The following is a 144,179-nucleotide window of genomic DNA, read 5'->3' on the forward strand; positions in this document are numbered from 1 at the left end:
CAGCTGAGCTATTACTCCGCTGTCCTGTACTGAAGTGTGGAGCAGTGCATCGGCTGGCAAGGCAGTGGGAAGTCGAGACTCAGAAGCGCAGGCAGCTCAGATCGGCGGTGGTGGGGTCTTTTAAAAAGAGGGGCCCGGGGTACGTACCCCCAGGGACCAGCCCCTTAATCCAGATTTGGTGGTCACTTGTAGCCCAGACTTTCAATAGTACTTTCATGAAAATTTTAAAATAAGTAAAAAAAATAGAATCGGATAAAAAAAATAATGATAATAAATATTGTATATTTCAATTTGGAAAAAAATTACTGATACTGCCGCTATACATGTTAAATAGGATTCCCAATAGCCACCGCCAGCCTGGGGCCTTGTTAAATAGGGAGACAACTTATCGCAAGTGACCTAACCATGACACTATAGAAGCGTGGAAATAATTGGGGTAAGATGTTCCAGTGACACTGTCTTCGAGTTCCACTCTTGCGCTGGCATTCCACACTATGGGGCTAATTCATAATTACATGCTAGTTCCTTTTGCAATGTTTAGTCTAATCTAATTTCAGCATCAAGGGCGATTCAGCTGCATCTCTAGTAGCATGGGTGCAAGTGGGAAGAAATTGGGTGCTCACACACAGGCTAAGCATTCTGATGGCATATCATGAGGATTCAGGTAAAGTTCAGAGGTGAGTGTATACAGAGATCCATCTCAGATTTCTTGCACCAAGGATAGGGCTCATACAAATGCACACTGTTAGTGATGGTGGCTATGTGACACCAAAGAGCTGAAAAGGCATTTATTCAATTAAATATATATATAGCTGATATACACTGTGGTAAGCTAGCAGCAGGTCACATGACTTAGAAGCTGCTGGAACCAGCTGCAGCCAGCTGAGGAAACCATTGGAGATGAGAGTTGACAGTTTGAGCAGCCATCATAGCGCAGTGATGGAGAAAGGTGGTGTGAACAGGCGCTGTGCATACCGACCAGACAGAGCTTCTGTTCCCAGTGACCGGAGTGGGTGAGCAGCAGCCGGAGCACAGTGTACATTCCCCTCCATGTATCCAGAGTTCCAGGTGATGTCGGCAGAGCCCTCCCCAGCAGGCAAGAGGGCAGACTCCCTGGTAAGAGTGAAGGTGGAGCAGAGGTAGGACCCTCACCCAGTGCAGCCCTGCATCATAGTGACACACTGCAGCCACAGGCCTAATTAACCCCTCACTGCTAGAGCTTAGTAGACACTGAAGCTAATATATACATTGATACATAGACACTGGCTGAGATTTGTACATATAAGGGTCTATTCAATGCCAGTCGGATCCTCTCTGACAGGTCAGTATTCAATTAGCAGGCATTTCCGGCAGGTTTTGCCCATTTTTGACAATGCTGATCTGACATTTTTTGAAGCCGGATCAGCATTGTCGAAAACGGGCCAAAAACCTGTCCGAATCATCCGCTAATTCGACAAAACACGTGGATCCGCGGCTAATCCGCTGATCCACGTGTTTTCCGACAAGTCGGAAAAACAGCAAACCACTTGAATAGGTCGAATCCTAATTCGACCTAAAAAAGTCGGAGACTGCCGTCTTTCCGACTTGACGCCAATTCCGACAGGCATTGAATAGACCTAATAGTAAGGGACTTTTGCATTGCTCTTAGACTGAATGTTGCAGGCAGGAGCATCTTAAACAAGTATTATATAATCACAGTTGGAATTAGCTGCCTGTTGCTTGACATTGACACGTCACCCAGGGATATGCAGCTTATTCCTATTAACTGACCGCTGCAGCTCATGAGCTAGCGATAAAGGTGTAGCCGGATGAAGTAGCCTAAGTGCAACGAGCTATTCATTAAGAAAGAGACTGGATGTTGTTAGACAGCTTTACCAAGAGCCCTAAATCCAATAGTGTAACCTGCAGCTGACAGCTATTAGCAGACACCCTAAATTCTGCAGTTTGACCGGGTTCTGCTGAAAGGATACAAAGACATCACAGTTACAGTATATAGTAGTTGTTACTTAGACAAGGAAAGACTGTAACCTGAAAGGTTATTGCCCACACAGAAGGAATATTGCAATAATCCAACCAGAATCGGCTGCCCGTCAAATAATAAACTTTATATTATTACATTTCTCCCAGGCTTTATAACCGTGCTCAAGAGACACCTGCAGGTACAGTGCACTCAAGACTTTTATATATAGCTAGCTATGGGGGTCATTCCGAGTTGTTCGCTCATTGACGATTTTCGCTATACTGCGATTAGTCTCTTACTGCGCATGCGCAAGGTTCGCAGAGCGCATGCTTTTAGTTATTTTACACAAAAGTTAGGTATTTTACTCACGGCATAACAAAGCTTTTTCATCGCTGTGCTGATCGTAGTGTGATTGACAGGAAGTGGGTGTTTCTGGGCGGAAACTGGCCGTTTTATGGGAGTGTGTGGAAAAACGCAGGCGTTCAAGTTGCAAAACGCAGGAGTGGCTGGAGAAACGGGGGAGTGGTTGGGCAAACACTGGGCGTGTGTTTGTGACGTCAAACCAGGAACGAAAAGGACTGAGCTGGTCGCAATGGCTGAGTAAGTCTGGAGCTACTCAGAAACTGCTAAGAAATTTCTATTCGCAATTCTGCTAATCTTTCGTTCGCAATTCTGCTAAGCTAAGATACACTCCCAGAGGGCGGCGGCTTAGCGTGTGCAATGCTGCTAAAAGCAGCTAGCGAGCGAACATCTCGGAATCACCAGGGCCGTCTTTTCGTATGGGCTCAATGGGCTCTTGCCCAAGGGCCCCAAGAGAATAAGGGCCCTAGGCTGATAGCTGAGGGTCCCCTCTTTCCAGGGGTACCAGATTTTTGAAGGGGAACCAGAGATATCTGACTTGAAAGCAGTGGTCCCCATCCAAGCCTGTTAATTGCTCTTCCCAGCCAGATATTTCGGGTTCTGTCTGACTTTGAGTATTTCTAAGGGTATAAGCCAAAAGCCGGGACTCTCCACTTTTAGTGGACACTGGCAGCTTGTTTCTACTATGCCCAGAACCAGAGATATCAGCCTTCAAGCAGCTGGTCCCTGCTCCAGTTCCACATGCCTAATATGCAGTTTTAGATATTTGTTGGTGAATTGCTCTGGCTCCTGAACTCTGATCCCCAAGTCCCCAGAACCTTCTGAAAGGTGGAACTCTCTAGTATTTTATTCCAAAGCTAAGAAATATATTTTCAGGAACTTGAGATATCTGCAGTCAAGCAAGCTGCCCTCCCACCGTAAAATGATATTAAGCCCACTCCACTAGCCACCCCTCCCCTACGTATTAAACACCCCCTACCACCCTAGAAGTCATGTACCAGGGCTTCTTCATTCAGCACAATGACCCCTTCTACAGTTTAGCCCATCTGTGCAGTAAAGGAGTAATTAGCAGAAATCACTGCTTCTGGTCCTACATGCTGAGCAGAAGATAGAACACCCCCTACTGCCCGCGGGACATCAAAGCTGCTGCTGATAGCTCCTCCCACCCCTACCGCTGGAGCATGGGTAGGGGGCCCAATGCATTGCTGTGCCCAGGGGCCCACACTGCTGTTAAGACGGCTCTGGGAATCACCCCCTATATACAGTAGTTTACAGAGGTGATACAGCATACCTCCCAACATGGCCCTCTCCAGGAGGGACAGAATGCTCTGCTCCTGGACTTCCCTCTTAATTTATGATTGCCATCACCAGTGCTGAAACACCTTTCTCATCCATTAACCTGTCCAAAACAGGTGCTGGCAATCAAAATTTGGAGAAAATTCCATAAGCAGAGCATTGTGTCCCTCCTGGAGAGGGTCGTGTTGGGAGGTATGGATACAGGGCCCCAATTGTATAAATATTTTAAATGTAGTTGTATACGTATTTTGAAGGTAATTGTTCCTGTAATGTAATTTAGTGTGATGACAGGTAAAAATGTTCTTTGCCGGTGAGGAAGCGTCACTGAAGTGTTTTAGTGAAATAAAACAAAACCTTTGGAACAATTGTATAATTAATGTCTGTGCCAGGGCCGGTGCAAGGTTTCTCGGCACCCTAGGCAAAACTTCTGTCTTCTGCCCCTTCCCCCGGGTGGTCTTCTGGTTGCCGAATGTCGGGATCCCGGCGCACAGTATACCGGCGCCGGAATCCCGACACCCGGCCTACCGACACATATTCTCTCTCGTGGGGGTCCACGACCCCCCTGGAGGGAGAATAAATAGCGTGGCGGCAAGCGCAGCGAGCCCGCAAGGGGCTCATTTGCGCTCGCCGTGCTGTTGGTATGCCAGCGGTCGGGCTCCCGGCGCCGGTATGCTGGGAGCCCGGTTGCCGGCATACCATACTACACCCCCTTCCCCCTACCCACCCTTCAGATGAAAGGCATGTTGCTCTCACCCCCTCCCCCCTACTCTGGTAAATATCTGCTGTTCTATCCCCCCAAAATCTGTGTGCATGCTGCTGCTCATCCCCCCAGACTGTGTGCATGCCTGCTCCCCCCACCCCCTCACCACACCGCTGCTCTCGCCCTCTTTCCTTATCAATGCAGAGAATGCACTGTGCAGCCACCTTACCTGCAGGCTGCAGTGCAGAGATGGAACTGAGTAGTCTGTGAAAGAGCCTGGAATGAAGAGCAGTGCCACATGTCACCCCCAGCCAGGACTCCAGGAGCTGTCAAAGTTACTGCCTGTGGCGGGTGGAGGTGGAGCTGGAGGCTGCAATACGGGAGCTTAGCAGTCACGGCTACTGTAAGATACGCATTCTGGGGGATTGCAGTGGCTGTAAAAGGTAGGGCAGCTGTAGCAGGCCGCCCCCTCAGGTCCCGGCGCCCCTAGGCAGCTGCCTAGTGGAAGCTCCGGCCCTGGTCTGTGCGTATTTTAACCTAATTTGCACTCTACAGTGGAAACTTAGGTGGTAATTTAGAGTTGATCGCAGCAGCAAATTTGTTAGCAGTTGGGCAAAACCATGGGCGTCATTCCGACTTGATCGCTAGCTGCCATTGTTCGCAGCGCAGCGATCAGGCAATAAATCGGTACTTCTGCGCATGCATATGGTGCGCACTGCGCACGCGCAACGTACTTTCACAAAAGTAGATGTAGTTTCACACAAGGTCTAGCGACGCTTTTCAGTCGCTCTGCTGATCGTTGAGTGATTGACAGGAAGTGGGTGTTTCTGGGTGGTAACTGACCGTTTTCGGGGAGTGTGTGAAAAAACGCAGGCGTGCCAGATAAAAACGCAGGAGTGGCTGGGGGAACGGGGGAGTGGCTGGCCGAACGCAGGGCGTGTTTGTGATGTCAAAACTGGAACTAAATAGTCTGAAGTGATCGCAAGGTAGGAGTAGGTCTGCAGCTACTCTGAAACTGCTTGAAAATATTTAGCCGCCGTTCTGCGATACTTTCATTCGCACTTCTGCTAAGCTAAGATACACTCCCAGAGGGCGGCGGCTTAGCGTTTGCCCTGCTGCTAAAAGCAGCTAGCGAACGATCAACTCGGAATGAGGGCCCATGTGCACTGCAGGTGTGGCAGATATAACATTTGCAGAAAGAGTTAAATGTGGTTGGGTTATTTTGTTTCTGTGCAGGGTAAATACTGGCTGCTTTATTTTTACACTGCAATTTAGATTTCAGTTTGAACAAACCCCACCCAAATATAACTCTCTCTGCACATGTTATATCTGGCCCCCCCTGCAGTGCACATGGTTTTGCCCAACTGCTAACAAATTTTCTGCTGCGATCAACTCTGAATTACCCCCATGGATTTTCCCAACTGCTAACAAATTTGCTGCTGCGATCAACTCTGAATTACCCCCTTAGTTTTATAAGATTTTGTGATACCTTCCCTGGAGGGTGTCACAGCTACTCTAGATCCGAGATTGTTTCCAACCGTCTGGCTGCATCTTCAACAAACTTGCATGCAACTCTGAGTTAGGATCTATATTTGTAAATACATATTTTGCTGAACTAGTCCATGAATAGAATTGGAACAATGCCAGTCATTTCAGTTGGCTGTGTAGTGTGGTTAAGGTACAGATGTGTGCTCATACATCTAGCCTCAAAATGCCATGCAGTGCAAGATGCATGGTGCATGGTGCATGTGAGCCTCCAGATACCATGCAATTTTGCTAGCATTGAGCATCTGTCCTATTTGTGCAGGGAATACATCTTAATCGAAATTGTGCCGATTAATTTGATACACGACACTTGTATATCAGTGTTTGACTGAGTCTGTATACAAAGCACAACAGAACATGGCATGGAAAAAAGCTGAGGCCACTCCATTGTAGCACTTTATGTAAAGATTCAGAGACTCAGTTAAACACAGATATAAAAGTGTTGCATATTAAATTAATCAGCACAGTCTTCTCATGCATCCTAGTTGCATGACATTGTGACTAAGATGCATTGTCGCAAAAAATGACCCACACAAGCAGAAACCCACAAGACCTTGTATGAGGACACATCTGTACTATAGATGTAGGAACAATTAATGGCAAAGTCTTTCATACCCAAATCCCTTATTCAGCATCTGGCTGTGCACAGTTTCACAGCCAGATGTACAATAATGGGGTTGAGGTTGACCATGTTGGCATTCATCATGTAGACCACAGGTTCCGAACTACTGTACAGTTCTCAAGGCACAATAAGAGTCCAGGTTTTAAGCATAGCCATACTTGAGCATGGGTAACTCAGTTGTTTTATTTTATTTTACCATCTGTGCTCAAGCATGGATATCAATAAAACCTGGACTGTTAGTGCACTTTGAAAACAGAGGTTGGGAAACACTGATGTACAGTAGACAGTGATACAATCTCAATATGTTAGAATATTGACCTATCACCCCTGGTGGCCCAGCTGTAACTTACCTGCTCCTGACAGCTACAGTGGCTTCAGCGATGTCTTCTGGGTAGCGGCAGTGACCATCACTTCCGGGTCAGGCCTCCGATCCTATGGCTTTCTGGAAAGTATTTCTCCCCTATCCCTAACACTAATGCATTACTTTAAGGACAAGATTGATGGGATCCGAAATGAAATAGTATGCTCTTCCTCAGCCAGTGACGCGCTCTATTCCCTACCAGAAACTCTGGCACCTTCTATTCCCTTGATAACACAAATGAAGATTAAGTATCAACACTCTTCTCATCCTCCTACTACACAAACTCTCATCTTGATCCTGTACCCTCTCAAATCAGTAGAGTTCTGTCTCCTGTGCTCATCCCAACCTTAACTAAAATCTGTACTCTCTCTATGTACTCGTATCTTTCCATCCCTGTTCAAGCACGCAGTGATTACTCCTATTCTGAAAAAAAACAACACAATTCTGGCCCCATCTCTACTGTCATATCTCTCAGCTCCCATGCCCCTCCAAACTACTTGTGAGAAATGCTTACACTCGCCTCACACACTTTCTTAACTTGCACAACTTATTGTACCCACTTCAGTCAGGCTTTCTTTCCCAACACTCCAGATAGACAGCACTGACTTAATAGTGAATGATCTTGTCACCGCTAAGTCTAAAGGTCATTACTCAATTCGTATTCTTTTAGCTCTCTCTGCTGCTTTTGACACTGTTGACCACTCTCTTCTCACACAAACACTACAATCCTTAGGACAGAGACCGTTCTTGGTTCTCATCCTACCAGTCTAATTGTTCTTTCAGTGTTCTGATTCCACAGCCTCTTCACTACCTCTATCAGTTGGAGTACTGAAGGGCTCAGTCTTAGGCCCTCTGCTTTTCTCAATCTATATCACATCTCTTGGCAAACTAATTAGCTCATTTGGTTTTCAGCATCATCTGTATGCAGATGATACTCAAACCTACCTATCCACCCCAGGTTTGTCACAATCGGTATTGGTCCGGGTCACTGAATGCCTTTCTGCCTGTTCATCTTGGACGTCTTCTATCCTTACTGCCTGCAGCCTAACCCTAATCTCCACCTGCAGCCTAACCCTATCCTTACTGCCCACAGCCTAACCCTAATGTCAGCATTCTGACAATGTTGACATTTCATCTGTTGACATGTCATAGCTTATGTGGTATCCACATAAATGTTGGAATTGTCATTGTTGACCTTTTGACTACATCCCGAATTTGATGTATTTTCCACTAAACAGTTTTTAAACTTTTGTTTATCTCTACTTGCACCACCTACTCACTACTATTACAAATAATCTATTCCTAGAGATGTGCACAAAACCTCAGTGTTTTATTTTTAATTTTTCCATTTTGGCAAGATCACCCTTTGAGTGTTTTGGTTCAGCTCTGGTGTTGGTTTGGGATTTCTTGAAAATTGATAAGAACTGCTAAACTCATGTAACTTCGATGTATTTTTTTCATATAGTATTATTAACATCAATAACATTTATTTCTAGTCATTCCCAGTAAAGTTTGACCACAGTCTCCTGCTTGAAATGGCACCTGAAATCACGAGGGAGGGAAGTACAAGCAATCTGAGTTCCAAACCCTGTAACACATGCAGGGGGGTTCTGAGTACCCAGAAACCTCCCCTGATTGACCATATTGTTTTCATTGGTGCCCGTGGTCCATGACCCTTTAAGGCATTTTGCTGCAATACGCGAGCCTGTGGGGAAAGGGTGGAACCAATTTCATGCAATTCCATGAGAATTGCATTACTTTGATTCCGCCCACTCCCTATAGATCCACAAATTGGGGTATTATCCCTCAGGACGGGGCCATGATGTAAGGTGTCTGCCATCTATGACGACATCTCAAGCTTTTTTTGTTAATTAAATGTTAATGCATAACATCCTTTACTCTTATGTCTACATGACAACCTCCCCTTACGAATCCCGCGTCTGCCATTGTTATAGAGAAAACCTCAGAATCAGGGCTCAGTTCAACACAGATCCCCTAATTTCGGTAAGATGGGGTTTCTAAAAAAAAATGCACATCTCTCTCTGTATTATAGATCTTTCTTTAATTTCCATAACTTTTGAAAGCCAGGGCAAGAGTGTTACCAAGAACGAGGCAAACGGAAGCAGCTCTCTCAGGCAAATTTTCTGGGGGCATCAGAATTTGGGGAATTAATTTCACAATGAAAAACAGTTGCTGAACCCATATTTTATATTTGTTCTACTTTACTGGTGCATGACATAATGTAGAAAATTTCACTTTCTGACATTAGCACACTTTCTAATACTGTTGTTTCCTTTTTATTCTTACAATACAATCATTTCTATGGGGATTGCAGATTATACTTTACATATCCGTGCACAAGCCTTAACTCTATAGCCACAAACATCGGGTAAATGTGGATTTAAAGGAGATCTCTCCCACCTGCCACCCCCAACTTGTAAAACCACAAAGATTCAATGTCCCAGTCCCTGCGGGATCGGTGTGAAATACCTCCAATCAAAATCCCGATGGTCGAAATCCCAACAGCAATTGACCGATGGTCAAAATCCCGACAAGGTCAAAATCCTGACATGGACAAAATACCGACATTGAAAATATCGACAAGGTCAAAATACGACATGCGTTTTTCATTGTTTTTTTTACATAGGTCGACATGGACAACATATAAGTGTACCGCGTGCCCTCGGCACACTATTATATTCCCCCTCTAGGTCCACTGGGATGGTAAAGTATGAACAAGTCAGTTTCAATGAAAAAAATCATGAAAACGCATGTCGGCATTTTGACCTATCGGCATTTTACATGTCGTTATTTTGACCTTGTCGGTATTTTGACTGTCAGTATTTTGTCCATGTCTGGATTTTGACCTTGTCGGGATTTTGACCTTAGTTCAATTGCTGTCGGGATTTCGACCGTCGGGATTTTGATTGAAGGTAAATTGGCTGCATCCCGTCCCTGCAGTCCAGGAATGAATCACCCTGCTGACATTGGTAAAACTTGCTTATGAAACTATCCATGCTGCATTGATCAAGGTTCCACACAATCCATAATTTACAACTAATTTCAGTTAGATGGACTTGGTCACAGTCGTTGCCTGATTTATCCAATTGGCGTTACATACTGTAGCTAAGATACTGTATGGTAATATTTTTTCCTCTAATGTTAACAGTTAATATTATTGAACATCATACAGCGATGACTATAATAAAGAACACATTTAAATATATATTATTTATCTTTCCCATTATTTGCAATGCTCATTAAAACAGCAACACATTTTGTCTGTAAGTAAATGCATCATCCTCAGATAAATCCTGGCAGTTTAATAAAGTTAATAATGAAGGTAATATTTTATGTTGCTCGTTGAATTATTAAAGTATTATCTTAGTTTATTTTGCCTTTTATGTGCACTGTGGAAAGGTGAATAATCTTCGGCTTAGTCCGAAGTGTGCTAATTATGAAGAATATAGTTTATCTGCAAAAAGTTCATAAAATAATGTACCACTGTGCGTAGTATAACTGTATGGAACATTACTGCAGACAGTCTCAGGGGCAGGGGCATTTTAAGAAAGAATGGGACCCGCGTGCAGCCTCCATTGCGGGCCCTCTCCTCTTCGGTAGCAGTAGACTCTGGCATAGGGGGTCATTCCGAGTTGATCGCTAGCTGCCGTTGTTCGCAGCAATGTTTGCAGCGCAGCAATCAGGCTAGAAATCGGCATTTCTGCTCATGCGTATGCACCGCAATGTGCAGGCGCGTCGTACGGGTACAATGAGCATCGTAAGATTGCACAGAGTCTAACGAACATTCCACTCGCACGGGCGAACGCAGGAAGAGTGACATGAAGTGGTCGTCTCTGAGTATCAACTGACCGTTTTCAGGGAGTGCTTAGAAAAATGCAGGTGTGGCAGAAAAACGCAGGTGTGGTTGGGCGTTCGCACACAAAGAGTAACTACAGGGCTGGTCTTGTTTTGCACAAAACGATTTTGCAGGCGCTCTGCTGCACAAGCGTTCGCACTTCTGCAAAGCGAAAAAACACTCCCCAGTGGGCGGCGACAATGCGTTTGCACGGCTGCTAAAAACTGCTAGCGAACGATCAACTCGGAATGACCCCCATAATGCCAGAGTCTACTGCGAATGCGCGGGTCTCCGGGAATATGGCACCCATGCCTTGTTCCCAGGGACATCTTCAGTATGCATGTGCAAATCACTCAGAAATGGCCACGGCGGCCATTCTATTTCTGTATGCAGTGCAGGGCCACTGTCGCGGGACTATGGAGGGGTAAGTATAATATATGGGTGCAGGGTATGTGCGGTGTGGGCTCCCCTGCACCCAGGGGCCCGTTTGCACCGCACACACTGCACCCATTATAGAAACGCCTATGCTCATGGCAGATTCAGGGGTCATAAATGGCCACTGCCTCCCCCCCAATCACATAACTACCCCCTTCATTTTGGGACCAGTCCAGATATCTCAAAGCCACCAAAGCAGCCCCAACCTCACCCCACTACCAGTTACTAGACCACAATTTGCTGCCCATTGTCTTACTCCCATCAGCTGCAAGATAAAATAGTAAAAGAAAAGTTGTAATGACAAAAAAATATTACTCAGCCTCATCAGCCTGTAATGCTGCCCCCCAGCAAGTGCCGCCCCTAGGTACGTGCCTCATGTGTCCAGTGGGAAATTCAGCCCTGGACAGTCTCACAGTAAAGAGGTGGACTACACTTTATTATGCGGAAGACCATATTTAGATCAAGTTGCTAGGAACAAAATGCTGATTTGTCTTTTTAATGTGTGCTCGGATCGGAATAGGGCACCGGTATGTCTCCAGTTAACCTGTAACCAACCAGATCATTTAAATGATCACAGCAGGAGAAAATATCTCAGGAGATTGGCATGTTGCTGTCGGGCCTCGGTCATAGTTGCCGACTTTCTGGCTAACCGCTCCGGGAGATGTGGGGTGTGTGGCTTGGCATAGTGGGCGGGGAGAGGCATGACGGGATGGAAGAGGTTCTGGGTACGGGCATGGCTTCACAAATGCATCATTTTAGCCACTCACCCCACTATGCAGTGCTGAGATTACCTGCATTGTCTAGTAGGGGCGTGGTTATGATGATGTGATTCAGCATGAATTGAGTCATCGGCCACCCAACCTTCCCACTTTACTGGGTACAGTAAGTGGGCGGCTGGGTGACAGGGGAATCCGGAAGATTTGTTCAGCTTCCTGAGGGCCAGGAGTGCCACCCGATTTTCAGGAGCCTCCCAGACGTTCCAGGAGAGTATGGCCTCAGTGATCTGCCCACTAGTGTCATTACAGTAGTGAGGACAGGATTGCATGTAACAAGGGAAATATCATGATGAGTGAAGAGGAATGCAGACAATTAGGAAGAAACAGTTTGTGATATAGGAGGAATTCAATTGCCAGTGAATCCCGCACCTTGCCGAATTTGCTCGGCAGCCACCGCACTTTATGGCAGAGGGAACTAGAGAGCATATTTGTTATGAACCAGGCATCAGGTAAAGGGTGCGAGACGGGAATGTGTTGCTGGCATTTAAACTAGAGATGTGCACCGGAAATTTTTCGGGTTTTGTGTTTTGGTTTTGGGTTCGGTTCCGTGGCCGTGTTTTGGGTTCGAACGCGTTTTGGCAAAACCTCACCGAATTTTTTTTGTCGGATTCGGGTGTGTTTTGGATTCGGGTGTTTTTTTTTTCAAAAAACCCTAAAAAACAGCTTAAATCATAGAATTTGGGGGTCATTTTGATCCCAAAGTATTATTAACCTCAATAACCATAATTTCCACTCATTTTCAGTCTATTCTGAACACCTCACACCTCACAATATTATTTTTAGTCCTAAAATTTGCACCGAGGTCGCTGGATGACTAAGCTCAGCGACCCAAGTGGCCGACACAAACACCTGGCCCATCTAGGAGTGGCACTGCAGTGTCACGCAGGATGGCCCTTCCAAAAAACACTCCCCAAACAGCACATGACACAAAGAAAAAAAGAGGCGCAATGAGGTAGCTGTGTGAGTAAGCTAAGCGACCCTAGTGGCCGACACAAACACCTGGCCCATCTAGGAGTGGCACTGCAGTGTCAGGCCGGATGGCCCTTCCAAAAAATACTCCCCAAACAGCACATGACGCAAAGAAGAAAAAAATGAGGTGCAATGAGGTAGCTGTGTGACTAAGATAAGTGACCCTAGTGGCCGACACAAACACCTGGCCCATCTAGGAGTGGCACTGCAGTGTCACGCAGGATGGCCCTTCCAAAAAACACTCCCCAAACAGCACATGACGCAAAGAAAAAAAGAGGCGCAATGAGGTAGCTGTGTGAGTAAGCTAAGCGACCCTAGTGGCCGACACAAACACCTGGCCCATCTAGGAGTGGCACTGCAGCGTCAGGCCGGATGGCCCTTCCAAAAAATACTCCCCAAACAGCACATGACGCAAAGAAGAAAAAAAAGAGGCGCAATGAGGTAGCTGTGTGACTAAGATAAGCGACCCTAGTGGCCGACACAAACACCTGGCGCATCTAGGAGTGGTCATAAAGAGTTTTTTGTCCCGAAAAAAGAGTAACGGGACAGAGAAGATAGCCTCTTTTTGGGGGCACTCCTTGCTTTAAGTTATTGCTTAAAATCAATTTTAATTTAATTCGTTAAAAGTAATAGTGGTAATATAACTTTATTCTAACCTTATCCTATACCCTTACTGGTTAGTAAACGTGTGATACAAATTGCTTACCCTTTTACATGTAGATCAACATGTCATCAATTTTTTCGCACATGGCTCAGGTATTCTTGTTAGAGAAAACAATGGTCTGGTATCCATAACCCGGCTTATTGCTGTTTTATTTGTACAATTTTTTTGTCTCTAGTAAATCATAAAGCCTGAACTCATCCAGTCAGATTGACATGAATAAACAAGCCAAAAGTTAACAAAGAAGGGGGAAGCAATGTATCACTGCCTGGTGAATAAATATAAGTGATCCATATTTGAGACATGTGGTTTTGGGAGCAGTATTGAAATTATTTCTCCCACCACATCGGGCATAAAAGATACATGTGGAGACACAGTAATTAATGAAAATCAACTTAATGCACCTGTGATGTTGTACTTAACTATGCAGAATTATTGTATTGAAGGTAGAACCAGCACCGGGTATCCGACCACTTCTGCTGCCTCCCTATGTGTGGCAAATTCCACAGTGAATAGGGGGTGAGAGAGTAGTACGGACGGCGCTGATAAGAAGAAAGGAGAACGGTGTCTACTACTGTTGAGGGCCGCGGGTACAGAAATCCCTGGTAGCCGCAGGGCTTTTGCAGGAAAATCGGACTCACCGCACCTCAATGAGTGGGGCACCTGAATACCTGTCAGTAGATGGGGAATCTGCGTTGAGATTACTGGTGCCGCTGGCGTGTGTAAGTGCTGCGCCTCTCTGATTCCCGTCTCCGGTGCCGTGTTCTCAGCATGGGGATTCCGGAGTGACGTCACAATGACGCCTCCTAACTGCTGAACGTACGTTTCACCCTACAGGCAGGGCTTGTTCACCAACAGTGGCACTGCAGTGTCACGCAGGATGGCCCTTCCAAAAAACACTCCCCAAACAGCACATGACGCAAAGAAAAAAAGAGGCGCAATGAGGTAGCTGTGTGAGTAAGCTAAGCGACCCTAGTGGCCGACACAAACACCTGGCCCATCTAGGAGTGGCACTGCAGTGTCAGGCCGGATGGCCCTTCCAAAAAATACTCCCCAAACAGCACATGACGCAAAGAAGAAAAAAATGAGGCGCAATGAGGTAGCTGTGTGACTAAGATAAGTGACCCTAGTGGCCGACACAAACACCTGGCCCATCTAGGAGTGGCACTGCAGTGTCACGCAGGATGGCCCTTCCAAAAAACACTCCCCAAACAGCACATGACGCAAAGAAAAATGAAAGAAAAAAGAGGTGCAAGATGGAATTGTCCTTGGGCCCTCCCACCCACCCTTATGTTGTATAAACAGGACATGCACACTTTAACCAACCCATCATTTCAGTGATAGGGTCTGCCACACGACTGTGACTGAAATGACGGGTTGGTTTGGACCCCCACCAAAAAAGAAGCAATTCATCTCTCCTTGCACAAACTGGCTCTACAGAGGCAAGATGTCCACCTCATCATCATCCTCCGATTCATCACCGTGTACATCCCCCTCCTCACAGATTATCAATTCGTCCCCACTGGAATCCACCATCACAGCTCCCTGTGTACTTTGTGGAGGCAATTGCTGCTGGTGAATGTCTCCATGGAGGAATAGATTATAATTCATTTTAATGAACATCATCTTCTCCACATTTTCTGGAAGTATCCTCGTACGCCGATTGCTGACAAGGTGAGCGGCGGCACTAAACACTCTTTCGGAGTACACACTTGTGGGAGGGCAACTTAGGTAGAATAAAGCCAGTTTGTGCAAGGGCCTCCAAATTGCCTCTTTTTCCTGCCAGTATACGTACGGACTGTCTGACGTGCCTACTTGGATGCGGTCACTCATATAATCCTCCACCATTCTTTCAATGGTGAGAGAATCATATGCAGTGACAGTAGACGACATGTCCGTAATCGTTGTCAGGTCCTTCAGTCCGGACCAGATGTCAGCATCAGCAGTCGCTCCAGACTGCCCTGCATCACCGCCAGCGGGTGGGCTCGGAATTCTGAGCCTTTTCCTCGCACCCCCAGTTGCGGGAGAATGTGAAGGAGGAGATGTTGACAGGTCGCGTTCCGCTTGACTTGACAATTTTCTCACCAGCAGTTCTTTGAACCCCTGCAGACTTGTGTCTGCCGGAAAGAGAGATACAACGTAGGTTTTAAATCTAGGAACGAGCACGGTGGCCAAAATGTAGTGCTCTGATTTCAACAGATTGACCACCCGTGAATCCTTGTTAAGCGAATTAAGGGCTCCATCCACAAGTCCCACATGCCTAGCGGAATCGCTCAGTGTTAGCTCCTCCTTCAATGTCTCCAGCTTCTTCTGCAAAAGCCTGATGAGGGGAATGACCTGACTCAGGCTGGCAGTGTCTGAACTGACTTCACGTGTGGCAAGTTCAAAAGGTTGCAGAACCTTGCACAACGTTGAAATCATTCTCCACTGCGCTTGAGACAGGTGCATTCCACCTCCTATATCGTGGTCAGTTGTATAGGCTTGAATGGCCTTTTGCTGCTCCTCCAACCTCTGAAGCATATAGAGGGTTGAATTCCACCTCGTTACCACTCCTTGCTTCAGATGATGGCAGGGCAGGTTCAGGCGTTTTTGGTGTTGCTCCAGTCTTCTGTACGTGGTGCCTGTACGCCGAAAGTGTCCCGCAATTCTTCTGGCCACCGACAGCATCTATTGCACGCCCATCTCGTTTTTTAAATAATTCTGCACCACCAAATTCAAGGTATGTGCAAAACATGGGACGTGCTGGAATTTGCCCATATTTAATGCACACACAATATTGCTGGCGTTGTCCGATGCCACAAATCCACAGGAGAGTCCAATTGGGGTAAGCCATTCTGCGATGATCTTCCTCAGTTGCCGTAAGAGGTTTTTAGCTGTGTGCGTATTCTGGAAAGCGGTGATACAAAGCGTAGCCTGCCTAGGAAAGAGTTGGCGTTTGCGAGATGCTGCTACTGGTGCCGCCGCTGCTGTTCTTGCGGCGGGAGTCAATACATCTACCCAGTGGGCTGTCACAGTCATATAGTCCTGAGTCTGCCCTGCTCCACTTGTCCACATGTTCGTGGTTAAGTGGACATTGGGTACAACTGCATTTTTAGGACACTGGTGAGTCTTTTTCTGAGGTCTGTGTACATTTTCGGTATCGCCTGCCTAGAGAAATGGAACCTAGATGGTATTTGGTACCGGGGACACAGTACCTCAAACAAGTCTATAGTTGGCTCTGCAGTAATGATGGATACCGGAACCACGTTTCTCACCGCCCAGGATGCCAAGGCCTCAGTTATCCGCTTTGCAGCAGGATGACTGCTGTGATATTTCATCTTCCTCGCAAAGGACTGTTGGACAGTCAATTGCTTGGTGGAAGTAGTAAAAGTGGTCTTACGGCTTCCCCTCTGGGATGACCATCGACTCCCAGCAGCAACAACAGCAGCGCCAGCAGCAGTAGGCGATACATGCAAGGATGCATCGGAGGAATCCCAGGCAGGAGAGGACTTGTCAGAATTGCCAGTGACATGGCCTGCAGGACTATTGGCATTCCTGGGGAAGGAGGAAATTGACACTGAGGGAGTTGGTGGGGTGGTTTGCGTGAGCTTGGTTACAAGAGGAAGGGATTTACTGGTCAGTGGACTGCTTCCGCTGTCGCCCAAAGTTTTTGAACTTGTCACTGACTTATGATGAATGCGCTGCAGGTGACGTATAAGGGAGGATGTTCCGAGGTGGTTAACGTCCTTACCCCTACTTATTACAGCTTGACAAAGGCAACACACGGCTTGACACCTGTTGTCCGCATTTCTGTTGAAATACTTCCACACCGAAGAGCTGATTTTTTTGGTATTTTCACCAGGCATGTCAATGGCCATATTCCTCCCACGGACAACAGGTGTCTCCCTGGGTGCCTGACTTAAACAAACCACCTCACCATCAGACTCCTCCTTATCAATTTCCTCCCCAGCGCCAGCAACACCCATATCCTCCTCATCCTGGTGTACTTCAACACTGACATCTTCAATCTGACTATCAGGAACTGGACTGCGGGTGCTCCCTCCAGCACTTGCAGGGGGCGTGCAAATGGTGGAAGGCGCATGCTCTTCACGTCCAGTGTTGGGAAGGTCAGGCATCGCAACCGACACAATTGGACTCTCCTTGTGGATTTGTGATTTCGAAGAACGCACAGTTCTTTGCTGTGCTTTTGCCAGCTTAAGTCTTTTCATTTTTCTAGCGAGAGGCTGAGTGCTTCCATCCTCATGTGAAGCTGAACCACTAGCCATGAACATAGGCCAGGGCCTCAGCCGTTCCTTGCCACTCCGTGTGGTAAATGGCATATTGGCAAGTTTACGCTTCTCCGACGACGATTTTATTTTAGATTTTTGAGTCCTTTTTTTACTGATATTTTGTGTTTTGGATTTTACATGCTCTGTACTATGACATTGGGCATCGGCCTTGGCAGACGACGTTGATGGAATTTCATCGTCTCGGCCATGACTAGTGGCAGCAGCTTCAGCACGAGGTGGAAGTGGATCTTGATCTTTCCCTATTTTTGGAACCTCAACATTTTTGTTCTCCATATTTTAATAGGCACAACTAAAAGGCACCTCAGGTAAACAATGGAGATGGATGGATACTAGTATACTTATGGATGACGAGTGACTGACGACACAGAGGTAGCTACAGCCGTGGACTACCGTACTGCGTCTGCTAGTATAGAGATGATAATGATATAAGAAATATATATATATATATCACTACTGCAGGTATATATAATATAATGACGGACCTGCTGGACACTGTCAGCAGACTCCTAAACTACTAGTATGAAGAAGATAGAAAAAAAAACCCCACCACAGGTAGGTATACAATTATGGACGAGCATTGACGACACAGAGGTAGCTACAGCCGTGGACTACCGTACTGCGTCTGCTAGTATAGAGATGATAATGATATAAAAAAAATATATATATATATCACTACTGCAGGTATATATAATATAATGACGGACCTGCTGGACACTGTCAGCAGACACCTAAACTACTAGTATGAAGAAGATAGAAAAAAAAAACCCACCACAGGTAGGTATACAATTATGGACGAGCACTGACGACACAGAGGTAGCTACAGCCGTGGACTACCGTACTGCGTCTGCTAGTATAGAGATGATAATGATATAAAAAATATATATATATCACTACTGCAGGTATATATAATATAATGACGGACCTGCTGGACACTGTCAGCAGACTCCTAAACTACTAGTATGAAGAAGATAGAAAAAAAAACCCCACCACAGGTAGGTATACAATTATGGACGAGCACTGACGACACAGAGGTAGCTACAGCCGTGGACTACCGTACTGCGTCTGCTAGTATAGAGATGATAATGATATAAAAAAATATATATATATCACTACTGCAGGTATATATAATATAATGACGGACCTGCTGGACACTGTCAGCAGACTCCTAAACTACTAGTATGAAGAAGATAGAAAAAAAACCACCACCACAGGTAGGTATACAATTATGGACGAGCACTGACGACACAGAGGTAGCCACAGCCGTGGACTACCGTACTGCGTCTGCTAGTATAGAGATGATGATATAAAAAATATATATATATATATCACTACTGCAGGTATATATAATATAATGACGGACCTGCTGGACACTGTCAGCAGACTCCTAAACTACTAGTATGAAGAAGATAGAAAAAAAAAACCCCACCACAGGTAGGTATACAATTATGAACGAGCACTGACGACACAGAGGTAGCCACAGCCGTGGACTACCGTACTGCGTCTGCTAATATAGAGATGATAAAGATGATAGAGATGAACAAAAAAAATATAACACTACTGCAGGTAAATATTTATATAATATAATGAATGACGGACCTGCTGGACACTGTCAGCAGAATGCGTTTATAGAATAATAAAAAAACACCACAGGAGTGTTTAACTTTTTCAGGCAGACAATATACTGGTGGTCACTGGTCAGTCACACTGGCAGCAAAAGTGTGCACTGTACTCCTGCTATAACTGCACCCCAGTCTCCCCCACAATTCAGCTGTGTGAGCAGTGAGCACTCAGCACAGTCAGATATACATAGATGATATTATCATGCAGCACACTGAGGCTGAGCACAGATATGGTATGTGACTGTGTATCGTTTTTTTTCAGGCAGAGAACGGATTATATTAAATAATAAATAAAACTGGTGGTGGTCAGTCACTAGTAACTAACTATCAGCAAAACTCTGCACTCTGAGTACTCCTAATGCTCCCCAAAATTACTAAGTAATCAACTCAAGTGTCTCTATCTATTCTAACGGAGAGGACGCCAGCCACGTCCTCTCCCTATCAATCTCAATGCACGTGTGAAAATGGCGGCGACGCGCGGCTCCTTATATAGAATCCGAGTCTCGCGATAGAATACGAGCCTCGCGAGAATCCGACAGCGGGATGATGACGTTCAGGCGCACTCGGGTTAGCCGAGCAAGGCGGGAAGATCCGAGTCTGCCTCGGACCCGTGTAAAAAGGCTGAAGTTCGGGGGGGTTCGGATTCCGAGGAATCGAACCCGCTCATCTCTAATTTAAACGCCGCTGCAACGGCAATTCACACCCTTTGCCCAGAATAGAATAGATTGTGGTAGTAGACAGAGACGGACTGGGGAGTCCATCCGGCCCTGGGATATGTGCGCGCACGCACGGGAAAGGTGGTGCGGCGCAGGGTTGTCACTGCAAATGGGGGCGTGTCGTGAGTCAGGGGGCATGGACTCGCGGCACGCCCCCATATTTCTTAGCCACGGGGGCAGCAGCGGGGGACAAACCAGAGAGCCGGGAGTTGCGCTGAGCGTTTGCCAGAAGTGCCTGATGGCCAGTCCGGCCCTTGAAGTAGAGCATAATCCTCCACAAAACAGAATAACATAGAAACATATAGGGGGGAAAGTAATAGGGTGTGAGAATCAGAAAGTGAGAGATTTTGGGAGAATTCTTCAGTTTTTTTAAAGTGGCCATCATTTACATGGCAAAATCAATCTGGTTTTGCCATGTAAATGATTGCCACTTTAAAAAAAACTGGAGAATTCTCCCAAAATCTCTCACTTTCTGATTCTCACACCCTATTACATTCCCCCCATATTCTACATGGATTTGACAACAGATAGGAACATATGGCACAGCTAGTTTGTTTTTCATCCCTGTTTAAAAAAGATCTTAGTTTAATGTTTGTTTTATTTATGTTAAAATTCCCTATCACAAGATAGGATTACACTGTTATTGTTAGACATTTACCATTAACCACCTCTAAGTCATGCCCTTTGTTGTTGTAGAGAAATATACTGTAAACTGCCAGGTAGCTATGTTGTGAATTAGAATTTCCAGATCACAACGAGATTCCGCCTGAACCTGGTAATGGACTTTTCTGAGTCTATAGCATTGGTATAGCTATAATGGGTGCAGGGCCCCTGGGTCCAGGGGGGCCCACACTGCACATCTGGCACTCATATAATATTACTTACTCCTCCAGAGTCCCGAGGCGGCTGGTGCTGCAGGCAGAATTCACAGGGAAAATGGCACAGTGGCCATTTTCCCGGTGGGTTACGCCTGCACAATAGAGATGTCCGTGGGAATGTTTCTGGAGACCTGCACATGTGCAGTAGACTCTGGAACAAAGCCAGAGTCTACAGCGATGTGGCCACTGACAGAAAGGAGAGGGCCTGCCGCCTGCATGAAGCTAGATACCTCTCAGTCACCGGCCTGGGGCGCCCAGAAATTTTCCAAGATATTTCCGAGACCATGCATCTTAAATGCGACTAAGCCTCTGCACATACACATCTGTAATGCATGCACCACAGGAGTTTTTAGGGATTTTTGCTCTTGCACAGTAATACAAAATCCCTCACTGTGCTTTCTGCATAAGACTCCGATGAATGGTGATTGAATAGTACATCCATGCAGGGCTTAAAGTGGTCTTGGACAGGTGGTGGAACTCATTTACCCCGCCACCTACCCCCCCCCCCCCCCCCCCATTCGGAACCCCCCTGCAAACTATAAATTAGTGCCCTACATTCCATACTTTATAATGGGACATTGATCTCACAAAGCAGCAGCATGGTCACATAACAGTACCCCCAGTTCAAATTACTTGTCTTCAAGATACACAGAGCATGCTCCTCTTCATGGCTCCTCTTCATTTCAGCAGTGGTGACAGCATGACCGCACATGCGCCATGATGGAAAAGGAAGCCACTAGGTCCTGAGGAGGGGATGAATTCTGTCCAACAGATACAGCATGTGTGAGTACCAGGAGAGGTGGGCTGTGTAAATGGAGGAGGACCATGGAGACACCAGGACCTGAGGAAGGGTGAGGTGGCTGCAGCTCATCAGTAACACTAGCGCTGCCTGCATCATCTACTGATATAGGAGATGGGGCAGATTTTTCTGTTGGAATTACTGTGCAAGTCAATGGAGGTGGTGGAACTAGTTCCCCCTACCATTACGGGTGGTGGTTCCACCTCGTCCCCCCACCCATCCACTTTAACACCTGCATCCCATGCACTCACATATAGAGAAATGTGTGAAAATAATATACATATTCAGCATATAGTGGGGCAGAGGGGAGAAAACAAAGTCACTAATATCAACATGAAACTGAGCAGGGTTAGCACCGGAATTCCCTCTCGCCCTTGACATCCTGTTGCAGAGATCTCCTATATAATAGCCCAGATATGTGACTCTGTGCCTGTGTGTATAACGCTGGGCGTGGCTAGGAGCTCTCATTGGGTTAGCAGCAGGTCTATCACACCCAGTCCACAGCTGATTGGGCCAGAAATGCCCTCCCACACAGGTTACATCTAATGGCAGGCTCTGCCCTTTGGCTGCTGTGTGTTCCCAGAGCAGGATTAATAATGGGGCTGATGGAGCTGCAGCTCCAGGTCCACACCCCAAAATAGGCCCACTGTGTCTGCAGCAACATACCCTCCAACAATTTACACATAAAAATTGCTTCAAATTAAAAAGGGGGGCATGGCCACGGGTACAGTGGCTTGGCCATGCCCCCTTTCCTATACTTTCAATGGAAGTTTGGAGAGCCAAAAATCAGTACAAACCATAAAAATAAGTCCTGTACCTGCCAAAAAGGTACAGCTGGAGGGTATGCCACTGCATCTGCAGCAAGTCTCTGCGCTGTATATAGGAAGCTGCAGTAAAAGGATTGTTTTTTTCCCTATGTCCTGCTGCCAGTCCACCTGCTCCCTCCGGCACCAACAATCCCCACTCCCTAGCTGCAGCGCAGGTGGAACAAAAGCTACTGTGGCCAACGGCATAGATGTGTATGAAGGCAACGCAGCGGAAGCATACATGCCTACATTGTGGCTGCTTCCTCTGGGAGGGAGCAGCCTCATCATATAGGAGGGGTCATGGAGCAGGCTGTATGGAGGTGTGGAGAAGGCGGTACAGGGCATGGTCACGCGATTGCGTCATTGTAGCCCCGCCCCCCAACTTCACAATGCCCTTATTACCGACATTGCAAATTGCTAGGCGGGGCTACAATGACGCGAGTTAACACAAATTGCATAATCGCCCCGCCCCCTTCCTTGTGATGGGATGCTGCTGTGACCGTGTCATGCGTCGAGCGGTGGAGTTTGGCTGGGGGTGAGTGCTATGCGGGAGACTTACGCACTTTCCCGGGGGCCGGGAGTGCCACCCGATTTTCGGAAGCCTCCCGGACTTTCCAGGAGAGTAGGCAAGTATGAGCGGAAGGCCCTCCCTGTGCCGCATACTCTCTGAGCCCCGGAGCCTCCTCTACGCGTGATGTCACAGAACTGCCTCCCCGCAACAGCCGCGCCCAGATCCCCAGAGGCCCTGACTCCGCAACACAGCACCTGGGCTGCCAGCCTGGAAGCCCCACGATGGCTAATGTAATGGATAGAATGGGTGATATCTGGATGCTGAATCAATGTAAAAGGTGACAGTGCTGTACAGCACTCTCACCTTTTACATTGATTCAGCATCCAGATATCACCCAATGTAAAAGGTGACAGTGCTGTACAGCACTCTCACCTTTTACATTGATTCAGCCAGTCACTCATTTCTGCCAGCCAGTCACTACTGTTAGCGCCGGTCTCCCAACGTGCCGCATTACAGGGAAGTAGACGCACTAAATAAACTACAGATCCCAGCAGCCATTAGCGCCAAAGCATTCCGGCACTAAGAGCTGCTGGGAGCTGTAGTTTATTGAGTGCAACTTCTTCTCTGTAATGTGGCGCATTGGAGCACCAACGCTAACAATAGTGACTGGCTGCTTGGCTGCTGTGCAAGTCTCCAGAGAGCCACTGCCAAAGGGAGGACAGAAGCTTACCTGCTTCCAGGAGAAGCATTACCCACCCCTCCCCCACTCACAGTATCTCCAGGCCCCATCCTTGACACCCACACACACTCCCTCCACCACCTGCAGTGGCTCCGGACCCCCTCCCCCACCCACAGCACCCCCACCCACAGCACCCATGCACCCGCCCCTCCCCCACCTGCAGCACCACTACACCAGCCACTCCTCCACCCGCAGCACCCCCGCAACCACCCCTCCCCCGCACGTGGCACCTCAAGACCCCCTCTACCATCCGCGTCTCCCTGCACCCACCACTCCCCCAACCACAGCAGCTACTAGGTGATTCATCAGGCTGTTCACAGCGGTGCAAGGGACTACGACCCCTTAACCATTGCACGCCCTTTGTTAGTGCAATATCTAACCACTCACACAATTATGATTGGAGGTAATACTCCATATAATAAAAATATTGCACACCACAAAGGCATTCAAGGGTTAAGGAGGCATACCAAATTAACATGCAATACTCTGTGTCACAGTATTACGCCAGCATGCTGTGGGTGTTCAGTCTCAGCAATGGCAATATCTTAATACACTTTCTGCATTAACAACATTATATAATACATGCCTCCAGCACTCCAGCAGGACAGTCCTGCTATTCGGACACTGTTCCGTTGTCCCACCCACAAGCTACAGTGTCCATCGGGCAGAGGGGAAGGTTGGTGGAGATTTTGATCATTCTGCTCTGCAGAGCAACAGGTAAACCCACCCGAGACCATGCTTCCATCCAGCCAAGGCCATGCCCCCTTTTCATCCCACATTGAAGTCAGCAAAAGTTGGGAGGTATGTGTAATATGTGCACAGTTTGTAACAAAGTTACTTCTTTATTGGTAGATCAAGACACATTTTTCTATTGCATTAGCCTGCATTAGTAGCCAACCTGCAATGGGTGTTCCAAAAATTCATAAATCTCCTTAGTGGTCATAATGTGGTAGTTGACCATGTCAACATTCATCATGTAGACAGTGATGGAATATCGACATATTAGAATGTCAGCATATCGTCCCTGGTAGCCCAGTCGTGACTTTCCTGCTCCCAGTGGCTGTAGCGGCTCCAGCTGCATTTTCCATATCCAGGCCGTCATGTATACTTCTGGTCATACCTAAAGTCCCCCCCAAATCCTCACAGAAAGTACCTGTATTTCTCCACTAACCCTCCCTCTAGTGCCTAACTCTACCCCTCCCCCTCCCCACAGCCTAACCCTAAATGCTGACATCGACATTTCACCTGTTGACATTCTAAGAATGCTGACATGTTTCCAACATAACTGGCAACATTGTGGTGTCAACATTATGAATGATGACATTGTCATTGTCGACCTTTTGACTACATCCCAAAATAATATGTTCTCATATTTTCCTAAACCTTCCCTAGTTTTAGCTCATGTCCTATTGTTCTGTTTCTCTACATCTGTAGAATAATTCCCTGTTGTACCACTTTAAAACAATTGATACATTTGAAAGCTTTTACTGTATTCTATCCCCAGTTTCCCTTCTTTGCTCCAAGCTATACATGTTTAGACTCTTTGATCAGACACATCCTGTAGACCTAACAATATAATTTCCCTAGGACAAACACAAGCACACTCTGCGGCCAATTTAGTCAGAAGCAAAATTAACCTATCAATATGTAATTGTTCACAAGGAGGAAGCCCACATTGGAATGTAACTCACATTGCATGTAGCAACTTTTTGCTGCTTGTCGATCAACTTGACGCCGCCTATGGGGGAGTGTATTTTAGCATAGCAGGGCTCGATCGCTTGAGCAGTCCTGCTATGCTAAAAAAGATTCCTGCAAAACAAGACCATGGTCAGACCTACTTAACCTGTGCGATGGATCCAGAGACAAAGGTCCCGGGATTGACGTCAGACATTTGCCCTCCAAACGCCTGTATCCGCCTGCGTTCACCTGCGTTCGCCTCACCACGCCTTGAAAACGATCAGTTGATGCCCCGAAACGCCTCCCGTTTCGTAAAATGCTCACCGTCACTGCCCTGCCCCCAAATGGCCTCATCATGTCAATTACGCTGTGGCTTAGGAGGCACTGCGGCAGTTGCAACCGCTGATGGGGCACATGCGCAGGTCAATAACCATCAGAGATGTATGCAATAATGCAAACCATTGGGTTTGGTTTGTGTACATCTCTGAATCAGGCCCACAATTCCATAACCTCTAATGTAGCAGTGTAAGCTATTTGGGTGTCTAGAAAGTCCAGCTTTGTCCCACGCAATTGGGAATACATTCCAACATACAAAAGTTCCCTTCCCTCATGATTAATTTTTGTTCAACCTGAAAAACAAAATCTTGAATTGTAAATCAGACAGCTGCGATTTAGTATACAGCGGCTGTGCGAAAATATGCAAAATCCGCAGCTTGTGAATGAAGACGCAGACATCAGACGCAAGCTGTGACATGCCCCCGAAACGTTCGTGACACGCCTGCGTTTCAGTTTCTACTTGCCCGATATCCCCAACAAACTCACCCTGCCTGTCGCTCACTTTGCGAACCCTCACAGTGACCGCCGACCCATTGTAAATCTCCTCTGAGGAGATATATATTATATCCCTTCCCCAATGCTACACATATTTGGGGTTATAGAGAAGCATTATCTACATAAGACAGCCTGCATGGTAAGCACATTTACGGAAATATCAGGGAAAATGTCATGCCAGTGGGACAGACCTATAGACATATTAGAAAAATCAATCTTCAACCTAAGTAAATTATAATGCATAGATATTGCACGATTAGCTGTCAGACGTTGAATCATGACCTTATCGAGATCACTGGACCAGTCATAGAAACATAGAATTTGACGGCAGATAAGAACCACTTGGCCCATCTAGTCTGCCCCTTTTATTTTATCCTTTAGGTAATCTCAACCCTTTTTGAGCCTTAAATCTTTGTAAGAATATTCATATGTCTATCCCATGCATGTTTAAATTGCTCTACAGTCTTAGCCTCTACCACCTCTGATGGGAGACTATTCCACTTATCCACTACCCTTTCTGTGAAGTAATTTTTCCTTAAATTTCCCCTGAACCTCTGTAGTTATCCTTTGAATAATGTCCTTTGAAGTTATGGCCCACAAGCCTACGGCCTAAGCCTTCCTCAACCTCTTTAAGTAATGGACCAAGCATGTGAATACACTGATTACACCCAAACTCCAATGAACCCTCCCCCAGCAATGACTAGTAATAAAAGTTTTAAGAAAACAAGCGAACAAACCAACCGAGATTTATCACAGTCATGCCCTCATGCCTATACTCAGGAGATAACATTCCAATTTATCAATAGCAACCCATCATGTGCATAAGCAATCTAATATAAAAGCAGATGCCTTATGCCTATAGCAATGCTATAATTCTTAACACCCAATTTGCTAATTACTATTTCAGTGCAATCAGTAGTGATAATCTGCAGCACTCATTTACAATAAACCTAGACAAGTATATATTCACCAGCAGTTATTTGAGTCCAATGTTCTGCAGGAGTGTAGAAGATGGAATTACCAGCAGTTATTTGAGTGCAATGTTCTGCAGGAGTGTAGAAGATGGAATTACCAGCAGTTATTTGAGTGCAATGTTCAGATAGTCAGATAGAGTTAAGTAAGTTGACACATGTTGAGCATTATGCAAAGCTTGATATAATGCAAAATGATGAGTGGACGGTAAATCAAATTTCATTAGAATATCAGTGACCGTCAAAGGGTTTATGAGTAGTCATATCTACCAGTTGCAGTACTGTAAATGGGTAAGACCGTGAGCAATCCGCTGTAAATGGGTAAGCAACATCTTCACACTCATACGCCGGATTATGAAGGAATGGAAGAAAGAAAGTATGTAGACTATTAAGACAATTTAATTTTCTAGTTTATTTCCATGCATCCCAGGAAGAAATTCTTCAGAAAGTCAGAATGCAAGAAGTGAAGAAAACCAACTAAAGACATAGGAAGGAGGAAAGACTGCACAAGTCTAACCAGTAACCAGTCCCTGTTCTATCTCATGATACTGACCAAACTTTGCAGCCAAAGGTTGGGAAGTTAATGGCACCTTGTGAAACCCGCTGTTGGAGTTCAAATAATGCTATATGAAGATGTTTATTCTGCCACATAGATTTCTTAAATTCCTTATCAAGCAGCTTCCCATCTCAAGCATGAGTTTAAATGGCAGCATCTAAAGTGGATATAACAATCTTGGAAAGAATATTGGGGGTCATTCTGAGTTGATCGCTCGCTGCTGATTTTCGCAGCGCAGAGATCAGGTGAAAAAACGGCATTTATGCGCATGCGTATGGGCCGCAATGCGCACGCGTGACGTACGGGTACAAAGCTCTTTGTTGTTGTGCTCAGGTTCTAGCAAAGTTTTCCTTCGCACTGACGGCTGCAAGAAGATTGACAGGAAGGGGGTGTTTCTAGGTGTCAACTGACCATTTTCAGGGAGTGTTTGCAAAAATGCAGGCGTGTCTGGAAAAAATGCAGGCATGGCTGGGCGTTCGCTGGGCGGGTGTATGACGTCAAATCCGGACACAAATAGGCTGAAGTGATCGCAAGCGCTGAGTATGTTCAGAGCTACTCTGAAACTGCACAAAATGTTTTTGCAGAGCTCGGCTACACAAGCGTTCGCACTTCTGCTAAGCTAAAATACACTCCCCAGTGGGTGGCGGCATTGCGTTTGCACGGCTGCTAAAACTAGCTAGCGAGCGATCAACTCGGAATGACCCCATTATCTTAATTAAGTTAGCCTTGCCCACATAAGTGGGATGAAGATTCTGCCACTTATGGAATTCCTCTCTGGCACATGTAAACACTGGCCAAATGTTAAGGGAACAGAGCCACTTTTGGGAATTTGGACGCCTACGTAAAGAGTTAGAGGCCCAGGTCAATGAAGAACAACCATACCAGCGGGACTTTGTATCTGCTTGAAGCTGTAGTGCAATCGACTTATCCTTGTTAACCTAAAACTGGAAACTAGGCTAATTTGAGTAATACATAAAAGAAAAATTAGTAATTGTGCTCCGCTAGTGAAAAAAACAATTGAATGATACAAATAGTGTTAAATACTGGTCAATATTATTTGAGCAAGCCAAATATACAGGGTATATAAGAAACATTTATCATTATTCACTTGTGTTGCATTAAATATTCACAGCACATCATTAAGACAGATACGAGTCCCAGGATATTAAAAACAGTCTGAAATAAATAAGTAGACACTCTAGAAATAACAGACCTTATATTACTTAAAATAAGAGAGGGCTCAATTAGAGAGATTTCTCCTCTAGATGTTATTTATAGATCCCAGATTGTCAAGCCTTTAAAAGAAGACTTACAGTATTTCTCAACCTTTAGAAATCCAGATAAAGTTGTTAGTTTTACACAGTTAATGAATCCAATTGGTGGTGTATGAGAACACAATTGCAAATAGTTATTCCATAGGCAAAGCAGTGGGTAATGCAGTTTTAAAGGTATTTGTATTCACCAATAGGTACAAGTGCTCCACCTGGTAAATTACCTTTCCCAATTAATTTCGCTCTTAAGCTCTGGTGCGGCGGCTGTAAATATCCAGTCACAAGCAGGGAGAGTAGTGTGCCATAAAATGACTGCTGCACAGGCTGTAGGCTGTGTGTTAAACTCTCAGTCAGCGCCGGCTCTGAATAGAAGATGAGTCCCGATAATAGTTTTCTGTCCAGATACCTACCGAAAGGATATTTGTGACTGGACATTTGCGGCCATAACACTGGAACATAAATGGAGAATAAATGAAGAAGTGGTAAAACCTCTTGCAAGTTTCATGTTTCTAGAATTACAGAAAAAAATACTTTGTAGGGCTTGCTGAAAACCTCTATGGTCTCAAATGCAGATCTCCCAACATTGAGACGACTCTCGCATTTTCAAATTACAGGTTTCCTTTGTCTAACTTCCTGATCAAAAACTAAAAATTTATGGTCAAATTCCCTATAAAGATACAAAGTCTAAATGCTATGAAATACATAATGTGTTTTTTTTTTTTAATTAACATGAAAGCTATTAAAAGAAATTCCCTACATCAGCGGTGGCCAACCTGCGGCTCTCGAGCCGCATGCAGCTCTTTCATCCGCCGCATGCGGCTCGGTCGGCTCCTGGCCACCGCTGCCCCCAGCCCCAGACACACGCATGCCTCTCCAGCAGCGGTGTTTCTCTTCAATTCGGCGCCAGCCTGTGAGCCAATCAGAGCCTGCGGACCGGCAGCTAAGGATCCTGATTGGCTGCCGGACCGCGAGCTTTGATTGGCTCACGGACTGGCACCTAATTGAAGAGAGACACCGCCGCCGGAGAGTGAGCAGCAGCACGGTGAGCGGGGCGCGGGGGCTGGTGAGTACTGTGGGGACATGTGTATCTGTCACTGGGGGCATAGCAGGCACTGGGGGCATATCTGGAACTGGGGGCATAGCAGGCACAGTGGGGACATGTGTATCTGGCACTGGGGCATAGCAGGCACTGTGGGGACATGTGTATCTGGCACTGGGGGCATAGCTGGCACTGTGGGGGCAGATGTATCTGGCACTGGGGGCATAGCTGGCACTGTGGGGACATGTGTATCTGGCACTGTGGGAACATGTGTATCTGGCACTGGGGGCATAGCAGGCACTGTGGGGACATGTGTATCTGGCACTGGGGGCACAGCAGGCACAGGGGGCATATCTGGATCTGGGGGCATAGTAGGCATTGTGGGGACATGTGTATCTGGCACTGGGGGGCATATCTGGCACTGGGGTAAATCAGGCACTGTGGGGACATGTGTATCTGGCACTGGGGGCATTTCAGGCACTGGGAGCATAGCAGGCACTGTGGGGACATGTGTATCTGGCACTGGGGGCATAGCTGGTACTGAAGGGACATGTGTATCTGGCACTGGGGGCATAGCTGGCACTATGGGGACATGTGTATCTGGCACTGTGGGGACATGTGTATCTGGCACTGGGGGCATAGCAGGCACTGTGGGGACATGTGTATCAGGCACTGGGGGCATAGCAGGCACTGTGGGGACATGTGTATCTGGCACTAGGGGCATAGCAGGCACTGCGGGGACATGTGTATCTGGCACTAGGGGCATAGCAGGCACTGCGGGGACATGTGTATCTGGCACTGGGGGCATACCTGGCACTGGGGGCATAGCAGGCACTGTGGGGACATGTGTATCTGGCACTGGGAGCATATCTGGCACTGGGGGAATACCTGGCACTGGGGGCATAGCAGGCACTGTGGGGACATGTGTATCTGCACTGGGGGCTTATCTGGCACTGGGGGCATACCTGGCACATGGAGAATAGCAGGCACTGTGGGGACATGTGTATCTGGCACTGGGGGCATAGCAGGCACTGTGGGGACATGTGTATCTGGCACTGGGGGCATAGCAGGCACTGTGGGGACATGTGTATCTGGCACTGGGGGCATAGCTGGCACTGTGGGGACATGTGTATCTGGCACTGGGGGCATAGCTGGCACTGTGGGGGCATATGTATCTGGCACTGGGGGCATAGCAGGCACTGAGGGAACATGTGTATCTGGCACTGGGGGCATAGCTGGCACTGTGTTGACATATGTGTATCTGGCACTGTGGGAACATATGTGTATCTGGCATTGTGGGGGCATATATGTATCTGGCACTGTGGAGGCACCCATTTTCTGGCGTTTTTATATGTATGTGGCACTGTACTGGGGCATTATATGTAAGTGGCACTGTACAACATGACTAAAAACGGGGTTAGGATATGAGGTCATACTTCTACAAACGTCATACCGAAAGGTGTGCACACAAAAATGGGGTGTGGCTTTGTGACAACTTTGCCATGCCCCCATATTTGCGTGCACGCCTTAGGCGCGCGCATGATAGTGTCGCTTTCTCTTGACTATAGATTTTTTCTGGCTCTTTGCCTCTGACTGGTTGGCCACCACTGCCCTACATACTTAATGACTCTTCCTGAATGTCAAGGAGACACTCTGAAATAGTGGTGATCTCCGTTCCCCGTCGCTCTGCTCAGTGGACGTTATAAGCCATGACAGTCAGGCACCACCCACACACAGGACAGTCAGCTGTGTAGCAGCCATAGGCTGTGAATCGTAGCTTAGGCCCTGCAGGTCCATCCCCGGCGTTCTGCTTGGCGGGAAGTATGAGCTGCAACGTGTGTGTGTGCAGGGCCGGACTGGGACCAAAAATAGGCCCTGGCATTTTTGAAGCACACAGGCCCACCTCGGTGTCAGCATCTGACTCCTCCCCTTACTATTCCCGACTCCTCCTACTTCTTAGTCTATGCTCTTACAAATATAATTAATATTATAACAACATACAAGTGTACATCATTCTGTATTAAAATACACACAACCATTGGTTGAAGTGAAAATGTTGAAACGGGGGTATGGAAAAATAAAAGTTGTAACTAAGCGCGCGCGCTCCAGAAAAGGAGCGTGGACACGCACGCGCCCCATTCACTAGAATGAGAGGGTCTGTGTGCACTCCCGGCAGGGCTAAGCGGCGACCAATCAGACAGAGAGTGTCCCATAGAGGTACTGTGTGTGCGTGCCTAAGGCGCGCGTGCCAAAAATATGGGTGTGGACAATTAAAATGGGACGTGATACACAGACATATGCCCCCAATAGTGCAGTGCCAGATCCACAATTGCACCCACAGTGCTAGGTATACAAATGCCCCCACAGTGCCAGGTATACAAATGCCCCCACAGTGCCAGATCCACAAATGCCCCACAGTGCCAGATCCACAAAAGCCCCACAGTGCCAGGTATACAAATGCCCCCACAGTGCCAGATCCACAAATGCCCCCACAGTGCCAGATCCACAAATGCCCCACAGTGCCAGGTATACAAATGCCCCCACAGTGCCAGATCCACAAATGCCCCCACAGTGCCAGGTATACAAATGCCCCCACAGTGCCAGATCCACAAATGCCCCCACAGAGCCAGATCCACAAATGCCCCACAGTGCCAGGTATACAAATGCCCCCACAGTGCCAGGTAAACAATTGCCCCCACAGTGCCAGCCAATTACCCCCACAGTGCCAGGTATACAAATGCCCCCACAGTGCCAGGTAAACAATTGCCCCCACAGTGCCAGCCAATTGCCCCCACAGCAGTGATGCAGCTGCTTACCGCTGCTGCTGCTGCTGCTCCTCTGGCTGTGATGTGACTGAGGCTGTCAGGAGCTCAGAGCGCACCATCGCGGCTATGTCTGGCAGCGTTTAGCAGACTTCAAACCAGCCGCCCGTTCGTGAGCCAATCAGAGCTCGCAGACCGGCAGCGGCGGCTCCTGATTGGATGCCGGTCCACGAGCTCTGATTGGCTCACGAACCGGCGGCTGGTTTGAAGTCAACTATACGCCGCCAGACATAGCCGCGATTGCGCGCTCTCCTCTCCTGACAGCTGAGACACGCTGCCGCCGGACTGAGCGGCAGCGTGTCTCAGTGAGCGCTGGACCGGCCCATGTGGCCATCGGCCCTTCTGGCATTTGCCAGAAGTGCCAGATGGCCAGTCCGGGGGGGGGGTGGACACTTTTGGTCTAATTATAACTATTAACATGCTACTAATATAATTGAGAATATTAAAGTGCTTATTTTATTTTATAGACCCTTTTAGTTCTGTGAAAAATATTGTTTTGTAGCCTTGCATTATGCATTAGTCAAGTTATCACAGGATAGCTGGATTAGTTAATTATATGTTCTTATGAAAGTGTCATAAGGGTATAAAAAGAAATGGCTATCCTGTGCTAATGTGACTAATTAGAAAAAAAACATTTAGCTTTCAAAAAAAATATTATTTCTTTTATTATTATCATTTAATGATGAATTGTATTTATTGTTTAATATAGCATATTATGGGGCTTAAGGGCCTGATTCAGAGATGCCCGCAATGTCGAAGTTCTTTGCAATGGAGTGATTTTTGAAAGACTGCGCAAGTGCTGTGATCATGATCCGCATGCGTACAGGTGCCAAAGCGATCCAGCTCACAAAGAGGATTTCATTGCAAAGTGATTATTATTATTATTATTATTATCCTTTATTTATATGGCGCCACAAGGGTTCCGCAGCGCCCGATTACAGAGTACAAATGCACATAAAAAATAGGAAAACAGTGACTTACAGTTGAATACAATATAGGACAAGTACAGGGCAACTAAGCATAACTACACCAGTATACATAGAGATAAGTTCCAGGTGGTCAAAAAACTGTGGGATCTGGGCAGTTGAGGATTATTAAAGTAAGAAAAGTATAAGCACATGAGGGAAGAGGGCCCTACTCGTGAGAGCTTACATTCTAAGGGATTGACAAGAAGTGACCATTTGGAGGTGTTAACAGGGAGTGGTTGCAAAAACGCAAGTGAGTCATGGCCATTTTTTCAAGCTGTGTATCTGCCATCAGCTGCAAACTCTAGCATACAGAAATATGGCTCCTGTGTTGCAACTGTCGTGTCCAGTATGAGTATCCATAGGGCTACCCTTAAGCCTGATGGTCCTGGTCGTGCATATAGGCTGCGTAACGGTATGTAATTGCGTATGAGTTTGCGATAGCTTCGATGGCCGTCTCTGATCATTGCTGGGGAGCAACTTCACTTGCCAATATCAGCAATTGCAAAGCCGAGAAAATCGCACTTGCAATTTCATCAAGTACTAATAATCATGGCACTTGCATGAATATTAGTGATGCTGATGTCACAGACTGATTACCATGAAGAGTCTCTTGCTAGTACCGCTGATGTCATAGACAGAGCACAGTGAAAATGATTCCCCTAGTAAAGCTATTGTCACTGACTGAGCATAGTGAAGATATTCTCTCTAGTGACGCTGTTGTCACATGCTGAGCACGGCATACATACGACATCCCAGTTGTTGGGATGCTAGTGGTCACATCACTGACCACAGCATCTCGACACTGAAGATACAGACAACGGAGGGGGCAGTATTTCTACCCCCAACCCATCCCCTACGGTAACACTCACGGGGAGGGGATGGCTAAAACTGACCCCCCTAGTGCATAGCAGTAAACATAGTGCCTAATCCTAACCCCCCCCCCCCCCTCCCCTGGGCCCTAACTTTAAGGGTTGGCATCCCGTCTGTCGGTGTTCCAGCTCCAGTCTCCTGAATGGTGTTGGGATTCCGGCATCGGTCACATGATCGTCGGCATCTCTATAGCCGGGATGCTGAACACATCCCGCTGAACATAGTGAAGGTTATATCCCAAGTATATCTGATGGCAGATAAAGCACACAGTCTGCTTAGTGTCACTGATGTCACAGACTAAGGGTCTTATTCAGAGATGGATGCAACCACTGCGTTCGCATGCAGCGGCCGTGTCCATTGGGTCTGCACACGTGCACTGGCCTTAGTGTGCGTGCGCCACCTGTCACCATGCGGCCATATCCTGGAAAGCCTCGATGCGGTGTTTTGTGTGCGGGGTCTGGACAATGCAGGCGTGTCCAGACCGTTTTTGGGGTAGCTGCGTGATGTCACACGCAGCTGGTCCGAGAAAAAAATGGTGCCAGACCGCATACCAGCGCAGCCAGGCTCAAATCTATATGTTCGCAATTAAATTAAATTGTGAACATGTTGCAGGATGATGCCACACACATGCTGGTCAGCCTTGTCCTGTGCTGGGCGGCCCCCCAGCATGTGAGTAGATGGATGCAGGTCTTGCATCTCTGAATAACTCCCCAAGTACAGGGGCATTTTCTCCCTAGTAATGCTGTTATCACAGACTGAGCACAGTGGGGATTTTCTCCATAGTGACCCGATGCCGCAGACTGGATATAGTAGGGTGTTCTTTTTTTTTAGAGAAGAGCTGTTCAGATTCCTTGGAATAAGTACTCGCCCAAACTTCCAGTATCCAAGTCAATCTGAGCCGCAGCTGGGGTTTTACCGCTGGACTAAGATTCCAAATCAAGGCAAAACGTCATCATCGCGGCATCGGATTCTCTTGGCTTTGGATTCGCTATAAGGGGGCAACGGTTGGGACTCATTTTACTCCAGTCATTGCTTTAAGTAACTGCGGTGTTCAGACTGTGTCCAGACTCCATTGGCTGTACAGTGTCCATACGAGTGGCTGTGCTGTGTCCAGACTCAAGACAAATGACTGAGCTGTGTCCTTCCATACAAGTGATAGTGCGGTGTCCAGACTCCCTATACAAGTGGCTGTGCTGTGTCTATCCAGAAGTGGCTGTGCTGTGTCCATTAAGTGGTTGTCCAGTGTTGCTGATGCACCTGTCCAGTGTTCATCTGCTCCAGTGATGCCTACACACCTGTCCAGTGTCTATCCACTCCAGTGCTGCCGATGCACCTGTCCAGTGTCTCTCCACTCACGTGCTGCCGACGCACCTGTCCGGTGTCTCTCCACTCACGTGCCGACGATGCACCTGTCCAGCGTCTCTCCACTCTAGTGCCGACGATGCACCTGTCCAGTGTCTCTCCACTCTAGTGCCGACGATGCACCTGTCCAGTGTCTCTCCACAGAAGTGTTAAAAAAAATCTGATTTTTTTTTTTTAAAGTAAAAAAAAGGGGAAAAAAGTAATACTTTTTTTTCAAAAGTCAAGAATAGAAAAAAGTAAAAAAGTTTTCTTTTTTCTATTGTGCTGTACCCCCACTATGTATCCATAACATACAAATACTGAGACTTCACAGGCCATACCCCATTGCATATCCATAACATACAAGTACTGTGACTACTGTGTGTCCATAACATACAAGTACTCCGACTTCACAGGCCATACACCACTGTGTATCTATAACATATTAGTACTGTGACTTCGCAGGCCGTACCCTATTGTGTGTCCATAACATACAAGTACTGTGACTACTGTGTATTCATAACATACAAGCACTTTTTCAGAAAAAGACCCCCACGGCGAAACATACGTCAGGAGCTATCTCCCCGGCATCTCCGCTACTTGCGCATAGCGGGACGCCCGTCTCACAGGTTCTGTATGGTGCACCTCGGTCTCCTATGACAGGGATATATGTATTTTTCATTTGATGGTTATGTTCAACCTTTTCTTATGCTAATGTGACCGTGCACTTCAAGCAGGCTGTTTAATCTACAGGACGCCGTGTATGTTGTATGCTTTCAAATCCAACAAGTTTCCTGTAAGCTTATGCATATTAAGTGCTTTCAGAGTAATTTTTTGAATAAGTATTATGTTTGGCAGCTGTTTTACTAATATTCGGTTATTGATATACTCTAAATTTCTTTAGGAAAAGCACAGCTTTGATTTGTGTTTTTTTCCAGCATCAGCAGTTAACTTGTGGATACAAAGTATCAATGCGTTTTTCTTTGAATGCTAAACATGTATTGCTATATGTCTTGAACAAGATCCTACTGAACCACTACATTCAGTAAACAATTAGAAACAAAATTGTATCATCAGGACACCACATGTATAAACTAGGACTGCTACTACTGTTTACAGAAAGATCGCCTTCTGGAGCATAGTCAACTGTTTAACAGTGATACATGATGCCTACAAAGTATACAGCAGGATTTTAATACAACTGCTTCTCTTCACTTATTCCATTACTGGGACTATTTCTGTGTAGTAGTTCTCTCATCGGCTGCGCTGGTATTACACCATCAGCCGACAGCAGAAACAAAATTCACATGCTAAGACCCAGGTGATCTCTGCACTTCCATTGGTTGGTACGAGTACAGATCTCTCACCCTGTATTCAATGTGAAAGCAAATGCAGGGCAGCAGAATCTGGAAAAGACCATTCAGTAACCATGCCTGCCTTTCTTCCTCTATAAATATTTTGATGCGTATCAATTATTAATATTAAACATCCATTGAGGGTATTGGATCTGAACCTGTGGATCTTTTTATTATATATATGTTTCAAGTTGTTGTGTCCATATTTTGCCTTTTTTAGAATTCTTGTGAGCTTTCCAAACTCACTTTTATTGGATTGATTAAAAGTTATGTGGTTTTTTTTTACACCTCATCTAGGGGTCTATTCATGAAGCAGTGAAAAGAGTGGAGAAGTGAGCCTGCAAAGAAGTTGCCCATGGTGACCAATCGGCATTGAAGTAACATTGATAATTTGCATACTATACAATTGCACAGAGTAGCTGATTGGTTGCCACGGGCAACTTCTCCACAGGCTTACTTCTCCACACTTTTCATGAATAGACCCCATAGACTCTGAGGTCTTGCATCGTCATGAGAGGTAGAGAGAAGATACCTAACTGACAGTTGCAGAACCACCACTCTTAAATAAAGGCCAAGACCTGAGTCTTTCCTTGCCACTGCACATGGTGAATGGCATGTTGCCAATTTTATTAAAGCATCACGTTGATGGACTAGTGTCGTCAACATGACTGGTTGCAGCAGCTGCAGCACTAGTATTTGCTTGTGGCTCCTGCTCTTCTCTTGACTGATCATCTTGATCCATATGGATGAATACACTCAAGATGTACAAAAACTATAGTTTAATAGTATTTATTTACTTGAACCTTTGTTTGAATATCACCACTCTCTATGGAGTCACAGTACTTGTATGTTATGAATACACAGTAGTCACAGTACTTGTATGTTATGGACACACAATAGGGTATGGCCTGCAAAGTCACAGTACTAATATGTTATAGATACACAGTGGTGTATGGCCTGTGAAGTCAGAGTACTTGTATGTTATGGATATGCAATGGGGTATGGCGTGTGAAGTCACAGTACTTGTATATTATGGATACATAGTGGGGCACAGCACAAAAGGAAAAAAACACTTTTTCCTTTTTTTGCAAAAAAAATATTTATTTTACTTTTTCTTCTCTTGATGTTTGAAAAAATATATAATTTTTTCCCCTTTTTTTACTTTTTTTTTATTAAAAAACAATTTTTTTTTTAACACTACAGTTGAGAGACACTGTACAGGTGCATCATCAGCACTAGAGTGGAGAGACACTGGACAGGTGCGTCATAAGCACTGGAACAGATGGACACTGGACAGGTGCGTCGGCAGCACTGGAGCAGATGGACACTGGACAGGTGCATCGGCATCAGTGGAGTGGATAGACACTGGACAGGTGTGTCAGCAGCACTGGAGCAGATGAACACTGGACAGGTGCATCGGCAACACTGGACAACCACTTAATTGGCACAGCACAGCCACTTCTGGATAGACACAGCACAGCCACTTGTATAGGGAGTCTGGACACCACACTATCACTTGTATGGAAGGACCCAGCTCAGTCATTTGTCTTGAGTCTGGACACAGCACAGCCAATGGAGTCTGGACACAGTCTGAACACCACACAGTTACTTAAAGCAGTGACTGGCGTAAAATGAGTCCCGGCCATGGCCCCCTTATAGCGAATCCAAAGCCAAGAGAATCTGATGCCGCGATGATTACTTTTTGCCTTGATTTGGAATCTGAGTCCAGTGAGAAAACCCCAGCTGCGGCTCAGATTGACTTGGATACTGGAAGTTTGGGTGAGTATGTATTCCAAGGAATCTGAACAGCTAATCTCTAAAAAAAAAACACCCTATTATATCCAGTCTGTGGCATCGGGTCTATGGAGACAATCCCCACTGTGCTCAGTCTGTGATAACAGCATTACTAGGGAGAAAATGCCCCTGTACTTGGGAAGTTGAGAGATGCAAGACCTGCGCCCATCTACTCACATTCTGGGGACCGCCCAGCACAGGACAAGGCTTCCCAGCATGTGTGTGGCATCGTCCTGTAACACGTTCACAATTTAATTTAATTGCGAACGTATTGATTTGAGGTCGACTCCTGCCTGTCTAGCCTGGCTGTGCTAGTATGCGGTCTGGCACCATTTTTTTCTAGGAGCAGCTGCGTGTGACATCACGCAGCTACCCCAAAAATGGTCTGGACACGCCTGCTTTGTGTACATCTTTTTGTGTACATTGGAATTACTCCCTGGTAGCACCCCCAATATTCATGGGATTGATATGGATTGAATTTATCTCATAACATGATTAAAAAGTTAAAATATGGGATACTGTTTGTGGTAATTTGATATTTAGCTTCTGCGGTTGACACACCCAGTAGATTCTGAAGAGTCTAGGGGTGTCCACTATAGCTATGTGTGAGTCTGACATTTCTCACACTGTCCTCATAGAGAAGCCTCTTTCACCTCCTTCCATCATTTCTGGACCATATGCACATGTGGGGAGCAGTACAAGTAAAAATGCTTAAAAGGAAATAATAGAAATTGAAGATGCTTGTGTGAAGTGGAACAGGATTACGGGGATATGTGTGTACTACTACTATCTGCCACTGAAGCTGAGGATGTTGATGATGTTGTTTGTGTAAGTCAGAAACCAGTGGCTGCAGTTGTTGTCCATGATAAAAAGAAAGCCAGTGTGATGCCTGGGCATACGACCAAAATGCCACCTCTTGAGTGTGTAATTATATTTACCCAAATACTGACAACATTTGAGGAGGCATCTGCTCCATTTGTGAGGCCAAAGTTAGTAGAGGTAGGGGCGTTAGCCATCTAGGCACTTCCTCCATGTTATGCAATTTGCAACAAGTTCATGAAATTTATTTTACAAGACTATAATGTAATTAACATCCTCATCATCAACCTCCAAAAATTGTTTTGTGAGGGCCCAAACAAACCAAGCACTTCAGCTACAAAAAGTGTCAGTCCCTGTCGCTGAAGTACTTGGTTTGTTAAACTGCATATCCTTTTTAATATCAAACATAAAAGTGGGTGGGAGGGACAAAGGATAATTCAATCTTGAACCATTTTTCTTTTTAAAATGGCCTGTAATTTTGGGGGCATTAGGGATGGTCTTGTTGCATAGATATTTTTATTGGTTATATGTACAGTAGCTCTATTTTCATTATGGGATTTAATTTTGGGGTGCATTAGGGGATGGTATTTTGTGCATAGATATTTTTATTGTTTATATGAAGCTTTATTTGCATTATGGGCTTCATTTTTGGAGAGCATTGTTGACTGTCTAACTCTTGTGACAAACTGCGGAGTTTGTGAATCCGTTGAGTGAGTGCTAGTGGAAGAAGTAGATGCTTCTGCAAGGAAGAACTGAGGAGCACAAATGTAATTTCTTCTCATAAACTTTTATTAAAGTAGAGACATGTGAGAGCAAAAATAAATGAAGAATAAAATGCAAAATCCAGAAAACTTAAATGAGGAATGTCCAAGAACAACAGTTACAGAAAGAGTTTGTTAGCTGGATGATTACTGAAATGACTGAAGAACACTGAAGAAGTTTGTATAATGGATTATTGCTTGGTGTGGCTGAAGAACACTGAAAGAGTTTGTATAATGGATGATTAATGGACGTGGCTGAAGAACAGTGACGCGCTGCAGAGTTTTTCTCTACGGATAGGACTCCAGGAGGCGCTGTCCTAAGTGGCAAGCTGGGGCCCACGGGGCTGAAGTAACCACTGGCAGTTGTGCAGCAGAAAGCAGCTAAGGTGATGATTCTGTGGAGCTGAAGATCCATAAGGCACTGGAGAATGGTTCACAGGTAAACCTGTGGTGAGCACAGAGCTAAGACACCTGTACTGAGACAAAATAAAGCACTGGCAAGGTTTGAAACTGGACTGCCCCCTTTTACCAGGGAGCGCAGCCTGTGATTGGCTGGAAGAGACCAGAGACCAAATACCATTGGCATACTATGAATTGGACATGACGACCCCCAGTACTGTAGACAACCCAGAGAAGGGGATCTTACTCAGGCAGCCTCACTGCACAGTGCTCCAGAGAAGAGGATCTTACTCAGACAGCATCCCTGCACAATGCTCCAGTGGCCGCAGGCTGCACAGTCACCTGCTCCCCCTCAGCTGCAGCACACCAGCGGCCCTTGCAGACCTCTGCCACCGCACCGCTAGCCATCGGACAGGTAGCACCTGGAGACTGTCACCGGAGGAGAGTCCCCGGTCCATGACACTTGTATTCTTTTTTTGCCTCTAGGCCTCACCTCACCGAGAATATGCACCATACATTTGCCAGTGTCTACCACAGTTAGTCAGTAAATCAATCTTTTTTTTTATTATGCTTTTATTGTCTTTTTGCTGTTAGGCCTCACAGAGAAAAGTTCATTCACATCAGTGTCTTCCCTAGTGCACCATACAGTTGCCAATGCCTACCACAATCAGTCTTTCTTTGAGTCTGCCTTTATTGTTGACATAATAAATATAAGCGGGGTGTGAGTTGTTATTGCGAAAAAGTAAAAAAGAGTTGCTCTCTTTAATTGTACAACTTTGTATATTGAGTTCATCAATATGGATAATGTGCCTACCATAGTCAATTAATCAACACAATTAATTGCCTACCATGATCAATTAATCAATCAGTCTTTTCTTAATTCTTCTTTTATTTTACATGTACACACAGACACATTCACACTACGGTTAATTTTGTCAGGAACCAACTTAACCTACTGTATCAGTATATTTTTGGATCGTGGGAGAAAACCAGAGTACACAGAGGAAACCCACACAAGTACGGGGAGAATATACAAACTCCACCCATTCATGTGTCATGGTGGCAATCGAACCCATGACCTCAGTACTGTGAGGCAGTAATGCTAACCATTACCATTAACCAGCCAGCTAGCTCAGTGCAGCCTGGATGAAAACAATATTGTGAGCTGTGAGGTGGTTAAAATTAAGTGGAAATGAGTGGAAATTAATGTTATGGAGGTGATTAATGCCAGTGCCGTAAATAGCCATTTTAGCGCTGTGTGCAAGAAACAGCATCGGTTCTTCTCCCCCCCCCCCCCCCCCATAGTTAAAACAGGACCAATGCACGAAATAGGCACATGCCAAAAATATAGGAGAGTGGGTTCATGGGGAATGGGTGTGGCCACAAAATAATACCAATCCATATTACGCTGCACAGTAGTCTCCATTATTCAGATGACGCCGCACAGTAGCGCAACTTACACACATTACGCCAGGTAGAGACCCCCTTTTACACATTACAGCAGGTAGAGTCCCCTTTTAGACATTACAGCAGCAGAGCCCCCCTTTTTACACATTACAGAAGCAGAATCTCCCTTTTTACACATTATGGCAGGCAGATTCCTCTTTTTACACATCACGGCAGCAGAGTACCCCTTTTTTTTTTTACACATTACAGCAACAGAATCCCCCTTTTTACACATTACAGCAGACACATTACGTACTCTTTACTCGGGCCTAGATCTGGCCCGGGTCCCTCTGCCCGCCCCCTTCTCCACAGCAGACAGCAGGCAGGCAAAGAGGCTCAATGCTGACTGCTTCATCAGCCTTTCTCCTCCAGCGCAGCACACGCTGCTGTGTGGTGCGCTAGGGAGAGAGGCAGCAGCAGTCAGCCTCTCACCTACAGATGTAGACTCCCTGATTGTTGCAGTTTCTCTGCGTAAAAACTGAGTATTTGTCGCGCTTTAGCTATAGCTCATGTTGTTGAGTTGACGCAAGGAGGGGCTCGTTGAGGTGCGACAACATACACATGCTCAATAGAGGTGACCTTGATGCGGTGGGCAAGCCCATATCATTGGCCAATTATATGCTAACAACCTCTTATTACATATTGTAATTTACAGTAATGATTGCATAGTGCATCTGCACTAATTCCTTCTCCTGTAGTACCATAAAATCTCAGCAGATAGCACCTCTCATTACAACCACTAGGGTGTGCAGTCTAGACACATTTCATTTGTATAGTCTATACTATGTGTATAAATACACACCTGAAGTCTGAGATTACTTAATTCTTGACTAGCACCCCTCCCCCACCTTCCCAATTGGGTTTAAGCAGGTACCTACATCTGACTGCACATCAATGATTCAGGCATAATACAAAGTAAGTCTATTATTTTCATGTAGTGTCAGTTTATTTGGGGGCGAGCATTGGGGCGTGGGGTCCCCTGAACTATTCTGTCTGGGCCACTCCGGGGCATTACACCCTAACACTTATATTCACTATTTTTTCACTACCTCCTATTAGAGATTAGCGGGTTCAGCTTTCAGAGAATCGAACACGAGTTCGGTTCCGAACCAGGCTCGAGTTTTGCCACCTGACTCGGAAGCCCGAACGCGGCAAAACGTCATCATCCTGCTGGCGGATTCTCGCGGGATTTGGATTCCATATAAGGAGCCGCGTGTCGCGACCATTTTCACTCCAGTCTCGGAGAGTGTATTGAGAGGACATGTCCTCAGTGCTCAGTGTCTCTGTGGGGGTGGGAAAGTGGGGTGGCAAGTCTTGTGCTGCTCAGTCCAGTCCAGTGTAGTCAGTGTCTTGTGCTGCATCAGTCCAGCCAGTCACAGTGTTGGTGTCCCCTGCTGCCATATATCCAGTGTAGCTGTATAAAGTGGTGCTGTGTTGAGCTGTCCAGTCCAGTGTAGTCAGTGTATTGTGCTGCATCAGTATAGCCAGTCACAGTGTTGGTGTCCTCCTGTTGCCATATATCTAGTGTAGCTGTATAAAGTGGTGTTGTGTTGTACTGCATCAGACCAGTGATAGTGTCCTGTCCATCAGTCATTCCAGTGACGATATACGCTGCTGCTATATGTCCACTGCTGCCGTATTATAATAATAATAACAACCACAAGTCCCTTACAGTGTTGTTGGGTTGTGCTGCAACAGACCAGTGGTAGTGTCCTGTCCATCAGTCATTCCTGTGCTGCATATTGTCTTATATAACTCCCAAAAAATAATGGAGAACAAAAATTGAGGATAAAATAGGGAAAGATCAAGAAGAACCACTTCCTCCTAGTGCTGAAGCTGCTGCCACTAGCCATGACAATGACGATGAAATGCCATGAACGTCGTCTGCCGATGCCCAATGTGATAGTAGAGGGCATGTAAAATCCAAAAAGCCAAAGTTCAGTAATAAGAACCAAAAAAAGAAATTTAACTCATCTGAGGTGAAACGTAAACTTTCCAATATGCCATTTACGATATGGAGTGGCAGGGAATGGCTGAGGCCCTGGCCTATGTTCATGGCTAGTGGTTCAGCTTCACATGACGATGGAAGACCTCATCCTCCCGCTAGAAAAATGAAAAGAGTTAAGCTGGAAAGAGCACAGAAAAGAACTGTGTGTTCTGAGATGGTATCACAAATCCCCAAGGAGAGTCCAAGTGTGTCAGCGGTTGCAATGCCTGACCTTCCCAACACTGGACGGGAAGAGATGGCTCCTGCCATCATTTGCACGCCCCCTGCAAGTGCTGGAAGGAGCACCCACAGTCCAGTTCCTGATATTCAAATTGAAGATGTCACTGTTGAAGTACACCAGGATTAGGATATGGGTGTTGCTGGCGCTGAGGAGGAAGATGACGATGAGGATTCTGATGGTGATGTGGTTTGTTTAAGTTAGGCACAAGGGGAGACACCTGTTGTCCGTGGGATGAAGAAGCCCATTGTGATACCTGTGCAAACTACCAAAAAAGCCACCTCTTCGGTGTGGAATTATTTCTCCACAAATCCGGACAACAGGTGTCAAGCCATCTGTTGCCTCTGTCAATCTGTAATAAGTAGGGGTAAGGATGTTAACCACCTAAGAACATCCTCCCTTATACGTCACCTGCTGCGCATTCATCAGAAGTCAGTGTCAAGTTGTGAAACTTTGGGTAAGAGCGTAAGCAGTCCACTGACACCTAAATCCCTTCTTCCTCCTGTTACCCAAGCTCCTGCAAGCCACACCACCAACTCCCTCAACGTCAACTTCCTCCTAAGTCAGGAACGTCAGTAGTCCTGCAGGCCATGTCACTATCAAGACTGTGGTGTCCTTTCCTAACCGGGATTCATCCGGAGGATCCTTGAGTGGTATGCCTGCTGTTGCTGCCGCTGCTGTAGTTGCTGCTGGGAGTCGATCGTCATCCCAGAGGGGAAGTCGGAAGACCACTTGTACTACTTCCAGTAAGCAATTGGCTGTCCAACAGTCCTTTGTGAGGAAGATGAAATATGACAGCAGTCATCCTTTTGCAAAGCGGATAACTGAGGCCTTGACAGCTATGTTGGTGTTAGACGTGCGTCCGGTATCCACCATTAGTTCAGTGGGACTTAGAGAATTGTTTGAGGTACTGTGTCCCTGGTATCAAATCCCATCTAAGTTCCACTTCTCTAGGCAGGCGATACCGAGAATGTACACAGACATCAGAAAAAAAGAGTCACCAGTGTCCTACAAAATGCGGTTGTATCCAGTGTCCACTTAACCACGGACATGTGGACAAGTGGAACAGGACAGACTAAGGACTATATGACTGTAACAGCCCACTGGGTAGATGTATGGCCTCCCGCAGCAACAACAGCAGTGGCATCAGTAGCAGCATCTCGCAAACGCCAACTCGTTCCTAGGCAGGCTACGCTATGTATCACCGCTTTCCTCAAGAGTCACACAGCTGACAACCTCTTACTGAAACTGAGGGACATCATCGCAGATTGGCTTACTCCAATTGGACTATCCTGGGGATTTGTGATATCGTACAACGCCACCAATATTGTGCGTGCATTACATCTGGGCAAATTCCAGCATGTCCCATGTTTTGCACATACAATTAATTTGGTGGTGCAGAATTTTTTGAAAAATTACAGGGGTGTGCAGGGTGTGCGGGCCACTTTCGACATTCTGCCACTGCGTGACGAAGACTGGAGCGCAAGCAAACACTCCTGAACCTGCCCCGCCATCAACTGAAGCAAGAGGTGGTAACGAGGTGGAATTCAACACTCTATATGCTTCAGAGGATGGAGGTGCAGCAAAAGGCAATTTAAGCCTATACATCCACCTACGATATAGGCAAAGGAGGGGTAATGCACCTGACTCATGCACAGTGGAGAATGATTTCCGTCTTGTGCAAGGTTCTCCAACCCTTCGAACTTGCACATGTGAAGTCAGTTCAGACACTGCCAGCTTGAGTCAGGTCATTCCCCTCATCAGGCTTTTGCAGAAGCAGCTGGATAAATTGAAGGAGGAGCTAAGACGGAGTGATTCCACAAAGTATGTGGGACTTGTGGATGGAGCCCTTCATTCGCTTTTCCAGGATTCAAGGGTGGTCAATCTGTTGTAATCAGAGCACTGCATTTTGGCCACCATGCTCGATCCTAGGTTTAAAGCCTACGTTGTATCTCTCTTTCCAGCAGACAAATTGTCAAATCAAGCAGAACGTGACCAATCAATAGCTCGTCCTTCAACTTCTCCCGCCACTGGGGCTGCAAGGAAAAGGATAAGATTTCCTAGCCCACCCGCTGGCGGTGATGCAGGGCAGTCAGTAGCGAAAGCTGACATCTGGTCAGGACTGAAGGACCTGCCAACGATTACTGACATGTCTACTGTCACTGCATTTGATTCTGTCACCACTGAAAGAATGGTGGAGGATTATATGAGTGACAGCATCCAAGTAGGCATGTCAGACAGTCCGTACGTATACTGGCAGGAAAAAGAGGCAATTTGGATGCCCTTGCACAAACTGGCTTTATTTTACCTAAGTTGCCCCCCCCACCCCCCTCCAGTGTGTACTCAGAAAGTGTTTAGTGCAGCCGGTAACCTTGTCAGCGATCGGCGTAGGAGGTTGCTTCCACTAAATGTGGAGAAGATGATGTTCATCAAATTGAATTATAAATTCCTCCGGGAAGACCTTTACCAGCAATTGCCTCCAGAAAGTACACAGGAACCTGTGATAGTGGATTTCAGTGGGGACGAATTAATACTTTGTGAGAAGGAGGATGTACACAGTGAAAGGGGTGAGGAATATGAGGATGAGGTGGACATCTTGCCTCTGTAGAGCCAGTTTGTGCAAGGAGAGATTGATTGCTTCTTTTTTGGTGGGGGCCCAAACAAACCAATCATTTCAGCCACAGTCATGTGGCAGACTCTGTCGCTGAAATGATGGGTTTGTTAAAGTGTGCATGTCCTGTTTATACAACATAAGGATGGGCCCAAGGACAATTCCATCTTGCACATCTATTTCTTCTTTGCATCAAGTGCTGTTTGGGGACTAGTTTTTTTAAGTGCCATCCTGTCTGTAATTGCAGTGCCACTCCTAGATGGGCCAGGTGTTTGTGGCACTCAGTTGTGTCGCTTAGCTTGGCCATCCAGCTACCTCATTGCACCTATTTTTCTTCTTTGCATCATGTGCTGTTTGGGGACTAGTTTTTGAATAGTGCCATCTTGTCTGCAACTGCAGTGCCACTCCTAGATGGGCCAGGTGTTTGTGTTGCATACTTGTGTCGCTTAACTTAGTCATACAGCCACCTAGGTGCAACGTTTAGGCCTAAAAACAATATTGTGAGGTGTTCAGAATAGACTGGAAATGAGTGGAAATGAATATTATTGAGGTTAATAATACAGTAGGAGCAAAATTACCCCCAAATTCTGTGATTTTAGCTGTTTTTATGTGTGTGTTTTTTTTTAAATCATCCAGATCCAAAGCCAAAACCAAAACCAAAACACGAAAGGGTGGTTTTGGCAAAACCAAGCCAAATCCAAAACACGAAAGTGGAATTAGAACCAAAACCAAAACACGAATAGTGCCAGCCGCACATCTCTACCTCCTATGTGTGTTATTTTATCCGTGTATATTTTCCCCCCACATACTTTATATATCCAATGTTAAAACACTTTCTACACTCAGTAACTACCTCTGCTTATCCTATACTTTATTACACCTCACTATTTTCTACTAGTGTGATGCCCTGGGGGGGGGGGGGGGGGTTCATGGCTTTGCTGATTTGGTGGTGCCCTGCACTCCGATGTGAACCCCAAAGTGTTAGGGACTTGCTCGATAGAGGTGATCTCGACCCGGTGGGCAAGCCCATATCATTAGCCAATTATATGCTAACGACCTCTTGTTATAAATTGTAATTTACAGTAGTGATTGCATAGTGCATCTGCACCCGTTCCTTTTCCAACATACACAGCATGCAATACACATATTCACCACTGGGTGGCTAATGCTCCACTAATCCAGTACTGTAGAGCGAATAGCGGTGGATGGATACACAGTACAGTAATTGTACTGTAATAGTGTAATTTTAGCAAGCTCTGGCAAATGACCAGTGACAACTGTAATGTTATACACACAGACCAACACGGAGACAGTCAATCAGGAACTTGAAATGTATAGCATACAGTAAATAAAGGGACGCTATAGAAAAAATTCATTCTCTGTCGGGACTAAAAAAATGTATCAATAAATAAATAAATAAAAATTATGTATACAGATGCAAACTTATGTGTTAAAACAATGGCCTATTGCTCAGTCTCATAAAGATAAGACTCGTTATTTGAAAAGTCACACTTGTATATTTGTGTACTATGTAGCACCTACAGTTTTTTTCTAATTTTGACAGGTATATCTGTGTGCATGTCTGAGATTGTATACAAAGTATAAGAGGACTTGTTTTGGCAAAATTATAAAAAAAACTGGATGCTAATCTTTACACAGATATACAAGTCTGTCCTTTGCAGGAATCAAACCCTAGCTCATGGTCATGGTAACCATTGGTGATACCACTATGCCAAGAGAGATATGGAGACAGGTGACTGACACTTGCAGTGACATAGTGATGTTGCTCATTGTAATTTTTTTTTATAGTGCTGTGTAATTTTTTATAGTGCTCTATGGCTTATTGTAATTTTCTTTTCTTTTAGAGAGCTGTGTAGAACTCTGAACTGTGCTTTTTTTGTGTGCATTGGAGATGCTAAGCCAATCTACAGATGTAAGAGGACACATCTCTAAAATGCACTTAGAGCAAGAAAAGATGCCTGACATTAGCAGAGCTGCCCGGCAAATGGTGGCTCACCCAAAAGTCACATTCATTTGTAAAGCATGTTAGCATTGTGCATGCACCTAGAGATCGAGAGATGCCGGATGTCATTTGCTGGGCAGCTCTGCTAATCTCACGCACACACAATGGTGATTTTCAAAAGCGACATCTGATCACTGGTAATACCCTCACTGGTAATGCCATGTGTCTCTCTAAGCTCTATGCACCACCTTGCGACAAAACACGCTGAATTGTGACCAGGCACACTGCGACTCTGTGATCGGGACAAACGCCATAGATGGTATAGATGAGCGAGGCTCCAACTGTATGTGCGGTTTGGACGTGATCACACCTGCCTCCCCCAACACCACCCACCAAATCTAAACATATGCACAAACCCCCATCCCCCTCCCCCCCCACCCCCAGCACGTGCGGCCACACATAATGAATGTTTTATTTTATTTAGTAAAGAGGGGGCGTGGCCACACCTCCCCCATTGGCCATGCACCCTCCCATTAGCAGGGCCCAGTACAGCTGTCATCACACCTGAACAGTGCAGTTACTGCAGGAGCCAGGACTCGAGCCGAGAGAGCACACCTTCTGTCTCCTCTTCCTTGCCACTAACTGGCCAGATCGCGTACTCTGGGACACAGATTATTTTATTTTTTTGGAACCTCAAGACGGGTGTGGATTCATAGATCTACACTAAAAAGGTCTACAGTCAATAAGTAGACCACTAATGGTTGACATGCATTAGATTAGGTCAACAGGGTCAAAAGTTCGACATGGAATAGATAGTAGGAAAGGTCGACAGGGTCAAAAGGTCGACATAAAGAAAAGGTAGAACTGTCAGCCACCCCTTGAGCATCCCCTGATTACTACAGGAAAGAAAAAGTCACAATACACAGGACATTACTACAACATAAAAAGATCACCATACACAGGACATTACTACACCATAAAAAGATCAGCATACACAGGACATTACTACAACATAAAAAGATCACCATACACAGGACATTACTACACCATAAAAAGATCACCATACACAGGACATTACTACACCATAAAAAGATCAGCATACACAGGACATTACTACAACATAAAAAGATCACCATACACAGGACATTACTACACCATAAAAAGATCACCATACACAGGACATTACTACACCATAAAAAGATCACCATACACAGGACATTACTACACCATAAAAAGATCCCCATACACAGGACATTACTACACCATAAAAAGATCCCCATACACAGGACATTACTACACCATAAAAAGATCCCCATACACAGGACATTACTACACCATAAAAAGATCCCCATACACAGGACATTACTACACCATAAAAAGATCCCCATACACAGGACATTACTACACCATAAAAAGATCACCATACACAGGACATTACTACACCATAAAAAGATCACCATACACAGGACATTACTACACCATAAAAAGATCACCATACACAGGACATTACTACACCATAATAAGGGTCACCATACACAGGACATTACTACACCATAAAAAGATCACCATACACAGGACATTATTACAACATAAAAAGATCACCATACACAGGACATTACTACACCATAAAAAGATCACCATACACAGGACATTACTACACCATAAAAAGATCACCATACACAGGACATTACTACACCATAAAAAGATCACCATACACAGGACATTACTACACCATAAAAAGATCACCATACACAGGACATTACTACACCATAAAAAGATCACCATACACAGGACATTACTACAACATAAAAAGATCACCATACACAGGACATTACTACACCATAAGAAGGGTCACCATACACAGGACATTACTACACCATAAAAAGATCACCATACACAGGACATTACTACACCATAAAAAGATCACCATACACAGGACATTACTACAGCACAGAAAGAGTCACCATACACACGACATTACTACAGCATAGAGAGAGTCACCATACACAGAACATAACTACAGCTTAGAGAGGGTCTCATCATACATAGAACATTACGACAGCATAGAGAGGTTTGCCATACACAGACAGGACATTATTACAGCACAGAGAGGGTCACCATACACTGATCATTATGGGATGCAGTCATGTGACTGGCGCTCGGGATCCCGGTGGTCACCATTTCGACGTCAGAATCCGTAATGCTCAAAATGCTGGCTGATGGAATGCCGCCACATCTGCCCTGGGGCTGGGACCCAATTCTCCATCCTAGCGCTGATCAGAGCTGTGTGTGTGTTGAGTGTCGACCATTGTCACATCAACATTTCGACCATGTCGACCTTTTGACCTAATGCATGTCGACCTTTAGTGGTCTACCTATTGACTGTATACGTTTTTATTGTAGATGTATAGACCAGATACCCTCAAGACATAACTTAAGAGCACTGCGTTAACCCTGGCCCTGATGCTGAAGCACCCTATCAGACTGCAATGCTCCGGCCAACAGCCCTGTCAGCTGCCCCTTGAGGGCCCCTGATTACTACAGGGGGAAAAAAGTCACTATACACAGGACATTACTACAACATAAAAAGGTCACCATACACAGGACATTGCTACAGAATAAGAAGGGTCACCAATACACAGGACATTACTACAACATAGAGAGGGTCACCATACACAGAACATTACTACAGCATAGAGAGGGTCACCATACATAGAACATTACGACAGCATAGAGAGGTTTGTCATACACAGACAGGACATTACTACAACATAGAGAGGGTCACCATACACAGACAGGACATTACTACAGCATAGAGAGGGTCACCATACATAGAACATTACGACAGCATAGAGAGGTTTGTCATACACAGACAGGACATTACTATAGCACAGAGTGGGTCAGTATACACAGAACATTACTACAGCACAGAGAGGGTCACCATACACTAACAGGACATTACTACAGCACAGAAAGGGTCACCATACACTGATCATTATGGGATGCAGTCATGTGACTGGCACTCGGGATCCCGGCTGTCACCATGCCTATGCCAGAATCCATAATGCTCAAAATGCTGGCTGACGGAATGCCCACCCACAGGGTCTATTCCCAATCGTGGATGTCCACGACACCCATAGAGTGGGAATAGAACCTGTGGAAATGCGATCCAAACCCATCATTACTGCGGCACAGAATGTGTCACCATACTGTACATAGAACATTGCTACAGCCCAGAAAGGGTCACCATACACACAATATTATTACAGCATTGAGAGGGTCACCATACACACGATATTATTACAGCATTGAGAGAGTCACCATACACACAATATTACTACAGCATTGAGAGGGTCATCATACACACAATATTACTACACCGTAGAAAAGGTCACCGCACACAGAACATTACTACACCGTAGAAAAGGTCACCGCACACAGAACATTACTACACCGTAGAAAAGGTCACCGTACACAGAACATTACTACTTCATAGAAAGTGTCACACTAACATATTAAGCACAGAAACAATCACCATACATAGCACATTATTATTATTATTATTACATTTTATTTATAAGGCATCACAAGTGTTTTGCAGCGCCGTACAAAGGACAGTACAGGGAGACAAAATTTAGCATTACAGTAAATAAATAACAAATAGAGTACAGGTAACAAAGAGCACCACACATTCTCAAGACATAATACAGCTGAGATGTAAGTAGTGAGGGAGTAATCATCGTACTACTAGTGGCTAGTGGCCATAGATGGAGATGAGCCTTTACCAGCAGGAGAGAAAGCGGGTAAAGATGGTCGTTGAGTAGGGGAGAGCTGCGAGTGAAATGTGTCGAGACGAGGGCTTAGACAACAAGAGGAAAGAGGGCCCTGCTCTGAAGATTCTAGTGGGGAGGGGCGACAGACAGATGACAAGAGGTGCAAGCAAGCGGGAGGTAGCCTGATGGCAGTATGCAAGCAAAGCTGAGATGTACATGACATGAGGCAGGGGGATGGAGGAGCAGCCTCAGGACTAGGTTATGCATCGGAAGGGCACATCATACTATACACCATTCTTCCACTTATGATTAATTACTGAAAACTATACACATGCACACACTTACTGACTAATGATAATGAAGTGTAAATTTGCAAAAACCGACAGCAACCAATAACACCTTTGCTTTCACTGCAGAGTTGCTTACTGCCTGCAATTCTAATGACTTCATTATAAAACAGATTACTGAGCACAGCTTTACTTCAGCACAGCACAGGATATTGCACACAATAACGGGCAGCTCCACACAGCTTTTGAGAATTAATTTATTAGTAGCTATGACTCCCAGTAAAACTCCATATCTCTAAAGCTGGATGTAAACAGGATAGAGCTTATTAGGGCCACAGTGATATATTCAATTCTCCAGAGGGACAAAAAGTGCCTCCCAGAATGGTCTTTAGAAAGGAACTTCATGACCATTAACATTGATCATTTTCCATCATACCTTATAACGGGGTTCAGGAAAATGAATGATGTGTGTATCCAATATTTGCACCGGTGGGCTGTAACAATGTATCATGCATTGGCCCATCTGGGGGCCATGCAGAGCTTCGGCCTTGTTTTAGGGTGTGTACACACGGTGAGATCCTTGCTATGCCCGATTTTCACTTGCGATTTCCCCTGAACTCCCTGGAGCCCAGATAGGACAGATTTTGACTAACTTTTCCTGAGATATGGACTATGTGTGCTTACGATTTTGGCTTATGTGAGATGTCATTGACATGTGAGATGAACTAGATAGTACACCGATCTAGCAAGGATTGACTTGCCTGCACAGTCTATCTTTTCTTGCGATGCCGACCTGGCGGGACCGCGCATCGGGATCGAATCAGGATCGCAAGGTGACTTTCACCTTGCGATCTGCACTAACTTTTCTTGCGATTTTGACTATATATACAAAATCGAAAGAAAATATCTCACCGTGTGTACACACCCTTAGAATGGTCCTAGTACTCGCAACAGTGTGTGGCCATATCCTCCACTACTGGGATCTCCACACTGCTATGTATATACTGTACATTGATCCATGCAGCAGCACATCGCCCAGAATTGAATTGCCTGCTAAGTGTTTTTGCCAATTGCATACCTTCCAACTGTACCTTTTTGGTAGGTACAGTAACTTTTTTATGGTCTGTACCGATTTTTGACTCTCCAAATTGCCATTGAAAGAGTAGGAAAGGGGGAGTGGCCACGCCCACTTAACCCGTGGCCACACCCCCTTTTCTAATTTGTACCGATGTAAAATGTTGGAGGGTATGCAATTGATTTTCAGCAGCTCCTATTTAGGACAGTGTATCTATCTTCATATGTATTTGTTTGTTTTTCAAAGGTACCCCAATATTTTACTTCAGCATGGGACTGGGCTTTTAAAAACACAGTATTATTTCTGTATAGAATGAGTTATATAAAATGAATGTTGTAAGTACTGTACAGTCTGTGCATACAAAATGTCAGTGACTTGCTGTTATTTTTCTCGAACGGACTTCAGGGTTCCATTCATCAGTACAAAATCATAATGTTGAATTTAATATTGCTGCTTATCACAGTGATAAACAATCTCTTATTGCCTCAATTTATTAATAATATACTGCGTGGCTGCTCACTGGTACTCATCTGCACTGGCTTGCAGCATTAATATTTAACTTAACACTTTGTCAGTCTTGCCTCAGAAAATATGCCCATGTGTGACCTGGCTAGATTAAAATATATATATTTTTTTAACTGACCATTCAAAAAAGCTTTATTTAATTCATATTGTTTTCATCATTATTCAGAACTAGTATTGTTAAATAACTGGCTGGCGGAACCTGGTAAAGCTTGTGCTATCAATGGCATTAACACCTTAATGCAGTGGTTCTCAAACTGTGTGCCGTGGCACCCTAGGGGGGCCGCAAGACACTTATTGGGATGCCTCAGGTTTGAGGTCCAGGACCATTTCAAATTATTTATGGTCAATGTAAAAGGCACAACCAGTGCTAATGGCTGCCAATCATAACATATATGGACAAACAGAAGCAAATCTTGTCTCTCACCACACAATTGACCCTAAGGATGACATATAAACACAAGTTACTTAACTTAATACTTGTCCTAGGGGTGGCGTTTAAAAAAATTCTGATACTCTATGGCGCCGTGATTCAAAAAAGTTTGAGAACCACTGCCTTAATGTATAGGAAGAAAAGACCCATTTTGTAGGCCTTAGAGCTTTTTTATCCTTTCATCAATATACTCCTAGTTTTTAAGATTTATTCATTGATTTGTTCACCGCCCCTGGCACCAAATTCAAAGGCTGTCACTTATTTTGATTGCCAGCTGATCCGTGATTGGCTCACGTTTAAACCAGTGACGTGCAGTGGGGTGAGGCAGGTGAGGCAGACCTTTTCCTGTCATACTAATGTTTGTTCCAGTGGTTTGACTGTATAAAGTATATGAAAAATACAAAGAATTTGTCACAAATATCTTCTCTGTATTATTCTAATCATTTTTATAGTCAAAACTCTGAAGTAAAAAGTCTATGGCAGTTGAGGCAGTGCCTATCTTTTCTGCACATCTCTGATCAAAACTCATCAAATTTCCAGGAGTTTATACTGCCCCAACTGTGTATAATGCCAAGATGTACCATTTGGGTTATATATTGTGTGTAAATCCGACTCTGGTACTAACCAGTGCCTCCTCAGCCATTTACCTCACCGCACGTCCTTGGTTTAAACTGCACAATGCTCTGTCCCAGCGCTGATCAGCGCTGTATCCCCAGCAGGACATTTCTCCGCTACTGTTGTTGTTTTTCTGCCGCTGGGATTCCATACTCTGTCCTAGAGCAAAATACAGTCTTAAGTAGGCAGCAGGACACTTCTCATACTGTAAAAATGAAGTGGCAGTATGTCATACCAAACCACTTCGACTAGTGGATTTACCAATAAATTGTTATGTTCTACAAAATAAATGCAATAATAAGTTTCTGCTTTCATCCTGTGTGCTAGATCAGAGGTTCTCAAACTCGGTCCTCAGGTTCCCACACAGTGCATGTTTTGCAGGTAACCCAGTAGGTGCACAGGTGTATTAATTACTCACTGACACATTTTAAAAAATCCACAGGTGAAGCTAATTATTTCACTTGCGATTCTGTGAGGAGACCTGGAAAACATGCACTGTGTGGGGTCCTGAGGACCGAGTATGAGAACCTGTGTGCTAGATAAACTGACGTTTACATACCTCCCAACATGACCCTCTCCAGGAGGGACACAATGCTCTGCTTCTGGATTTTTTCTCAATGAATGATTATCTGCACCTGTGTTGAACAGGTTAATGGATAAGAAAGGTGTTTCAGCACAGGAGATGGCAATCATAAATTAAGAGAAAAGTCCAGGAGCAGAGCATGCTGTCCCTCCTGGAGAGGGTCATGTTGGGAGGTATGCGTTTACTCAAGAGGCTATATAAAACTGACAAATGTATACAACATTACATAAACACTGGATTGGTAACTTTTTGTCCAACATAACTTAGAATAGAAAAGCTTTATTTTACACAGAGCTTACTGTACATCGGCATAGAAAAGGTTACCATGTGGAAATCATTATTTCAGCATAGAAAGGGATCATGTACAGACCAGCATTACGGGTGTGGTTCATCAAATCGACAGTATCTAGGTCGACAATGTTTAGGTCGACCACTATAGGTCGACAGTCACTAGGTCGACATGGATGGAAGGTCGACAGGGTTTCTAGGTCGACATGTGCTAGGTCGACAGGTCTAAAGGTCGACATGAGTTTTTTTGTGTGTTTTTTGTGTCGTTTTCTTTGTAGAGTGACCGGGATCCCAAATTAGTGCACCGCGTCCGCTCGCCATGCTTCGGGCATGGTGCCTTCGCTCGGCACACTTTACCATTCCAATCGTAGTCCACGTGGATCGTTAAGTATGAAAAAATGCAAAAAAAGAAAAAAAATGTGAAAAACTCATGTCGACCTTTAGACCTGTCGACCTAGCACATGTCGACCTAGAAACCCTGTCGACCTTCCATCCATGTCGACCTAGTGACTGTCGACCTATAGTAGTCGACCTAAACATTGTCGACCTAGATACTGTCGATCTTCAGACCGGATCCCCAGCATTACTTCAGCATAGAAAAGGTTCCCATATGCATAGTATTATTTCAGCATAGAAAAGGTACCCATATGCATAGTATTATTTCAGCATAGAAAGGGATACCATATACCATACCTCCCAACATGACCCTCTCCAGGAGGGACACAATGCTCTGCTTCTGGATTTTTTCTCAATGAATGATTATCTGCACCTGTGTTGAACAGGTTAATGGATAAGAAAGGTGTTTCAGCACAGGTGATGGCAATCATAAATTAAGAGAAAAGTCCAGGAGCAGAGCATTCTGTCCCTCCTGGAGAGAGTCATGTTGGGAGGTATGCATATACACCAGCATTAATTCAGCATAGAAAAGGTAACATATGCCGAGTTTATTTAAGCATAGCACGGATTACAGAGCAAACATCATTATTGCGGCATATGTTTGGTTACTTACAGCATTTACACTGTATACTGTATTACAGCATGGACATGGAGACATGTTTGTCTACAGCAAACAATGCTTTTTGCAGTTGAAATCTGCCCACACAAAGTAATTTATTGCCAAATAGTCCACAATCAGTACAAGTGTGTGCAGCATGATCAGCAATCCTGGTCAAACTGTGATCAGGATTGATCAGATGTTAATCAGCTGCCTAAAAATGCAGGCTTCTGATGACCGCTGCCAGCCAGCGTGCATGGTTATTGCCCAAATGAATTAACTGAATCTTATGTGTTCAATTAACAGTTCTGTGCTGAAGTTAATCTAAATGGCCAAAGCAAGATGCATATCTGGTGGTTGAGAGTGGACCTGACAGTGTATATTTACTGGAATGTCATAAGCTATTCACTGATTCCCAAAGAGAGACAATACGGAAACAAAAGAGAGGAGGCATTTGTTATTGTAACAAAAATATCAGGTATGTCTACAGCTCGCCAGCTCTTTGTTCAGCTATAACTCACACATTATACTGGGTGATAGATGGCAGGGTACTGCCATGGTGAGTAATACTGACACCATTGGGCCTTATATGTATTCCCCATGTTTGCACTTTCCAAATACATACTGGTAGTTTTATTAGCTTCTGTCTGTGCTTGTGAATGCATTAAGTATGACCGTTTTCACTGACGTGATGTGACAGCCTATAGAAAATTACTTACTGCTTATTCTATTGCAAGCAAATGCTGGAACACAAGTCGGGGTCTGATGCAGCGGTTGTGTGTGCGTCTTTGGCATATGAGGCTTTATGCTACTTCCGATATAAGCCCTTCTTTGGTGTATATCCATGTGTCTGCATGTGCAAGAACTAGAGGGCCCTACAGACATGCCGATCCGCCGCCGAGCTGCCCGATGGCGGATACGGGCGACCCGGCGGCGGGGGGGGAGTGACGTTTCTTCACTCCCCCCGTCACGCGGCTCCATTGAAGTGCAGGCAAATATGGACGAGATCGTCCATATTGGCCTGCATGTACAGCCGACGGGGGACCAGCGATGAACGAGCGCGGGGCCGCGCATCGTTCATCGCTGGAGCCTCCACACTGAAAGATATGAACGAGTTCTTGTTCATTTATGAACGAGATCGTTCATATCTTTCAAACAAATCGGCATGTGTGTAGGGCCTATAAGGCATCCACTTTAGGTGTCTTTAGATCATACTTGCCTACCTGACCCTCTCCATGACAGAGAAAATGCTCTGTTCCTGGACTTTCCTGGTAATGTATGATTGCCATCACCTGTGGTGAGCTAGTTAATTGATAAGAAAGGTGTTTCACCACAGGTGATGGCAATCATACATTACCAGGAAAGTCCAGGAACAGAGCATTTTCTCCCTCATTGAGAGGGTCGTGTAGGTAAGTATGCTTTAGATGCTGAAATACAGCTTGGTGCATCTTGCCCAAGACCCATGTTAGAGGCACAATCACTGTCAGAATATGGCCTCCAATGTAAGCAATTAAGGGGCAATTCAGACCTGATCGCTCGCTAGCAGTTTTTTGCAGTCCTGTGTTCGCATAGTCGCAGCCCACCGGGGAGTGTATTTTAGCTGTGCAAGTGTGCGATTGCATGTGCAGCCGAGCGGTACAAAAAATTTTGTGCAGTTTCTGAGTTGCCCAGGACTTACTCAGCCGCTGCGATCACTTCAGCCTGTCCAGGGCCGGAATTGACATCAGACACCCGCCCTGCAAATGCTTGGACACGCCTGCGTTTTTCCAGCCACTCCCTGAAAATGGTCAGCTGTCACCCACAAACGCCTTCTTCCTGTCAATCTCCTTGCGATTGGCTGTGCGACTGGATTTTTCATAAAACCTATTGCCCAGCAATGATCCGCTTTGTACCCGTGCAACGCGCCTGCGCATTGCGGTGCATATGCATGCGCAGTTCTGACCTGATCGCAGCGCTGCAAAAAACACTAGCAAGCGATCAGGTCTGAATTACCCCCAAAGCATCTGAGTTTGCAACCAGTTCAGCTACACGCTCATATCATATTTCTAAGACGGACCTTCTTTGTGCATCTGAATAGTCACCACCCAGTAATGCCCAGAACATTTCCATTACACTTCCCATGGGGCAAATGTATTAAGCCTGGAGAAGTGATAAAGCAGTGATAATGCACCAGCCAATCAGTTCCTAACTGTCAATGTACATATTGGAGCTGATTGGCTGGTGCGTTATCACCTTGTACTTATCACTGCTTTATCACTTCTCTAGGCTTAATACATCTGCCCCATATATCTTAATCACAACTATGCCTCTGTGCATTCACATCATGGGACTCATGCACTGTCTGACTTTTAGTTACTTAGATGCATGCTCAGTTGAAAAACATTGCCCATTCATGTGAATATTAGCACTGCATAGAACTCAGAATCAGGCCTTCAGTGCTCACTGGATAAGATCATAAATCCAATCTTGCCAAACTATAATGCCTAGCACTGCCACCAGTAATGGGGCACATCTGTTACTGTATGTGGCTCTGAGAAGAAAGGGTCCCAACAATATTTCTGCTCTTCTAAGTTTGAATTGGACCCTATACTAAGGATGGCCAGTGACCATTGAGGGTTAGCAGGCATCAATGGGTTGCCAATGATGACAGAAATCTGATGGTTCTCAACCATCAATGGCATGCATGCAGTTATAGTTTTTTCTTTCTCCTGGTGCAGGTGGCACTGCACATAGCCCTGCCCCCAGTGCCCCACTCAATCCTATCCCAAATGGCTTACTGTTTTAGGCCAGCCCCCATCATGATGCTCTCACCATGTATGCCACATGAGGTATTGCTTTCAATGGTTCAAATCCTTCATGGTTTCCAGTCTTTGCTTTCAATCCATTGATGGAGACCATTGATGGTTAACCCTTCAATGTCCATCCGTACCACACACCTGCTCAGAAGAATGCTGGGGGGGGGGGGGGGGGCAGGGAGGGGGTACTCTTCTGATCATGTATGGTATCTGTACATGCACCTGTATTATCCCAAAACACTTGAACCCCAAGATTGTTAGGGACCTGCAGTATAGTGGGGTCCCGTGACGGGACCCCACTAAACTGCAAAATAGTAGCATAGTAATGTTTGTATAGTGCACCGGCACCTGTTCTCTCTCTGTGTATAGTCTACATCTAAGCAGAGGCGTCACAGGTGCCAGTACTGACACCTGGTGATCTGGAAATCCCCTGAAAAGGAGGCGATGGCTCATGACCTGACCACCGTTTTATCACTCTGGAGATGCTGGGCTGCTCCTAGCCTAAAGCCTGTCTGGCTGCACTGCCGACTCCTACACTGTGACAGGAGCTGAATGCTGCATGTAATGTCACCGTGCAGCACCCAGCTCCTGTCACTAAGGGGAAGTCGGCATTTTTTGTGTCACCCCACGGAAGGGGATGACACCGCACCCCCCTAATGACGCCACTGCATCTAAGTTTCCCAAGGTGTGGAATGTTCTAATTAAATAAATCAAACGCTAGGGATGGGGCATTATAATTACATATTACTATCTAAACACAGTCTATAAATCTAAAATGTGTGTTTTAGATTGCTCAAAAATAATTACAGTACCTGTTGCCACATCGAATTTATAAAATAATACCCATGATACACCTATTGCCATGTTACACTGCGGTTGGCACCCTGAATTAGTTCTGTACTATCCTGGCCTCTGTCTGCTCTTTCTTTCTTTCTTTCTTTCTTTCTTTCTTTCTTTCTTTCTTTCTTTCTTTCTTTCTTTCTCTCTGCACTGTAGGGAAATGTGCAAGTAGTACCCATAACCAGCATCTGTAGCTGAAATTCACTTACTGCAAAGTGAAGTAATGCAGTGTACAAAATGAAAACAATATGTGCCACAATTTATTATACATATATGTGACAGACACCAAAGGAACTCTGTATCCAGCCAGCCAAATGTACACAAGAAGAAAGTCTTGTGTATCCCCAAGGGAAATAAAAAAAAATATTAGTCAACTTTTACATTTCTGCAGTCTGGGTTTCATCCTGAAGGAAGTGGAATTCAGAGCAGAACAAGGAATGGAGGAACATCTCCACCTACTGGAATGTAAAGGCTTAATTCTGTTGTACAGCTGTAGAAATGCATAGGTATGGTGAGTGTATAGTGTATCCATAAAAGTAATGTCAGCCCTTTTCACAGCAGTTGCAGGCATTTCGTGTTTTCAGCAGCTTGTCGGCATCCTTGTTTAGAACTTTAGATCAATAAGTGGCGTGTGGTGTCCTGTCAGACTGAGCAAATCATCAGTGTTGAGCATAACAGATACAGTAATAATCATGACCCGTAAGGTGCTGGTCAGTGGTTACTCAATAACAATGATAATCAGTGACTTGCTCAAATCCCAGAGTCTGTGTCTTGTTCTCTTTTAATAATTCACTTTGTTTATCTGTGATTCAGACACCAGAATAAGATTATTTGCTAAATTAAAAAATATTGTCTATAAAAATAAAGGATGTCATGACTCACTCACAATGCGCATGAAGAACAGCACAAATAACTTTTTTTTACATCTTTGGACATCAAAGTTGCATGCCTAAGAGTAGATTTACTAACGCTTCAAAAAATTAAACGTGGTGGTGTTGCCCATGGCAACCAATCAGATTCTATCATTTGTCTTTTGCATTCTAGAAAATAACTATAATCTGATTGGTTGCTATGGGCAACACCATCACTCGTCTGTTTTAGAAGCGTTAGTAAATCTACCCCCTACTCTTTGCTCCTGGGGATGATCCTATAACGTAGAAGTACATCTTGGGAGCTATGTAAAATCTCATACCACTATATTTTACTTTTTACCCTTAAATACTGGTTCGTGTAAATCATACTTGCCTACTTTTGGCTGCTCCGGGAGGGAGGGAGCAGCCAGGTCACACTGGAGGGGGGGCGTGGAGGAGGCGGTATGGGTGTGTGGTAGAGATGAGCGGGTTCGGTTTCTTTGAATCCGAACCCGCACGAACTTCACTTTTTTTTTCACGGGTCCGAGCGACTCGGATCTTCCCGCCTTGCTCGGTTAACCCGAGCGCGCCCGAACGTCATCATGACGCTGTCGGATTCTCGCGAGACTCGGATTCTATATAAGGAGCCGCGCGTCGCCGCCATTTTCACACGTGCATTGAGATTGATAGGGAGAGGACGTGGCTGGCGTCCTCTCCATTAGAATAGATTAGAAGAGAGAGATTGTGCAGACAGAGTTTACCACAGTGACCAGTGCAGTTGTTGTTAAGTTAACTTTTATTTAATATATCCGTTCTCTGCTATATCCGTTCTCTGCCTGAAAAAAACGATACACAGCAGTCACACAGTGTGACTCAGTCTGTGTGCACTCAGCTCAGCCCAGTGTGCTGCACATCAATGTATAAAAGCTTATAATAATTGTGGGGGAGACTGGGGAGCACTGCAGGTTGTTATAGCAGGAGCCAGGAGTACATAATATTATATTAATTTAAAATTAAACAGTGCACACTTTTGCTGCAGGAGTGCCACTGCCAGTGTGACTAGTGGTGACCAGTGCCTGACCACCAGTATAGTAGTATATTGTTGTATACTATCTCTTTATCAACCAGTCTATATTAGCAGCAGACACAGTACAGTGCGGTAGTTCACGGCTGTGGCTACCTCTGTGTCGGCAGTCGGCACTCGGCAGGCAGTCCGTCCATCCATAATTGTATTATAATATATACCACCTAACCGTGGTATTTTTTTTTCTTTCTTTATACCGTCGTCATAGTCATACTAGTTGTTACGAGTATACTACTATCTCTTTATCAACCAGTGTACAGTGCGGTAGTTCACGGCTGTGGCTACCTCTGTGTCGGCAGTCGGCAGGCAGTCCGTCCATCCATAATTGTATTATTATAATATATACCACCTAACCGTGGTTTTTTTTTCATTCTTTATACCGTCATAGTGTCATACTAGTTGTTACGAGTATACTACTATCTCTTTATCAACCAGTGTACAGTGCGGTAGTTCACGGCTGTGGCTACCTCTGTGTCGGCAGTCGGCAGGCAGCCCGTCCATCCATAATTGTATTATAATATATACCACCTAACCGTGGTTTTTTTTTCATTCTTTATACCGTCATAGTGTCATACTAGTTGTTACGAGTATACTACTATCTCTTTATCAACCAGTGTACAGTGCGGTAGTTCACGGCTGTGGCTACCTCTGTGTCGGCAGTCGGCAGGCAGTCCGTCCATCCATAATTGTATTATAATATATACCACCTAACCGTGGTTTTTTTTTCATTCTTTATACCGTCATAGTCAGTCATACTAGTTGTTACGAGTATACTACTATCTCTTTATCAACCAGTGTACAGTGCGGTAGTTCACGGCTGTGGCTACCTCTGTGTCGGCACTCGGCAGGCAGTCCGTCCATCCATAATTGTATTATAATATATACCACCTAACCGTGGTTTTTTTTTCATTCTTTATACCGTCATAGTGTCATACTAGTTGTTACGAGTATACTACTATCTCTTTATCAACCAGTGTACAGTGCGGTAGTTCACGGCTGTGGCTACCTCTGTGTCGGCAGTCGGCAGGCAGTCAGTCCATCCATAATTGTATTATAATATATACCACCTAACCGTGGTTTTTTTTTCATTCTTTATACCGTCATAGTGTCATACTAGTTGTTACGAGTATACTACTATCTCTTTATCAACCAGTGTACAGTGCGGTAGTTCACGGCTGTGGCTACCTCTGTGTCGGCAGTCGGCAGGCAGTCCGTCCATCCATAATTGTATTATTATAATATATACCACCTAACCGTGGTTTTTTTTTCATTCTTTATACCGTCATAGTGTCATACTAGTTGTTACGAGTATACTACTATCTCTTTATCAACCAGTGTACAGTGCGGTAGTTCACGGCTGTGGCTACCTCTGTGTCGGCAGTCGGCAGGCAGTCCGTCCATCCATAATTGTATTATAATATATACCACCTAACCGTGGTTTTTTTTTCATTCTTTATACCGTCATAGTCAGTCATACTAGTTGTTACGAGTATACTACTATCTCTTTATCAACCAGTGTACAGTGCGGTAGTTCACGGCTGTGGCTACCTCTGTGTCGGCAGTCGGCAGGCAGTCCGTCCATCCATAATTGTATTATAATATATACCACCTAACCGTGTTTTTTTTTTCATTCTTTATACCGTCATAGTGTCATACTAGTTGTTACGAGTATACTACTATCTCTTTATCAACCAGTGTACAGTGCGGTAGTTCACGGCTGTGGCTACCTCTGTGTCGGCAGTCGGCAGGCAGTCCGTCCATCCATAATTGTATTATAATATATACCACCTAACCGTGGTTTTTTTTTCATTCTTTATACCGTCATAGTCAGTCATACTAGTTGTTACGAGTATACTACTATCTCTTTATCAACCAGTGTACAGTGCGGTAGTTCACGGCTGTGGCTACCTCTGTGTCGGAACTCGGCAGGCAGTCCGTCCATCCATAATTGTATTACAATATATACCACCTAACCGTGGTTTTTTTTTCATTCTTTATACCGTCATAGTCAGTCATACTAGTTGTTACGAGTATACTACTATCTCTTTATCAACCAGTGTACAGTGCGGTAGTTCACGGCTGTGGCTACCTCTGTGTCGGCACTCGGCAGGCAGTCCGTCCATCCATAATTGTATTGCAATATATACCACCTAACCGTGGTTTTTTTATACCACCTAACCGTGGCAGTCCGTCCATAATTGTATACTAGTATCCAATCCATCCATCTCCATTGTTTACCTGAGGTGCCTTTTAGTTCTGCCTATAAAATATGGAGAACAAAAAAGTTGAGGTTCCAAAATTAGGGAAAGATCAAGATCCACTTCCACCTCGTGCTGAAGCTGCTGCCACTAGTCATGGCCGAGACGATGAAATGCCAGCAACGTCGTCTGCCAAGGCCGATGCCCAATGTCATAGTACAGAGCATGTCAAATCCAAAACACCAAATATCAGAAAAAAAAGGACTCCAAAACCTAAAATAAAATTGTCGGAGGAGAAGCGTAAACTTGCCAATATGCCATTTACCACACGGAGTGGCAAGGAACGGCTGAGGCCCTGGCCTATGTTCATGGCTAGTGGTTCAGCTTCACATGAGGATGGAAGCACTCAGCCTCTCGCTAGAAAACTGAAAAGACTCAAGCTGGCAAAAGCACCGCAAAGAACTGTGCGTTCTTTGAAATCCCAAATCCACAAGGAGAGTCCAATTGTGTCGGTTGCGATGCCTGACCTTCCCAACACTGGACGTGAAGAGCATGCGCCTTCCACTATTTGCATGCCCCCTGCAAGTGCTGGAAGGAGCACCCGCAGTCCAGTTCCTGATAGTCAGATTGAAGATGTCAGTGTTGAAGTACACCAGGATGAGGAGGATATGGGTGTTGCTGGCGCTGGGGAGGAAATTGACCAGAAGGATTCTGATGGTGAGGTGGTTTGTTTAAGTCAGGCACCCGGGGAGACACCTGTTGTCCGTGGGAGGAATATGGCCGTTGACATGCCAGGTGAAAATACCAAAAAAATCAGCTCTTCGGTGTGGAGGTATTTCACCAGAAATGCGGACAACAGGTGTCAAGCCGTGTGTTCCCTTTGTCAAGCTGTAATAAGTAGGGGTAAGGACGTTAACCACCTCGGAACATCCTCCCTTATACGTCACCTGCAGCGCATTCATAATAAGTCAGTGACAAGTTCAAAAACTTTGGGTGACAGCGGAAGCAGTCCACTGACCAGTAAATCCCTTCCTCTTGTAACCAAGCTCACGCAAACCACCCCACCAACTCCCTCAGTGTCAATTTCCTCCTTCCCCAGGAATGCCAATAGTCCTGCAGGCCATGTCACTGGCAAGTCTGACGAGTCCTCTCCTGCCTGAGATTCCTCCGATGCATCCTTGCGTGTAACGCCTACTGCTGCTGGCGCTGCTGTTGTTGCCGCTGGGAGTCGATGGTCATCCCAGAGGGGAAGTCGTAAGCCCACTTGTACTACTTCCAGTAAGCAATTGACTGTTCAACAGTCCTTTGCGAGGAAGATGAAATATCACAGCAGTCATCCTACTGCAAAGCGGATAACTGAGTCCTTGACAACTATGTTGGTGTTAGACGTGCGTCCGGTATCCGCCGTTAGTTCACAGGGAACTAGACAATTTATTGAGGCAGTGTGCCCCCGTTACCAAATACCATCTAGGTTCCACTTCTCTAGGCAGGCGATACCGAGAATGTACACGGACGTCAGAAAAAGACTCACCAGTGTCCTAAAAAATGCAGTTGTACCCAATGTCCACTTAACCACGGACATGTGGACAAGTGGAGCAGGGCAGGGTCAGGACTATATGACTGTGACAGCCCACTGGGTAGATGTATGGACTCCCGCCGCAAGAACAGCAGCGGCGGCACCAGTAGCAGCATCTCGCAAACGCCAACTCTTTCCTAGGCAGGCTACGCTTTGTATCACCGCTTTCCAGAATACGCACACAGCTGAAAACCTCTTACGGCAACTGAGGAAGATCATCGCGGAATGGCTTACCCCAATTGGACTCTCCTGTGGATTTGTGGCATCGGACAACGCCAGCAATATTGTGTGTGCATTAAATATGGGCAAATTCCAGCACGTCCCATGTTTTGCACATACCTTGAATTTGGTGGTGCAGAATTTTTTAAAAAACGACAGGGGCGTGCAAGAGATGCTGTCGGTGGCCAGAAAAATTGCGGGACACTTTCGGCGTACAGGCACCACGTACAGAAGACTGGAGCACCACCAAAAACTACTGAACCTGCCCTGCCATCATCTGAAGCAAGAAGTGGTAACGAGGTGGAATTCAACCCTCTATATGCTTCAGAGGTTGGAGGAGCAGCAAAAGGCCATTCAAGCCTATACAATTGAGCACGATATAGGAGATGGAATGCACCTGTCTCAAGTGCAGTGGAGAATGATTTCAACGTTGTGCAAGGTTCTGATGCCCTTTGAACTTGCCACACGTGAAGTCAGTTCAGACACTGCCAGCCTGAGTCAGGTCATTCCCCTCATCAGGCTTTTGCAGAAGAAGCTGGAGGCATTGAAGAAGGAGCTAACACGGAGCGATTCCGCTAGGCATGTGGGACTTGTGGATGCAGCCCTTAATTCGCTTAACAAGGATTCACGGGTGGTCAATCTGTTGAAATCAGAGCACTACATTTTGGCCACCGTGCTCGATCCTAGATTTAAAGCCTACCTTGGATCTCTCTTTCCGGCAGACACAGGTCTGCTGGGGTTGAAAGACCTGCTGGTGACAAAATTGTCAAGTCAAGCGGAACGCGACCTGTCAACATCTCCTCCTTCACATTCTCCCGCAACTGGGGGTGCGAGGAAAAGGCTCAGAATTCCGAGCCCACCCGCTGGCGGTGATGCAGGGCAGTCTGGAGCGACTGCTGATGCTGACATCTGGTCCGGACTGAAGGACCTGCCAACGATTACGGACATGTCGTCTACTGTCACTGCATATGATTCTCTCAACATTGATAGAATGGTGGAGGATTATATGAGTGACCGCATCCAAGTAGGCACGTCACACAGTCCGTACTTATACTGGCAGGAAAAAGAGGCAATTTGGAGGCCCTTGCACAAACTGGCTTTATTCTACCTAAGTTGCCCTCCCACAAGTGTGTACTCCGAAAGAGTGTTTAGTGCCGCCGCTCACCTTGTCAGCAATCGGCGTACGAGGTTACATCCAGAAAATGTGGAGAAGATGATGTTCATTAAAATGAATTATAATCAATTCCTCCGCGGAGACATTGACCAGCAGCAATTGCCTCCACAAAGTACACAGGGAGCTGAGATGGTGGATTCCAGTGGGGACGAATTGATAATCTGTGAGGAGGGGGATGTACACGGTGATATATCGGAGGGTGAAGATGAGGTGGACATCTTGCCTCTGTAGAGCCAGTTTGTGCAAGGAGAGATTAATTGCTTCTTTTTTGGGGGGGGTCCAAACCAACCCGTCATATCAGTCACAGTCGTGTGGCAGACCCTGTCACTGAAATGATGGGTTGGTTAAAGTGTGCATGTCCTGTTTTGTTTATACAACATAAGGGTGGGTGGGAGGGCCCAAGGATAATTCCATCTTGCACCTCTTTTTTTTCTTTTCTTTTTCTTTGCATCATGTGCTGATTGGGGAGGGTTTTTTGGAAGGGACATCCTGCGTGACACTGCAGTGCCACTCCTAGATGGGCCCGGTGTTTGTGTCGGCCACTAGGGTCGCTAATCTTACTCACACAGCTACCTCATTGCGCCTCTTTTTTTCTTTGCGTCATGTGCTGTTTGGGGAGGGTTTTTTGGAAGGGCCATCCTGCGTGACACTGCAGTGCCACTCCTAGATGGGCCCGGTGTTTGTGTCGGCCACTAGGGTCGCTAATCTTACTCACACAGCTACCTCATTGCGCCTCTTTTTTTCTTTGCGTCATGTGCTGTTTGGGGAGGGTTTTTTGGAAGGGCCATCCTGCGTGACACTGCAGTGCCACTCCTAGATGGGCCCGGTGTTTGTGTCGGCCACTAGGGTCGCTAATCTTACTCACACAGCTACCTCATTGCGCCTCTTTTTTTCTTTGCGTCATGTGCTGTTTGGGGAGGGTTTTTTGGAAGGGACATCCTGCGTGACACTGCAGTGCCACTCCTAGATGGGCCCGGTGTTTGTGTCGGCCACTAGGGTCGCTTATCTTACTCACACAGCGACCTCGGTGCAAATTTTAGGACTAAAAATAATATTGTGAGGTGTGAGGTATTCAGAATAGACTGAAAATGAGTGTAAATTATGGTTTTTGAGGTTAATAATACTTTGGGATCAAAATGACCCCCAAATTCTATGATTTAAGCTGTTTTTTAGTGTTTTTGGAAAAAAACACCCGAATCCAAAACACACCCGAATCCGACAAAAATAATTCGGTGAGGTTTTGCCAAAACGCGTTCGAACCCAAAACACGGCCGCGGAACCGAACCCAAAACCAAAACACAAAACCCGAAAAATTTCAGGCGCTCATCTCTAGTGTGTGGTGATGCGATTGCGTCACAGTAGCCCCGCTCCCTGCTTTACAATGCCCAAATTACTGCTCGCTTTTCCTGTGTGACGGGATGTCGCGGTGAGCGGGAGGGGGGCGGCGGTGGGAACAGGATGCGGGAGACTTGCCCACTTACCTACGGGGGGATTTTCGTGAGCCTCCCGGCCTTTCTGAGAGAGTAGGCAAGTATGGTGTAAATGGGTGTGCACCTCTCTGCATAGCAAGAAACACCTAATGTCCCTCTCCACCATAATATAATTACACTCCGTTTTGCACTGCTAATGCATACTGCATACTGGCCCCAAGAGGCAACTGAATGTTGGGGAGCTCTTCTGGTTTTCCAAGAGTGTAGTAAGACTTCCCAGTTTTTAACCTATGTCTCTTCATTGTCTGTGAATCACAGCATTGTGGCCCAAAATACAGCGCTAGTGAGCAGTGTGGGGCGGACATAAACAAGATAAGCATAAGGGTTAGATACATCATCGCTTGGAAAGTGATAAAATGGAGAGTGAAAAAGTACCAGCCAATCAGCTCCTAACTGCCATTTTCCAAACACAGCCTGTGACATGGAAGTTAGGAGCTGATTGGCTGGTACTTTTTCACTCTCCATTTTATCACTTTCCAAGTGATGATGCATCTAGCCTTTGTTGTTGAGAACTGCAGAACTAAATTAAGAATTCATTATAACAAGTTATCAAAATTACACTATATATATATATATATATATATATATATATATATATATATATATATATATACACACGTTATAAAGAAGCTGTATGGGCTTAAACTACAATGTATAATAACACCCTGGTGTCTGACTTACACAAAGCAAACCACATCTTCATCAGCAACATCCTCATTATCACCATCAGCTACGCAAATATCCCTCTATGTCAGCATGTTGACTTGTGCTGCTCATCCACACAATTGTAGAGGGTGTAGAAATAGTGGAAGGAGGTTTTTTCTACGATTATACAGTATCAGAAAGGTCAGGTTCACACATAGCACTCCTGGACACAGTTAGGGCAGGATTCAAATGTTCCTAATTCCCTATAGCGCCCGTCGGCGGTATTCTAATGTTACTGCCAATGGTCATGTCAACTTCATTTCACCTCGCTACCCACTGAGGTAGTGAGCTGAAATGCGTGGGAAGAGACCCGTTTGGGCGCCCAAACGGGTTACTTTAGACAGGAGATAGTTGGTGCGATATCATTTGAATCTGGCCCTAAGACTCTCCTCAGAAATTTGTGACATTTCTGTTTATGAACACAGCTTGTTCTACTGCATCAGGGGTTTCATGTTTTTGACAACTCTTCTAGACTCAGAGTGAAAAGGTGTTGCCTTGTCATGAGAGGCTAAAGAATAGGCCTCACTGACAGTTTCTGAACCACCACTCATAAATAAAGCCCAAGGCCTGAGCTTTTCCTTGCCACTGCATGTGGTGAATGACATGTTGCCAATATAATGTTTTTCTGCACTAAACTTTCCATTTAATAGAGGGTGTTTTTGTTGTCTTTACCCCTGTAAAATATTGATATTTTGATTTCAGATGCCCTGACTTAAGCCCTCAATGCTCTTGAGCAATGGCTTTAGATGCACAGTATCATCATCATGACTGTTTGCAGCAGCTGCAGTGATAGTACAGTATACTGTCCTGCTACTGCTCTTTTCTAAACTGATTGTTATCCATTTTTAACTGGCAGCTTGGCTCAAACTGCATGGAGTCACAGGGCTTACTTGAGGTGAACAAAGCACACTGTGGTACAGAGGGAACTGAAGTAGGTGGAGTGCACAGAACAGTACAAACAAATTATACAACAATATATATTTTATTTTTTTAACTGGCAGTCAAACCACTTTTATGCACATGCACAGGGTATACAGAGCACACTGGGGTAGGCAGAATGCACAGAACAGTACAAACAAATTTGAAAACAAAAATATGTGTATGTGTATATATATATATATATATATATATATAATGTATGTGTATGTATGTATGTATGTATGTATGTATGTATGTATGTATGTATGTGCACCGGAAATTTTTCGGGTTTTGGATTCGGACGCGTTTTGACAAAACCTCCCTGAAATTTTTTTGTTGGATTCTGGTGGGTTTTTTTCAAAAACAGCTTAAATCATAGAATTTTGGGGTTATTTTGATCCCATAGTATTATTAACTTCAATAACCATAATTTTCACTCATTTCCAGTCTATTCTGAACACCTCACAATATTATTTTTAGTCCTAAAATTTGCACCGAGGTCGCTAGATGACTAAGCTAAGCGACCCAAGTGGCCAGCACAAACACCTGGCCCATCTAGGAGTGGCACTGCAGTGTCAGACAGGATGGCACTTAATAAAATAGTCCCCAAACAGCACATGATGCAAAGAAAAAAAGAGGTGCACCAAGGTCGCTGGATGGCTAAGCTAAGCAACCCAAGTGGCCAGCCTCCCTCCACATTTTTGTTCTCCATCTTTTAATGTGTGGAATTATATGCCAGTAATATACCAATAGCAATGGCCTACTGTACCGTACTGCTATATATATATATATATATATATATATATATATATATATATATATATATATATATATATATACTGGTGGTCAGCAAAATTCTGCACTGTCCTCCAACTATATACTGCGCACAACTACAATGCAGCACAGGTATGGATTGTATACTTGATGACACAGGTAGAGCAATGGACTACTGTACCGTACTGCTATATATATATATATATATATATATATATATATATATATATATATACTGTCCTCCTACAATGCAGCACAGATATGGAGCGTTTTCAGGCAGAGTACGTATATATTTGCAGCACACTGAGCACAGATATTTGCAGCACACTGAGCACAGATATTTGCAGCACACTGAGCACAGATATTTGCAGCACACTGAGCACAGATATTTGCAGCACACTGAGCACAGATATTTGCAGCACACTGAGCACAGATATTTGCAGCACACTGAACAGTGAACACAGAAACTGAGAGAACGCAGCCACGTCCTCTCGCTATCCTCTCCAAAGCACGAGTGAAAATGGCGGCGACGCGCAGCTCCTATATAGAATACGAATCTCGCGAGAATACGACAGCGGGATGATGACGTTCGGGCGCGCTCGGGTTAACCGAGCAAGGCGGGAAGATCCGAGGCTGCCTCGGAACCGTGTAAAATAGGTGAAATTCGGGGGGGACGGATCTCGAGGAACCGAACCCGCTCATCTATTATCTATTTTATATATATATATATATATATATATAATTTGTGCTCATAAGTACATACCCTAGCAGAATTTGCATTTGTCAGAGAATATGAATGATAACTCACAAACTTTTCTTTCACTCATGGTTAGTGGTTGGGTGATGCCATTTATTGTCAAACAACTGTGTTTACTCTTTAAATCATAATGACAACAGAAACTACCCAAATGACCCTGATCAAAAGTTTACATACCCCAGTTCTTAATACCGTGTATTGCCCCCTTTAACATCAATGACAGCTTGAAGTCTTTTGTGGTAGTTGTGGATGAGACGCTTTATTTCCTCAGATTGTAAAGCTGCCCATTCTTCTTGGCAAAATGCCTCCAGTTCCTGTAAATTCTTGGGCTGTCTTGCATGAACTGCACGTTTGAGATCTCCCCAGAGTGGCTCAATGATATTGAGGTCAGGAGACTGAGATGGCCACTCCAGAACCTTCACTTTATTCTGCTGTAGCCAATGAGAGGTCGACTTGGCCTTGTGTTTTGGATCATTGTCATGTTGGAATGTCCAAGTACGTCCCATGCGCAGCTTCCGGGCTGATGAGTGCAAATTTTCCACCAGTATTTTCTGATAACATGCTGCATTCATCTTGCCATCAATTTTGACCAAGTTTCCAGTGCCTTTGTAGCTCACACATCCCCAAAACATCAGCGATCCACCTCCGTGTTTCACAGTAGGAATGGTGTACCTTTCATCATAGGTCTTGTTGACTCCTCTCCAAATGTAACGTTTATGGTTGTGGCCAAAAAGTTCAATTTTGGTCTCATCACTCCAAATTACTTTGTTCCAGAAGTATTGAGGCTTGTCTCTGTACTGTTAGGAGTATTGTATAAGCGGGATGCTTTGTGGCATTTGCATAGTAATGGCTTTCTTCTGGCGACTCGACCATGCAGCCCATTTTTCTTCAAATGCCTCCTTATTGTGCATCTTGAAAAAAACCACACCACTTTTTTTTCAGAGAGTCCTGTATTTCAGCTGAAGTTATCTGTGGATTTTTCTTTGCATCCCGAACAATTTTCCTGGCAGTTGTCGCTGAAATTTTTGTTGGTCTACCTGACCGTGATTTGGTTTCCACAGAATCCCTCATTTTCCACTTCTTAATTAGAGTTTGAACACTGCTGATTGGCATTCTCAATTGCTTGGATATCTTTTTATATCCCTTTCCTGTTTTATACAGTTCAATTACCTTTTCCTGCAGATCCTTTGACCATTCTTTTGCTTTCCCCATGACTCAGAATCCAGACATGTCAGTGCAGCACTGGATGAAAGATGCAAGGGTCTTTCAGGAGTCCAGATACTCACTGACCTTTTATACACACACCCTGATTACAAGCAAACAGATCACAGGTGAGGATGGTTGCCTTTAGTAGCCATTCAAACCCATTTCTGTGAACTTGTGTGCATGTTATCAGGCCAAAATCTCCAGGGTATGTAAACTTTTGATCAGGGTCATTTGGGTAGTTTCTGTTGTCATTATGATTTAAAAAGAGTAAACACAGTTGTTTGACAATAAATGGCATCACCGAACCACTAACCATGAGTGAAAGAAAAGTTTGTGAGTTATCATTCATATTCTCTGACAAATGGCCAGAAAATCACAAATTCTGCTAGGGTATGTAAACTTATGAGCACAACTTGTAGATATTTTTTACTGGCAGCTCAGGTCACACTGTGTGGAGTCAGACATTTTTTACGCATGAGCACTGGGGTACAGCGTACTGGGGTAGGTAGAGTGTACAGAACACTACAAACAAATTATACAATATATTTTTTTATTCTTTCTTGTTTTGACTCGCAACTTAGCTCACACTATGGAGTCAGACCAAGTTTATGTATATGCACTGGAAATAGAGCGTGTACTAGGATAGGTAGAGTGCACAGAACAGCACAAATTATACATTAATATTTTTTTTATTTGTTTAGATGGCAGCTCATTCCACTATGTGAGGAGTCAGACTGGGTTTGTGCTTGCTCACTGGGAATAGAGAGTGTACAGAGGTAAATAGAGTGCACAGAACAGTACAAACAAATTATAAAATACATTTTTGTCTTCGCTGGCAGCTCGGCCCACACTGTGAGGAGTCAGACTGGGTTTGTGCACACACATTGGCTATAGCGTGTACAGGGGTAGGTATAGTGCACAGAACAATACAAACAAATTATACAATTGTTTTCTTTCTTTAACTGGCAGCTCTTCTCACCCTGTGTGGAGTCAGACCGCTTTTACGCATGAGCACAGGGGTACAGCGTATTCGGGTTGGTAGAGTACACAGAATAGTACAAGCAAATTATACAACAATATAGTTCTTTTTTCTTTTAACTGGCAGCTCAGCTCACACTGTGTGGAATCAGACCACTTTTATGCATGTGCACTGGGGTACAGAATACTAGGGTAGGCAGAGTGCACACAATAGTTCAAACAAATGATACAACAATACGTATATATTTTTATCCTTTTTCTTATTTAAACGCACTATTCAGCTCACACTGTGTGGAGTTAGACAGCTTTTATGCACTTGCATTGGGAAAACTAAGCATACTGGGGTAGGTAGCGTGCACAGAACAATACAAAGAAATTATACAATAATATATTTCTTTATTATTTACCTGGCAGCTCAGCCCCCGGGGGTAGTGAGATGAGATGAACATAAAGAGCCGTTTGGGTGCCTAAGCGGAACTTTTCATGCTCACACCTATTAGTTTAGGTTTAAGTGCTTTGCATGCCTAAACCCGACTCTAATGGATGTGATAGGCATTATAAAAAGGAACAATTAAATATATTGCTCTGCGATCTCTTGTCACTTTAGACAGGATATCGGGTATGATAAAACAATTGAATACCCTCCAAAGACTTACAAATATTTACACAGATGTACAGAATATGTTGCAAGAGTCACATAGACACTGTTATTAACCAATACACTTTGCTATAACTGAGAGAGAGTTGCATCCAGTCATCTGAATTGGTGAAATCACACTAACATTTGTGAGTGATAGCCTGCCTTATTGCTAGAGATGAGTGGGTTCGGTTCCTCGGAATCCGAACCCCCCCGAACTTCAGCCTTTTTACACGGGTCCGAGGCAGACTCGGATCTTCCCGCCTTGCTCGGCTAACCCGAGCGCGCCCGAACGTCATCATCCCGCTGTCGGATTCTCGCGAGGCTCGTATTCTATCGCGAGACTCGGATTCTATATAAGGAGCCGCGCGTCGCCGCCATTTTCACACGTGCATTGAGATTGATAGGGAGAGGACGTGGCTGGCGTCCTCTCCGTTAGAATAGATAGAGACACTTGAGTTGATTACTAAGTAATTTTGGGGAGCATTAGGAGTACTCAGAGTGCAGAGTTTTGCTGATAGTTACTAGTGACTGACCACCACCAGTTTTATTTATTATTTAATATAATCCGTTCTCTGCCTGAAAAAAAACGATACACAGTCACATACCATATCTGTGCTCAGCCTCAGTGTGCTGCATGATAATATCATCTATATGTATATCTGACTGTGCTGAGTGCTCACTGCTCACACAGCTGAATTGTGGGGGAGACTGGGGTGCAGTTATAGCAGGAGTACAGTGCACACTTTTGCTGCCAGTGTGACTGACCAGTGACCACCAGTATATTGTCTGCCTGAAAAAGTTAAACACTCCTGTGGTGTTTTTTTTTTTTATTCTATAAACGCATTCTGCTGACAGTGTCCAGCAGGTCCGTCATTCATTATATTATATAAATATTTACCTGCAGTAGTGTTATATTTTTTTTTGTTCATCTCTATCATCTTTATCATCTCTATATTAGCAGACGCAGTACGGTAGTCCACGGCTGTGGCTACCTCTGTGTCGTCAGTGCTCGTCCATAATTGTATACCTACCTGTGGTGGGGTTATTTTTTCTATCTTCTTCATACTAGTAGTTTAGGAGTCTGCTGACAGTGTCCAGCAGGTCCGTCATTATATTATATATACCTGCAGTAGTGATATATATATATTTTTTATATCATTATCATCTCTATACTAGCAGACGCAGTACGGTAGTCCACGGCTGTAGCTACCTCTGTGTCGTCAGTCACTCGTCATCCATAAGTATACTAGTATCCATCCATCTCCATTGTTTACCTGAGGTGCCTTTTAGTTGTGCCTATTAAAATATGGAGAACAAAAATGTTGAGGTTCCAAAAATAGGGAAAGATCAAGATCCACTTCCACCTCGTGCTGAAGCTGCTGCCACTAGTCATGGCCGAGACGATGAAATTCCATCAACGTCGTCTGCCAAGGCCGATGCCCAATGTCATAGTACAGAGCATGTAAAATCCAAAACACAAAATATCAGTAAAAAAAGGACTCAAAAATCTAAAATAAAATCGTCGGAGGAGAAGCGTAAACCTGCCAATATGCCATTTACCACACGGAGTGGCAAGGAACGGCTGAGGCCCTGGCCTATTTTCATGGCTAGTGGTTCAGCTTCACATGAGGATGGAAGCACTCAGCCTCTCGCTAGAAAAATTAAAAGACTTAAGCTGGCAAAAGCACAGCAAAGAACTGTGCGTTCTTCGAAATCACAAATCCACAAGGAGAGTCCAATTGTGTCGGTTGCGATGCCTGACCTTCCCAACACTGGACGTGAAGAGCATGCGCCTTCCACCATTTGCACGCCCCCTGCAAGTGCTGGAAGGAGCACCCGCAGTCCAGTTCCTGATAGTCAGATTGAAGATGTCAGTGTTGAAGTACACCAGGATGAGGAGGATATGGGTGTTGCTGGCGCTGGGGAGGAAATTGACAAGGAGGATTCTGATGGTGAGGTGGTTTGTTTAAGTCAGGCACCCGGGGAGACACCTGTTGTCCGTGGGAGGAATATGGCCATTGACATGCCTGGTGAAAATACCAAAAAAATCAGCTCTTCGGTGTGGAAGTATTTCAACAGAAATGCGGACAACAGGTGTCAAGCCGTGTGTTGCCTTTGTCAAGCTGTAATAAGTAGGGGTAAGGACGTTAACCACCTCGGAACATCCTCCCTTATACGTCACCTGCAGCGCATTCATCATAAGTCAGTGACAAGTTCAAAAACTTTGGGTGACAGCGGAAGCAGTCCACTGACCAGTAAATCCCTTCCTCTTGTAACCAAGCTCACGCAAACCACCCCACCAACTCCCTCAGTGTCAATTTCCTCCTTCCCCAGGAATGCCAATAGTCCTGCAGGCCATGTCACTGGAAATTCTGACGAGTCCTCTCCTGCCTGGGATTCCTCCGATGCATCCTTGCGTGTAACGCCTACTGCTGCTGGCGCTGCTGTTGTTGCTGCTGGGAGTCGATGGTCATCCCAGAGGGGAAGTCGTAAGACGACTTTTACTACTTCCACCAAGCAATTGACTGTCCAACAGTCCTTTGCAAGGAAGATGAAATATCACAGCAGTCATCCTGCTGCAAAGCGGATAACTGAGGCCTTGGCATCCTGGGCGGTGAGAAACGTGGTTCCGGTATCCATCATTACTGCAGAGCCAACTATAGACTTGATTGAGGTACTGTGTCCCCGGTACCAAATACCATCTAGGTTCCATTTCTCTAGGCAGGCGATACCGAAAATGTACACAGACCTCAGAAAAAGACTCACCAGTGTCCTAAAAAATGCAGTTGTACCCAATGTCCACTTAACCACGGACATGTGGACCAGTGGAGCAGGGCAGACTCAGGACTATATGACTGTGACAGCCCACTGGGTAGATGTATTGACTCCCGCCGCAAGAACAGCAGCGGCGGCACCAGTAGCAGCATCTCGCAAACGCCAACTCTTTCCTAGGCAGGCTACGCTTTGTATCACCACTTTCCAGAATACGCACACAGCTGAAAACCTCTTACGGCAACTGAGGAAGATCATCGCAGAATGGCTTACCCCAATTGGACTCTCCTGTGGATTTGTGGCATCGGACAACGCCAGCAATATTGTGTGTGCATTAAATATGGGCAAATTCCAGCACGTCCCATGTTTTGCACATACCTTGAATATGGTGGTGCAGAATTATTTAAAAAACGAGAGGGGCGTGCAAGAGATGCTGTCGGTGGCCAGAAGAATTGCGGGACACTTTCGGCGTACAGGCACCATGTACAGAAGACCGGAGCAACACCAAAAACGCCTGAACCTGCCCTGCCATCATCTGAAGCAAGAAGTGGTAACGAGGTGGAATTCAACCCTCTATATGCTTCAGAGGTTGGAGGAGCAGCAAAAGGCCATTCAAGCCTATACAACTGACCACGATATAGGAGGTGGAATGCACCTGTCTCAAGCGCAGTGGAGAATGATTTCAACGTTGTGCAAGGTTCTGAAACCTTTTGAACTTGCCACACGTGAATTCAGTTCAGACACTGCCAGCCTGAGTCAGGTCATTCCCCTCATCAGGCTTTTGCAGAAGAAGCTGGAGACATTGAAGGAGGAGCTAACACTGAGCGATTCCGCTAGGCATGTGGGACTTGTGGATGGAGCCCTTAATTCGCTTAACAAGGATTCACGGTTGGTCAATCTGTTGAAATCAGAGCACTACATTTTGGCCACCGTGCTCGATCCTAGATTTAAAACCTACGTTGTATCTCTCTTTCCGGCAGACACAAGTCTGCAGGGGTTCAAAGAACTGCTGGTGAGAAAATTGTCAAGTCAAGCGGAACACGACCTGTCAACATCTCCTCCTTCACATTCTCCCGCAACTGGGGGTGCGAGGAAAAGGCTCAGAATTCCGAGCCCACCCGCTGGCGGTGATGCAGGGCAGTCTGGAGCGACTGCTGATGCTGACATCTGGTCCGGACTGAAGGACCTGACAACGATTACGGACATGTCGTCTACTGTCACTGCATATGATTCTCTCACCATTGAAAGAATGGTGGAGGATTATATGAGTGACCACATCCAAGTAGGCACGTCAGACAGTCCGTACGTATACTGGCAGGAAAAAGAGACAATTTGGAGGCCCTTGCACAAACTGGCTTTATTCTACCTAAGTTGCCCTCCCACAAGTGTGTACTCCGAAAGAGTGTTTAGTGCCGCCGCTCACCTTGTCAGCAATCGGCGTACGAGGTTACTTCCAGAAAATGTGGAGAAGATGATGTTCATTAAAATTAATTATAATCAATTCCTCCATGGAGACATTCACCAGCAGCAATTGCCTCCACAAAGTACACAGGGAGCTGTGATGGTGGATTCCAGTGGGGACGAATTGATAATCTGTGAGGAGGGGGATGTACACGGTGATGAATCGGAGGATGATGATGAGGTGGACATCTTGCCTCTGTAGAGCCAGTTTGTGCAAGGAGAGATTAATTGCTTCTTTTTTGGTGGGGGTCCAAACCAACCCGTCATTTCAGTCACAGTCGTGTGGCAGACCCTGTCACTGAAATGATGGGTTGGTTAAAGTGTGCATGTCCTGTTTATACAACATAAGGGTGGGTGGGAGGGCCCAAGGACAATTCCATCTTGCACCTCTTTTTTCTTTCATTTTTCTTTGCGTCGTGTGCTGTTTGGGGAGTGTTTTTTGGAAGGGCCATCCTGCGTGACACTGCAGTGACACTCCTAGATGGGCCAGGTGTTTGTGTCGGCCACTAGGGTCACTTATCTTAGTCACACAGCTACCTCATTGCGCCTCTTTTTTTTCTTTGCGTCATGTGCTTTTTGGGGAGTGTTTTTTGGAAGGGCCATCCTGCGTGACACTGCAGTGCCACTCCTAGATGGGCCAGGTGTTTGTGTCGGCCACTTGGGTCGCTGAGCTTAGTCATCCAGCGACCTCGGTGCAAATTTTAGGACTAAAAATAATATTGTGAGGTGTGAGGTGTTCAGAATAGACTGAAAATGAGTGGAAATTATGGTTATTGAGGTTAATAATACTTTGGGATCAAAATGACCCCCAAATTCTATGATTTAAGCTGTTTTTTTAGGGTTTTTTGAAAAAAACACCCGAATCCAAAACACACCCGAATCCGACAAAAAAAATTCGGTGAGGTTTTGCCAAAACGCGTTCGAACCCAAAACACGGCCACGGAACCGAACCCAAAACCAAAACACAAAACCCGAAAAATTTCCGGTGCACATCTCTACTTATTGCATTAGACCCTGTTGTCTGAAGTTACAGTAAGTAGCATGGCTGCATTGTGGACTGTGACTATTCTATTGTTAAAGGACCCAACCAGTGTACTCCTCATAATTATATTTAAGCATGGCCTTGGCTGCCAAAATTTAAGCAAAGGTAATTTAAACCATTGTTTAGCAGAAGGTTCTACTCAGCCCACTGAGATAATTGGTATACAAGAGTCTTTTGTGCATACAGTTCTTTAGAAGCCAGAATTGATGTACATTTATGCATATTTCTATCTGTTGATGTTAAACAGTATGTAGTTATAACTTATAAGTCGACAGTCATAATATAGGGGCAAATGTATTAACCTGGAGAAGGCATAAGGAAGTGATAAACTAGTGACATGTGCAAGGTGATAAAGGTACCAGCCAATCAGCTACAATATGTAAATTAACAGTTAGGATCTGATTGACTGCTGTCTTTATCACCTTCCACATATCACTGGTTTATCACTTCCTTATGCCTTCTCCAGGTTAATACACCTGCACCATAGATACCATACCTCTGCCCCACAGATACATGGTCTGAATGTCAACAATCACAATGACAATATTCAACATATCAACATTCACAATATAGACACTGACTTGTTGATATAGTAACATAGTAACATAGTATCTGAGGTTGAAAAAAGACAATTGTCCATCGAGTTCAACCTATTTGTGGTCTCCTATGCATGATGATTTGACTAAAATTTCTGACTGCTGCTGTCAGCCATTGCATTTTATCCCTATTTATAGTAACTATAATGCATGACTATGCACCATACCCCTGGATATCCTTTTCCAATAGGAATTTATCTAACCCATTCTTAAAGGTGTTGACAGATTCCGCCATTGCAACTCCCTCGGGCAGGGAATTCCAAACATGTATTGTCCTTACCGTGAAAAAGCCTTTACGCCGTATTGTGCGGAATCTCCTCTCCTCTAACCTGAGCGAGTGTCCACGAGTCCTCTGTGTTGATCTAACCAAAAACAGGTCCCACGCAAGCTCTGTGTATTGTCCCCTTATATATTTGTAGATGTTGATCATATCCCCTCTTAGTCTCCGCTTTTCCAATGTAAACAAGCCTAGTCTTTCAAGCCTTTCCTTGTATTCCATCGTCTACATGCCCTTAATTAGTTTGGTCGCCCTCCTCTGTACCTTTTCAAGCTCCAGGATATCCTTTTTGTAGTACGGTGCCCAGAACTGTACACAGTATTCAAGGTGCGGCCTCACTAGTGATTTATATAACGGGAGTATAATACTCTCGTCCCTAGCATCAATACCCCGTTTTATGCATGCTAATATCTTATTAGCCTTCTTTGCTGCAGTCCTACTTTGGATACTACTTCTTAGCTTGCTATCTATGAGGACACCTAAGTCCTTTTCCAGTACAGAATCCCCTAATTTTACCCCATTTAGTAGGTAGGTGTAATTTTTGTTCTTGTTACCACAGTGCATTACCTTACACTTGTCTGTGTTGAAGCGCATTCTCCATTTGGCTGCCCATGCTTCTAATTTAACTAAGTCGTTCTGAAGAGACTCGGCATCCTCCTCTGTATTTATAGCCTATCATCTGCAAAAATTGACACCATGCTCTCTAGACCTTCTGTTAGGTCGTTAATGAAAATATTGAACAATAGCGGTCCTAATACTGAGCCTTGCGGCACACCACTTAGCACTTCAGTCCAAGTTGAAAAAGATCCATTAACCACAACGCGCTGCTTCCTATTATCTAACCAGTTTTTGACCCAAGTGCATATTGTGCTTCCTAGCCCTGATTCTTGTAGCTTGTATATAAGTCTCATGTGTGGTACAGTATCTAACGCTTTGGCAAAGTCTAAAAAGATTACATCCACGTCTTTACCCTGATCTAGGTTTGCGCTTACTGTTTCATAAAAGCCAAGTAAGTTGGTTTGACAGGATCTGTCCTTCATAAACCCATGTTGATTCCTTTTAATGACCTTATTGGTTTCAAGGAACTTCTGAATACTATCTCTTAGAATACCTTCCAATACTTTCCCCACTATAGATGTAAGACTAACTGGTCTATAATTACCTGGTTCAGCTTTACTTCCCTTTTTGAATATAGGCACTACTTCCGCTATACGCCAGTCTTTGGGAACCATACCTGATATAACTGAATCCTCAAAGATCAAAGATAGTGGTTTTGCCAGTTCAGAGTGAAGCTCCATTAGAACCCTTGGATGAATACCATCGGGCCCTGGTGATTTATTAATCTTTAAATGTTTTAATCGGTCACAGACTACTTCCTCGCTTAAATAAGTACCTATCAGTGTGATATTGTCATTATTGAGATTGTGTGTCAGTCCCTGAATTGGGTCCTCTCTAGTGAATACTATTGAAAAAAACTCATTTAGTGTGTCCGCTATGTCATTATCATTTTTGCTTAAGACTCCCAACTTGTCTTTCAAAGGGCCTATACTCTCCTTTTTTAATCTCTTGCTATTAATGTATTTAAAGAATTTTTTGGGATTCGCTTTGCTTTCCTTTGCTACTAGTTTTTCAGTTTCTACTTTAGCCGCTCTTATTTCCTTTTTGCAATTTTTGTTACATTCCTTATATTGCTGAAATGACTCTGCATCCCCGTCAGATTTGTATTTTTTAAATGCTCGCCTTTTCTTGCCCATAAGTTCCTTAATCTTTTTGTTAAGCCACATCGGTTTATGATTTTTATTCCCTTTTTTGCTACTCATAGGAATATATTTGAGTGTATTTTTAGCTAGCAGGAATTTTAGTACCTCCCATTTCTCCGTAGTATTTTTTCCTAAAAACAAACCTTCCCATTCAATATCCCTGAAAAATACCCTCATCATTTCAAAGTTGGCTTTGCTAAAGTTTAAAGTCCTAGTTGAGCCAGTATAGGGCTGTTTGTAGAAACTGATATTGAATGTGACCATATTGTGGTCGCTGTTTCCTATGGGTTCCCCTACTATAATACCCGATACCAAATCCTGATTGTTTGTTAATACCAGGTCTAAGATTGCATTGTACCTAGTTGGTTCCTCAATTAGTTGGACTAGGTAGTTATCATTTAGTGTGTTTAAAAACATACTGCCCCTAGCAGTATCACATGAATCGTTTTTCCAGTTTATCTCTGGATAGTTAAAATCTCCCACCACTACTATGTCTCCTACTCCTGCTGCTTTTACAATTTGCTTTAGTAACAATTCATCATCAGATGCGTTGATACCAGGCGGCCTATAGCATACACCCAATACTAACTTTTTTGTTCCTTTTTCCCCGCATGCAATTTCTACCCATAATGTCTCAACAGTGTCTACAGTCCCCTCCTGACGATCTTCCCATATATTAGGTTTTAAAAACGGCTTTACGTACAGACACACCCCTCCACCCTTTTTATTTAGTCTGTCTCTCCTAAACAGTGTATAGCCCTCTAGATTGACTGTCCAATCATGAGATTCATCCCACCAAGTTTCAGTAATGCCTATAATATCATACTGTTTGCTTGCTGCAAGTATTTCTAGTTCACCCTTTTTACCAGTAATGCTTCTGGCGTTTACATACATACAACTAAGATAAGTATTTTCCCTTGCGTTAGGGACATCTTTCACCTTATGTGGCAAGGATGACCTGTAATCGTCATTGGTTAGTGCTTTGGTAAAATCCCTTTTAGTACCCATGTTAGTAACCTTACCGCCTGCTCTTACCCTCCCCCCAACTTCTCCCCCATTTCGTTTACTACTGCCGTCCCCACTATTCTCACTGCATGACCCGTAGTTTCTAGCTAAACCCTCCCCCCAGGCTCCTAGTTTAAAATCTCCTCCAACCTTCTAACCATCCTTCCCCCCAGCACCGCTGCCCCCTCCTCAGTCAGGTGCAATCCGTCACGACAAAAGAGATGGCGCCTGACAGAAGTCCGCCCAGTGTTCCAGGAACACAAACCCCTCTTTCCTGCACCAATCCCTAAGCCACACATTTACCTCCCTAATCTCCCTCTGCCTCCCTGGACTAGCGCGTGGCACTGGTAATAATTCCGAGAATATTACCTTAGATGTCCTTGCCTTCAGTTTCTTTCCTAAGTCCCTATAGTCTTTCTTAAGGACATCCCACCTTCCGCTAACTTTGTCATTGGTGCCAACGTGCACCAAGACCGCCGGGTCTTTGCCAGCCCCTCCCAACAATCTATCTACCCGGTCCGCGATGTGCCGTACCCGAGCACCCGGGAGACAACAGACTGTACGGTGATCACGGTCCCGGTAGCAGATTGCCCTATCTGCCTTCCTGATGATAGAATCCCCTACCACCACCATTTGACTAGGTACCTCTCTATCTTTTATCCCAACCGCGCCAGAGGGACCGCACCTCTGGATGCTAGAGGGAGCAGTCTCCTCCGGCACCGTCATTTCTTCACTATCATCCTCCGATTCCTCGTCCAATCGGGCAAATTTGTTCGGGTTTGATAGTTCGGAGATGTCGTGCCTCCCCCTCTTTTTCTTCCTTCTAACTGTGACCCAACTGGCTACCTGATCATCATCCTCTTCTACCAGTGACCCCTCCCGCAACTCCTCCACCGTTCTGTCTAAACTACGCTCGAGATTGTGAATCTCCCTCAGTCGCGTAACGGTTTGCTCTAGATCAGTTACCTGGGCTTCCAGGGCAACCGTTCGCACACACCTCGTGCAGATGTATTCACACTGGGCCGGTAGCTCCAGGTGTGCATACATCTTGCACGACATGCACTGAGTGAGGTCCTCAATCACAGCCCCTCCCATATTGTTTGCAAGGTCTAACTCCCTGTTACACTCAAAGAAAAAGCAGCAAAAATAAAAAATAGAAGACAAGCAATATCACTTATACAATAATTAAGCTGGCTTATACTTATCTATCTTAGTACGGTTCTTGGTCCTTCACTTTTATGCAGCCGTAGTACTCTCTCCTGTGGCACCTATACTCCACTTAGCAGTTGCAGTTGTTCCAGCTCACTGCTCCTCATTTTCACTCAGCTTCCAGCTCCTGCTAAGAAAAAAAAAAATGCCCCTCACACCCGCACAATCACAGCCCCTCTGCTACTCCAAGTAAGAGACCCTCTCACTCACTCACAAGGTCAGCCCCTTGCAGCCTCACCAGAAGTTTACTGGCACTGCAAATGTGTGTTCCTGATTGTGTATTATAAAACTCACCTTTTTACTGTTTCCAACTCTCACTTAGAAATCCCAGCAGCACTTGGAAGAGACCAGCCCCACAGAGCAGGCTCAAAGAGTCTAGTCACTGCTTATATAGGCTCACCCAGCTGCTTCAATCAGCCCCTCCTGATTACTCCTGATTACTCACACCTGAGTTAACCCCTCTGGCTATCACCTCACACTTTATTTGCTTTTTTTATTTTTTTCCCTCCAAAAGGAAAAAAAAAAAACCCCAGTACAGATATATTAAAACAAAAAGAAACCGTATAGATACAAACAATCAATCAGAATCAGATTACTTTCTCTCACAAAATTGCTATCTTTATATGGATAGACAGAGATTAATAAGAGTTCACCTTTTTACTGTTTCCAACTCTCACTTAGAAATCCCAGCAGCACTTGGAAGAGACCAGCCCCACAGAGCAGGCTCAAAGAGTCTAGTCACTGCTTATATAGGCTCACCCAGCTGCTTCAATCAGCCCCTCCCCCTCCTGATTACTCCTGATTACTCACACCTGAGTTAACCCCTCTGGCTATCACCTCACACTTTATTTGCTTTTTTTATTTTTTTCCCTCCAAAAGGAAAAAAAAAAAACCCAGTACAGATATATTAAAACAAAAAGAAACAGTATAGATACAAACAATCAATCAGAATCAGATTACTTTCTCTCACAAAATTACTATCTTTATATGGATAGACAGAGATTAATAAGAGTTCACCTTTTTACTGTTTCCAACTCTCACTTAGAAATCCCAGCAGCACTTGGAAGAGACCAGCCCCACAGAGCAGGCTCAAAGAGTCTAGTCACTGCTTATATAGGCTCACCCAGCTGCTTCAATCAGCCCCTCCCCCTCCTGATTACTCCTGATTACTCACACCTGAGTTAACCCCTCTGGCTATCACCTCACACTTTATTTGCTTTTTTTATTTTTTTCCCTCCAAAAGGCAAAAAAAAAAAAAAAAACCCAGTACAGATATATTAAAACAAAAAGAAACAGTATAGATACAAACAATCAATCAGAATCAGATTACTTTCTCTCACAAAATTACTATCTTTATATGGATAGACAGAGATTAATAAGAGTTCACCTTTTTACTGTTTCCAACTCTCACTTAGAAATCCCAGCAGCACTTGGAAGAGACCAGCCCCACAGAGCAGGCTCAAAGAGTCTAGTCACTGCTTATATAGGCTCACCCAGCTGCTTCAATCAGCCCCTCCCCCTCCTGATTACTCCTGATTACTCACACCTGAGTTAACCCCTCTGGCTATCACCTCACACTTTATTTGCTTTTTTTATTTTTTTCCCTCCAAAAGGAAAAAAAAAAAACAACCCAGTACAGATATATTAAAACAAAAAGAAACAGTATAGATACAAACAATCAATCAGAATCAGATTACTTTCTCTCACAAAATTACTATCTTTATATGGATAGACAGAGATTAATAAGAGTTCACCTTTTTACTGTTTCCAACTCTCACTTAGAAATCCCAGCAGCACTTGGAAGAGACCAGCCCCACAGAGAAATTCTGATATGTCAGAATTTCTACTTTGAAAAATTTGAAAGCCAGAAAGTTGACCATCAATTTTAGAGTTTGGGTTATGGTTGAGATGCAGTTTAAGGTTAAATGGTAAGTCAATGCAAAATCGCATTGTCAACATGCAGACTGGCAATGGTGACATTATGGCAGTGTCGACATTGTGAATAGTCATATGTCCGCAATCTGAATGTCATCATTCAGAACATGTTGACATTCTGGTGTCAACATTCTGAATGTCAACTTAATATATCACAAGCATGTTAAAGTGTATGTAATATTGTACCACATGGAAATATTCCTGCTGATTATATTCATTTTACATTGCATTCACAATATCCCCATGCCTCCTTGTCGCTCTGTTGTGTGAAGGGGAGGAATGGTGTGCTGCTGAAGACTGGTGCCAGGCAAGAAGTGAACTCCATGCCTCCTGCCTCAACCACGGTAAAATCAGCCAGTCATCTAAATTCCAATAATTCTTCATTTATTTAGAGTAAAACATAAGTATAGTGTATGTGCTTTTGTGGAAATCTAGAAGTTAATGCGCACAGTACTTCCATAGAGGATTTTATGCTGCACCACAAATGTTTTGCTTTCCTAAATGAAAGCTATTGATTACACTGTCATGATTGAAGTAGGACAGATTATTTGTTAGTTCAGAGATAGTGATGACGCTATAGGAGTCAGGGGTGTTTGGGCTGATAAATGGTACAGAGGTAAAGGACAAGTGTAGATAACCCTTTTAGAAGGATGTTTTTATTGTAGACTAACTGCAGTCTTCTCATCTCTCATTTTGGCAATTAGGGTCTCTCTCTACACTTTTTAGTTGTCTTATACTAGGGTTAGAGTGCTCATTGAGCTTTATTCAGAGTTAGACATAAACAGAATTGCAAACTGCGTGTGATTAAAAAAAAAAAAGTAAAATTTTTGTGACCTATACACAGTTCTACTCCCTAGTCGTATGCAGGGGATCAGTATGCGTGACCGGCAGACGGTATGGCAGCGGTCACAATACCAACGCTGGCATCTGGACGGTCACAATCCCGACAGGGGTACAGTAAGTATTCTAACCCCAACCTAACCCTAACCCTCCCTTACCGCAGCCTAACCCTAACCTCCCACCTTTATTATTCAGAACTGGGAATGGGAAATACAGACATGAAGGAGTGTCAGTGGGTAGGTCTCAAACTGCCTGTGGCCAATCGGAGTATCTTATATGGTGCAAGGAACGAGTGTTTCTGCTCAGCCAACTTTGCATAGCTATCTGTAGACAAGTTTTAAGATTAAAGGGACAGGGCAACATTTGGCCAATACAATCACCTAATTATTAACAGTTTGCTGTAGAGTTGTAATATTCGCCTCCTGTCAGGATTCTGCCTAATGCTGTGATGTCAAACACACTTCTCTATGAAGCAAAATGCAATTTACTTGTTCATGTACACTAAACTTGTTTTATTATACTACACTAATTTGTTTTGTTCCTTTTCAGTATGGACTTACTAAAGTCAGATGTATGACTGGAACATCACTAGTATGGAGGAATAAACTATCGTTGGATAAATAATTGGCACTGGTGGTGCAGCAGGTGGCTTTTGGATAGCATCGGGTGCCTTTTGACTTTTGTCTGTTAGCTAAGAAAAGTGCTGCTTTGATCTGCACTGGTTATTATTCATTCATTTAATAAGGGTAGCATGAGAAACGGAAACATTAATACAGGTTGAGTCTCCCTTATCCAAAATGCTTGGGACCAGAGGTATTTTGGATATGGGATTTTTCCGTATTTTGGAATAATTGCATACCATAATGAGATATCATGGTGATGGGACCTAAATCTAAGCACAGAATGCATTTATGTTTCATATACACCTTATATACACAGCCTGAAGGTAATTTTAGACAATATTTTTTATAACTTTGTGCATTAAACAAAGTGTGTCTACATTCACACAATTCATTTATGTTTCATATACACCTTATACACACAGCCTGAAGGACATTTAATACAATATTTTTAATAACTGTGTGTATTAAACAAAGTTTGTGTACATTGAGCAATCAAAAAACAAAGGTTTCACTATCTCACTCTCACTCAAAAAAGTCCGTATTTCGGAATATTCCGTATTTCGGAATATTTGGATATGGGATACTCAACCTGTATAACAATAACTAAATCCAGATAATGTTATCTTTTTTCTTTTTTTTTTAAAGACCATATTTCCTCTTTCAGCATTGTATTATAGATGTCTAAAAATCTGTGTTTCCTTTCTATTATACCATGGAGTGAACAGAAGTCACTTATATTGACAGACAAAAGGGATTTCTGCTTAAATTGATCCGCCAGTATTAAAAAAGGGGTTTGCAGTAGTGTTACACTGTAACATACTGAAAGTCACTTTATAAACTCAAACTGCTGATGAGTATATATAACATCCAGCCTGCATTGATAGACCTCATTAAAATGGAATATTACATTTGAATGGTAGTAAAAGGATATCTGTGTGAAATTCGCCACAAAATCAGCACCTCGTCTGAAACTTTCCTTTCATTTGGTCAAACTTTCAGGAATACAATTCTGTGTTATGCAGCCACTTTAGGAATAAAATTATATTACTTTGTTCATATTGAAAATATTATAATATGTATTTCCTGGTGGATAGTGTGCATGTGCACTGTACATTAGTACATAAAAACATCACTACCTTTGTCAGTGTGCAATGCAGACACATTTTGCAGTGGCGATTGCATAATACATGTCCCACCTTCACTGGTAGTTAGTATAGAGTGCATCTCCATTTTTGGTATAAAATATACATTCCATTCTCTGATTACTAGTGACCAATACAAATGCCTTTCTTTGTAATATCAGCTGGTGATTCGAAAAACAGCAGATTTATGTCCCTCCAGTCAAGCATCTTGTCAGGGACTCCAGTGATTTGTACTATGGTCAGAGCCAAAAACTGTATCCCCCTGACTGGTACTACACTAGCATTGGTACTGTGACTGTGTAGATCCCCAAATCCTAATGTGGTGAGTGCAGAGCCTAATATAATAGTCACAATTACTATATGATCACTTTTCCCGTTATACCATACATATCTCTTACTGCAACCTGTTGAAATAACAAGGAGCCACATATCCCCCATCCCCCATACACTCAGTTGCACAGTCTCTGCAGCACAAACTAGCACTCAGTTGGTCTCCCACTGCATCTAGCAATGCATAATAAATAATTAGAGTGTAACTTTAGGCAGGATTCCTCAAAGACTGGGTTCTGGAGCATACATAAAATAGACTAATAAAGGGACACTTTAGGGAGCGCAATGCTTAGCTATAGAAATCATAGAAATAAAATGGGTTACAGACAAATCTGCTGCAATTTCAAAATGAAAAGGAAAAAGACACAACTACTGTACATGTATCCAGGGCCGGCGACAGGGGGAATCAAAGGGGACACCTGTACCGGGCCCCAGGGATCACAAGGGTCCCAAGGATACACTGCTTAGTGCCCAGCAGGGATGTGAGCCGTCTTGTCCAACTAGGGCATTGTGATGTAGGCGGTGTGGGCGCAGCCTCAGAGTGACAGAAGCCTCTCACACACAGTGACTGTGCGGTGAGAGTGTGCATCCACTCTTCTGGGTCCAGTTCTATTGTAGGCAGTTATGGACATGGCAGCAGTTTCACTGGCCAGGACTTCCATGCCCTGCACCGGCCATTTCTGGTGGGGTGTAAGGGCCACATGGTACCTGCTGTGCGGTGTTCGGGTCTGGATATTGGGGAGTGCAGTGTAGGTGAGTCTCTCCCCGGGGTAAGAGTAGATTTGGTGAGGGGATACAGGACTGGGGATGGGGGAGCTGGGAATGCAGCATAGAGTCGTTGGAGGGAGACAGACAGTGGGGTGTGTGGGAGGAAGGAGACAAATACATATTTGTATAAATACACATATATATATTTATTTATTAATGGTTTCTTATACAGTGCAGCAAAATCCATTGTACTTTAACATATATCTCTGAGGGGGCCCCAGAGATATCACTGTACGGGGCCCCATGATTTATGTTGCCAGCCCTGCATGTATCCTGTTCTTGGCTGCAGGGAATGGCAAGAAATGTAAGTCCTGGCTTTAACATAGAATTGATCTCCCTCAAGTCTGACACAGAACAAAATATCCTTTATCAACTCCCCCCACCACCACGCCCACCTTGTGATATCCAGGCTTCAGCACAGATAGTTAGATCAAAATAACTGAGGTACTAATTAAGTCACCTGTGCTCAAGCATCTCACTGAACCCTGTACTGTTATACCCCTTTCAGACCACCAGCTATGAACATGGGTTATTGGCACATAGCTTTCCATTCATTCCAATCAGACTTTAGTTTTGGTTTCTGGATATCTTGAGGCTCACTGACTGCAATGTTTGCATATTCTTCATTTTACCTCTTAGGTGATTTGCCGATATTTGATCTTGCAGAAGATCTCATCTGTGGTTACATTTCTCTAACTCAGATATGTCTTCAACTTCTGGTAAGTCCCCTATACGTTGGCATTTCAGATTTCTCCCTGCTGAAGTACACGTCATCCTTGTGAAGTCATCTATGAATGTCACAAAGTTTCTGTATCCACTGACTGAGTTTACTTCCATTGGACCACTCACATCTGAGTGTAGTATCTTGAGTGGCTTTGTAGTCCTACTTGATGACTTGGGAAATGGCTGACAACTTTGTTTTTCTATTATCTGTACAGCTCTTGCATATGGGTTTCTCTGTGTTTGCCTTGACATTCCTGTGACCATCATGTTTTGTAGCTTCTGACCACTGCCATATCCAAGGTGACCAAATCTTCTATGCCAGAGTTCTAGTGGCACTGACTAAGTTGTCATCTTTGAGTAACGGTGCTGTGTGTCAAGGATGTAGATCTATTCTCAAATGTGTAGTGCCTTGATTGTTCTTCATGCAAGACACTGTCCACAGGGACACTGTCCACAGGGTATATGTACTAAGCTTTTGAGAGTGATAAAATGGAGAGAAATAAAGTACCAGCCAATCAGCTTCTAGATGCCATGTTATAGGCTGTGTTTGAAAAATTACAGTAGCTGATTGGTTGGTACTTTACCTCTTTCCATTTTATTACTCTCCAAAGCTTAGAACATCTGTGCCATTCCTTACCGACAGCCCTGTCTTTGTGCCACTCCCCTCTTTTAGTTAGTTTTTCTCTACTACCCCTCCGGTCTGTTTATCTTTATCCATCTCTCCATTTTTTTTTCTTTTGCTACATGTTACTTGGGTAATTCCTCTCTGGCCGATACACAGGGACAGAGCTGCCTTTCCTTACACATGTATAATGTGTCTATGGTTGACCAGCTTTTTCTGCCTTTGATTATGTAGTTGAATGTTGTTCTTGCTAAATATATGTACTGTATGTAACACCGTTTCTATTTTTGTTTCTTTATCTGTTTCAAAACAAATAGACAATTACACAAAATTTTATTTCATGTAACTAATTCTAGATGCAGGAAAATAAATAAACACATTTCATAAATGAATAGAATAAGCATCTGCTCACTTACCTAATTTTGTGGGTAATATAAATTCTGCATTGGTATGTCATTTTAGCTGAGTACTGCCACTTTTTTTCTGAATTCAGAAAAAAAGAATTGGCAAGAGATAATATATTCCTATATCTCTGTCACAACTGAGGGCCTGAGCTGACGGGAGGCAGCCTCAGTTGTAGGGGCTGAGATGTAACGGAACCTGGGAGGTTGTATCAGACCCCTAGACATGTAAGTAACATGTAGAATAACTGCCCGAAGGCGTGACCACGACAACCAGGATAAAAGTCAATGATGTTTATTATGACAAACTCCGTAACACAGCAGCAGTAAAAGGAAACATAAAAGTTAACAGAGGATAAATACAATTCCTGGGTACTACAGGGTGGCAAGGGCCACAGGCACTGGTAGTGTGAGACAGTTCTTATAATCTTCTAGTTGGAAAGTCCTTACCAGGCCTGACTGTAGCAATGGAGAGAACCCAGGATCGTACCAGCTGATGTTCCAGGAAAGGCTGGGCTGCTGAAGGTAAAACGGCTGCTGTGGATACTGGCTGGAACCAGACTGTTGTTGGTACGGAGTGGATACTGGCTGGACCCAGTTAAATAATAAACGAACTTGAGAGCGATGAAATAATAATGAAGTTTGGAGTTTGAGAGCGGTGAAATAATAATACCGGTGGAGAGTGGTAAACTGCAGAAAAGGACACCGGCCCTTTAAGAGAAGCTATACACTGCTGGAAGCTGGGCTGGAAGCAGGTGATTGTTTGAGAGCGGTGAAATAATAATACCGGTGGAGAGTGGTAAACTGCAGAAAAGGACACCGGCCCTTTAAGAGAAGCTATACACTGCTGGAAGCTGGGCTGGAAGCAGGTGATTGTTTGAGAGCGGTGAAATAATAATACCGGTGGAGAGTGGTAAACTGCAGAAAGGACACCGGCCCTTTAAGAGAAGCTGTACACTGCTGGAAGCTGGGCTGGAAGCAGGTGATTGTTGTAGCTGGAAACAGGTGAGTCCAGAATGGATCGGAGAGTCAGGCTACACCGCAGATGGAATGCTGGTGCGGGTCTCTATAGCAGAAGTCTGGAGACAGGAGCTGGAACCTGGAAGACAACCACAGGAGAGAGACAAACTGGAACTAGGTTAGACAACCACAGGAGAGAGACAAACTGGAACTAGGTTAGACAACCAAAGCACTGACGCCTTCCTTGCTCAGGCACAGCTTACTTATACCTGCAGCAAGGAAGGGGTTGGCTAGGCAATTATGCAAATCAACAATACAGACAGCAGATTGGTGGAAATGCTCAGATGACCAAATCCAAGATGGCTGCGCCCATGCAGACACTTGGAGGGAAGTTTGGTTTGTAATCCATGTGAGAATTGAAACAGTAATGGCGACGCCGGCCACAGGAGACCGGAGACGCCAGACTGACAAGCGCACATTTAACCACGCGGGCACAGCGGAGGCCGCGGCTGATGAAATCACCACTCTGACATTCTGCATGTGGAAACTCAGGAACAGCGGGATCCGGTCCTGGAACGCTGAGCCAGCCTTAGGAGGCATCTGAAGGGTAAGTAATGGCGTCCAGATACCCGGATCGTGACAATCTCCTGCTTATGTCTTCAGTTATTCTCCAGTTTATGTCTTCTGCTGACCTCTGTTTGCATGTACAGGACTCCAGGATTGTGACCCCAATTTATATGAATTGTGTTAGTGCACAAATAATAAATCTTATGCAATGTTACTGCGCATTTTTTGTAACTAAAGTTTAACGGGGGATTACACTTATAGCAATGGGCTGTAGTATTGGAAGAGTTTTTGGCGCAAATACATTCCTTGTTCTATAAAACCTTAACTAGTGCATTTCTGCCTGCACCTTCCTGAAATATGAGCAGAAGTCCACACTAACTAGCATCTGACATTTGAGTCAAAATATGTAGTTTACAGTTATTAAGACTTGGGCCTTAGTGGCAGTAAACTGCATCTCCTGACTTAAGTGCTGAGTGCAGTCACTGGAATAGCTTCAGGCACTCATTCTGGACATTAAATCCCCTAGTTTCTAGTTTAATCCCCTCCCTGTTTAAAGCAAGTTTATTCACTGTGGCCCTCCATCTGCTGTGGAACTAAACATCCCAACATTCTCTAATGGTGCCCATACACTTGTGGGATATTAGGTGCTATCCTTCGATTTCGACCGGATCTGTGAGATAAATCGAAGGATTGTATGCACATTTTAGGTACCTTGCGATGCGATGCACTGGAAGCCGGTTGAATCTCGCGTCTGAAGATAGTATGTGCTGCACTTAATTTTTATCGAATCGCGGCACGATTGCATGCTGTTTTTTTACCACTTTCGATTTATCACACTGCGATGTGTGATATGTGAAGACAGGAGCCGACTTCCTGGACACTCCTCTTCCCCCACCACTGCGCACATGACTGGAGAGAAGGCTGCAAGCATGCTGCTGAGCTCCCAAAGGTAGGCAGGCTACACCACTGGCCAACACTGACTATTATGCTTTTTTACCAACACTGCCCACCATTATGCTGCTGCACCCATAATTATACTGGCTCACTGCCCAAATGCTGCACCACTGCAAGCCCCAGGTGGCCGCGCCCTAAACACCATTATACTGCGCCACTGGCCACCAATGACTATTATGCTTTTTTACCAACACTGCCCACCATTATGCTGCTGCACTCATAATTATACTGACCCACTGCCCAAAATGCTGCACCACTGCAAGCCCCAGGTGGCCGAGCCCTAAACGTCATTATACCGCGCCACTGCAAGCCACAACCCACCATTATGCTGCTGCACCCTGCACACCAATGTATTCTCACAACATATTTAGATAACTCCTGCCAGTAACTAGAAAACAAACTTTATTTAACCAGCATGGAATTTATTTTCATGTTTATTAATTTTCCTTTTTTTGCATTCTGCAGATGTCCTATGAGAGCCGTGATTTTCTTTCAGGCTTTATCAGCATATACCGTGAGGAGGAGTGCCTGTGGCTGACGTCCTCACCGGACTACAGCAACAAACAGAAGAGGGTGGCTGCTTATACCCGCATGGTGGAGTACTCAAAGCCCACCTACTCTGCTGCCTCGGTGGCCTGGATCTGGAAGAAAATTGCCAATCTACGGACAGTCTTTGTCAAAGAGAATCGCAAGGTGGAGGAGTCCAAGAGGTCAAGGGCCGGTGCAGACAAGGTGTATGTGCTGCAGCTGTGGTACTACAAAGAACTACACTTCCTCCTGGAGAAAAGGTCAGCTAAGGAGTCTCTAGTGGTGATGGCAGAGTCCTAGGAGGGAAGTCTGGACGTGGAGGAGGCCGAAGGGGTAAGTTGCTTTTAAATTGTTAATTACCTAATATATTCCTCCTGCCATGCCACAGCTCCTTCCCCATTGAAGAAGGCATTATATTTTTCCCGGACCGCTTTTTCCCTTGCAGTGCCGCGTAAAGTTGCTGCAGGTGGTCCCACCGAGGAAATTGGCACTGTCACCACTGGCTGGTTGAGATCTTCCGATTCTGCTGGGAACAAAGGCATTTGCCTCGTGGCCTTGCGTCAGAGCATTTTGTGTAGTATACAACATGCTGTTACTAAACAGTCAATTTTGTCCAGCCTCATGTTGATGGGTTTGTGGAAGATCCTGACCGGTTTGCTGAGAATGCCAAATGCATTCTCAACAATCCGACGGGCCCTAGAAAGGCGGTAGTTAAAAATGCGCCTATCATGGTTCAGGACTCTTTGCGGGTAGGACTTCATTATTAGAGATGAGCGGGTTCGGTTTCTCTGAATCCGAACCCGCCAGAACTTCATGTTTTTTTTCACGGGTCCGAGCGACTCGGATCTTCCCGCCTTGCTCGGTTAACCCGAGCGCGCCCGAACGTCATCATGACGCTGTCGGATTCTCGCGAGGCTCGGATTCTATCGCGAGACTCGGATTCTATATAAGGAGCCGCGCGTCGCCGCCATTTTCACACGTGCATTGAGATTGATAGGGAGAGGACGTGGCTGGCGTCCTCTCCATTTAGATTATAAGAGACTGAGAGAGATTTACTGGAGCTGACTAGGAGGAGTACTGTTACTGTAGAAGTGTAGAGACTGAGTGGAGAGAGTTTACTAGTGAGGACAGTGCAGTTTACTTTATAATCCGTTCTCTGCCTGAAAAAAGCGATACACAGCACACAGTGACTCAGTCACATACCATATCTGTGTGCACTGCTCAGGCTCAGGCCAGTGTGCTGCATCATCTATTATCTATATATAATATTATATATATCTGTCTGACTGCTCAGCTCACACAGCTTATAATTGTGGGGGAGACTGGGGAGCACTACTGCAGTGCCAGTTATAGGTTATAGCAGGAGCCAGGAGTACATAATATATTATATAGTGAGTGACCACCAGACACACAGTGCAGTTTATTTAATATATCCGTTCTCTGCCTGAAAAAAGCGATACACACAGTGACTCAGTCAGTCACATACCATATCTGTGTGCACTGCTCAGGCTCAGGCCAGTGTGCTGCATCATCTATTATCTATATATAATATTATATATATCTGTCTGACTGCTCAGCTCACACAGCTTATAATTGTGGGGGAGACTGGGGAGCACTACTGCAGTGCCAGTTATAGGTTATAGCAGGAGCCAGGAGTACATAATATATTATATAGTGAGTGACCACCAGACACACAGTGCAGTTTATTTAATATATCCGTTCTCTGCCTGAAAAAAGCGATACACACAGTGACTCAGTCAGTCACATACCATATCTGTGTGCACTGCTCAGGCTCAGGCCAGTGTGCTGCATCATCTATTATCTATATATAATATTATATATATCTGTCTGACTGCTCAGCTCACACAGCTTATAATTGTGGGGGAGACTGGGGAGCACTACTGCAGTGCCAGTTATAGGTTATAGCAGGAGCCAGGAGTACATAATATATTATATAGTGAGTGACCACCAGACACACAGTGCAGTTTATTTAATATATCCGTTCTCTGCCTGAAAAAAGCGATACACACAGTGACTCAGTCAGTCACATACCATATCTGTGTGCACTGCTCAGGCTCAGGCCAGTGTGCTGCATCATCTATATATATTATATATCTGTCTGACTGCTCAGCTCACACAGCTTATAATTGTGGGGGAGACTGGGGAGCACTACTGCAGTGCCAGTTATAGGTTATAGCAGGAGCCAGGAGTACATATTATATTAAAATTAAACAGTGCACACTTTTGCTGCAGGAGTGCCACTGCCAGTGTGACTGACCAGTGACCTGACCACACTGACCACCAGTATAGTTAGTAGTATACTTATATTGTGATTGCCTGAAAAAGTTAAACACTCGTCGTGTGACTTCACTTGTGTGTTTTTTTTTTTTTTATTCTATAAAAATAAAACTCATTCTGCTGACAGACAGTGTCCAGCAGGTCCGTCATTATATAATATATAATATATACCTGTCCGGCTGCAGTAGTGATATATATATATTTTTTATATCATTTATCATCCAGTCGCAGCAGACACAGTACGGTAGTTCACGGCTGTGGCTACCTCTGTGTCTCTGCACTCGGCAGGCAGTCCGTCCATAATTGTAATACCACCTAACCGTGGATTTTTTTCATTCTTCTTTATACATACATAGTTACATAGACATCTTCTCTTTATCAACCAGTCTATATTAGCTGCAGACACAGTACAGTACGGTAGTTCACGGCTGTGGCTACCTCTGTGTCTGCACTCGGCAGGCAGTCCGTCCATAATTGTATACCACCTAACCGTGGTTTTTTTTCATTCTTCTTTATACATACATAGTTACATAGACATCTTCTCTTTATCAACCAGTCTATATTAGCTGCAGACACAGTACAGTACGGTAGTTCACGGCTGTGGCTACCTCTGTGTCTGCACTCGGCAGGCAGTCCGTCCATAATTGTATACCACCTAACCGTGGATTTTTTTCAGTCTTCTTTATACATACATAGTTACATAGACATCTTCTCTTTATCAACCAGTCTATATTAGCTGCAGACACAGTACAGTACGGTAGTTCACGGCTGTGGCTACCTCTGTGTCTGCAGTCGGCAGGCAGTCCATAATTGTATACTAGTATCCATCTCCATTGTTTACCTGAGGTGCCTTTTAGTTGTGCCTATTAAAATATGGAGAACAAAAATGTTGAGGTTCCAAAATTAGGGAAAGATCAAGATCCACTTCCACCTCGTGCTGAAGCTGCTGCCACTAGTCATGGCCGAGACGATGAAATGCCAGCAACGTCGTCTGCCAAGGCCGATGCCCAATGTCATAGTACAGAGCATGTCAAATCCAAAACACCAAATATCAGAAAAAAAAAGGACTCCAAAACCTAAAATAAAATTGTCGGAGGAGAAGCGTAAACTTGCCAATATGCCATTTACCACACGGAGTGGCAAGGAACGGCTGAGGCCCTGGCCTATGTTCATGGCTAGTGGTTCAGCTTCACATGAGGATGGAAGCACTCAGCCTCTCGCTAGAAAAATGAAAAGACTCAAGCTGGCAAAAGCAGCACAGCAAAGAACTGTGCATTCTTCGAAATCCCAAATCCACAAGGAGAGTCCAATTGTGTCGGTTGCGATGCCTGACCTTCCCAACACTGGACGTGAAGAGCATGCGCCTTCCACCATTTGCACGCCCCCTGCAAGTGCTGGAAGGAGCACCCGCAGTCCAGTTCCTGATAGTCAGATTGAAGATGTCAGTGTTGAAGTACACCAGGATGAGGAGGATATGGGTGTTGCTGGCGCTGGGGAGGAAATTGACCAGGAGGATTCTGATGGTGAGGTGGTTTGTTTAAGTCAGGCACCCGGGGAGACACCTGTTGTCCGTGGGAGGAATATGGCCGTTGACATGCCAGGTGAAAATACCAAAAAAATCAGCTCTTCGGTGTGGAGGTATTTCACCAGAAATGCGGACAACAGGTGTCAAGCCGTGTGTTCCCTTTGTCAAGCTGTAATAAGTAGGGGTAAGGACGTTAACCACCTCGGAACATCCTCCCTTATACGTCACCTGCAGCGCATTCATAATAAGTCAGTGACAAGTTCAAAAACTTTGGGTGACAGCGGAAGCAGTCCACTGACCAGTAAATCCCTTCCTCTTGTAACCAAGCTCACGCAAACCACCCCACCAACTCCCTCAGTGTCAATTTCCTCCTTCCCCAGGAATGCCAATAGTCCTGCAGGCCATGTCACTGGCAATTCTGACGAGTCCTCTCCTGCCTGGGATTCCTCCGATGCATCCTTGCGTGTAACGCCTACTGCTGCTGGCGCTGCTGTTGTTGCCGCTGGGAGTCGATGGTCATCCCAGAGGGGAAGTCGTAAGCCCACTTGTACTACTTCCAGTAAGCAATTGACTGTTCAACAGTCCTTTGCGAGGAAGATGAAATATCACAGCAGTCATCCTACTGCAAAGCGGATAACTGAGGCCTTGACAACTATGTTGGTGTTAGACGTGCGTCCGGTATCCGCCGTTAGTTCACAGGGAACTAGACAATTTATTGAGGCAGTGTGCCCCCGTTACCAAATACCATCTAGGTTCCACTTCTCTAGGCAGGCGATACCGAGAATGTACACGGACGTCGGAAAAAGACTCACCAGTGTCCTAAAAAATGCAGTTGTACCCAATGTCCACTTAACCACGGACATGTGGACAAGTGGAGCAGGGCAGGGTCAGGACTATATGACTGTGACAGCCCACTGGGTAGATGTATGGACTCCCGCCGCAAGAACAGCAGCGGCGGCACCAGTAGCAGCATCTCGCAAACGCCAACTCTTTCCTAGGCAGGCTACGCTTTGTATCACCGCTTTCCAGAATACGCACACAGCTGAAAACCTCTTACGGCAACTGAGGAAGATCATCGCGGAATGGCTTACCCCAATTGGACTCTCCTGTGGATTTGTGGCATCGGACAACGCCAGCAATATTGTGTGTGCATTAAATATGGGCAAATTCCAGCACGTCCCATGTTTTGCACATACCTTGAATTTGGTGGTGCAGAATTTTTTAAAAAACGACAGGGGCGTGCAAGAGATGCTGTCGGTGGCCAGAAGAATTGCGGGACACTTTCGGCGTACAGGCACCACGTACAGAAGACTGGAGCACCACCAAAAACTACTGAACCTGCCCTGCCATCATCTGAAGCAAGAAGTGGTAACGAGGTGGAATTCAACCCTCTATATCCTTCAGAGGTTGGAGGAGCAGCAAAAGGCCATTCAAGCCTATACAATTGAGCACGATATAGGAGGTGGAATGCACCTGTCTCAAGTGCAGTGGAGAATGATTTCAACGTTGTGCAAGGTTCTGATGCCCTTTGAACTTGCCACACGTGAAGTCAGTTCAGACACTGCCAGCCTGAGTCAGGTCATTCCCCTCATCAGGCTTTTGCAGAAGAAGCTGGAGGCATTGAAGAAGGAGCTAAAAGGGAGCGATTCCGCTAGGCATGTGGGACTTGTGGATGCAGCCCTTAATTCGCTTAACAAGGATTCACGGGTGGTCAATCTGTTGAAATCAGAGCACTACATTTTGGCCACCGTGCTCGATCCTAGATTTAAAGCCTACCTTGGATCTCTCTTTCCGGCAGACACAAGTCTGCTGGGGTTCAAAGACCTGCTGGTGACAAAATTGTCAAGTCAAGCGGAACGCGACCTGTCAACATCTCCTCCTTCACATTCTCCCGCAACTGGGGGTGCGAGGAAAAGGCTCAGAATTCCGAGCCCACCCGCTGGCGGTGATGCAGGGCAGTCTGGAGCGACTGCTGATGCTGACATCTGGTCCGGACTGAAGGACCCGACAACGATTACGGACATGTCGTCTACTGTCACTGCATATGATTCTCTCAACATTGATAGAATGGTGGAGGATTATATGAGTGACCGCATCCAAGTAGGCACGTCACACAGTCCGTACTTATACTGGCAGGAAAAAGAGGCAATTTGGAGGCCCTTGCACAAACTGGCTTTATTCTACCTAAGTTGCCCTCCCACAAGTGTGTACTCCGAAAGAGTGTTTAGTGCCGCCGCTCACCTTGTCAGCAATCGGCGTACGAGGTTACATCCAGAAAATGTGGAGAAGATGATGTTCATTAAAATGAATTATAATCAATTCCTCCGCGGAGACATTGACCAGCAGCAATTGCCTCCACAAAGTACACAGGGAGCTGAGATGGTGGATTCCAGTGGGGACGAATTGATAATCTGTGAGGAGGGGGATGTACACGGTGATATATCGGAGGGTGAAGATGAGGTGGACATCTTGCCTCTGTAGAGCCAGTTTGTGCAAGGAGAGATTAATTGCTTCTTTTTTGGGGGGGGTCCAAACCAACCCGTCATATCAGTCACAGTCGTGTGGCAGACCCTGTCACTGAAATGATGGGTTGGTTAAAGTGTGCATGTCCTGTTTTGTTTATACAACATAAGGGTGGGTGGGAGGGCCCAAGGACAATTCCATCTTGCACCTCTATTTTCTTTTCTTTTTCTTTGCATCATGTGCTGATTGGGGAGGGTTTTTTGGAAGGGACATCCTGCGTGACACTGCAGTGCCACTCCTAGATGGGCCCGGTGTTTGTGTCGGCCACTAGGGTCACTAATCTTACTCACACAGTCAGCTACCTCATTGCGCCTCTTTTTTTCTTTGCGTCATGTGCTGTTTGGGGAGGGTTTTTTGGAAGGGACATCCTGCGTGACACTGCAGTGCCACTCCTAGATGGGCCCGGTGTTTGTGTCGGCCACTAGGGTCGCTAATCTTACTCACACAGCTACCTCATTGCGCCTCTTTTTTTCTTTGCGTCATGTGCTGTTTGGGGAGGGTTTTTTGGAAGGGACATCCTGCGTGACACTGCAGTGCCACTCCTAGATGGGCCCGGTGTTTGTGTCGGCCACTAGGGTCGCTAATCTTACTCACACAGCTACCTCATTGCGCCTCTTTTTTTCTTTGCGTCATGTGCTGTTTGGGGAGGGTTTTTTGGAAGGGCCATCCTGCGTGACACTGCAGTGCCACTCCTAGATGGGCCCGGTGTTTGTGTCGGCCACTAGGGTCGCTAATCTTACTCACACAGCTACCTCATTGCGCCTTTTTTTCTTTGCGTCATGTGCTGTTTGGGGAGGGTTTTTTGGAAGGGACATCCTGCGTGACACTGTAGTGCCACTCCTAGATGGGCCCGGTGTTTGTGTCGGCCACTAGGGTCGCTTATCTTACTCACACAGCGACCTCGGTGCAAATTTTAGGACTAAAAATAATATTGTGAGGTGTGAGGTATTCAGAATAGACTGAAAATGAGTGTAAATTATGGTTTTTGAGGTTAATAATACTTTGGGATCAAAATGACCCCCAAATTCTATGATTTAAGCTGTTTTTTAGTGTTTTTTGAAAAAAACACCCGAATCCAAAACACACCCGAATCCGACAAAAAAAATTCGGTGAGGTTTTGCCAAAACGCGTTCGAACCCAAAACACGGCCGCGGAACCGAACCCAAAACCAAAACACAAAACCCGAAAAATTTCAGGCGCTCATCTCTATTCATTATGTGTTCGTACAGTGCAAATGCCTCATCTGCCACGAACACAAATCCCAGGCCATTCTTTGTTTGCTCCATAGGCGGCAGATGAATGGAGTTGGTGGTGAGCCTATCATAGAAGTGCATATTTTTCAAGGATCCACCATCTGAGCAAAGACCATTTTTCCCAACATCCAGGAAAATAAATTCATAATTTGCATTAACCACCGCCATGAGAACAATGCTAAAGTAGCCTTTATATTGAAGTAGTCCGACCCACTGTTGGTGGGTTTGGTGATGCACACGTTTCCCGTCTATGGCACCACCACAGTTTGGGGAATTCCAGCGCCTGTCAAAGTCTTCTGCAATAGCTTGCCATTCTTCCACGCTTGTAGGGAACTGTAAAAGAAAAAAAATGTTTGAATATTCACTAAATTTTTTTTTTTGACCCTACAGTCACAAGATCTACAGACACCTGAAGAAGACCTCAGCCATACCCTTGCCCTCAACAACAACTCACCAGAGGAACCAAACTCTCCACAGCGACAGGGTGCAAGGAGGAAGCCACGGAAAACTAAATTTGTTAAAGACCCACTACTATTGGAGGCCCGTTCACAGATGCTCCGGAAACTGGATGAATTTGATGACGTTGCGTCATATGTGAGCAAAACCATGCGTAAGGTTTCCGCGCAGCAGCAAGTTGAGTGTCAGCACCTAGTGTCACAGGTTTTGTACCAAACACTCTCAGGACAACTGACATCAGAGTGGAACATTCATGGGCCAGAACCTCAAGCTCCTGCTCCTCATCTCCCACTTACCTTCAGTTCACCACCCACCTACCCTTCCTCCAGTACCCATCCTTCTCCGCATCACAGCTACCATTCCGGTTATCCGCAACCGCAGACCCCATCCAACTTCCCTTCCTCCACTTTCCATCTGACTCAAACCCCTCCTAATTAAACCAGCCACCCTTCCCATTATCATCAACCCCCACCCCCATCCACCCACCCTTCCCCCAGTATCCAATCTCCTCCTCAAACCAGCTACCCTTCCCAAGGCAGCCACACATCTACCATCCCCTCCGCAATTTTGACCTCCTTGATGTCACAGGGGGGGGAAGAGGAGGAGGAGACAAGTCTCTTTCCAATGTAGGGTGATTCTCATTTACTGCTGCCCTTACCAACAGATGTGGTGCATTTTGATACTATGGTGGCTGTCAACGCTTTCAGGCGAACAATACACACATGCTGCTAGGGACAGGTTGATGGTACCGGGGACCCATCTTCCTGCCACTAGCTGCATGTGTGCATTGCGCCCCTGGCACCGGTGACACTCAACACCGCAGTATCAGAATGCACCACATCTGTTGGTATATATAAAATTCCTGCTGCCCTGGTATATACTGCGATAGTGCAACAGATCTATGATATACAGCGTTTTAGTGGCGCCGCTTTCTAGGGGACAATGCCAAAATGCAGCTTGAGTCTGGTTGATGGTGCCGTGGAGCCTGAAGCCGGGCCTACCTGCATGTGTGCATTGTGCCCCTGAAAGCGCTGCCACTCAAAAAACGCCATATATCATCCTGCACCATATTTAAAATTGGAAGAAACATTAATATACAGTTCTAGTGTTTGAAAAAGTTCTGCCATGTTGGCCGCATATTTATAAAAATACTTTTGTTTTGATATATATCTACACAATTATTATTTTTTGGTTCACAAGTGTATTCATGCATATATTGCAGCAGATGTGGTGCATTGTGATACTACACCATTGAGTGGCGCCGCAGCCAGGGGCACAAAGCACACATGCAACTTGGTGCAGGATGATGGAACCGGGGACCCATCTTCCTACCCCAAGTTGCATGTGTACATTGTGCCCCTGGTTGCGGTGCCACTCAACGCCGTAGAATGCACCACATTTGATGCTATAGATAGCATTTTTTCATAAATGTAATGATGCACATGTGCTGTATCATGAAAACCATGGTTAAGAGTGGCACCGCTTTCAGGCGCACAATACACACATGCTGCTAGGGGCAGGTTGTTGGTTCCGGGGAACCTCAGTCTGCACCTACCTTCATGTGTGTATATTGACAATCCATAAATTTGCAATATTTTTCCAGACCCAGGACACAGTATCCGCTAAGAAGGTGGGCTTTGACTACTCCACCAGGTGGATATAGGCAGTCTCTCTCTCTTCTGTTTGTTCAGTCACCCACAGGCACTCTTCGTCACGGTACAGTCTGAAATCATGTGCCACTACCACCATTTCTCATACTGCACCAGATGCTACCATAAAGATACTGTTTGAAAAAGTTCAGCCATGTCAGGGCCGAAACTAGGATATTCGGCACCCGGGGCAAGGCAGTAATCAACACACACACACACACAATAAAAGAAATAAATTAACGTGGGGAAAAATTACAAAACTACGCCGCATAGTAGTGCACCCTTAATCTCATTACACTGCACAATAGTACCCTTCATTAACGTGTGTGTGTGTGTGCGTGTGTGTGTATACACACACACACACACACACACACACACACACACACACACGGCAGTCGGCACTCAAATGCTTAAATGGATCAGCTAGCCTCCGTGCCAGAACCAGATATCCAATGCACAATCTCACAGAAAGAACCAAGAACTAGACTAGTTCTTGGTATTTTTGCTTGAGAAAAGGGCTGATGCCCTGAAACAGCTGTCGCTTCTAATACACAGCTTCTTTTCAGTACTAATTGCCTCCAATGCCGTTCTTTCTGTGGGATTATATATATATATATATATATATATATATATATATATATATATATATATATATATATATTCCATCAAACGAGATGCGGCACTTATGGGTCCTAATGCAAGCAATATGCAGCAGGTTTTCCAGGCTTGTCACTGTTTCATTTATTCATATAAATTTAGTTGTGTCCTGATTACATTTTTATTAATAAATGAAAGCTTGACAAGGCAGGAAAACCTGCTGCATACTGCTTGCATTAGGACCCGTGAGTGCCGCATCTCGTTTGATGGACTACATGCACTTTACGTGATACACACACACTTCCGGAGGTTCTCAATGATAGAAAACATGCACTGCATATTTTACTTCATGATAATTATGATGTTTGGGGATTGCACACACCATCTTCAGGAAGCATACTTTTTTGTATGCTTCCTGAAAACGGGGTGTACAATCCCAAAAACGTAATTAGCATAAAGTGAAATATTCATTTCTAAACAACTCTGCAGTGCATGTTTTCTATCTAAGTCAAGCTGGCACTCTGTATCATAAATAAAGTACCGGTGTGCCCTTGCTACAATCTTAAAACATCCAGTTGAAATCTACAGAGAGTCAACTGTGCACGGCACTCCAGGATTTTTCATAAAAGCAGTTTACTGTATATGAAAAAACACATCACAGTGAAAAAAGTACACCACACTATCAGTCAATGCGGCATTTCAGAGCCACACAGGGTTATAGTGTGTGTGTGTGTGTATATATATATATATATATACATATTTTTTTTTTTTTATAGTGTGTCTCTACATATACACTAATGTCCTGAGGAAGGAGCCCTGCGTGGCTCCGAAATGCCGCATTGACTGATACAATCTTATCCTGGAGTGCCGTGCACAGTCGACTCACTGTAGATTTCAGCTAGACTGAATGTTTTATTTAGGGCTCTGTGCCGCATCTATTATCCAGTAGGCGGTGAGGACGCGGGAGGCAGGAGGTACTGCCGGGTGGGAGAGCAGAGGACACAGAGCAGCGGCGGGTCACCATACGCGGCTGCGGGAGGCAATTGCGGGGGGTGGGAGTGAAGGAGCAGCGGTCGTAGGAGCCAGGCAGCGTTTGCCGCGCCCCCATAGCTTCCGCGCCCGGGGCACGTGATGCCTTAGCCCCCCCACCCCTAGTTATGGCCATGGCCATGTTGGCTGCATATTTATAAAAAGTTACTTTTTTACAAATGTAAATGCAGCTCTTGCTATATATAATATGTGCTTTTTACTACATCATTTTATTACATATGTGGCCAACATGGTTAAACGTTAGCAAACAGTATACATTTTCATAATGCAGCATATGTGCATCATTACATTTATGAAATGATAAAAAAATGCTATATATAGCAACAAATGTGGTGCAATGCGATACTACTGCACTGAGTGGCACTGCTACTAGGGGCACAATGCACACATGCAACTTGGTGCAGGTTGATTGAACCGGGCAGGGCTGGATTAACAATGGGGCGGGTGGAGCTGCAGCTCCAGGCCCTGCCTCAAAATAGGCCCATAACAGTATGAAGTTCTGGGACAATGACAGGAACATGTTTTTTGTTTTCCTCCTGTCATCTCCAGCGCCCAGCACCACAGTCTTCTGCCATCCTATCCACACACAAGACTGTCTCCTGAGTCACCCCAGAGTACTGCATGGGCAGCACAGTGATGGCGGCGGCACAATATAGACCTGGGAGCAGGCTGCACCTATTGCTGAGAACACCTCCGACTCATGTGTTGTGTTCCTTGCTGGGGCAGCGGCACTCGCGCGCATCTGTATCCTTGGACGCGGCTTACACTAGCGGCAGCATCACGGACCTGCTGCTATGACTCTACCAGTACAGTATGCTGGCCCGGCTACCAGTCAGGGAAGAGCCGTGGGAGCTAGTGGCTGCTGTGACTGGTCACTGAGTGGACAGTAACCTGCTGTGACGTTGGATGATGAGACTGGCGGAGGAGCAAGTGCAGAGAGAGGGTAACTACTAGGGGATACTAGTACTAATACATATACTGACAAGGGGGGGGCACACTAATACATATACTGGAGGGGAGGGGGCACACTAATACAGTATATATACTGGAGGGGACGGGGCACACTAATACATATACCAGAGGGGAGGGGGCACACTAATATATATACTGACTGGGGATGGGGTACATTAATACCTATATTGACTATGGGGGGCACACTAATACATATACTGACTGGGGGGCACACTAATACATATACTCGAGGGGAGAGGGCACACTAATACATATACCAGAGGGGAGGAGGCACACTAATATACTGACTGGGGATGGGGTACATTAATACCTATACTGACTAGGGGGGGCACACTAATACATATACTCGAGGGGAGGGGCACACTAATATATATACTGACTGGGAGGGGCACACTAATATATATACTGACTGGGGGGGCACACTAATACATATACTCGAGGGGAGGGGGCACACTAATATATATACTGACTGGGGGGGCACACCAATACATATACTCGAGGGGAGGGGGCACACTAATATATATACTGACTGGGGGGGCACACTAATACATATACCAGAGGGGAGGGGGCACACTAATATATATACTGACTGGGAGGCACACTAATACATATACTCGAGGGGAGGGGGCACACTAATATATATACTGACTGGGGGGGGCACACTAATACATATACCAGAGGGGAGGGGGCACACTAATATATATACTGACTGGGGATGGGGTACATTAATACCTATATTGACTATGGGGGGCACACTAATACATATACTGACTGGGGGGCACACTAATACATATACTCGAGGGGAGAGGGCACACTAATACATATACCAGAGGGGAGGAGGCACACTAATATACTGACTGGGGATGGGGTACATTAATACCTATACTGACTAGGGGGGGCACACTAATACATATACTCGAGGGGAGGGGCACACTAATATATATACTGACTGGGAGGGGCACACTAATTTATATACTGACTGGGGGGGCACACTAATACATATACTCGAGGGGAGGGGGCACACTAATATATATACTGACTGGGGGGGCACACTAATACATATACTCGAGGGGAGGGGGCACACTAAGATATATATACTGACTGGGGGGGCACACTAAAACATATACTGGAGGGGAGGGGGCACGCTAATACATATTCTGACTAGGGGGGCACACTAATACCTATACTGGAGGGGAGGGGGCACACGAGTACATATACTGGAGGGGAGGGGGCACACTAAGATATATATACTGACTGGGGGGGCACACTAAAACATATACTGGAGGGGAGGGGGCACGCTAATACATATTCTGACTAGGGGGGCACACTAATACCTATACTGGAGGGGAGGGGGCACACGAGTACATATACTGGAGGGGAGGGGGCACACTAATACATATACTAACTAGGGGGGCACACTAATACATATACTGGATGGAAGGAGGCACACTAATACATATACTGACTAGGGGGCACACTAATACATATACTGGAGGGGAGGGGGCACACTAATACATATACTAACTAGGGGGGCACACTAATACATATACTGGAGGGGAGGGGGGCACACTAGTACATATACTGGAGGGGAGGGGGCACACTAGTACATATACTGACTAGGGTGGCACACTAATACATATACTGGAGGGGAGGGGGCACACTAATACATATACTAACTAGGGGGGCACACTAATAGATATACTGGATGGGAGGAGGCACACTAATACATATACGGACTAGGGGGGGTACACTAATATATATATATATATATATATATATATATACTGACTAGTGGGGGCACACTAATACATATACTGACTAGGGGGGCACACTAATACACATACTAACTAGGGAGAGGGAGGCACACTAATACATATACAGAATAGAGAGGGGGGCAAACTAATATACTGTATAGACAGACTAGGAAAATTTCCCTTGTACTAACATTGTTACTGCTAATATATAATATTTACGTGCCAATGTATAGGTGTGTTGATGAATGTGTATACATAAATATTCATTATATATGTTTGCCCCATTTTTGTTTATTGTTTTTTTTTTTGTGAACAATTTTGTAGAACGACCATGGTGTTCCCAGCCAGTGTTGGAATAGAGGAGAGCCACCTCAGGATCAGAAGCTACTGAATAATACAGATAGGACATGGAGGAATGCATAGCAACAGCTTCATTGGGGTCAATTCCGTATAGAGCGGACTGAAAAGAGCTGGCAAGGAGCTCCCGGTGCTATTCAATTCAACACACTGTTATGTCGGAGAAGACCGGTTCTCACGGACTAAACAGGGCGTTTAGTTGTGAAAACCGACATTCTTCGACCTAAGTGCCTATTGCGATGCTGTTTCCACTGCGCTAAGGGCAGAAAACAGCATTGCGCCAGTATTTTGTCGGATTTCTGGTCGCACAAGAAGAAATCCTCTTTGCAGGCATCACATCGTGCTGAATAATAACTCTGGGAGCTCCATCCTGGCGCTATAATCAACAGGCGCTGAATTGTATTGACCACAATGAAAGAAAGATTAATTTAAGAAATAAAGTCCCAGATTTATCAAGCCTTGGAGAGTGAAAAATTTCACGGTGTTAAAGTACCAACCAACCAGCTCCTGCAAGGCTTGATAAATCCGGGGCAAAATGTTATACTATTCTCTTTTGGTGTTGTTTTTTTCAGATTTTGGAAATGGTATTTGCATGTCAGTTATGGATCAGCGCATGCTGGTGAATGAGGGGTATACTATTGGGTCAGTTATGTGGTCAGGGAGTAGAAGTGTAGAATATTTAAAAGTTGGGTGAGGTAGTGTTATACAGCAGCAACAAATACAGAATACACCTGAGCGTGGATTGATAGTATCCGTGTCTCTGGTGCTCTTTTTGATCCAGGACTCAAAAATGTATTGTTACGGCTCTGCACACTACTAATCATCATGGGCCAATGTCAGTGCCGGTGTCCGTTGTCTGCACTATTGCGTTGCACACTAAGCTGCTGCTCACTGAATCACGTCATTTAAGGACAGGCAGACATTCTGCGGTGCAGCTTAGACTGGTCTTGCAGAGGATGCTGGGAGGGAGGGACAGAAAGTGTTGGCATTTCTTTCTGGACTGTGACCAGGCTCAAGGCAAGCATAGTAACAAAAGCAGGTGATTGGTGGAAAGTGCAACTAACACAGCACACATCTGATCTACTGCCTCCTCCACTATATGATATCCTGGTCAATGCCCCCCTCAATGCCCCAGCACTAATCATGCCCTCACATCACGTCACACCCATGCAGCACTGGTCACAACATTTCCGATGATGCACAAAAGGCCCTTCACAAATTTTAGCTCCAGGCCCAAGCCCAAAATTAGGGGAGATACCTTTTCTAGTGCCAGTATTAACTGAATCTACCTCAGATGGGAAGTCTTTTGTTTTCTCCCAACATGACCCTCTCCAGGGAAAAGGTATCTCCCCTGATTTTTACCTTGGTGATTGAACCCCTTTCAGCAATCAATGGATCTTCTTTGGATACACATAATGTGATGTCTGCAGCATCAGAGAGGTGGATGAGCGTGTATCTATCTGCTTTAGAAGTTTTATAAAGAAGAGGAATTACATCTGAACATTTGAAGATCTTGGACTAAATTAATGAATTTTATGGTTTGCAATCAGTTTAAATAATTGATTCTCTTCATCCCAGAGGTGTGCACAGCTGCATAACCCTACTATATTGTATCTATCTTTGGGGGTGAGGTGACCACCCCAGCAGCAGTTGCAGCACTACTGTTTTGAAGCGCTGTTTCCTGTTTTTTGTTTAAAATTCCCATTACAGCTGCCTGAGCCAGCCCCGGACCCCCTTCAAAGAATCACAAACAATTACAAACACACAAATAAAACATACTTACCTTTCCAAATTCGTCCTGAGAGTCCTCCTCTCTCTGCTCCCTCGCTGTTCCTGGCTGTCCTGACTCCAGTCCTAGCTCTTCAGTCTTCTCAGGCTCCTCTTTCTGACGCGCGTGACGTCATGACGTCACGCTGCATCTAGAACACAAAAAACTTTATTCAACATAGTCATGGGCAAAGTGATTCACTGAACTGAGTTGAGACACATGACTCGGTTCAGTGAAGTGTCTCGAGTCAGTGTCTCGGCACATGAGTCATGACTCATTTGTATTTTAATGTATTGCAGAGACTGCACATGAATCAGTGAGTTGCCAGTGCTGGCAGATCAGTGCTGGACTCATGGAGGGAGTTATTCAGCTGCAGTGATTGTGCAGTGTATCTGGGGGAGGCAGCTGCTTATGCACTGATTGTTAATAATATATTAACATAGATTCACTGTTATGTTGATATATTATTAATAACCACTTATTGAATACTAGTTACAGAATATGCACATTACTTCTGGCTGAGGAGAGAAAGCTTAACAGCCATGAAACACATCATTCATTCTGTAACTAAACCAAATAAAAACATTTTTTTTTACTTTGCATACTTTACTAAGTGGATGATTTTAGGTGGGCTTTTTTTTAGGTGGGCTTGGATTTATTATATTATCCGCTATCTAGCCTCCAGGGAGTTTGCCACCCACAATCACATTGAGCAGGAACAGTGAGATGAGAACACTGTACCACAGGGGCTCCACCTCCTGCAGGCTTATGCTGCATGAATCAGATCCATCCACTGAGTCACTGAGTCTACACAGTGTACAGCTGTCTCAACTCACTGGCAGACTCAGGATGAATCATGATTCATGATATAGATCAGGCACCTCCCACTGGGTGTCACCTGGTATAGCCTCTGGCCAATCACAGCTAAAGACACTCAGCAGAACACACTGACTGAAGGACACACTGAGTTTCCTCCCTCTGGCTGAGAGAAGCTACTGCTGCAGCTGTCTCAACTCATTAAACAGTGAGTGACTCGAATCATTCATACTTCCTGATGATTCGAGTCACTGTGTTGAGACAGTGAGTCAGTAGCCATCTCTAATTCAACAGGCACAGAGCCTGATTGATCATCGGTGGCGGACGATGATAGCTGTTGCTGCACTGACCTGAGTCTGACCGACAGTGCAGGGCAGGCTGCCTGGCTGCAGCTCAGCAGAAGGGCAGCAGCGGGCAGTGGGTGGCTCAGCGCTGAGCGCAGAATGACAGGCGGACGCTGGGCGGCATCTTTAGTCAAGGGCAATGTGAGCAAGTGCGCAGTGTGTAACAAACAGCCAGGCGGCCAGCTGCGGTCAGTGACGTGTTCCCGGCGGCGGCGGCCGGCGGGAATATCCACAGCTGGCTGTTTGAGCAGCCCGGGCCCTCCACTCTGTTAGAGTGGCCGAGCCCGGGACAACTGTGCACAGGGCACCCCCTTGATGGCGGCCCTGGTCATGGCCCTATTCATACAATATCTGTAGGATTCATCTGTGTCACCATATGCAGTCACTGCTGGGAAGCAGTACTGATATGAGCATTTGGAGTTAGTACAGATATGTGTTACCTTAGGTGTCATAATGGACAGAATGTCAGGTGTTTACTCAATGAATCACTTTCATGTCATCTAAAAATCCCAAGAAAATGTTAGACTCATCTTTACTTAAATAGATAAGGAGAGAATGTGTCACATTAAAATATCTCTGCTAGTTTATAGCTACCCACTTGTGAGCATGTAAAGTGTCAGTAAAGGCAGTGATATATATTTGACTTGTTGGCGGCCTAAGCTAAGGTACATACAGTAAGAAAAGGTTAGAATTAGCAATGTGCACTTAAGGTACAATCACAAGCTGAACTGCTAATGACACAGCACACTGTGAAATATGACTCATTCACTCACACAAGAGCAGCCTGACCCTTCTCTGACAAATAATCATTGCTGCTACCAGTTCTATTCGCTACAGGGTCCGTTCCATACAGTTTATTCAATGCTAACAGATCATGTGCTCCCAGAGCTACAGTGGCACCTACTGGACTCATTACAGACTGCAACTGTTTATTAAGCAATAACATATTTCAAAAGTGAATAAAAACAATCAAACATTAGAGTACTTACTGAAGAGTCCCACTGACATACTGGATTATAAAGCTGTCATGTAGTTTTGAGAAATCGAACATTAATAGAACAGCCTGAGTAAAAATGATTTACAATTACTACATCATGAAGACCCAGGTGGGCATGCCTGATTTGTGGGTGAAAAAGAGTCAAAACAAGACCACTAATGATGTGCACCGGACATTTTTCGGGTTTTGTGTTTTGGTTTTGGATTCGGTTCCTTGGCCGTGTTTTGGATTCGGACGCGTTTTGGCAAAACCTCACCGAAATTTTTTGTCGGATTCGGGTGTTTTTTTCAAAAAACCCTAAAAAACAGCTTAAATCATAGAATTTGGGGGTCATTTTGATCCCATAGTATTATTAACCTCAATAACCATAATTTCCACTAATTTCCAGTCTATTCTGAACACCTCACACCTCACAATATTATTTTTAGTCCTAAATTTTGCACCGAGGTCGCTGGATGGCTAAGCTAAGCGACACAAGTGGCCGACACAAACACCTGGCCCATCTAGGAGTGGCACTGCAGTGTCAGGCAGGATGGCACTTCAAAAAAATAGTCCCCAAACAGCACATGATGCAAAGAAAAAAAGAGGCACACCAAGGTCGCTGTGTGACTAAGCTAAGCGACACAAGTGGCCGACACAAACACCTGGCCCATCTAGGAGTGGCACTGCAGTGTCAGGCAGGATGGTACTTCAAAAAAATTGTCCCCAAACAGCACATGATGCAAAGAAAAAAAGAGGCGCACCAAGGTCGCTGTGTGACTAAGCTAAGCGACACAAGTGGCCGACACAAACACCTGGCCCATCTAGGAGTGGCACTGCAGTGTCAGGCAGGATGGCACTTCCAAAAAATAGTCCCCAAACAGCACATGATGCAAAGAAAAAAAGAGGCACACCAAGGTCGCTGTGTGACTAAGCTAAGCGACACAAGTGGCCGACACAAACACCTGGCCCATCTAGGAGTGGCACTGCAGTGTCAGGCAGGATGGCACTTCAAAAAAATAGTCCCCAAACAGCACATGATGCAAAGAAAAAAGAGGCGCAATGAGGTAGCTGTGTGACTAAGCTAAGCGACCCAAGTGGCCGACACAAACACCTGGCCCATCTAGGAGTGGCACTGCAGTGTCAGGCAGGATGGCACTTCAAAAAAATTGTCCCCAAACAGCACATGATGCAAAGAAAAATGAAAGAAAAAAGAGGTGCAAGATGGAATTGTCCTTGGGCCCTCCCACCCACCCTTATGTTGTATAAACAGGACATGCACACTTTAACGAACCCATCATTTCATCGACAGGGTCTGCCACACGACTGTGACTGAAATGACTGGTTGGTTTGGGCCCCCACCAAAAAAAGAAGCAATCAATCTCTCCTTGCACAAACTGGCTCTACAGAGGCAAGATGTCCACCTCATCATCATCCTCCGATTCCTCACCCCTTTCACTGTGTACATCCCCCTCCTCACAGATTATTAATTCGTCGCCACTGGAATCCACCATCTCAGGTCCCTGTGTACTTTCTGGAGGCAATTGCTGCTGGTGAATGTCTCCACGGAGGAATTGATTATAATTCATTTTGATGAACATCATCTTCTCCACATTTTCTGGAAGTAACCTCGTACGCCGATTGCTGACAAGCTGAGCGGCTGCACTAAACACTCTTTCGGAGTACACACTGGAGGGAGGGCAACTTAGGTAGAATAAAGCCAGTTTGTGCAAGGGCCTCCAAATTGCCTCTTTTTCCTGCCAGTATAGACTGTCTGACGTGCCTACTTCGATGCGGTCACTCATATAATCCTCCACCATTCTTTCAATGGTGAGAGAATCATATGCAGTGACAGTAGACGACATGTCAGTAATCGTTGGCAGGTCCTTCAGTCCGGACCAGATGTCAGCACTCGCTCCAGACTGCCCTGCATCACCGCCAGCGGGTGGGCTCGGAATTCTTAGCTTTTTCCTCGCACCCCCAGTTGCGGGAGAATGTGAAGGAGGAGATGTTGACGGGTCACGTTCCGCTTGACTTGACAATTTTCTCACCAGCAGGTCTTTGAACCTCTGCAGACTTGTGTCTGCCGGAAAGAGAGATACAACGTAGGTTTTAAATCTAGGATCGAGCGCGGTGGCCAAAATGTAGTGCTCTGATTTCAACAGATTGACCACCCGTGAATCCTGGTTAAGCGAATTAAGGGCTCATTCCACAAGTCCCACATGCCTAGCGGAATCGCTCTGTTTTAGCTCCTCCTTCAATGTCTCCAGCTTCTTTTGCAAAAGCCTGATGAGGGGAATGACCTGGCAGTGTCTGAACTGACTTCACGTGTGGCAAGTTCAAAGGGTTGCAGAACCTTGCACAACATTGAAATCATTCTCCACTGCGCTTGAGTCAGGTGCATTCCCCCTCCTTTGCCTATATCGTGGGCAGATGTATAGGCTTGAATGGCCTTTTGCTGCTCCTCCATCCTCTGAAGCATATAGAGGGTTGAATTCCACCTCGTTACCACCTCTTGCTTCAGATGATGGCAGGGCAGGTTCAGGACTGTTTGGTGGTGCTCCAGTCTTCGGCACGCGGTGGCTGAATGCCGAAAGTGGCCCGCAATTCTTCGGCCACTGACAGCATCTCTTGCATGCCCCTGTCGTTTTTTAAATGATTCTGCACCACCAAATTCAATGTATGTGCAAAACATGGGACATGCTGGAATTTGCCCAGATGTAATGCACGCACAATATTGGTGGCGTTGTCCGATGTCACAAATCCCCAGGAGAGTCCAATTGGGCTAAGCCATTCTGCGATGATGTTCCTCAGTTTCCGTAAGAGGTTGTCAGCTGTGTGCCTCTTCTGGAAAGCGGTGATACAAAGCGTAGCCTGCCTAGGAACGAGTTGGCGTTTGCGAGATGCTGCTACTGGTGCCGCCGCTGCTGTTCTTGCTGTGGGAGGAAATACATCTACCCAGTGGGCTGTCACAGTCATATAGTCCTGAGTCTGCCCTGCTCCACTTGTCCACATGTCCGTGGTTAAGTGGACATTGGGTACAACTGCATTTTTTAGGACACTGGTGACTCTTTTTCCGAGGTCTGTGTACATTTTTGGTATCGCCTGCCTAGAGAAATGGAACCTAGATGGTATTTGATACCGGGGACACAGTACCTCAATCAAGTCTCTAGTTGCCTCTGAATTAACGGTGGATACCGGAACCACGTTTCTCACCGCCCAGGCTGCCAAGGCCTGAGTTATCCGCTTTGCAGCAGGATGACTGCTGTGATATTTCATCTTCCTCGCAAAGGACTGTTGGACAGTCAATTGCTTACTGGAAGTAGTACAAGTGGTCTTCCGACTTCCCCTCTGGGATGATGATCGACTCCCAGCAGCAACAACAGCAGCGCCAGCAGCAGTAGGCGTTACACTCAAGGATGCATCGGAGGAATCCCAGGCAGGAGAGGACTCGTCAGACTTGCCAGTGACATGGCCTGCAGGACTATTGGCTTTCCTGTGTAAGGAGGAAATTGACACTGAGGGAGTTGGTGGTGTGGTTTGCAGGAGCTTGGTTACAAGAGGAAGGGATTTAGTTGTCAGTGGACTCCTTCCGCTGTCACCCAAAGTTTTTGAACTTGTCACTGACTTCTGATGAATGCGGTCCAGGTGACGTATAATGGAGGATGTTCCTAGGTGGTTAACGTCCTTACCCATACTTATTACAGCTTGACAAAGGCAACACACGGCTTGACACCTGTTGTCCGCATTTGTGTTGAAATAATTCCACACCGAAGAGGTGATTTTTTTTGTATTTTGACCAGGCATGTCAATGGCCATATTCGTCCCACGGACAACAGGTGTCTCCCCGGGTGCCTGACTTAAACAAACCACCTTGTCAATTTCCTCCCCAGCGCCAGCAACACCCATATCCTCATCCTGGTGTACTTCAACACTGACCTCTTCAATTTGACTATCAGGAACTGGACTGCGGGTGCTCCTTCCAGCACTTGCAGGGGGTGTGCAAATGGTGGAAGGCGCAAGCTCTTCCCGTCCAGTGTTGGGAAGGTCAGGCATCGCAACCGACACAATTGGACTCTCCTTGGGGATTTGTGATTTAGAAGAACGCACAGATCTTTGCTGTGCTTTTGCCAGCTTAAGTCTTTTCATTTTTCTAGCGAGAGGATGAGTGCTTCCATCCTCATGTGAATCTGAACCACTAGCCATGAACATAGGCCAGGGCCTCAGCCGTTCCTTGCCACTCCGTGTCGTAAATGGCATATTGGCAAGTTTACGCTTCTCCTCAGACGCTTTTAATTTTGATTTTTGGGTCATTTTACTGAACTTTTGTTTTTTGGATTTTACATGCTCTCTACTATGACATTGGGCATCGGCCTTGGCAGACGACGTTGATGGCATTTCATCGTCTCGGCCATGACTAGTGGCAGCAGCTTCAGCACGAGGTGGAAGTGGATCTTGATCTTTCCCTATTTTACTCTCCACATTTTTGTTCTCCATTTTTTAATGTGTGGAATTATATGCCAGTATCAATAGCAATGGCCTACTACTATATATACTGCGCACAACTGAAATGCACCACAGGTATAGAATGTAGATGGATAGTATACTTGACGACACAGAGGTAGGTACAGCAGTGGCCTTCCGTACCGTACTGCTATATATACTGGTGGTCACTGTGTCAGCAAACTGCACAACTGAAATGCACCACAGGTATAGAATCTAGATGGATAGTATACTTGACGACACAGAGGTAGGTACAGCAGTGGCCTTCCGTACCGTACTGCTATATATACTGGTGGTCACTGTGTCAGCAAACTGCACAACTGAAATGCACCACAGGTATAGAATCTAGATGGATAGTATACTTGACGACACAGAGGTAGGTACAGCAGTGGCCTTCCGTACCGTACTGCTATATGTACTGGTGGTCACTGTCAGCAAACTGCAAAACTAAAATGCACCACAGGTATAGAATGTAGATGGATAGTATACTTGATGACACAGAGGTAGGTACAGCAGTGGCCTTCCGTATCGTACTGCTATATATACTGGTGGTCACTGTGTCAGCAAACTGCAAAACTAAAATGCACCACAGGTATAGAATGTAGATGGATAGTATATTTGACGACACAGAGGTAGGTACAGCAGTGGCCTTCCGTACCGTACTGCTATATATACTGGTGGTCACTGTGTCAGCAAACTGCACAACTGAAATGCACCACAGGTATAGATTCTAGATGGATAGTATACTTGACGACACAGAGGTAGGTACAGCAGTGGCCTACTGTACCGTAATGCTATATATTATATACTGGTGGTCAGCAAACTGTGCAAAACTGAAATGCACCACAGGTATGGATGGATAGTATACTTGACGACACAGAGGTAGGTACAGCAGTGGCCTACTGTACCGTAATGCAATATATTATATACTGGTGGTCAGCAAACTGTGCAAAACTGAAATGCACCACAGGTATGGATGGATAGTATACTTGACGACACAGAGGTAGGTACAGCAGTGGCCTACTGTACCGTAATGCTATATATTATATACTGGTGGTCAGCAAACTGTGCAAAACTTAAATGCACCACAGGTATGGATGGATAGTATACTTGACGACACAGAGGTAGGTACAGCAGTGGCCTTCTGTACCGTACTCCTATATATTATATACTGGTGGTCAGCAAAATTATGCACTGTACTCCTACTATATACTACACAATGCAGCACAGATATGGAGTGTTTTTTCAGGCAGACAACGTATACTGGTGGTCACTGGTCAGCAAAACTCTGCACTGTACTCCTCCTATATAATATTATACTGGTGGTCCCCAGTCCCCACAATAAAGCAGTGTGAGCACAGATATATGCAGCACACTGAGCACAGATATGGAGTGTTTTTCAGGCAGACAACGTATACTGGTGGTCACTGTCAGCAAAACTCTGCACTGTACTCCTCCTATATAATACAGCTGCTCCCCAGTCCCCACAATTAAGCAGTGTGAGCACAGATACAGTGGCGTCACAAGGCGGGTGCGGGGGGTGCGGCCCGCACCCGGGTGTGACACCAAATGTCAGCTCCTCCGCAGTGACAGGAGCCAGGTGCTGCAGTGTGAAATTCCGTTACAGCACCCGGCTCCTGTCATAGCAGAGGAGCCGACAGCACACTGAGACCGTCTCTGGGGGAAGCCCAGCATCTCCGGAGATGCTGGGCACGCCCCCAGAGTGACGATCCCGGTATCCCCGCGAAGCCACGCCCCCTAGCTGTAAGACCACGCCCCCTTTTTGCAGCGATCGCGGCAGTACATCAGGGGTGCGCACCGGGTGTCACCACACCTGGTGTCGCCTCTGCACAGATATATGCAGCACACTGAGCACAGATAAGGAGCGTTTTTTCCAGGCAGAGAACGGATAAAACTGGTGGTCACTGATCAGCAAAACTCTGCACTATACTCATCCTATATTAATATAAAGCTGCTCCCCAGTCCCCACAATGATATAAGCAAGCACAAATATTTGCATCAACTCAACAATGAATAAACGGAGAGGACGCCAGCCACGTCCTCTCCCTAACATTTCCAATGCACGAGTGAAAATGGCGGCGACACGCGGCTGCTTATATAGAATCCGAATCTCGCGAGAATCCGACAGTGGGATGATGACGTTCGGGCGCGCTCGGGTTAACCGAGCCATACGGGAGAATCCGAGTATGCCTCGGACCCGTGTAAAATGGGTGAAGTTCGGGGGGGTTCGGTTTCCGAGGAACCGAACCCGCTCATCACTAAAGACCACTGGGTCTTTCTAAAATTACTAAATCGCCAAAGAGTTTTATAAATCTCCCAGTGTCTTGCTATAAGCAAGATTTTGTTCAACTACTGATACACGTAGGAGGTCTCTATTTACTCATTAGCTCATGCCAAAATTCAATCGCAACCTAAATCAGCATTACTGTAACCTAAGCAATTGCCTGTTTTAATGTAGCATTATAAAAATCAACCATATCAGACGTATTTAAGAATACAATGGCAGAACATTATTAAATGGGATTTAGTATGATAAAAGTCACGGTGCCTAATTCATAGTTGATCGCAGCAGCAAATTTGTTAGCAAAATCATGTGTACTGCAGGGGGGTGGGGGGGCTGATATAACATGTGCAGAGACAGTTAGATTTGGGTGGGGTGTGTTCAAACTGAAATCTAAATTGCTGTGTAAAAATAAAGCAGCCAGTATTTACCCTGCACAGAAACAATATAACCCACCCAAATCTAACTCTCTCTGCATATGTTATGTCTGCCCCACCTGCAGTGCACATAGGGGGTAATTCCAAGTTGATCGCAGCAGGAATTTTGTTAGCAGTTGGGCAAAACCATGTGCACTGCAGGGGAGGCAGATTTAACATGTGCAGAGAGAGTTAGATTTGGGTGTGGTGTGTTCAATCTGCAATCTAATTTGCAGTGTAAAAATAAAGCAGCCAGTATTTACCCTGCACAGAAATAAAATAACCCACCCAAATCTAACTCTTTCTGCAAATGTTATATCTGCCTCCCCTGCAGTGCACATGGTTTTGCCCAACTGCTAACAAAATTCCTGCTGCGATCAACTTGGAATTACCCCTATAGTTTTACCCAACTGCTAACAAATTTGCTGCTGCCATCAACTCTGAATTACCCCCATAATGTTTATTGATTAATAATGGTTATAAATGAACATACAGAAATATAAATGCAAAATAGTTACCGTATATACTCGAGTATAAGCCGACTTTTTCAGCACTTTTTTTGTGCTGAAAAGGCCCCTTCGGCTTATACTCGAGTCAGTATTTAGGAGGGACACGGAGGGCACAGCGCGCAGCTGTCCTGTGTCCCTCCTGCGTATCCGGCGGCAGCGGCGTGTGTTAAAGGAAGTGCACGAAGCAGCACTTCCTTTAACACACACACGCCGCTGCCGCCTTAGACGCAGGAGGGACACAGGAGAGCCGCGCGCTGTGCCCTCCGTGTCCCTCCTTTAGAAGACAGTGCGGGAGCGACGGATGGATAAGTAATTGGCACTGTGGGGCATATCTGGCAGCATGAGGGCATATCTGGCACTGTGGGGCATATCTGGCAGCATGAGGGCATATCTGGCACATCTGGCACTGTGGGGCATATCTGGCAGCATGAGGGCATATCTGGCACATCTGGCACTGTGGGGCATATCTGGCAGCATGAGGGCATATCTGGCACTGTGGGGCATATCTGGCAGCATGAGGGCATATCTGGCACTGTGTGGCATATCTGGCAGCATGAGGGCATATCTGGCACATCTGGCACTGTGGGGCATATCTGGCAGCATGAGGGCATATCTGGCACATCTGGCACTGTGGGGCATATCTGGAAGCATGAGGGCATATCTGGCACTGTGGGGGCATATCTGGCACTGAGGGCTGTGTACGGCTAGAGCTGCATTTCCCACCCTAGGCTTATACTCGAGTCAATAAGTTTTCCCAGGTTTTTGTGGTAAAATTAGGTGCCTCGGCTTATATTCGGGTCGACTTATACTCTAGTATACTATATACGGTAATTTTTAATACAGTAATAAAAAACAAGTATAATATCCAAAATAAAACAGATATTTTAAAAAGTAATCTGATGCTTGGAAGGCTACAAGGTGGGCAGTTCTTTAGCAATAGACTGACCCCCAAAAAGGTCAACAATTTTTGAAAACCATTCCATTGTTCTTAAAACTTTGGGCCTGATTCAGATTTGTCCGCACATGCCTACGCAGCTACGATTTACCAGCTTACGTACTTGCTAATCATCGCAAAAGAAGCAGCCGCCAAGAAGGGAAAAGAGATGCCCACCCGAGCCATTGTAAGGTCAGCAACTGCATGCAAAAAAGCAGCATCGATGTAGAGACGAGGAACATCGACTCTCCGAGTAAGTGAATGGTCACGCAGACCGGTAGCAGCAGTAGAGACCCTGGCGCCATGTTTATCTACATACATGATCAAAGTTGAAGGCAGAAACATGCCCCGAAAACAGCTATGACATGCCTGCATTTTTGGCACCACTCCCGGTCACCTTCCTCAGATTGTCCCTTCCTGTCAATCACTCTACGAATAAATCATCACTGCATGCAGAATCGCAAAAAGTACATTTGCATGTGCGCATTATGATCATGGTGCATGCACTGTCTACTGATAATTGCGTGAACATTGGCATTGCATACAAATCAGAAGCAGACACTTTTCTGTGCTGAAAGCTCCTAGACTACCTACAGTATGGCATACCTCCCAACTGTCCCGCTTTTTGCGGGACAGTCCAGTTTTTTTGGGACTGTCTATTCACAGGTGACAGAGGGAGAGGGGGCATGCCAGCCAGGGCTGCCATCAGAAATTGTGGGGCCCGGGACTGACAAAATAGGCAGGGCCCCCACCCAATGTGGAGTATTCAGTTTTAGAATTGCACCAGTTAACGTGAATGTGTGTGTGTGTGTGTGTGTGTGTGTGTGTGTGTGTGTGTGTGTGTGTGTGTGTGTGTATTATATACACACACATGCATGCAAACATACATACATGTGTCGCTGTCGGGAGGGCCCGGGATGCTGATGCCACTGCCTGCCCGCCTCCATCCCCGCTGTTCTGCTGCTCTCCTCCATCCTCCTGCAGCTGTATTGAAAATGTCCCTCCCAAAATGGCCACCACCTCAGAAGAGAGTCAGTTATTCAAGATACTAGAGGGCTCCTCTAGTATCTTGAATAACTGTATCCTCTGTGGCGGTGGCCATTTTGGGAGGGAAGTTTTCAATACAGAGCTGCTGGAGGGTCAGAGGACAGCGGCTGAACAGCGGGGACGACGGCGGGCATGCAGGTGGCTGCATGAGCATCCCGGGCCCTCCTCCCTCTGTCAGAGAGGCTGGGCCCGGGACAGCTGTGCCCCCAGCCCCCCCCCCCCCCCTGATGGCAGCCCTAATGCCAGCAGCTCAGAGAGCGCTGGGCATGCCCCCTCAGTGACAGTAAAAGGGGGCGTGACTCGCGACCGTGGCTCTGCCGCGAGGCCACGTTCCCTTTCAGATAGGCCACACCCCTTTTCAGGTGCTCCCCAAGGTCCCGCTTTAGGCATTTAAAAAGTTGGGAGGTATGGTATGGTGGTGTCAGAATGTTCTCTCAGGAGGGCAGTGAACATGCTCCTACAAGTACATAGGATGCCTAAATTAATGTAATCATTTTACCCAGTGTCTACAGAAGAATAACACAGCTGAAATAAGCAGTAAACAGTACTTTTTATTTAGAATCCATTTGTTCCATTAAATATGGGAAAGATTCTCCATAAAAGCATAATTTGCTTTGATAAAACATATGTAGAACTGCTACAACTGTCAGTTTGATAACTCTCAGATGTTGTACATACAGTATGAGTTAAATAGGCAGCAGCTGTAATTGACCTTCAGAAATTTGTTCCAATCACTCTTCCTTTGCAGAGCCTCTACAGATCTCTTTTAGGACCACAGGTATAAAGCTGGTGACTGGAGGCAGTAAAGATCTCCACCATGCAAAACGAAAGGGGAGAAAGACTCTATGTTGGGGCACTCTTATCTGAAATTTAGACACTAAAACTTAACTTTTAATAGGCATGCTAAAATATAGTGACTCAGAAATAAAATGATCTAGTAAAAGAACGCCTTGGTGAAGATTTCTTGTATTTTGTAGATAAATAGATAAATAAATCAATAAATAAACTGGGAATCCTGTCTATAATATAAGACAGGTTACATTTAAGTCCCAGAGGGATTATATCTCGGTTGGATCTCTCAGTATTGTTAATGCTTCATAAGGGAAAAAGAGATGTAGTATAGTACAATAAATTGTTGCCTATATGGGTCCTTAAACACCTACTGCTCTAGATTGAGGCAGTGGTGTTCACCAAAAGGCTTTTGTTGCGATAGTTATTATATCATTGACCTTTTTTGCAACAGGCAAAGAAGGACTGAAAGTGCAAATATTGCTGTAAAGTATGGGTATGTGTTTAGGAAGAGAGAATGTAGTCTATTAGGCAGTCACTTGTTGTAAAATTGACTGTAGAAAAAAAGGTAGAATAAGAAGAAGGGTGTCTTACTTCTGCTGTTCAGCTGGGTTGTTTACTGCACCTGGTGTTCACTGCTGGTCCCCCACACAGTTACTGACCAGGCCTGCCACAGATTTGCTTCCAAGATCGGACGAGATCAGGCGTATCCTGTGGAGTATGGCCGTAATCTGCTGAATGAGAGAGTATGACTACCAAGATGCTTCTGCTGTCCAGATTAGTGGATGAGAGAGCATTGAAAATATACAATGTACAAATGCTATACAGGTGCGGCGGAGAGATATGCACAGTACATGGGACAAGAATGCATGCTAATCTCGAGCTGGTATTGTCACTGTAGAGACTTAAATCTTTGTGGTACTGCTTGTGTTTGTAGTCCACACTAGTATTTTGTCCAATGAGTCAAACAGTCAGAGTGGCAGTAAACCATAGCTCCACAGTAGCATGTAAATATTGTTGCTGTAAAGGATTAAATTCCTATGGTATCACTAATGTTGGTAATCCAAACATATGTCACTCAGTCAAAAGGTTATTATTCACAGCATACTTCTGAACCTGTTGGCACCATATAGCTTTTCTACCACAATTGTTATGCTGATATAAATAGCAAATACCAAACTGATGACGTGGATATATTTGTCTCTTAATACAGACAAGGCAGAGTGTCAGCTAACAGAATTGACGTTTTAACAAGACTACCATTCTATCACTGTAGCACGAATGTAGTGCTGGTATTATACATAAACACATAAATCTAGTGCATAGATTCAATAAATGACAAAGTCAAAATGGAAGAGATATGGGATATATAGAAAAGATAAGAAAAAGGAAAAAATCTCTTGCAGCCCAAAAAAATGGAAGAGATATGGGATATATACAGAAGATAAGAGAGAGAGAAAAATATACAATCTCTTGCAGCCCAAATGGGCACTTGCTACACCAGAATCTTCCTTTGTATGGGATTTTACAGAACTAGTATTTCCTCTCTGCAATACAATTTTTGTGCTGGCATTGTATATTACCACATAAATGTTAAGATAGCACAGTCCAAAGGAGAAACAATGAATCCATAAAAAGAGTTCATTTGTAGCAAGAAGTAACAAAAAATAGCAATAAGAGAGAGATCTTGTGGCCCCAATGGGCACTTACTGAACCGATTTGTTCCCTGTGTGGGGGTGGGCTGCGCAGTCCCACCAGAGCCCACAAACCAAACGGACCGTTTCACCAATATTTAGGCTTGTTCACTGGTGATTGATTATTCTTCCAAGAGGGTATATATAGTGTAAGGTATAATTACCTACATGACCGCCAGGCAGGCGGATCGATGTGCCATGCGTTGCTGGCGTTAGACGGAAGTGACGTATTTTTACTAATACTTCCGGTCGTCATGGAAATGCTTGCGTTCCACGGCCTGGTCCGCACTGGCGGAAATGACGTTTTTGAATTGAGATTCCTTTTACGCCGATACTTCCGGTCGTCATGGAAATGTTTGCGTTCCACGGCCTGGTCCGCATTTGCGGAAATGACGTTTTTGAACTGAGATTTCTGGTCGTCATAGAAACGTCTATGTTTCACGGGCTGCTCCTAGCTGGTATTTACGGGAAAGGCTTTTCCCGTAGTGTGTATGGGTATCTTTATTCTGTGATATGGGCATGGTTTCCAAGATTTTGGTATATCTTAAAGAGGTATATCCGAGTGTAAGGGGGCACTACTTGTAAAGGGTATACTTGCAGTTGTTGGGACACTCTATGCAAGATTAACATCCAAAGATGCTGTGCTAAGTGCACGATCTTGTAAAAATCTAGTATAGTGTATAAAAATAATATGATGACTTGAGAAGCTTAATGATACAAAAAAGAGTGTTGAGTTATGGATAGAAATTTATCATGGATAAGAGAAAAATGTGATTATTAGTAGATTGATGGATGAGTAGTAAAATGAATTTAACAGTAGTAGTAAAGAATAGAGAAATGATTAGATCTGGAGATGAAAATAAAATTAATTAAAAATTATGAAAAAATGTAATAACATGAGAATGGGATATATTAATGCTAATAATATATAAATTGGATACTAATTACGCTAAGTGCAGATGGTCTAATGTGATATATGCTAATAATGATTTGTGGATAATTATCCCCTTCTGATTAGACTTGAGGTAAATGCCTGTGAAAGTTGCTCCGTGTGAGTTAGAGTGCTGTGGTAATTAAAGGAGGAAAGTGGTGTAAGTCTGTGTGAATGGTGTGAAGTTGTAAGACAGTGGGAGTAGGTTATGTAAAAGTATACAAGTGCTAAATTGTGGAAGAAAACCGTCATTCTAAAAAAGATAACTTTGGTGGTGATGGTGAAAAACACGAAGTGATATGGATAATAAAAATGAAAATGATAGAGAATTTTATGCTCTGTGTTGGTGTGGTGAAGGAGACTCTAGAGAGTGCATGGATGGAAGTGCTCTTATAGAGGAGCCAATTATTGTGATAGCTATGTGAGAGGCCAGAGGAAGAGCCAATCAATTGTGAAAGGAAAATTATGTTTTGACATAGGGTGAGTGATATGATCTAAGATATGGTGATCGATATGGCAAGGAAAAAATGTCCTATACAGGAATATATGTGAGGAGAACATGTAGTTAAAAAGTGGGGTTGTACTGGTGAAAGTATATGGGTGGGTTATAGAGTCTAGACGTCTATTAATGATGTACCTTAATATTGGTATAGAATGATTAGATGAATACCCCATAATTGATGTATTCATTCAAGCCATGTGGAGTCAGGCTGTTGAGGTTAAAGGTCCACTCTGATTCTCTTTTCAAGAGTTCCTGGGTGAGGTCTCCTCCTCGTATTCCTAGTTTGATTTGTTCTAGGCCAAAAGCTGTTATTTCCTTAGGGTTACTCTTATGATGGTAATGAAAGTGTCTGGCCACCGATGTTAATTTCCTCATTTTGGCTAGGTCCATAGTACTATTCCTTATGGTACCTGCATGTTCTAGGATACGGAGTTTCAATTTCCTGGTTGTCATGCCTACATATCGTAGTCCACATGTGCATTCAAGGCAATAGACCACCCCTGTAGAGTTGCAGTTGATGAATTGATTAATGTTTTTTGTATTTCCATATCTGTCTGTGACACTCATGGTTTTTGACATAAGGGTACATGCTCTGCATTCCCCGCATGGGTAAGAGCCCATGATTGCCGGTGTACGTTTTGGATGACTGATGAAGTGACTTGAGACTAGGTGATCTTTCAGATTGCTAGATCGTCGCCAACTCATCGAAGGTTTAGTTTCGAGATTCTTAGCCAGATCATCGTCTAATAAGAGTACTGGCCAGTGTTTTTCAATGGAGTCTCTGATTTCCTTCCATTCTCTGCAAAAGGTTCCTACAAATCTGAGTTTGTTGTCTGATGTTTGCTTGTCTTTTCCTTTCTGTCCACTGGGGAAAATTAGAGAATCCCTTGTAGTAGCTAGTGTTTGTTGTTTAGCTTTTTTGATAGATCTACTACTATATCCTCTTTCCTTGAGTCTCGATGAAAGGTCCTCACATTTTTCTTTGAAAGTGGTGGTGTCTGAACAATTTCTCCTGAGACGTAAAAATTCCCCTTTTGGGATGTTTTCCACTGTCGGTGGGAAATGGGCGCTTGTTTGGTGGAGTACGCTGTTAGAAGCTGTAGTTTTGCGATATAGTTTTGTATGCACCTGTCCCGTTGGGTCTTTGTACACCGTGAGGTCCAAGAAAGGGATGGAAGATTCACTTATATGGTGGGTTAATTTCAAATTCAGATTATTGTGATTCAATATATCTATGAATTCCAAAAGAGATGATTTATCCCCTTCCCATATCATGAAGATATCGTCGATGTATCTCCACCACACCGTGATGAATTGTGTGTATATCTCATTGTTGGGATTGTGGACTATCTCTCTCTCCCACCAGCCTAGATATAAATTGGCATAGGTGGGGGCACAGGCCGCCCCCATTGCTGTGCCCCTGGTTTGAAGGAAAAAATGATCATGGAACGTGAAGTAGTTCCTTGTGAGGACAAAAGTTAGGAGTTGGACCAGAAAGTCATTAAATTCATTCTGTCCCTCCATATCCAGGAAGTATTTCACAGCTCGAAGTCCAGCTTCATGATCGATACTGGTATATAGGGACTCCACGTCCAGTGTTACTAAGAGGTGTTTTTCTTCTAACTTCACATCGTGAAGTCTCTGTAACACATCCATCGTGTCCTTGAGATACGACGGGAGAGCTAACACAAACCTCCTCAAATGTAAGTCTAAGAAAGTACTTGGTTTTTCCAATAGTCCATCTTGGCCTGATACAATCGGTCTACCGGGTGGTGTGATGAGGTTTTTATGAACTTTGGGTAAGAGGTAAAATGTAGGCGTCTTTGGATTATTGGGTGACAGATATTTGAATTCCTGGTTGGTAATTGTGCCTATTGATTGTGCACTATTAAGAATTCTCTTAAGTTCTGTCGTGTAATTGTCTGTTGGATTAAATAGTATATGCTTGTAGCAATCTTGATCTCCTAATTGTCTCATTGCTTCTTTGATGTACATGTGAACCGGCCATAGAACAATATTTCCACCTTTATCCGATGGTTTTACTACGATATCTGTCCATGACTCAATTTCTTTGAGTATTTCTCTTTCTTGTTTAGTGAGATTGTTGGTCTTGTTCATCCTGATTTTGGACTTTTTATGTCTATGGTTAAGGTCTCTGGAAATAAGTTCCTGAAAGACTCTGACTTCTGGACATATATTCTCTGCTGGAAAGAAGGTGGATTTAATTTTACACTTGGGTCTGGTTGCTAGGTCTTGATTCTCAGATTGAAGTTCCTCCAGGATGGCTAATGCTTCCAGATCTTCCATTGTAGTAGTCTGTACCTCTGCGGCGGAAACTTCTGTGGCTGTGTCATCTTTTTTTGTAGCAAAAAATTTCTTTAATAAAAGTTTTCGACCGAAAAGTTTCAGGTCCTTTTCCCATTGAAACCTATTAAGTGATTTCATGGGGGCAAAGGATAATCCCTTCCCAAGTACCATGATATGATCTTCTGTAAGCTGTTTAGTTGAGAGATTAATGACCTTTAAATTTGAGTTCTCCTGTCTGTTTTCTGATAATAGCGGGTGGGATATCGTGGTGACCAATCTGGTTCGTCCCTGGGGTCTCTTCTTGCCCCTGCGCGTCTTTCTCCTGGTCGTAACCTGGATCTTCCTCTTTTTTTGGCAACCCCTAAAAAAGAAGAGGACGTTGAACCCATGTTGTCACTAGTATCCATACTTGCATATCGGTAAGATTCCCGAGCTGTATTATTGGAATCTGAGTAATATTCACCTCCCGAGGAGTCTGTCTCCGAAGAGGAGTTTTCCTCATAAGTGCCCTCATGATTCCTTCTCTGAGTTCGTTCACGTTCTCTCCGTGCAGTCGGTTTCTTCCAATTGAAGACGTTACCGTCTTGAAAATCTCTTATATCTCTTGCAAATTTGTTGCGTTTCCGATCGATTATCCTTTGCTCATATGGTTCCAATTCCTTTTTCATTTTTTCGAAGGTCTGTTGGAAATTGGTCTCTTTTTCCCATTTCTCAAGGTTTTTGCCTAAATCGTCAATTTCTTTTTCAACAGCGTTCAATGTTAAATGGCTATGTTTAACTAACACAGCCATGAGGTCCTGTGCACATTTCATAAGTGCCCCTTCCCATTCGGCTGTGAGATTCTCTGTTATCAGTGGAAAAGCCGGGAAGATTTTTGGTCGGAGACCTCTGGGGGTAATTTTGTTCTTAATATAACTCTCCAGGGTCTTGATATCCCATGTTATGCGTATTCTTTTTTGAAGACATGGTCTAAGTTTGTTTAGTTCTTGTGACCAATCTTTATTTGCCAAATTGGAGGTACCCGTGTTGGCAAAAATGTCTTGACTATCATCAAGGGTTGAGATTTTGCGACTCAGTTCATTGCGTAAATTAAAGGCGGCCATAATCCGTGAAAAGATGATAGATGTGTCACTAAAAAAAGGTGAGTAGCTGTAATCTTGAGAGTAAATAGGTATGTGTCTCGACCGTGCTGGAACAAGAATCTGAATTAAATCAGAATAGGACTATGCTTTAACTAGAGGGGATAGTTCCGCAACAGGTTTCTTCTAACAGACATATGACCAAGATTAGATCTAAGTCTGTGGGGTAAATTTACTAAGATTCGTATTTTCCCGTTTCAGGTCAAAGTTCAATCACGAATGACATCGAAAGTGTAAAACTGCAACTTTTTGAATTGATTACGACTAATTTACTAAGCTGTCGTATTCGGGTTTTTCTTTTGTTCCGATGTCGATGTCATTCGTGGTTTTTTTTCTATTTTTACGGCAGTGATTAGCAAAACACTGCCGACTTTTTTTACAATCAATCTCGGCCGGATCTGTGTGATCCGTGCTGGGGTTTATTTATTTATTTTTTTTAAATTAAACACTGTAAAATAATAAAAAAAAATGCGTGGGGTCCCCCCTCCTAAGCATAACCAGCCTCGGGCTCTTTGAGCCGATCCTGGTTGCAAAAATATGGGGAAAAAAATGACAGAGGTTCCCCCATATTTAAGCAACCAGCATCGGGCTCTGCGCCTGGTCCTGGTCCCAAAAATACGGGGGACAAAAAGAGTAGGGGTCCCCCGTATTTTTAAAACCAGCACCGGGCTCCACTAGCTGGACAGATAATGCCACAGCCGGGGGTCACTTTTATATAGTGCCCTGCGGCCGTGGCATCAAAAATCCAACTAGTCACTCCTGGCCGGGGTACCCTGGGGGAGTGGGGACCCCTTCAATCAAGGGGTCCCCCCCCCCCAGCCACCCAAGGGCCAGGGGTGAAGCCCGAGGCTGTCCCCCCCCCATCCAATGGGCTGCGGATGGGGAGGCTGATAGCCTTTGTTGTAAAAGAAAAGATATTGTTTTTAGTAGCAGTACTACAAGGCCCAGCAAGCCTCCCCCGCATGCTGGTACTTGGAGAACCACAAGTACCAGCATGCGGCGGAAAAACTGGCCCGCTGGTACCTGTAGTACTACTACTAAAAAAATACCCAAAAAAAGACAAGACACACACACCGTGAAAGTATAATTTTATTACATACATACACACATACATACATACTTACCTTAAGTTCCCACGCAGGTCGGTCCTCTTCTCCAGTAGAATCCAAGGGGTACCTGTTGAAGAAATTATACTCACGAGATCCAGGGGTCCAGGCTCCTCGGGAAATCCAGGGGTAATCCACGTACTTGAAAAAAAAAAAAAAACGGTGTCCCGACCACGAACTGAAAGGGGACCCATGTTTGCACATGGGTCACCTTTCCACGAATGCCAGAAACCCACTCTGACTTCTGTCTAAGTAGGTTTCTTCAGCCAATCAGGGAGCGCCACGTTGTAGCACTCTCCTGATCAGCTGTGTGGTCCTGTCCTCACTGACAGGCAGCACACGGCAGTGTTACAATGTAGCGCCTATGCGCTACATTGTAACCAATGATGGGAACTTTCTGCTCAGCGGTGACGTCACTTTAGGTCAACCGCAGGGCAGAAAGTTCCCATCATTGGTTACAATGTAGCGCATAGGCGCTACATTGTAACACTGCCGTGTGCTGCCTGTCAGTGAGGACAGGACCACACAGCTGATCAGGAGAGTGCTACAACGTGGCGCTCCCTGATTGGCTGAAGAAACCCACTTAGACAGAAGTCAAAGTGGGTTTCTGGCATTCGTGGAAAGGTGACCCATGTGCAAACATGGGTCCCCTTTCAGTTCGTGGTCGGGACACCGTTTTTTTTTTTTTTTTCAAGTACGTGGATTACCCCTGGATTTCCCGAGGAGCCTGGACCCCTGGATCTCGTGAGTATAATTTCTTCAACAGGTACCCCTTGGATTCTACTGGAGAAGAGGACCGACCTGCGTGGGAACTTAAGGTAAGTATGTATGTATGTGTGTATGTATGTAATAAAATTATACTTTCACGGTGTGTGTGTCTTGTCTTTTTTTGGGTATTTTTTTAGTAGTAGTACTACAGGTACCAGCGGGCCCGTTTTTCCATCGCATGCTGGTACTTGTGGTTCTCAAAGTACCAGCATGCGGGGGAGGCTTGCTGGGCCTTGTAGTACTGCTACTAAAAACAATATCTTTTCTTTTACAACAAAGGCTATCAGCCTCCCCATCCGCAGCCCATTGGATGGGGGGGGACAGCCTCGGGCTTCACCCCTGGCCCTTGGGTGGCTGGGGGGGGACCCCTTGATTGAAGGGGTCCCCACTCCCCCAGGGTACCCCGGCCAGGGGTGACTAGTTGGATTTTTGATGCCACGGCCGCAGGGCACTATATCAAAGTGACCCCCGGCTGTGGCATTATCTGTCCAGCTAGTGGAGCCCGGTGCTGGTTTTAAAAATACGGGGGACCCCTACTCTTTTTGTCCCCCGTATTTTTGGAACCAGGACCAGGCGCAGAGCCCGATGCTGGTTGCTTAAATATGGGGGAACCCCTGTCAATTTTTTCCCCATATTTCTGCAACCAGGATCGGCTCAAAGAGCCCGAGGCTGGTTATGCTTAGGAGGGGGGACCCCACGCAATTTTTTTTAATAAAATAACAACTTTCCCACCCCTTCCCACTGATATACATGCACGGATCTCATGGATCCGTGCATGCCTATCCAATCACGGAAAAAAAAAGTAGGTCTGTTTTTTTTTAGCACTTTTTTACGAGTTGTAATTTTTCACGGCAGTGTTTGTTTGTTTTTTGCTTTGCACTTCTTAGTAAATGACCGAGATTCATACTTAAACAGCCGCGTTTTGACCGATGGTGTATTCATTCGTAATTTTTTACTTGGACTTGCAAAAAATTACGAATGCCCTCATCTCTGCCGTGATTAGTGTTTAGTAAATTACCGAGATGACACTTTGATGAAAAAACGGCATCTCGGTCAAAATCGGGAGCTTAGTAAATTTACCCCTGTGACCGACTTTAAACTAATAATGTACATAGAATGTACTGGACCAATTCCACGTCGGTGGTGCTCCCAGAGTCAGTAAATTTTGACAGCAAAACGAAAGGGGAGAAAGACTCTATGTTGGGGCACTCTTATCTGAAATTTAGACACTAAAACTTAACTTTTAATAGGCATGCTAAAATATAGTGACTCAGAAATAAAATGATCTAGTAAAAGAACGCCTTGGTGAAGATTTCTTGTATTTTGTAGATAAATAGATAAATAAATCAATAAATAAACTGGGAATCCTGTCTATAATATAAGACAGGTTACATTTAAGTCCCAGAGGGATTATATCTCGGTTGGATCTCTCAGTATTGTTAATGCTTCATAAGGGAAAAAGAGATGTAGTATAGTACAATAAATTGTTGCCTATATGGGTCCTTAAACACCTACTGCTCTAGATTGAGGCAGTGGTGTTCACCAAAAGGCTTTTGTTGCGATAGTTATTATATCATTGACCTTTTTTGCAACAGGCAAAGAAGGACTGAAAGTGCAAATATTGCTGTAAAGTATGGGTATGTGTTTAGGAAGAGAGAATGTAGTCTATTAGGCAGTCACTTGTTGTAAAATTGACTGTAGAAAAAAAGGTAGAATAAGAAGAAGGGTGTCTTACTTCTGCTGTTCAGCTGGGTTGTTTACTGCACCTGGTGTTCACTGCTGGTCCCCCACACAGTTACTGACCAGGCCTGCCACAGATTTGCTTCCAAGATCGGACGAGATCAGGCGTATCCTGTGGAGTATGGCCGTAATCTGCTGAATGAGAGAGTATGACTACCAAGATGCTTCTGCTGTCCAGATTAGTGGATGAGAGAGCATTGAAAATATACAATGTACAAATGCTATACAGGTGCGGCGGAGAGATATGCACAGTACATGGGACAAGAATGCATGCTAATCTCGAGCTGGTATTGTCACTGTAGAGACTTAAATCTTTGTGGTACTGCTTGTGTTTGTAGTCCACACTAGTATTTTGTCCAATGAGTCAAACAGTCAGAGTGGCAGTAAACCATAGCTCCACAGTAGCATGTAAATGTTGTTGCTGTAAAGGATTAAATTCCTATGGTATCACTAATGTTGGTAATCCAAACATATGTCACTCAGTCAAAAGGTTATTATTCACAGCATACTTCTGAACCTGTTGGCACCATATAGCTTTTCTACCACAATTGTTATGCTGATATAAATAGCAAATACCAAACTGATGACGTGAATATATTTGTCTCTTAATACAGACAAGGCAGAGTGTCAGCTAACAGAATTGACGTTTTAACAAGACTACCATTCTATCACTGTAGCACGAATGTAGTGCTGGTATTATACATAAACACATAAATCTAGTGCATAGATTCAATAAATGACAAAGTCAAAATGGAAGAGATATGGGATATATAGAAAAGATAAGAAAAAGGAAAACATCTCTTGCAGCCCAAAAAAATGGAAGAGATATGGGATATATACAGAAGATAAGAGAGAGAGAAAAATATACAATCTCTTGCAGCCCAAATGGGCACTTGCTACACCAGAATCTTCCTTTGTATGGGATTTTACAGAACTAGTATTTCCTCTCTGCAATACAATTTTTGTGCTGGCATTGTATATTACCACATAAATGTTAAGATAGCACAGTCCAAAGGAGAAACAATGAATCCATAAAAAGAGTTCATTTGTAGCAAGAAGTAACAAAAAATAGCAATAAGAGAGAGATCTTGTGGCCCCAATGGGCACTTACTGAACCGATTTGTTCCCTGTGTGGGGGTGGGCTGCGCAGTCCCACCAGAGCCCACAAACCAAACGGACCGTTTCACCAATATTTAGGCTTGTTCACTGGTGATTGGATATTCTTCCAAGAGGGTATATATAGTGTAAGGTATAATTACCTACATGACCGCCAGGCAGGCGGATCGATGTGCCATGCGTTGCTGGCGTTAGACGGAAGTGACGTATTTTTACTAATACTTCCGGTCGTCATGGAAATGCTTGCGTTCCACGGCCTGGTCCGCACTGGCGGAAATGACGTTTTTGAATTGAGATTCCTTTACGCTGATGCTTCCGGTCATCATGGAAATGCTTGCGTTCCACGGCCTGGTCCGCATTTGCGGAAATGACGTTTTTGAACTGAGATTTCTGGTCGTCATAGAAACGTCTATGTTTCACGGGCTGCTCCTAGCTGGTATTTACGGGAAAGGCTTTTCCCGTAGTGTGTATCGGTATCTTTATTCTGTGATATGGGCATGGTTTCCAAGATTTTGGTATATCTTAAAGAGGTATATCCGAGTGTAAGGGGGCACTACTTGTAAAGGGTATACTTGCAGTTGTTGGGACACTCTATGCAAGATTAACATCCAAAGATGCTGTGCTAAGTGCACGATCTTGTTAAAATCTAGTATAGTGTATAAAAATAATATGATGACTTGAGAAGCTTAATGATACAAAAAGGAGTGTTGAGTTATGGATAGAAATTTATCATGGATAAGAGAAAAATGTGATTATTAGTAGATTGATGGATGAGTAGTAAAATGAATTTAACAGTAGTAGTAAAGAATAGAGAAATGATTAGATCTGGAGATGAAAATAAAATTAATTAAAAATTATGAAAAAAATGTAATAACATGAGAATGGGATATATTAATGCTAATAATATATAAATTGGATACTAATTACGCTAAGTGCAGATGGTCTAATGTGATATATGCTAATAATGATTTGTGGATAATTATCCCCTTCTGATTAGACTTGAGGTAAATGCCTGTGAAAGTTGCTCCGTGCTGTGGTAATTAAAGGAGGAAAGTGGTGTAAGTCTGTGTGAATGGTGTGAAGTTGTAAGACAGTGGGAGTAGGTTATGTAAAAGTATACAAGTGCTAAATTGTGGAAGAAAACCGTCATTCTAAAAAAGATAACTTTGGTGGTGATGGTGAAAAACACGAAGTGATATGGATAATAAAAATGAAAATGATAGAGAATTTTATGCTCTGTGTTGGTGTGGTGAAGGAGACTCTAGAGAGTGCATGGATGGAAGTGCTCTTATAGAGGAGCCAATTATTGTGATAGCTATGTGAGAGGCCAGAGGAAGAGCCAATCAATTGTGAAAGGAAAATTATGTTTTGACATAGGGTGAGTGATATGATCTAAGATATGGTGATCGATATGGCAAGGAAAAAATGTCCTATACAGGAATATATGTGAGGAGAACATGTAGTTAAAAAGTGGGGTTGTACTGGTGAAAGTATATGGGTGGGTTATAGAGTCAAGACGTCTATTAATGATGTACCTTAATATTGGTATAGAATGATTAGATGAATACCCCATAATTGATGTATTCATTCAAGCCATGTGGAGTCAGGCTGTTGAGGTTAAAGGTCCACTCTGATTCTCTTTTCAAGAGTTCCTGGGTGAGGTCTCCTCCTCGTATTCCTAGTTTGATTTGTTCTAGGCCAAAAGCTGTTATTTCCTTAGGGTTACTCTTATGATGGTAATGAAAGTGTCTGGCCACCGATGTTAATTTCCTCATTTTGGCTAGGTCCATAGTACTATTCCTTATGGTACCTGCATGTTCTAGGATACGGAGTTTCAATTTCCTGGTTGTCATGCCTACATATCGTAGTCCACATGTGCATTCAAGGCAATAGACCACCCCTGTAGAGTTGCAGTTGATGAATTGATTAATGTTTTTTGTATTTCCATATCTGTCTGTGACACTCGTGGTTTTTGACATAAGGGTACATGCTCTGCATTCCCCGCATGGGTAAGAGCCCATGATTGCCGGTGTACGTTTTGGATGACTGATGAAGTGACTTGAGACTAGGTGATCTTTCAGATTGCTAGATCGTCGCCAACTCATCGAAGGTTTAGTTTCGAGATTCATAGCCAGATCATCGTCTAATAAGAGTACTGGCCAGTGTTTTTCAATGGAATCTCTGATTTCCTTCCATTCTCTGCAAAAGGTTCCTACAAATCTGAGTTTGTTGTCTGATGTTTGCTTGTCTTTTCCTTTCTGTCCACTGGGGAAAATTAGAGAATCCCTTGTAGTAGATAGTGTTTGTTGTTTAGCTTTTTTGATAGATCTACTACTATATCCTCTTTCCTTGAGTCTCGATGAAAGGTCCTCACATTTTTCTTTGAAAGTGGTGGTGTCTGAACAATTTCTCCTGAGACGTAAAAATTCCCCTTTCGGGATGTTTTCCACTGTCGGTGGGAAATGGGCGCTTGTTTGGTGGAGTACGCTGTTAGAAGCTGTAGTTTTGCGATATAGTTTTGTATGCACCTGTCCCGTTGGGTCTTTGTACACCGTGAGGTCCAAGAAAGGGATGGAAGATTCACTTATATGGTGGGTTAATTTCAAATTCAGATTATTGTGATTCAATATATCTATGAATTCCAAAAGAGATGATTTATCCCCTTCCCATATGAAGATATCGTCGATGTATCTCCACCACACCGTGATGAATTGTGTGTATATCTCATTGTTGGGATTGTGGACTATCTCTCTCTCCCACCAGCCTAGATATAAATTTGCATAGGTGGGGGCACAGGCCGCCCCCATTGCTGTGCCCCTGGTTTGAAGGAAAAAACGATCATGGAACGTGAAGTAGTTCCTTGTGAGGACAAAAGTTAGGAGTTGGACCAGAAAGTCATTAAATTCATTCTGTCCCTCCATATCCAGGAAGTATTTCACAGCTCGAAGTCCAGCTTCATGATCGATACTGGTATATAGGGACTCCACGTCCAGTGTTACTAAGAGGTGTTTTTCTTCTAACTTCACATCGTGAAGTCTCTGTAACACATCCATCGTGTCCTTGAGATACGACGGGAGAGCTAACACAAACCTCCTCAAATGTAAGTCTAAGAAAGTACTTGGTTTTTCCAATAGTCCATCTTGGCCTGATACAATCGGTCTACCGGGTGGTGTGATGAGGTTTTTATGAACTTTGGGTAAGAGGTAAAATGTAGGCGTCTTTGGATTATTGGGTGACAGATATTTGAATTCCTGGTTGGTAATTGTGCCTATTGATTGTGCACTATTAAGAAGTCTCCTTCACCACACCAACACAGAGCATAAAATTCTCTATCATTTTCATTTTTATTATCCATATCACTTCGTGTTTTTCACCATCACCACCAAAGTTATCTTTTTTAGAATGACGGTTTTCTTCCACAATTTAGCACTTGTATACTTTTACATAACCTACTCCCACTGTCTTACAACTTCACACCATTCACACAGACTTACACCACTTTCCTCCTTTAATTACCACAGCACTCTAACTCACACGGAGCAACTTTCACAGGCATTTACCTCAAGTCTAATCAGAAGGGGATAATTATCCACAAATCATTATTAGCATATATCACATTAGACCATCTGCACTTAGCGTAATTAGTATCCAATTTATATATTATTAGCATTAATATGTCCCATTCTCATGTTATTACATTTTTTCATAATTTTTAATTAATTTTATTTTCATCTCCAGATCTAATCATTTCTCTATTCTTTACTACTACTGTTAAATTCATTTTACTACTCATCCATCAATCTACTAATAATCACATTTTTCTCTTATCCATGATAAATTTCTATCCATAACTCAACACTCCTTTTTGTATCATTAAGCTTCTCAAGTCATCATATTATTTTTATACACTATACTAGATTTTAACAAGATCGTGCACTTAGCACAGCATCTTTGGATGTTAATCTTGCATAGAGTGTCCCAACAACTGAAAGTATACCCTTTACAAGTAGTGCCCCCTTACACTCGGATATACCTCTTTAAGATATACCAAAATCTTGGAAACCATGCCCATATCACAGAATAAAGATACCCATACACACTACGGGAAAAGCCTTTCCCGTAAATACCAGCTAGGAGCAGCCCGTGAAACATAGACGTTTCTATGACGACCAGAAATCTCAGTTCAAAAACGTCATTTCCGCAAATGCGGACCAGGCCGTGGAACGCAAGCATTTCCATGACGACCGGAAGTATCGGCGTAAAGGAATCTCAATTCAAAAACGTCATTTCCGCCAGTGCGGACCAGGCCGTGGAACGCAAGCATTTCCATGACGACCGGAAGTATTAGTAAAAATACGTCACTTCCGTCTAACGCCAGCAACGCATGGCACATCGATCCGCCTGCCTGGCGGTCATGTAGGTAATTATACCTTACACTATATATACCCTCTTGGAAGAATATCCAATCACCAGTGAACAAGCCTAAATATTGGTGAAACGGTCCGTTTGGTTTGTGGGCTCTGGTGGGACTGCGCAGCCCACCCCCACACAGGGAACAAATCGGTTCAGTAAGTGCCCATTGGGGCCACAAGATCTCTCTCTTATTGCTATTTTTTGTTACTTCTTGCTACAAATGAACTCTTTTTATGGATTCATTGTTTCTCCTTTGGACTGTGCTATCTTAACATTTATGTGGTAATATACAATGCCAGCACAAAAATTGTATTGCAGAGAGGAAATACTAGTTCTGTAAAATCCCATACAAAGGAAGATTCTGGTGTAGCAAGTGCCCATTTGGGCTGCAAGAGATTGTATATGTTTCTCTCTCTCTTATCTTCTGTATATATCCCATATCTCTTCCATTTTTTTGGGCTGCAAGAGATTTTTTCCTTTTTCTTATCTTTTCTATATATCCCATATCTCTTCCATTTTGACTTTGTCATTTATTCAATCTATGCACTAGATTTATGTGTTTATGTATAATACCAGCACTACATTCGTGCTACAGTGATAGAATGGTAGTCTTGTTAAAACATCAATTCTGTTAGCTGACACTCTGCCTTGTCTGTATTAAGAGACAAATATATCCACGTCATCAGTTTGGTATTTGCTATTTATATCAGCATAACAATTGTGGTAGAAAAGCTATATGGTGCCAACAGGTTCAGAAGTATGCTGTGAATAATAACCTTTTGACTGAGTGACATATGTTTGGATTACCAACATTAGTGATACCATAGGAATTTAATCCTTTACAGCAACAATATTTACATGCTACTGTGGAGCTATGGTTTACTGCCACTCTGACTGTTTGACTCATTGGACAAAATACTAGTGTGGACTACAAACACAAGCAGTACCACAAAGATTTAAGTCTCTACAGTGACAATACCAGCTCGAGATTAGCATGCATTCTTGTCCCATGTACTGTGCATATCTCTCCGCCGCACCTGTATAGCATTTGTACATTGTATATTTTCAATGCTCTCTCATCCACTAATCTGGACAGCAGAAGCATCTTGGTAGTCATACTCTCTCATTCAGCAGATTACGGCCATACTCCACAGGATACGCCTGATCTCGTCCGATCTTGGAAGCAAATCTGTGGCAGGCCTGGTCAGTAACTGTGTGGGGGACCAGCAGTAAACACCAGGTGCAGTAAACAACCCAGCTGAACAGCAGAAGTAAGACACCCTTCTTCTTATTCTACCTTTTTTTCTTCAGTCAATTTTACAAGTGACTGCCTAATAGACTACATTCTCTCTTCCTAAACACATACCCATACTTTACAGCAATATTTGCACTTTCAGTCCTTCTTTGCCTGTTGCAAAAAAGGTCAATGATATAATAACTATCGCAACAAAAGCCTTTTGGTGAACACCACTGCCTCAATCTAGAGCAGTAGGTGTTTAAGGACCCATATAGGCAACAATTTATTGTACTATACTACATCTCTTTTTCCCTTATGAAGCATTAACAATACTGAGAGATCCAACCGAGATATAATCCCTCTGGGACTTAAATGTAACCTGTCTTATATTATAGACAGGATTCCCAGTTTATTTATTGATTTATTTATCTATTTATCTACAAAATACAAGAAATCTTCACCAAGGCGTTCTTTTACTAGATCATTTTATTTCTGAGTCACTATATTTTAGCATGCCTATTAAAAGTTAAGTTTTAGTGTCTAAATTTCAGATAAGAGTGCCCCAACATAGAGTCTTTCTCCCCTTTCGTTTTGCTGTCAAAATTTACTGACTCTGGGAGCACCACCGACGTGGAATTGGTCCAGTACATTCTATGTACATTATTAGTTTAAAGTCGGTCACAGACTTAGATCTAATCTTGGTCATATGTCTGTTAGAAGAAACCTGTTGCGGAACTATCCCCTCTAGTTAAAGATCTCCACCATCACAGAATTCTCTTGATTATTTTCATAGCCCTTGGATATTACAGTCGTCAAGCTCAAGTCTGTACACTGTAATCTAACTCACCCCACTCTAACTCTCTCTGCAAATGTTATATCTGCCCCAACTGCACTGCACATGGTTTTGCCCATTAGAGAAAAATGTTGTTGCTGAGATAAGGTCTGAATTAGGCCCTGTGATCAGTGCTCATCCAGTGAGCAACAGCAGGATCCGCTGCCCATCAGCCTCTTGGAAGCAGGACATTGTTTTTTTTAAATAGCGGGATAATGCTGTGGAGGGCACTCGCAGGGACAGAGTTTCTCGCAAGCTCTGTCCCTGCATGCAGTAAAAGATACTTCCATGCAATGTACTTAATTATCGCATTGTGAGTTTGGCTGATACTATCACAGCACATCTGCATTTTAGGATGCGGATGGTGATAAGTCAGCCCCTTATTATCTTAAAAGTGGGCCTATGCAAATCTAGCACCATCGGCTCCATAAGAGGTCACAACCCCTGCTATATCTTATGTTATATGTCAGTGTTCCCATCTCTAAATTGCAAAGCCAACTGCGGGCAAGACATTTAGGAAAAGTAATAAACAAAGCTGGCAGGTACAGTACTAGGCATCATTAACTTAGAGATGATGTAACAGCACTGTCTGTACAGTATGTGCAAGAAATGAAAAAGAAACTGTATTTTACTGTTAGTCAAGGTGAGA

General features: G+C 44.6%; 1 long non-coding RNA gene across 2 annotated transcripts; it reads left to right on the forward strand.

Moving 5' to 3' along the window:
- Positions 1–58,481: 58,481 nt before the first annotated feature.
- Positions 58,482–90,056, forward strand: LOC135057944 (uncharacterized). 2 transcript variants are annotated; one of them, XR_010244482.1, is made up of 4 exons: positions 58,482–58,665; positions 75,476–75,550; positions 75,744–75,808; positions 89,839–90,056. It is a non-coding gene; the product is annotated as an uncharacterized LOC135057944 (long non-coding RNA). The 2 variants fall into 2 exon arrangements; XR_010244481.1 differs by lacking the exon at positions 89,839–90,056 and adding an exon at positions 88,722–88,793.
- The last annotated feature ends 54,123 nt before the right edge of the window (positions 90,057–144,179 follow it).

This window comes from Pseudophryne corroboree, chromosome 3, assembly GCF_028390025.1.
Source record: "Pseudophryne corroboree isolate aPseCor3 chromosome 3, aPseCor3.hap2, whole genome shotgun sequence".
Lineage (NCBI taxonomy): Eukaryota > Metazoa > Chordata > Amphibia > Anura > Myobatrachidae > Pseudophryne > Pseudophryne corroboree.